Genomic DNA, 121,700 nt, shown 5'->3' on the forward strand with positions numbered 1-121,700 from the left:
AAACACATGCACATTAAATTGGCCAAGTCCGAAAACAGAAGCAAAGTTTCAGCGTTAGCTGTCAGTCTGCTTCCAGTTCTTCGGCGGGACCTTGCCCCGGCAAGAGAATATTTCTGAGTTCGAGCGGGAAAATGCTGGATATGATAAATAAGCCCCTAAATGAGGTTTGAATCGAATGCTTTGTTTAATAGTCCTTTAGCTACTTGCTGACTGCGTACTGCAATAAAACGGCGACGTGGTGGATGCTTAAACCTGGAGTCCGAAAATGGCGCCAAGAACAGTTTCATGCGGCTGCTGTGGGGTCCGGTCATACTGGTCCATTCTGTCCGGTGGGCCCTGCTTTGCTCTTTTGAGCATTGGTTGGCTTGCGTGCATTCACACTTACCGCCAGGCCTTCTACAGAATTTATAATGTCCGTGGTGGAGAGCACTGAATTATCCTCAATTGTTCTGCGGCAATCCACATGTGTTCCTTGCTCTTCCAACAGTGTTTACATCACTGTCCCAAGCTGTTATATAAAAGCTGAATTTACCAGTTTAACACTTTTAACTATGTATAGCACTCTAATCCAGGATTTTATTTTGAAAGAGTTGCTGGCTATTGCTCTACATTGTGGTCCACATGTGCCAGACAGCGACCATTTTGTAGAGGTGAAGCACACAACAGTAGTTTGGGAATATGACTGTCCTTGCAAATGGACACAGGACAGCAGAGCACAGCGCCACCAAAATGAGTAATTAGCTTCCAAAATATTCATTGCCATAAAGCATTTGCAAAATGTGTCCATATATTCTACAAAAGCAGAATAGTAAAGGTTTCAATTTAGCTCTTGATTTTATGAGAATTTCAAGCTTGGCCAATACGTCTGGCTCTGTATTGGGCTGAATAGAAAATCCAGATGTTCCAGCTGCCTCCACAACTGAGAGGGGGGAACAAAACAAATACAGTTTCGGGCTCATACTTTATTGTTAAATCTACATTGGTTTTTCAGCAGTTGTGTTATACTGCCTGTGTACAAAGGTGCCAAGCGCGGCATTTTAGCCTATAAAGAACATGTTGATCTGATTAACTTGCAAAGTAATATAGTAATTTTCAATCCTCCTGTGGCCTGCAGAGAATGGCCTGCACGGATATTGCTGTCAGAGTACAAGTGAATTTATGTAATTAACTGAGCCAGTAATTGTCACATTTGTTCTCACACTGGAATATCATTAGAACTCGCCGCATTCGCTGTAAATTCTGTGGGAACCTGCAGGAGATGCAAGAACGTTTCATGCCTTTATTTAATCATTTATTATTAATTTTCCACCCTGTGCCAGACCCTGACAGCCTCTCAGATGCTGACCCCATGATAACAATTTTGCAGGTCTTGCCTTGCTGTCTGGCAAATTGTGCTGCAAGTGGCATTAATTCACTCAATTCACCATATAGGAGGTCACCCAGAACACTAAAGATCCCATTACTCTGTAAATAGCTGGTGAGTATTGGGGCTTCAAATCAATAAGGTCCCTGCCACACCATATGTAAGACACCAATATCCATGTATGAAAGGTACGGGGACACTGTAAATGGGTGTTCAACCAGTGCGGTCAAACAGGGTGCCACCCATAGAGACCGCACCCCTCCCCAACATCCCGATTTCAGCTGGACAGTGCTGTCCCACTGTTCCACCCGTGGCCCATGCGTGCACGCCTCCAAATAACGTCACATAGGGGCGTGGCCTATGGTAATTAGGCCACGCCCTTTTTGATCGCTGTTGGGGTGCTCTCTAAAGAGCCGACACAGGGTGCTCCGACTCCGGACTCCCTGCACTGTAAGCATCGCTTTTTCGGAGATTGGTAAATTCGGCAAAAGAGCAGCCCTCGTATAAATCTATGGGGGCTGCTTTTACCAGCAAAAACAATATCTGCTGTGGCCCACTGGATCCTTTAATATTTGCGGGTACCCCCCAAAAACGTGTTTTAGGGCGATATCCTGCAAATAATTAATACATAGGCCCCATAATGATCTGAGATTTATTGAGTCAGTTTAGTTGTTTTCAACTCACCTGGTTCAAAATTGTAGAGTATGTGGCTCCCAAAATGCCCTCTCTGCATGGCAAAAATCTGATCTATATGGCAGTTTGCCGGATGATGCCCACATCACTCAACACCGAGATCTATGCGATTTGGAATTATTGGTAGACAGTTACCCATTCGGGCGACTGTTCACGTATACTAAATAAAACAACAGAAAAACTAGATTCTCTTAATTAAAGTTAAAGAAAATGTGTCTGTCCTCCTCCCATCGCAATCAGTCATAGGGCTGGATTAAATAACCCACGGAAATTACTGTGCGAGGAAAAGTGCTTGTAGTCTTGGATGTTTATGCCCGGAGCTATTCAATTATAAGCCCTTGCACAGTAAATTCATAGTGTTAATCCATATTTTACAGAATAAGTGTCCGGAGCTATGGTTTAACACAGTGGTTCCCACACTGGGTGCCTCAGGGCATTTGCAGGGGTGCCTCCGGTTGGTGGTCAAGTACCAAATAATGATTTTTAGTCAGAGTGATAGGCAAGACTCGTGCTAATGGCTGCCAATCATAAAATATGTGGGTAAAAGAAGAGCAGCCCTGTCAACCACCACATAACTGACCCTAAGGGTGACATAGAAGCACAATTTACTTCATTTAATTTTTGGTGAATTTCTCAATAAGAAACTTTTGGCCCAGGGGTGCTGTGGAAAAAATGTTGATACTCTAGGGTGCCGCGATTCGAAAAAGTTTGGGAACCACTGTTTTAACGTGTTTGTGGCACCCTTGATAGGGGCACTTAGCTCAGATTTCTGTTCAAGCCTCCCTCAGACTTGAACAGAAATCGGCGTTAGGTGCAACCTGCGGGCTGTCGTGAGCTACAATTGAATAGCTTCGGGAGAGCAGAGAGGGGGAGTGGTGGCCGGAAATGTGGGTGATGCAGGGGGCGTAGTTTGTGTCCTCGTGGCTGCGCGCCCTGCTATAAAGTGCAGAGAATACAGGCATTGTATAGCGGAGACCGGGCTATGATGATGCAATGATGTCCTCTGTAGGTGGCCGCAGGGGGACGCGAGCAGTTGGTGGGGGGGGGCCGCGAAGAGGTGTAGGCTGTGGAGGAGTATATGGAGGACTTGCCTATTTTTCCAGGTGGCCTGGGAGCACCATCTGATTTTCGGTAGCCTCTCGACTATTCCGTGAGTGTAGACAAGTATGCATTAAGGCTAGGTTTTGGTTTATGTGTGAATGATTCCATTAGAATGTAAGCTCTTATGGTGCATACACACGTAGCGATTTAAAAGAACTATTTGAACGATATTGTTATCGTTACCGTTATCTTTCAACTCGTTCTTTTACATGGACCCTACCAACTTACCATCGACCAGCGATGCGCGGCCACTTATGGACGATAGCGATATCGTCCATCGGCCGTGCATGCCGTTCAACTTGCTCGATAGCGAGCAAGGACCCGCGATCGACGATTGCGGGTCGCGGTCGCTATAGTCGTCGCTAAGTTGGAGGTTGTGCTGGATGATCGATATTGATCATCCATCATACCAGGGAGGGTACATAACGATCTGCCAGCGATATCGTATCGCTGGCAGATCGCTACGTGTGTACGCACCATTATATGCAGCAGGGTCCCCTTTCTTCCTGACTTTTTGTCCATTCCCATCTCGTTAGCATGTGTCTCCCTATGGGAAGATGTACTAAGCCTTGGAGAGAGATAAAGTGAACGGAGATAAAGTACCAACCAATCAGATCCTAACTCACTTTACAGGCTGTGTTTGAAAAATGGCAGTTAGAAGTAAGGAGGTACTGTATCTTTCACCAAGGATTAGTACATCTGTTCCATATCTGCTGCACCTTTGTCCAGGTTTTGGTTAATTAGTTATTCATGTATTTTGCTTACTGTTCAAGTACGCTTTTAATCTATATTGTGTGATCCTCCACTGTATGGCAGTGCAGAATATTGGGGTGTCCTATAAATAGGTAATAATAATAATAATAATAATAATAATAATAATCTTAAATAAACATAATAATAATAATAATCCATAATGCCCACCACTGTAAATAAATGATTCCTGTATATTTTTGCCAATGTTGAGAAATCCTAACTAACTGAGGGCCTGATTCAGAGCCGCTCGCTCTCGCTGTGCGTTCGCAAGCGGCCCGATGTTCTGCATGCGCACGCTTCGTTCTGCACGTGCGCGAACTACACACTGCGATCGCAACCCTCTCGCTCACCTAGCAAAGGCAGCCCAGGGTAATGAGTGACAGGAGAGCCCGTTTGTGGGTGGTAACAGGGGCAGGACACTAATAACGGAGGGTTGGAGATGCGAACGCCTGAGTGTTTCCACGCCATTTTAGAGGCGTGCATAATTAACAGGCAGCGTTATAGTACACATCACATGCCTGCTTTTTACACTGATTTTCTCGCAATGCTTGCGATAAGGGTAAAACAACCGCAAGCACTGCGTTACCATCCGATGGTGCTCGATGTACCAATGTTTTAATACACTTCCTGGAGATGACGTGTGCTGGTGGGTGGCTCTGCCTGTGTGATTGGGCGTACGCTTAGACAAAGTGGCCAATCGCTAAGACATGGTGGGCGTACTTATGCATTGGCGAGCGTTCGCTTCCCATGGTGTCACTTTGACAAATTTGCATGGGTATCAAGCGAGCGTACGCAGATAGTGAGTGGGTCTGAATCAGGCCCCGATTACCGGAACACTTAGGATACTTCTTTGTTGGTCTTGCATCTGGCTATTGGAAGACATCTTGAACAATGTCAAACCACTGCATTCAGGGCTGATTCAGCAAGGCTCGCTGATGCGAACGTGGCTGCGCTGCGAGAGTAAGTGTTTTTTTTTTTTTGTACAAGCGCCACTACAGGGGCATTATATGGGAGCACTAAATGAGCACTATATGGGGGCACTACTACAGGGGCATTATATGGGGGCACTACTACAGGGGCATTATATGGGGGCACTACTATATGATTTCCTTCCTTTCAAATCAAGGGGGTAACGTTGGCGTATCTAAATATATTTTGGGGTAAAAGGTAAAAAAGTTCCCTCACCTATGTTGAACGAGTTAATTGATAAGAAAGGTGTTTTAACACAGGGACAGAGCCTGTGGTTCCTCTTCTCAAACTACTTATGGCATTTTTTATTTTTTTTTAAATACTGTGAGATGGTGTCTGTCCCCCCCCCCTCTCCCCCACTGAGCTGACACTTACCTCGGTGATCTCTCTCCCAGGGCCGTTTCTAGGGTCTGAGGATCCCAGTGTGAACAGTCAAAATGTGCCCCCTCCCCCTCAAACAAGTATAAGATACTAAGTTTGCGTGCACCCCGTAAAGTGGGCATGGTCTCACAATAAGGGGCATGGCCTCAAATGGAAAGACTACCCAACTGCTGTTTTCCTGTTTATTGTTCTATGGCACACAATCAGTCCTCCCCAGGCAAAAAAAACACCACATTGCTCCCCCACAGAGGAAATAACATTGCTCCCCCACAGAGGAAATAACATTGCTCCCCCACACAGAGGAAATAACATTGCTCCCCCCACAGAGGAAATAACATTGCTCCCCCCACAGAGGAAATAACATTGCTCCCCCACAGAGGAAATAACATTGCTCCCCCACAGAGGAAATAACATTGCTCCGCACAGAGGAAATAACATTGCTCCGCACAGGGGAAATAACATTGATCCCCCCACAGAGGAAATAACATTGCTCCCCCCACAGAGGAAATAACATTGCTTCGCACAGAGGAAATAACATAGCTCCCCCCCACAGAGGAAATAACATTGCTCCCCCCACAGAGGAAATAACATTGCTCCCCCACAGAGGAAATAACATTGCTCCCCCACAGAGGAAATAACATTGCTCCGCACAGAGGAAATAACATTGCTCCGCACAGGGGAAATAACATTGATCCCCCCACAGAGGAAATAACATTGCTCCCCCCACAGAGGAAATAACATTGCTCCCCCCACAGAGGAAATAACATAGCTCCCCCCCACAGAGGAAATAACATAGCTCCCCCCACAGAGGAAATAACATAGCTCCCCCCCACAGAGGAAATAACATAGCTCCCCCCACAGAGGAAATAACATTGCTCCCCCCACAGAGGAAATAACATTGCTCCGCACAGAGGAAATAACATTGCTCCCCCCACAGAGGAAATAACATTGCTCCCCCCACAGAGGAAATAACATTGCTCCGCACAGAGGAAATAACATTGCTCCCCCCACAGAGGAAATAACATAGCTACCCCCACAGAGGAAATAACATTGCTCCCCCCACAGAGGAAATAACATTGCTCCCCCCACAGAGGAAATAACATTGCTCCCCCACAGAAAAAAGTAAAATTACACTTACCTGCTGAGCTGTCCCTCATCGGCTGGCCACTGGGGTTGAGCAGTCAGAGCTGCAGACTGCGGGCAGACGGAAAGGCGGACGGATGGGAGGCGTGACCTGACATCATAGGTCATGCACGTCATGTCTCCATAGGTCACAGCCGGGTGCACTGCTGAGCCTCCAAGAAGAGCCCAGTGATGCCCGGCCCAAGGTTTAGTACTGGCCGTAGTAGTACTGTGGGGTTGCGAGCCGTGCAATCTCAGGGGTTGTGCACCCCGTGCTCTTGCACGGCTTGCCTGCCCTCTCTCCTCCAGTTAGCTGGTCTGTGACCCTGGTCAGCTGTGCTGTAAACTGAGATGCCGGTTTAAAATAGTGTCTGCTTTTTCATATAACCCACAAATGCTGGACAGCTTTATTTTTACACTGCAATTTTGATATGAATTTGGACACAGCCCTCCCAAATCTCAATCTCTCTACACATGTTGCATCTGCCCCACCTGCACTGCAGCACCGTATTACTAAGGTGCAAAGTTACTTGCTCTTTTTTTGCTTGGCTCCCAACTCAGAATCATCCCTATAATCTTGATTTGTCTTCAGTAACCTTTAAAAGATGTCTTCCAATGTATCTGTGCTCTCCACATAAACTTACATTCTGTCTGTCCAATTTTTTTTGTTTATTGGGTGAATAGCGGTGAATGCATAACTGGAGAAAAGTACAATCATGATAAATGCTAAAAGAAGGCTTCCTTCATTGACCTCTAGCCCTCCAGGGCTGCCAAGGGGCAAGGGGGACACATGTTGAGGAAATGGGGGGGGCATGTTCCTGCCACCAACCAACGGTATGACCTTTTCTTTTAATAAGATTCCACTAAGAATTGGAGGGAGGGTGCGGAGTTTTCTCTAGATGTGATGGGTCGCTGCCTCTGTGACTTGCTCAGCCAACCTGCCGGCTAGGGACAGACATTGGAAGCCCAGCATCGAATGGTTGTCGGGCTTCTGACATCAAATCATGCGATGTGATGGCAACTAGCTATCGCATCGCAACCATTAGATAGTATAGCCATCGCAATGGTTATACTAGCATCCGAAAATGCATCGGGGCCTCTTGGAGAGGGGGCATAGCCTCGTGGCACTCCCCGGCCACGCTACTGTGGGGGTGTGCTCAGCACTCTCCGAGATGCTGGGCTACCCCCAGGCTCCCCTTATACTGAGAATAGATGTCGTGCACATGCTCACGGCATCTATTCTTCTGATGCTGCTATGAATTCCCGGTATTCCTTGGAAAAAGTATTTCCATCGAATCGGAAACATCGATGGTTGCTAACTGGAAGGACTGGAAATTCAACACCTGGAACTGCGCACAATCATCACAGTGATTCTTCTGAAGTCACCAGAGGAAGTCTGCAGGTTTTATGCTTCTTCATAGTAATATGTGTTAAGATGTTTTATATTCTTACTTTAGAAAGAGATTTTATTGAGTGTTTTGCCTGTTTTTTGTCCCTCATAGCATAAGATCTAAAGTTACAAGAATCAGTAATTACATGGAGTAAGGGAGGTGAAGGGAAATAAACACCCCCAGCGCTGGGTGGTAAGGGTGTGGGACAGAGAAAAGTAGATCAGTCCAGCAATCCAAAATCACATACAGTCGAAAATCATTTGTGTTAAAGGTAAAGGTGAGACAAGGGTTGTCACCGTATTGTATCCAATAGCCATGGTTTGTAAATGTATTCTCCCAGTAAAATAATTGTTGCCAATTTACTATTTAAAAAACAGCAAGAAAACCCCCAACAAATTATTTTATTATTAAGCCGAAACATATGAACAAAATGAACGTCCTCTGGGATGCTGAAGCTTTGCCTGGGGTGTTGAGAAACCTCGCACCAGCTTTTACATATATCCAGAATTCTTTTAATCGGTTATGTCACGGACCTGGGGCCTGATTCAGACCCGCTTGCGAGCACTCGCAAGCGTGTCGATGGTGGCCCAGTGCGCATGCGCACGACGGAGCCGGCTCCCTCGTGCGCATGCGTGAGACCCGGATAGCGACGGGCAAACCGTCACTCCGGGTCTCGTACCAAAGGGGGCATGCTGTCGATGTTGAGTGACAGCATGCCCCCTTTGGTGGGCGTGCTGGGGGCGTGGCTGCCCAGACGGAGGCGTTCGAATGGGAACACCTACCGTCTGGGGCCGGCCCCACTGACATCACAAGTGATGTCAGTGGGAGTGTTTTCGGCTCTGTTAGAGCGTCCAGCGCTCTGTCAGAGCGTCCAGCTCTGAATCAAGGCCCTGGTTCCAAGATACTCCAATCTCTGGGCCTCATTCAGACCCACTCGCAAGCGGCTGTCCGCTTGCAAGTGGGTCGATGGTGTGCACTGCGCATGCGCACGACGGAGGGAGCTCCGTCATGCGCATGCGCCAGACGCGACGAGCGAAGGACTTTCCTTCGCTCGTTGTGTCTGATCAAAGGGGGCGTGCTGTCGATGTTGATTGGTCTGACTCAGAGTTAATAAAAAAAATACAAACACCTGGGGGTAAATTTACTTAGAATCGAGTTTGGTCGAGATGACAATCTCGGGTGTTTTTAGGCATGTTTTTCATCTCGCAAATTATCTAACGGCAAACTCGGGTTTGTTTATGAGAGAGTTCATTCATCTCACTCTTAAAACTTGGGCGAGTTTGCAAACTCGAATCTTCTCACCATCGGCCAAACTCAGAAGTACTTTTCACCAAAAAAATACATCACGCAAATTTACCAAGAATTGAGACTACAATCTCGGGAGAGATGCCTGCAAACTCGCTGCCAAATTGACGTTTTAAGCACTCACCTCCTGATCAGCGAGTTTTGCAGAAACATGCAGAAGTCTTTTTTCTTTTCTTTTTTCTTGGTAGTTTTTTTATTTATTTTGTTGAAAAAAAGATGTGAGGTCCCCCCCCAAAACACTAACCAGCCCCGGACTTGCCAGCCTGTCCTGGTACCTAAAATTACAGGGAACAAAATGAATAGGATTCGTCTGTAAATTAGTTACCAGCACCAGGCAGCAGGGACAGGGCTGGTTTTAATTATAGGGGCAAAAAAAAATGCGTAGGGGTACCCCTATATTTAAAACCAGCCCTGGACCCTTACTAGCGGGGGGCTGATGCCACAGCCAGGGGAGCCCTTTCACCGGGCCCCCCAGCCGCAGCATCAGTTCTGACCGCTAGTCAGCCCAGGCCAGGGATCCCTGAAGAGTTGAGTACCCCTCCAATCAAGGGGTACCCCTCTCCAGGGCACCCCTGGCCTAAGCTGACAGCACGGGGGTATCCCCGCCACCCCTGGGCGGTGGGTGGCGGGTTGATAGTGTCGGTGTTGTGTAAAATTTGAAATATCAACATTGTCTTTCCAGTCGAACTACAGGTGCCAGCAAGCCTCCCCGCATGCTGGTACTTGGAGAACCACAAGTACCAGCATGCATGGTATTAAGGGCCTGCTGACACCAGTATTTCACCTGTAAAGAAATGAGTAAAAAAAACACTACACACAACATGAAATTAAAGTTTTATTACACACATACATACACACACAGACTTACCTGCTGCCAGATGTTCACGTCCTCTTGTCAACGTAAAGTATCCGAGCAAAAAAAACTGAAAGAAACAGCCAATACCCTTATGTCCCGCTACGTTCTCCGCAGATATCCAATTCTGTGGGCGGACACACTGTAATAGCATGTATCAGAATGCTGTTACAGTCTTGATAATGAGTTCAGTCTCCCGGGCGCCAGCCAATCAGCGGCGGCTTCCATTAGCGGCCGTTCATTGGCTGGGACCCACTTGGAAGAGATGCTCATTGGCTAAGAAAATGCTTTCTTCATTTTTTCCTTGATGTGATCTGTTATGAAGGATCTGTTGTATGAGGTTATCAGTCAGTCCTGACCTTACTTTCATGTAAATGTTAGAACCACACTAAACAAAGAAGTTTACAGGGAAATGTAAATCATGACCAAGCATTTTGTGAACTAAACTCCCCAAGCACCTGAGGGTATATGAAATATTTACCAGGTGCTATATTACTTAAATTCTACAGACTTTTGAGTTTTATTTGCATCAACAAAAGGGTCAGGATTTGGTACTCTGTCTTTTAGCAATAAGCGCGACTGTGTTCCTCTCTGAGAATAACACTTTAAACAAAATATAGAATTAAATGCAAATTTCCATTTACATGAAAGAGAGCGACTCAACTCTGCTTGAGGCCAAATATAATTACACCAAATCTTTAATATAGATTCATTTTAAAGGGTGAATGACTACAATTTAAAGTAAAACCATATGCTTTATTGCTTTCAGGTTGCTATTGTGGAGCCTGTAGGATTTTTACTCTCTTGTTTTTCCTAAACTGTTCCATTGGGTGCCAAAGACTTTCTTTTTATTTCAAGGCGTAAAAGAAAATTAAAGCCGATATATTGGTTGAGAAAGAACTTAGTGATATTCACAAGTATGTATTCACAATTTGCAAGTTACATCAGGAACCCAAAACCAGATAAATAGAATTCATCTTTTGCGGAACTACACTTTCCAGCATGCCCTGCCACATGTTTAGCAAGCACTAACAGCAAAACTGGGCAGTGCATGCTGGGATGTGTAGTTCCACAGCAGCTGGAGTGCCACAGGTTGCCTAACCCTGAATAGTGGATACAGTTTTATTATGAAGAAATTCACATCAGGGCAATACAACTGTATACAGGGCTCACGCAAGTTTAACTACACATTAGACCATAGACAGAAGTCAGGAGGATGAAAGAAACACAAGGCAGAAATCCACATTCCAGGATCAGAGATCTACAGCTCCAGAAAAAAAGGCTGGGTATCCGGAAAAACTTATGATAAAGGACAGTGTCAAGGTTAGGCAGGGCAATCTGAGTTGAGAAAAAGTGAGACTGACTTCACCATCTTGGTTGAAGGTAAGTACACTCATAGAGGTGGATTCTGTTACCTTGCCCTCCCGCCCCCCATACAAGGGGGGCAAGTTGCGTCTGCAACGTCGTAGAAACGCTGGCAACAGCAGCTGAACTTGCCCACCTCATGGGCCGATCTTGCCCTGGACTCGTTTTTTTTTTAACTTAGCCCTATGAGGCTGTAACCAGAAATAATCAAGTCCAGAGCAACCATAAGTGCTGCATATAGCCGCCCATGTGTTGAGTTATCAGGTATTTCGTGTTCATTGTACTTCCTCACCATGGTGGACTAGGTGGTGGTTGCAAGGTTTGGACTACAGTCCTTACCAAAACTGCCAGAGGGGCTGCCATTTAAACAGTAAAATTAAATCTACCTGGCTCCAAATGCTATTGCGTGGGATCGTTTATTAAACTCACTGGGGAAGGACAGGTGTGCCGGATTAGCCCGCCCACAGACTCATGTGTCAGCTAGCTATCATTGGCTAGTTTTGACCAATGGGAGCTAGCTGACACAGGAGTCTGGGGGCGGTGCCGCCGCTCACCCACGGCCCCTGCATCTGGATAGCAGGGTGCCTGGAACGGCCCTGAGGACTCTCCAGACCTGCTCACTGCAGCGCTTACATCCCAGCAGAACCTCCTGAGGATGCTCCGGTCCGTGCTGTAAATCCCGATGCTGCCAGCCTCGCCTCCTCCGCATGACATCAATGACTCTGGGAGCTTGGCCAACAAAGGGCACAGAAAAGCCTGAGTTACAGAGTCAGGAATGTAAAATGAACATGGGTCATACAATGTACGCTCATAAGGATATTGATAATAGAAATAGCAACACAAACTAGGTTGGGTACACATGCTTTCAAATCATGCATCATATTACTTTAGGAACTTGTTAAATACAAAGTGGAGAAATTTACAAAACAACTCCATGGCAGAATAAGGGTAGAACATAACAGAAGGAATAAATTAGGCCACTGGATGAGAGTACTGGACAGAGCAAGCAATGCACCCCCTATCCTAAGTGTTGTCACTATAAAAAATAACATTTCTTATCAGATTCATAAAGGAAGACGAGCCGCAGCCAAGTGGAGGGGGCTTCAGGTAAAGACCTGCGTTTGAACCGATTTGGAATAGGTTGCAAAAATGCTACTTTTAGCAAGCATTTTGCAGTATCATTTACTTGCAACTCTGAATAAAGCCCAGTGTATGACTTTGTTATTTTTTTGTAGGCAGCAGGGGCAGAACTATGGGAGACAATGGAGGTGCCTGCCGCCGGGCACCAGCACTGAAGGGGCACCTTCTCCATTGCCCACAATATATTCACCTCACTTAGGGCTGTAACTATGTACCCGGAGTGTACCGTCATGGCCGCCCAATACATGGCACCTCTTCCTGGCACCTGGGAAGCCACCATACACTAGTGGTGGGCTCTGTGTCAGACTATCAGCTGCCGTCTCCATCCATCTATCTATAGCCTATCCCTACTCATTGGTGTCGCTGTTCCTCAGCATCTTCATATGTCAGTGTGAAACATCCGACTCCCCCCTCACCCATAACTCTCCATCTCACTTCTGCCTGGTGGCAGCCCTAGCCTCGCACCCGAGCAGTAGTCCCGGCACACCCCCTCACCAAAAACTCCCCTTCCAACCACAGTGGGAGTCTTATAGTCTCTTGACTTAAACTCAGTCCTCAAAGCCACCAAATCAGGTGGTTTTCCTCTCCATCAGGGGTATCAGGAGGGCACCCCACTTCTGATGGCTTTCACCAGGAGGACTCTGAGCCTCATGCTAATTGCACCATACAGGTCACTATCTTATCTGTCACTAATGCATACAGATGTGTCCACATACATGTATCCTCTGGGCGCTAAAAGTTTCGTTACACATATCGTGTGAGCACAGAGTGACTCGGTAGCGCCAAGCATCTTTTTGTGCGAATTTTACCTTCAAATGTACAAAATCTTATTTGTACAGCAATGTGAATAGGACGCACAAGTAGCTTCTGCTGAATAAAATGATATGCGGCATGCCTATATTCTGTGTGCCGGTGTATCTGCATGCAAAATGCTACGTTACAGAGTGAGCGGCTATGATGGTGGGGGCACCAAATTATAACTTGCCTACGGGCGTCTGGGATGAACTTACGCCACTGGCAGGCAGACTTGCCAACTCTACCGGAAGCTACAGGAGAGTCTCGAATTTTGAGGCTCTGCTAAACTCCCGAGTTGGCCAGTCTCCCGTTGCCGCCCACTTCACCCTGCAGGTTGAATCCGCATGGAATTGTCTCATCCTGGCCCCACCCACTGCTGTAAAATGGTGCAAATTGCAGTTTTGAGCAGCAGGGATGGGGCCATGATGGTGTGTAGCCCTGCTGTAAAATGCAGCGAATTATGGCCCTCATTCAGAGCCGTACGCTCTGAGCAGAGCGCACGCTCTGAATGAGGGCCGGCCTCCATGAAAATGGAGCGTCCTCCTGGACGCTCGTATAGCTGTGGGTCACCACCCACAGGCTATACGAGCGTGCAGTTTGATGGCCGCGATGGTCGTGACCATCGCGACCATCGAAACTGCGAGCCGGAGCCTGCGGTTGAGGTTTTCAACCGCAAGCTCCGGAGTGATTTTGTCTCTATCAGAGCCAAAATCACTCCCACTGACATCACTAGTGATGTCAGTGAGCCGGCTTCTGACGGGAGGCGTTCCCGTGGGAACGCCCCCGTCAGGGAGGCACGTCCCCGGCACGCCCACCAAAGGGGGCGTGCTGTCAATCAACATCGACAGCACGCCCCCTTTGATCAGACACAACGAGCGAAGGACTTTCCTTCGCTCGTCGCGTCTGGCGCATGCGCACGACGGAGCTCCCTCCGTCGTGCGCATGCTCAGTCCAGAACATCGACCCACTTGCGAGCGGACAGCCGCTCGCGAGTGGGTCTGAATCAGGCCCTATGTCCCTGATTCAGAGCCGGACGCTCTGACCAGAGCGCACGCTCTGAATGAGGGCCGTCCTCCATAAATATGGAGCGTCCTCCTGGACGCTCGTATAGCTGTGGGTCACCACCCACAGCATATACGAGCGTGCAGGATGATGGTCGCGATGGTCTTGACCTTCGCGACCATCGCCACTGCGACCAGAAGCCTGCGGTTGAGTTTTTCAACCGCAGGGCCAGGAGTGATTTTGGCTCTATCAGAGCCAAAATCACTCCCACTGACATCACTAGTGATGTCAGTGGGGCCGGCTTCTGACGGTAGGCGTTCCCTTGGGAACGCCCCTGTCTGGGAGGCACGCCCCCGGCACGCCCACCAAAGGGGGCGTGCTGTCAATCAACATCGACAGCACGCTCCCTTTGATCAGACACAACGAGCGAAGGAAAGTCCTTTGCTCGTCGCGTCTCGCGCATGCGCACGACGGAGATCCCTCCGTCGTGCGCATGCGCAGTGCAGACCATCGACCCACTTGCGAGCGGATAGCCGCTCGCGAGTGGGTCTGAATCAGGCCCTATGCCCTTAAACATCGCGGGCACAATAACAAGAATTCCGATTACGTCCCGTACTTAGGGTCTCTCCGAAGGAGTTTTTTTTAAAGTCGGCAAGTATGTTTGTAGGTTAGTTCTATACATAATAGAGATTCCACAAAACTTTAGCTAAGAAAACCTGACCTGGCTCGTATTGCACTGACAAGGAATGCACAAACATCACACATTAGCAAATTATCTTGACATTATTATTATTATTATTACTTTTTATTTATAGGGCGCCACAAGTGGTCCGCAGCGCCGCACATACAGTAAAGGGTACACAGAACATTACATTACAATACAGTAACCAAAATATAAACAGAACACAAGTAACAATTAGCAACACAATTCTCCATACACAGTACAGCTCTGAAGGTGAAGGCCTCTTCCTTCTTACCTTAGTGCAACGCTGTATGACAGAGGTTCCCAAACTCCACCATTACAGTCCAGGTTTTAAGAATATCCATGTTTGAGCACAGGTGACTTAATAAGCACCTCAGTCAATGTGATTAACCATCTGGACTCAAGTATATCTGGAGTTTGGGAAACCCTGCTGTATGGGCTTGAATACAAAGCATACTTGCCTATCCTCCTGGAATGGGCGTGAGGCTCCCGAAAAATGGGGGGCGCTCCCAGCCGCCTGGAAAGGTGGGCAAGTCTCCCAGAGGCTGGGCCCACCCGGCCATGGCAGCTTTCTTCCCGAGTGAATTGGGCGGCATAGATGGGTGATGATGCAATTCGTGCTGAATCGCGTCAGCGAGGCTCTGCCCCAGCTTCACAATACCGATAATAACAGCATAGCAGGGGGAAAGGCTATGATGACGTGGAATAACGCCCTCAGTCTCGCCCACCTCCGCAGTGCCAACTAGGCTGCCCCCTCCCGGAGGAGGCAACCAAAAGGTCGACATGTATGACACAAAGAGGACTACGTGATAGCAATAAGTTATAAGGCTGGTTTTTGATGGAGAATACACATCCCAGAGTTAACATTAGCTGATTCATAGCAAACACAGGTGATCATCATGTAAAAATACTGATCCAATGATTACACTGCTGGGAAATCTTAAGGCTCATACACACTGGACGATATCCATGAACGATAGCGATATAGTTGAACGATATATAGTTAAAATCGTCCAGTGTGTATGCAGTCGCCAACGAACGATGCGCCCTCCCGTGGGCAGTTAACAATATCCCCAGTCAGCTGTACATGCAGCTCTATCTGGGGATATCGTTAACGATGCCATGCTGCTGAATGTAGCATGGACCCGCTCCCCACCCGCCGTCGTCTATCGTGGACGGCTTCAGCAAGCGCGGATGCATTTACCAATGCCGGCAACCTCGCCGGGCCCGCCGCTGACATCACCCCATACACACATAGGACCTCATTCAGAGCCGCTCGCAAAATGCGAGCGCTCGCTCTGAATGAGGGCGGCCGCTTCTCTGTAATGAGCCGGCCTCCTGGCCGCTCGCTAAGCTGTGGGTGACCACCCACAGCTTTAGCGAGTGGCCAGGTTGATGGTCAAGATCATCGCGACCTTCGGGGCTTGCGACGAGACCCTTGTGGTAGGGCCTCGTCTGCCGCAAGCCCCAGTGAGCTTTCGGGAACGCCTCCGTTTGGCCAGCCACCCCCCCCCACCCCGCCAACAAAACGGTGCGCAGGGCCTCAACATCGACCCGCTTGTGAGCGGGTCTGAATGAGACCCATAGTCCAGTGTGTACGGGTCTTTACTGAGAGAACAGCCCTGAGTGATTTTGTAGATGTCATTGTATGGGTATAATCTCCCCACTGCCCCAGCACCAGCACAGTAGTTCTGGGAGCTGCAGGTTGGCCATTCAAGTTCACCATCTAATTTAGAAGTAATTAACCTTCTGCAGCATATTTATGCATAACCCTAAGGCATGCCGGCATTTCTTTTCTAATAAAAAGCCGCGGTAGTGGAACCCGTTGCTTTTGGCGTTCTTGTTCCTCATTTACACAGATGGTTTGATTTTATTGGCCACCTGTGTGTATCAATGTTCCTTCATCTATGGCAGCGTATGAGCAAATACAGTATTTCACCAAGTCTGTCAGGTCACACAAAACTGACATTTCTCTTTTTAAATACCACTATCACAGCACTAAGTAACATAAATCAATACATAACATTTATTTATGTTCAGTTACAAAGGGTGGAAGGATTTTTACTTTGAAGTTTTCTCTTTTTCTGTACAAAAATATTGTTGTTATCATAAAGAGAGCACATATATATATATACACACATAAGCTATTCTAAAGAGTTTAACACACGTGCTGAAATCCTATTAAGCATGTTTTTACACTGATAGCAAAGAAAATAATAATGTAATGAAATAGACATGTACACACAATTTCTATGAGGTGTTCACTTTGCATCAATGTCAATACTGCCGGCAGCGTTTATGAATGGGATGTAGTCAGCATTCCGGAGGTCGGAATGCCAGCTCCAGAATCCCGAACTCTGACATTCTGATGGTAAGTATTAAGCTGGGTACACACTTAACGATGTGTACCCAGCCCAGTGTCTCGTGTGGCGGGACTTGGCAGGAGTACCGGCATCGGCAAGTGTATACACAGTTGCCGATGCAGGCAGCGATGGAGCAATAGCGGTGGCCATGCTGCACTCGGCAGCATGGCCCCCCGCTGACGATATCTCCCGTCAGACCTGCATGAAGGTCCGACGGGCAGGGCTGCCATCGGAAATTGTGGGGCCCGGTACAGACAAAATAGGCAGGGTCCCCTCCCCGGGGTATGAGACAGAGGTGGGCGGAGTAGTGGATGTGGGTGGAACTACTTTGGGGGTGAGGGACAGGGAGTGCTGGACCTATTGGGAGCACAGGAATCAGACATGGTGGGGGGTGGCACAGGGGGCATGGAAGGCTGGATGAGGGGGGGTACTGGGCTGGGAAAGGTGGCACAGGGCAGGGAAGGTTGGGGGGGCAAAGGGCAGGGAAGGCAGGCTGGTTGGTCTGAGGGGGCGCAGGGAAGGCTTGTATATTATTATTATGTCATCATTTCATTTTTTTTTTTTTTGTCATATTCAAGATTTAGACAGTTGCAGCACTTGGAATTTTAAGCACCTCATAAATTCCGGTGGCCACAGGCAGCCTGGGAGAGAGAGCATGGTGACGTCAGTGGGGTACATTTACAGGCGGGGATCTAGCTCCTTCCGAAAGGGCATCGGCTGCATTTCCGGAGAGAGGGGGCCCAGGTAGCAGAGCTGCAAAGATGTGGAATGCAGTGATGTGCGGTACTGCACGTCACTGGTGGAATGCACCCGGCAGCCAGAGAAGAGCTATCCGCGAGCCATTCACAGCTCGTGGAACGGCAGTCAGCCAATCAGTATAGCCGCCGCTGATTGGCTGCTGTTCCACAAGCTGTGATTGGCTCACGGAACTGCAGCCAATCAGCAGTGGCCGAGCTGTGATTAGCTCGCGGCCGGCTCCATATTTTAAATGCCACAGAGACTATTTTCTTCTCTGGCTGCCAGTGCAGTGCATTCCACCAGTAACGTGCGGTACCGCACATCACTGCATTCCACAACTCTGCTACCAGGGCCCCCTCTCTCTCTGGGCCCAGGACTGGAGTCCCCGCAGTCCCCCCCTGATGGCAGCCCTGCCGACGGGCAATGTCACTGGCGACGAGCGGGAGTGTGCATCGTCAGCAACCTAGCGGCCATAAACTGCCCGATATGTAGTCCGGTCCGCCAGATCGGACAACATATTGTCTAGTGTGTACTGGAAGTTGTTTCCGCAATTTATCAAAGTTTTGCTGCTTCGCATGCATGACAAGTCCTGAAGGATGCTTCAGACGGTCATACCGCTGCCCTTACAGCTCCCCGGAACATCCTCAAGATGCACCGGGCATTGCTGTAATCACCAGCGATTATGGCCCTGCCCCATGTGACGTCACATGGAGGGGGCGTGGTCTGCACCAGGCCCGAGAATAACATTATATATATCAAAATGGCCCTCAGCAGAAAAAAGGCTCCCCACCCCTGTTCTAGAAGATAATAGCTAGAATCTGATTGGTTGCTATGGGCAACATCTCCACACTCTCACTTTAGTAAATATACCCCTACATCTTTTAGCTCCTACATTTTTCAGCAAATACAATTTAGATGTATATTACAAGTGAGAGGTGGTCACAAATGAATGTTTATGAAAAGGTCTGTAAACACGTTTTTGAGCATGAAACAAGTGTAAAACCTGCATATGAACTAAGGGCCTGATTCAGAGCTGAACGCTCTGACAAGAGCGCTCGCTCTGAATCAGGGCCCTCCTCCATGAAAATGGAGCGGCCTCCTGGACACTCGTATAGCTGTGGGTGACCACCCACAGCTATAGCGAACGTCCATGATGATGGTCGTGATGGTCTTGACCATCGCGACCACCGGACTTGCGACGGAGACCCTGCGGTAGGGTCTCGCTGCCGCAAGCCCTGGAGTGATTTTGGCTCTATCAGAGCCAAAATCACTCCCACTGACATCACTAGTGATATCAGTGGGGCCGGCTTCAGACGGTAGGCGTTCCCATGGGAACGCCTCTGTCTGGCAGGCACGCCCCCGGCACGCCCACCAAAGGGGGCGTGCTGTCAATCAACATTGACAGCACGCCCCCTTTGGTGCGAGACCCAGAGCGATGGAAAGCCCGTCGCTCCCCGGGTCTCGCGCATGCGCACGACGGAGCTACCTCCATCGTGTGCATGCGCAGTGGGGAACATCGACCCGCTTGCGAGCGTACTGCCGCTCGCGAGTGGGTCTGAATGACCCCCCTAAGGCCTCATTCGGAGATGGTTGGTAATGCAGCCATGCCTGCAGGCGCTCTCGCAATAGCGGCGGCGGGAATATGCAAATGCTAATCCCAGCCTTCCTTTTGTGCTGGACAGTGAAATGGAGAGTACGAGAGGCGAGACGCCCACTTTCAGGCTGCCTGGTCTGTACAATTACGATGGAGATTTTAAACACTCCTACATCGACACAACGTTGGTCGCACCATCGACATTTGCGGTAACCTAGGGTCCTAGGGTCTAGTCTAGCTACTCTCCTCAAATAAAGCTACCATGGCCCTGAAGCTGTGGATTTGATAATGGATATGCAGCAGCGTTCCCAGACACATCAGTGACACTCTCATAACGCACGTATAAAATGGTCCCTTATTGCGATCACTTTAGGTCACCTCCCAGTCTCCACCCGAATACACCCAGGGATTGCAAACCCCTTCTCAAGTGTTAATGATACTGTACGCGATTGTGAATGCCATCGAACACTTGGGTACGCTCGTGCCCAGTAGCGGTTTCCAGGACTTTTTGCGCATGCGAAGCAGAAAAACTTTTATAAATTGCGGAAACTTAATCAGGTCATAAGTTACATACATGATTCAGCGCTAATAACCTCATATCCATTGCATTGGTACACTGAGACTTACTGTATTCCCCAGTATCTGAAATAAACCCTCAGGACCCGGATTCAGAGTTAGGAGCAAATAAAAAAAAAAAAAAGAAAAATCCCCCCACCATTTTGGCACCCCCACCTCGTTGTGCTGTGTGCATGGCTATTTAAGTTATGGTTGCCTTATGGTCAGCTTGAACCAGCCTAGCCGTTTTCCTCTGATCTCTTTCATTAACAATGGGTTTCACCCACAGATCTGTCACTCACTGGACAATTTTTGTTTAACATTTTCTCAAGCCATTCTCTGGATGGAGACTGTTGTGTGTTTTTGAGATACTCAAATCATCCAGGGCTGGCGCCAATAATAAATCCATGTTCAAAAGTCATATAATCATATTTCTTCCATATTCTGGTGTTTGGTCTGAACAACTGAACCTCTTGACCATGTCTGCATGCTTTTACGCATTGCGTTGCTGCCACATGATTCTCTGATTAGGTATTTGCATTTATGAGCAGGTGTGCCTAATATATTGCACTCAATTCCAATAGTTGCTATGAAGCTTTATTCACTCTCTGATGTTAATATTGGATACGTGGAAGCGAGGTAAAAACAAATTTTTATTGAGCAATAGATCTCATGTAGAGTTGAATGCAATTAATGTTAAATACCCAGAGGTAGATTGCACCAGAAAAAAAAAAAGACAGGCAGTATGCAGAAATGTGTGCGAATTTGCATACTATGTAAAACGTACATGCTGGAAAAAGGCCAGCTTCAAGTGTATCATGTAGTCGAGAGACTGACAATTTAATATGGAGGCAAGTATTAAAAAAAACTCAAAAAACTAAAACTCCACGAAATGTTTCCAGTAAAATCATTACCCTTTTAATTTTGGCATTATGGCATTACAGAATCGATGGTTTCTAGAAACTGACACTTAGTAAATAATCCCCCAAGAATCAAAATATGAGCTCAGAATAGGACGCGGTGCATTTTCTCCAACTGAACGTCTGCCCATTTGGGGAATTAACTAAGAACAAAATCATCACAGGTGACCCATTGGGGTCACCTGACAAATTGTGACCCCAGTGAAACCTAAACATTAATGCTCCCATAAAAAAAATTAAGCTTGTCGCTTTAGTTTTCAGAAAAAAGGAGAGTTAAACTTACCTTGGTTAACTCTCTTTCTTCGAAGTCCATAGGGTCCACAGGGAGATATTGGGGTGTAGGTGGGACCTGGAAGACCAGACACCAACAGCAAAGCTTTTCAATCCAAGGATGTTCCGGTCCTTCCCCCTATACCCCGCCCACAGCCTGAGGGCACTTCAGTTTTGTTAACAACAACAAGGCAGAAACAGAATAAGAAAGAAGGAAGACTGGTACACTGAAGAATCACACTCTCACACAGAGAAGGAAACAAGTGAAGAGAAGAAACCCATAGAAGCTAGGAGCGTCAGGACGGGTGCCCTGTGGACCCTATGGACTTCGAAGAAAGAAAGTTAACAAAGGTAAGTTTTACCATGTGACGATTAATTGCAAGAATAATCGCCAGAAATAATATTTTGTGAACTATGAAGTCCTTTAATTGACCTGTGTGTGTCTAGAAGGGCTGAGGTATTACCCCACCTCTTTTGAAGTTAGATCATTATCAACCCCTCTTCCTTGAATGCCTATGTCCTGCAATTTGAGGAGTGATATATAACTGTGTGTCCTTTATTCTTATAGTCTATACAAATGGATGGCTTGCAGATAACAAAAGAATGAATATCCCTCACAGTATGAGGTCATGTGTGAACAACTAGCCCTCTCCCTTTTATGACCCCTGAAGTCAGTAACCTAGATCATAATCCCAGAACCAGACCTCTTTTTTTACTCCAGTGACCTACTTCTAAAGATGCATGTTATGCTATAGAGGCCGAGATAAGGATTCTGGTATTTACAATAGGTCTGGAAGGGGAAAGTTGAAGAGTGAGTTATATCATCACTTATCTTTAAAGCAGGGACCCTGTTAGTTTGGCAAGGTAACCCTGTATTGGAAATCTAATGATCTTAAACCCTGCTGACCTGATAGGGAGACCCTGTTCAGTATGAACAAAGAATTAGGGATGGATAAAAAAGGAATACCATCCAGCATTCAATGTTCACTCCTTGGGGTTCAGACGGAAGTTCTGGGAGTGCATCAGGATATTCCTGTGGGTGAGATCCCCCACCCCATCAGCAGTGCTGAGAACTTTATTGTGAGTTGTCTTAGGAACTCTGAGTTTTCTCTTTAATTTATTTTTTAAATATTTGCATTATAATCTGTTTGTCATTTCATTAATATTTTTGTAACTAAGCCTTGAAAATATTTTTGGGATTAAACCCATTTAATCTAGCATATTCTCCGTGATTCTTATTGAACTCGCATGTATGCTACATATGTGTGTAATTTGAATGTGATTTATTATTAATCTGTTGGGAGATCGCAGACCTCCGGAAAACAGTCTGCGTGGTGGCAGAAGAACCATGTATTTTGGTAAGTGACCGCGGTGCGCCGGCATCACAACCAGCTGATCCAGATTGTTGTATCTGCGAATCAGCCCGGGTTCGTGACATACCATAACTCCTCCTTTTCTTCTTTAGGGTCCATAGGACTCCACAGGGAGACATTGGGGATGTCCCAAAGCAGTTGTTCAAGGGCAGCAACACTCCTGAGCAGATAGGAGAACCCTACACCTGAAGGAAGCATCCTGAGAGGCAAATGTATCAAAGGCATAAAACCTAAGAAAGGTGTGGACAGATGGCCACCTTGGATAGCTGTTCAGCTGAGGCACCATGCCAGGCTGCCCAGAAGGAACCCACAGAGTAGAATGAGCAGATACTGAAGCCGGCACATGAAGGCCAGTCTGCGTGTAAGCCTGTGAGATATTCATGCGAATCCAACTGGCCAGAGTCTGTTTGTTAGCTGGCCATCCCTTCTTGTGGAATCCATATAGGACTAAGAGGGAGTCTGATTTCCTGATGGAAGTAGTACGGTCCATATAGGTCGTCAGAGCACGGACGAAATCCAACAAGGCTTCACCTGCCGAGAGGTCTGGTGAATTAAATGCAGGAACTACAATTTTCTCATTCAGGTGGAAGCGAGAAACCACCTTGGGAAGGAAACCTGGGCACAGCCCTGTCCTGATGAAATATGGGGCTGTGTAACAATTAGTACAAAGACCATCCTGAATGATGTCCTCTGGGGCTAAGCCCGCTGAGCAGGACTTACAAGACACCAGAGTTGGAGCAACAGCATCAGGCTACTTGTTATTATTTCTTCTGCCAGACATAGCCACTAGAATAATATACTACACAGTATGATACAGTGCAGTGAACACCCTGCAGTATGTATAATATGGCAGTGTGTAGTGAGCAACCACGCTATATAGTATGTGATAGCCCTCACAATTATATAGATGTGAGGTACAATGAACCCCATATACCTTAGTATATCAGGGTATAGTAGAATAAAGAGAAAGGTATAAGCTGACAGTATAGAGAGTAGAGATTAGCTCTAGCACAAGTCACATACAAATGCAGAAAAACATTACATGTCTGCACTGGGCACTAATATCAACCACACAGACCGCAGTGGTTGGTAGGATATAGCGCTGTATAACCTGGCCCATGGGAGAGGTATACAGGGAGACTGGACCCAGCGTTCCCGGAGACTTGCTTGCTTGCGCGTCTGAGGGGGCGGAGGGTGAGGGAGGAGCAGCCCAGGGAACACCGCGACCACAGTAGAATGGCTCCTTGGATTGGGGGAGGGGTTGCAGGGAGAGCACCTTCTCCCTTTGCTGAAGTTAACCACCGGGTCCCTTGGCCTCTACATATGCCCTGCTGCAGTGTATTATATTCTCCGGTGGTCTAGTGAGGTCGTGGGTGCACCACATCAGCGCCTCCGGTCTGTCTCCTGAGACCGGAGGCAATACGAGCAAAAATGCGGGTCCCAGCGAACGGGGTTCCGCCTTACCTGTCCCCTGAATCCGGGACCATCTGGGGTCCGGGGAGCTTGCTAGCTAGTCCCCCTCGGAGCCCCGCTGGGAGTACCTAGCACAGGCTTGGTGTCACGGCGCCGTGGAGGGGTGATGGGGTGGCAGCACAGCTGCTCGCCCATTATAGTAAAACTAGAAAATAAATTAAATCATAAACTAAAAGCTTGGGCTGATTAATGCAGCCCCGTTATAAATGGTGATCCAGCTCCTGCCGGACACCAACAAAACGGAAGTGCCCTCAGGCTGTGGGCGGGGTATAGGGGGAAGGACCGGAGGATCCTGGGATTGAAAAGCTTTGCTGTTGGTGTCCGGTCCTCCAGGTCCCACCTACACCCCAATGCCTCACTGTGAAGCCCTATGGACCCTGAAGAAATATATTTTCCCTTTATTTGTAAATGGAATGGAATAGAAGGAGTGATATTATAATGCAGCACTCTCATACTTTTTTTTTTATAGCAAGAGTATCACCAAAAATAGCTACAGGGAAATCCCATGCAAAGAGGGAGAACATACAAACTCCACATGTAGCCCAGTTAAGTATAATACAGCATTGACCTCACCCAATGAAAACAAATATATATATATAAAACAACTTCAATTCAAACAAAATCAGATTTTTATTAAGAAATACATTAATGTAGCAGAGGCACAAATATGCGTCGCTGATGTCGGAGCCGTACAAAGCTTTACTCCCAGAATCCTTTACTCCCAGAATACAGCGGATACAGACAGAATGAACTGTAACTTGTGGGCTTAAACTTTAGTCACCTAGTGTTCCACAAAATATTTATTGCGTTTAAAGAACCATTAGCTGCCCGGCACACACTCACAGTAAACCCATAGTCCACATGCAGAATAAAGCAGGATCCACGCCATTATTAGACGGGCTTCAGTGGTTTAAAGCTGGTTTACAGAATAATATGAATACATTATATATAAATATGGGTTTGATTCACAGAAAATAATTCTCTGTTGACTACATGGTAAAAAGCACAAAGCTTTGCATTATTTCCAGGCAATGGCAAACTTAGACGCTGCTGGGCCACAGATGTTCCTCTGTCCTTCCCCCGGCCCAGGCGGGATCTGTAATAGGTGCTCTGCAAGGTGACCAATCGGTGGGGTGCAGGATCCTTTCCATGCACAGAAATGCAGGAAGTCAGCTTTGAATGTTCTGGGGGTGACCCTCAGCGATAGAGGAAGTCAGCCTGGATATTTCCACCAATCTCCGTCTCCCATTTGTCACCGTTGTTTAAGAGCTTTTCCTTGTTGTACAGAAGTTCTTCGTGCGTTTCTGTGCTGAACTCAAAGTTCGGGCCCTGCGTGAAAAAGATGATTGATGAGAGACCATTGTGAGGAACGAATCTATGTTATTCTGCTCAGTGAAACATATTCCTGTGCATTGCTGGGCTGAATAATCCTGACTAGCTGGCACGCTGGTCCTTCTAACATAAGAACATGAAATACGTAAGGGGCCCTCTAGTGGCCATAGTGAGAAGTGCACAGCACTAGTTTGTCTTTATCAAACATTTATAAAAAATAAAAAAAAAGTAAAATGCTACTTTGACGAAAGTTTGTTACATCGCCCTTATTTTATTCCATCCACACATGCCTAGAAGAACATATACAGCTTTTTAAATAAAATAATGTTTCAGAGTTCGGTGTCAATTTGAACATTATTTTAAACAGTTCTAGAGGTATTTAAAGATATAGGGGCCCATTTATCATTAAATATTTGCGGCTTATCACCCGAAACACTTGTTTTCGAGGGGTAACCGCAAATATTTAGTATCACCCCCAAGTATGAAAGAGGAACCACAGCAGGTGTCTGAAATATCTATTCCTGCCAGTAGCCCCATCCCCCATAGGCTTCAATGGGGGATGTGATGCTGCCAGATTTACCAACTTCCGGAATGCAATGCATTCTGGAGATTGGCCCCCCGCAGCTACCGCCATCTTAAGAACTTACTGGGAGAGGGTTCCATAGGAAACACTGCCTGTATGTAGCTCACAGCTTACGGTCATCACTGCAATGTGAAGCTGGCCTAGGCCGCACACTCCTGTCTCTAACACAACCTGCACATTTTACATTTTGTGGCTTCTTCAGGTTTTGGGTTTTTTTTGTAGAGAACAAGTGAAGCCGGTTTGTATTTGCCGCATGAGAATAGATCATTTAGAACTAAATGATTTTATGTCCTAATCACTAAAAACGCAGATTTATAAGGGGCTATTATTTTGCAATGTAAGAGCTGAGGTGTGAATGCAGATTACCACTGAGTACCCTGAAGTTATCTATAAGCAGAGTGGAAGGCAGTAGTAAGCATTTTGGGCAAGGAGTGTTCCCAAATAGACTGTTAGCAGTAATGGTCATTAGATTGAGGAAAGCAGAGTTACTGTAGGTGCTATGTTTTACAAGGGCAGGAGATTACTAGATGTCCTGTTTTGGCCGTGAAAGCTATAACTTATTTATTGCTCTAGAATCAATCAATCAATCAGAAGCCATTACAGATCTCGGGCATAATTGAAGCACTTAAATGCATACTTTTAGTATTTTGGGCCTGTCAACTTTTTCCCCTCTTTCCCCCAATCTTCCCAATTCTCTCCACCGCTTTAACTACGGTTTCTGTGCTTTTCTTACCTTACTATTGGTTTCCTTCTCCTCTCTCCCCCCTGCGTCTCCTTTTCTCCTTGCGGCTGCGGGGCATAGTGAGCGTGCCCGTCGGGTCGCTAGCTATTGTGGCCAGCATTACCATCTGTAGTCCCCCCTTTCCAGGTCTTTTCCTCTTTCTAGATCTTCTTCTGTCCTACAACTTATCTGGCTCTCCCTATTCCAACCCCATTCTCGCTTTTTACCGGTGTTCCCCATCTATCTCTCCCCCCCCCCCCCCACCAGGTCAAGCTCCCACTTTTCTCTCTCCTCCCTACTGCCTTTGTTTCGATATGACAGATACAGCGATCTGACCCTAGGTTCCTAGTCTATGCCAATATTAATGATATATCACCATAGGAGAAGTGGGTGTACTGGGCTTGGCCGGGATGACATATCATACCGCGAGTACTCATTGAGCGATGTAATGAATGTTGGAACGATCCATCGTTACGTCCTTCATTACCTGCAACGGCGCCGCATGCGATATCGTCAGGTTAGCCGTTCAGCACGGCCGACCGTGCAATAACGCATGCGACCGCGGGAGCGCGCAGATAATCCGTACACACCGGCCGATATGTCTTTCTGATTCGTCCAGAAACGATATAGGGCTGATATCGCCCTAGTGTGTACCCAGCTTTACACAGACTTGTGGGCAGATTGCGGAAGGGGGAAGGTGGTTCAGCCCTATATCTCTGTAGCTGCCACTAATAGTTCTATGGGGGAAGGGGGGCAGGTGAGGGGTTGGTCTCCCCTCATCTCTAGTGCGTGGCTGTGGAGACAAAACTTCCGGTCTGCTGCAGAGTAAGGTAAGGGGTTCGTGGAGGGGGAGGGAGGGTAAGAAAAGCTGCTCACCTGCGCCGGAGAGCTGGGTCACTGCTGACCCGGCTCCAGTGTGAACGGTATGCCCGGGTCAGTGCCACTGTGTAAAAGGGGGTCTATCCTGGGTCTGATCCGGGTTGGAAACATGTTCCAAATCCCGGGTCAGACCCGGGACTTTGGTGTAAAAGGGGTATTAGGCAGGACATTGTTTAGATGGACAACAAGAAGGAATAAATGTATACGATCGTCCTTAAAATAATATACCTTACAAATTATAAGATAAGTAATATCAATGGCATATTAGCATGATAAGATGTCAGAAGAGGTTAGATATGTATGTATCCCATTGACACTAATTATGGACCAATCACAGCTAATGTGTATCTAAACATAACGATCTGGTAAGAGAGAGTATACTATTATTCAACAAGGTGCACGTTATATCACATGTAATATCCCGCTAGCAAGTGGAGTTTATAGTTATAAAAAAAGGCAACTGTGTCTACTTGGAGACACAACTCTCAGAATCCTGGAGAGGAGGGGACACCTTAATAATCCAAATCCATAAGCGTGCTTGTAAGTGCCAGCTTTTGGGGATCATAACTTGTAATAATTTGGGGCAGGAGTATGGATTAGAAGTACTGTCAAATTTACAATCCTGTATAGGATTTCTGTTATGTCACAGGTTTTATTTTATCTGTTTGACTGAAGTCTTTCTTCATGAGCAATTGTGTTTCGATGGGTATGTTAACCCTATGGATGCTGGTAAGCAGTGTCTTACACTGTATGGAATGGTCCTAAAATAACTTCATTAAAGTCTTACACTGTGACAACATGCTTTACATTCTATAGGATAGGGGAGCGAGATAGTGATTGGGGCCATTTCAGGGTTGCATGCATTTTGGCTGCAATTGAACTCGGAACTAGATGCGGAAATTCGCCCATGTACAGAGGTGCACACGTGCCCACAATGCTCCAATGGATCCACTTGCTCCGGCAGCCAACATTATAAGCACGCACTTATACCAGCCAGAGATCAGACAGATCTCAGAGTACGATCAGCTCTGCACAGCCAGCAATTCTGCCTACACCCCCACACTCAACTTAGGCTAGGTGTGAACATCACATTACCATCTCGTTAAGTCAACTCAGCCGCAAGTGGGCATGGGGCTAAGATGCACAAGTCTCTGGCTCGTCCGTAGATCTGTGTGGAGTGTAATGCTGCCCATCCACTAGGCGATTCAACCTAGCGATTGAGCGATAACGACAGTCGTTATCGCTCCATCGCTTGGTAATCGCCCGAAAATCGGGCAGTAAAATGTTAAAAATGACCAGCAATGTGCGTGCTCGCTGGTCGTTTTTAACATCAATCATCGCCCGAACATGACGGTCAACCTGACGACCGCCGTCAGGTTGCTATGTTCGGGGATGATTGATCTGCATACACTGAATGTTCAGTGTAAGCACTTCACCCCGCGGGAGACGATGGCGTCGTAATCGTGCCGTCATCCCCGCATCTAGTAGTGGATGGGCAGCTTTAGAAATAGCAGGAACGGTCCGCAAAAACAGACATGTGTGAATCTGCCCCATAGTGATTCATCGGTTGCACCCGCATCTAGGCTGTGTGCACAGAAAGCGTGTAAGTGGGGGCAGGGGTTTCTTTGTAAATGTTTAGTAAAACATACAGGAATATGTCTTTGAGCACTGAGATTCAGACCCGGTCGCAAGCGCTGAGTGCTCGCAACTGGGTCGATGGTGGCCCAGAGCGCAACCGCACGACGGAGCCGGCTCAGTTGCGCGCATGCACGAGACCCGGTTAGCGACGGGCAATCCGTCGCTCCGGGTCTCGCACCAAAGGGGTGTTGTCGATGTTGAGTGACAGCACGCCCCCTTTGGTGGGCGGGCCGGGGGGTGGCTGCCTAGACGGAGGCGTTCCCATGAGAACGCCTACCGTCTGGGGACGGCCCCACTGACATCACTTGAGCTTTCGGCTCTGTTAGTGCCGAAAGCTCTCTGGGGCTTGCGGCCATGAGACCCTACCACAAGGGTCTCGTCGCAAGCTCGATGGTCGTGATGGTCTTGACCATCGTGACCATCATCATGGCCGCTCGCTGTAGCTGTGGGTGGTCACCCACAGCTATGCGAGCGGCCAGGAGGCCGTTCTAAAAAAAAAAAAAAAAAAAAAAAAAAAAAAAAACCTTATTCATAGCGAGCACTCTGTCAGAGCGTCCGGCTCTGAATCAGGGCCTGAGATTCTAAGTGCTCTGGAAATTCCCTTTCAAACAGAAAGAAGTGTGAGCTGCCACATTGGTTGCTCTTGCTAGGTGAAAGGGCATTCCACACAAGCCAATGAAACGGTGTCCCCCATTTACAAAATAAGGGCCTGATTCAGAGATGGAAGCCATTGCAAAGCCCTTGCAATAATATTCTAATGCCGTATGAGATGTCTTGTGTAAATAGACGCCTTCCGCCGGCTTCTGAGATCTGCTCGGATCATCCGCTTGAACATCGGTCATCAGAGTAACCATCATGTTACTCAGGAAGGCATGTGTTCTTACGCTGGCAGCGCCAATGAAGCTTCACTGAAAGGCGCAGCCCCTGGCTTTAGCACACCTCAAAAATGGGGCACGGGGCTGACATATCGCCGCCCAGTCCAGACCACCAAACGACTGTAGTATGTCAATCATGCTGCGGATCTTACACCGTCAGAGATATACATAAACCATCAGGTTTGCGTTTGTCTCTGAATCAAGCCCTAAGTGGTAGGGTGTTCTGATGAAGGATTAATAGGACATACACAGCCAAGTCAGTCATTCTGTCCTCTCTCTGTACTAAGGAATTGAGGGAACAAGTATCAGATCACCTCCACAATGGCATCCACGGGGCACGCCTCTTGACAGAAGCCGCAGTAAATACACTTGGTCATGTCGATGTCATATCTCGTTGTCCGTCGGCTTCCATCTGCACGTGGTTCAGCCTCAATCGTGATGGCCTGCAACAAACAAGGGATACAGTCTTTATACTGTATGTTAGCCTAGCAATATAGCGCAAAACGGGAAAACGTGTTATAATAACCGATGTGTAAGCAGTAGTTCTATATATTGTATCTGTGCATACATTTCCAGTAATATACTCAGAGAGGTGTGCTTAGTGGTAGTATTGCCATAGTTTAGCTTTATTATGTTATAATGTTTGAACAATACAAGGAAAGACAATGAAGTAACATGTGGGGGGAGATGTACTAAGCCTTGGAGGTAAAGTATCAACCAATCAGCTCCTTACTGCCATGTTACAGACTGTGTTTGAAAAATCATAGTTAGAAGCTGATTGGTTGGTACTTTATCTCACACACAATGTTATAATACAGTATACCTTTAATGTCTTGGATTTCGTTTTTGTTTTTTTTTTGCCAAATATAACATTGTAGCTATTAAGAGTTACAAGTTCAACCAATATCAACCAGCCCAAATGTGTGACATGGCTCTTCACTAGACTTCACACTGCTGGCACACAGCATTTATATATTGAAAAACTGTTGCATTTTAGTATCTTCACGAGCCCTTGAAAAGCCAAAGGATAAAAGAAATACCCTTTTGAAAATACATGTATATACCATGACAGAACAGTACAATGCATTATAGCCATGCTAGGCTGTGCAAGACTTTCCTCAGTCTCATCCAGTAAGTTTACAGACCAGATGGCTGTGTGGCACGGACAAAATGCTTCCACCACGATCACTGCCTAATCTTAAATATTTTTTATTTTAATACCTTGAAAAATTAGCATATATATTTGTGAAAAGGAGTAGAATCATATTTTATAATTAGCATGAAAGTATTTCATGCCTCAATGACCAGATCCATTTGCATGTCTCTGAGTCGATTAGGGGACAATGGAACACAATGGGTAAGGAGGACCAGCACAGGCGTTGTGGGCACTCTAAATTTGGCTCTAAAATTCCGAACTGCTCCCTCTCTATACCTTCATACCCGACAACAACCACCAGAGCCTTAACAAGGAGAACAAAGGACGAAAAAAAAGAGTGAAGGGGGGGCGCCCAATTCTCCAAAACGGTCTCAGAGAAAAGGATTGATTCCAAGTATAAAAATCTTGCTTTTCTTTCATCCATGTGTGGTCCCTACTGTCCAACAGTGGCATCGCTGGATGCAAATTTGTTGATTTTGTAAAACGTGAGGAACCCGACCAGGTGGTGGCCCGGCATAGCTGCTCGACTGAGGCCCCGTACCGCAGCTCCCAGAAGACATGCACTGATCATGTAGAGTTTTCACTAACAGGCTCCCATGTAAGAGTGATGGACTATTGATATAATCCACCTAGAAATGGATCTGCATGGACACCTTCCAACCTCGCTTGTGGGCATCACAAAGGGTGGTCATCCATCCTGTGCTCTATGAACATAGGTCCTCAAAGCACTGACCTCTAGGGTGTGAAGGGAGCCCGGTTCTCTCTGGGAGGCGGAAGTTTAAGACCCGAGTCACAATGTCTACTTGACGTGAAAATTGGGAGACCACTTTTGGCTGAAAGGAACAGCCCTCATGGAAGATGAGTAAAGAAGAATACACGACACAGTCTCCAGCTCCAACACTCTCCTATCTGTTTAGATCGATAAAAGAAATATGATCTTCCAGATAAGGAACTTCAATTTCACTGAGCCCAAAGGTTCAAAAAGACTCAGGCCCGTATTAGAGGCGAAAAGTCGGAAAGGTTTCGCCTGTCCGACTTTCGCCTCCTTCACCTGTTTCAGAAGCAAAAACTTTTCGTGCACGTCCGCGCTTTTCGCCGTATTCAATTCCTAAACGCGCTAAAACAGAAAGCGGCGAATGCGGAACAGATGGAAAAGTACTGTCAGAAGTGGGGAATTCCGTCTGTACCCCAAAAAAAGGTGCAGTAACATTAGGGAATCAATGTAGATGTGTACTAAAAGCTCTAACAAAAGTGTTTGGGGTCCTTAAGTAGTTTAAATTGCTTCTTATTAGCGTCTTTGCAAAAGTGGCGAAGAATGTTTTTGTGAAAATAAATAGTCCATTCAAATTTGGGGTACTTGAAAATGGGTGCTAGCATATTTTTGTGTCTCTAAAGTGAACTTTAAAAAAAAAAAAAAAAAAAAACTTCAAAAAAGGCACCTGCGGCAAGCACCTGCAATCCTAAAAACACCTGACCCATCCTTGCAGACCCCCCAGAAGTCTTTTTCGATAGTTTTTATGCTTGTACCCCCACTTTTTTACCCCAAAAATTAAAGTACTTTTTGGGGTGTTCTTAGGTTTTTTTTGTTTTTGCAAGATTTGGCCTTTGGGGGACTGTGCCAAGGGTTCTGGGTCGTTTCCCCACGTTTGCAACCCAAAATAAAGATTTTGCATTTCTTTTCACCTGCTATTCTTAGGAGAAACTTTTTTGCCTATTACATTGCATTGAGTTTCTGCTTAGGCAAATTCTGGCTGGAATTGAATTGGGAGATAAGTTTCGAATAGATGGAAAGCGTCAATAGGCGAAACTTTTTCGACAATTACGGCTTTTCGCCTCTAATTGAATACGGCCCTATGTTATATAGTTGTCAGCACCAGGTTGAGATCTCAAGAAGCTATTGGAGGGGGATGTATGTCGTTGCATATGTATTACTCCCTGTAAGATAGTCTGCACCTCTAGTAATGGTGAAGTCTCAAACCCTCATCCAGACCTTCCTGCAACAGCAGCAGTAAATGGGCAGAGTGACAAGAAGAGGTAGGAAATCCCTTCCTTTCATACCAGGGGATCCAATTCTTTCAAACCCTGTGATGAAATTTGGTTGAAGCAGTCACTAGCCTAAAGCATGATATGCACCACACTGCAGTAGAAACTACTAGCTCTAAGCATCATGGCATCGGCTGACTAGCATTTAAAGATCCTATAAGCTTCACTCAAGACTAACAGGCCCCCAAACCTGCAAGCTGGTGTCAGTTGTCACAAATTTTGAGCAGAAAAGAAGTACCTCAAAGCTCCCTTGGGAGGCACAAAGATGGGGGAAGGGTGCCTGCTTCACTACCCCCAGACTAGCTCTGCCATCTCAGCGTGGACCACCACTGGTGACCATTTCTGCTGATCTCTGCCACACAAGCTGTGTATCCTCATCAGACAGGGCAATAGGTAATTTTGGCATCAAAAGCCAAAAAAAACATTGTCGCCGTTCCTCCTTCAGGCTTAGTCCAAGGCGTTCTCCCCTTGCAGACATGACAAAAAGGTAAGGGAAGATAGAGAAGACCAGTGTAGTGCATGATCCCAAGGAAGGTGTGAACCTGCAATAACAGACACAAGCCAGGGGAAACAAAAAAAGGAAAAATCCCCCAGACAGTTAAATATCCACCTCATGCTATTTCCCTGCAGATGGAGAGGGTAGTAGGAGCCGCCGCTTCTTCTCTGACACTGGAGACAATGCAAACACTGATGAACGGTTGACCACAACTGCATAGCCAGGTTAACTTTATGCGGAGCCCCCAGTGCGCAGTCTGGTGCCCGATGGCGCTGGAGGCAAAAGGACTCAGCCACTACCTGCGCCAATTTGCTGAACATATAAGAGTACAAGAGTGTCTTTTTTTTTTTTTCTTTTTTAAATCAGAAATAGTGCCCAATGTTTATCTTATTTTTAGATTACTTTAGACTGAGTAATCACAAGACTCCAGTAGATCTCCTCTACTGTCAGCATGTATAGATCCAATTTAAGGTGGATCTCTTCATAAATGGAAAATGATTGAGGGCTCCTGTGCTTTTCTCATGGCTTGCCCATCGCTTGAAGCTGTCCTAGCAATGTGCGTGACCTAACAAGAACAATTCCTCTTTTCCTTCAATGGGCCACTAACGATACGATTCAGCTTTTAAGAGGTTCCAAGCAATCAGTTGCTGCAAAGTTCTGCCTGTATTTGTGTTAGTTACTGACAATGTCCAATATAAGGCAACTAGTATTTTAGGTTCAGACGTCCTCATGTGTGCTAGTAGTACCTGGGCAGGGCAGACGGCTTCACAGAGTTTGCATGCGATGCAGCGCTCCTCTCCAGACGGATATCTGCGCAGTGCATGCTCACCGCGGAACCGTGGGCTTAACGGGCCCTTCTCAAAGGGGTAATTAATAGTGGCTGGTTCCCGGAACATGTAACTGAGCGTCATTCCCAAGCCTAGAACAAAGCAGAAGGAAAGGGTTATAAGCAAGTAAGAGAATCAAAAAGTAAGGGAACCCAAGCACGTGTCTACGAAAATAGTATAGGAAGAGAGAGGCAGGGACAGGAGAAATGGGAAGTCTTTTAGTACTTACATCACTAGGGCTTATTTACTAACAATGTGCACTGGTCCACAGCAACCAATCCGCTATTAACTCTTAGCTGTCTAGCGAAAGTCAGACAGTGAACAGGTTTAAATTGACTGCAATGGCTGGGAAGACATAGTGCATTTACATGCACAGCTAGTACATGAGCCCTTTGGTGTCAGTATTTTCCGAATAATCTCCCACCTCTGAACAGTTCGGTCCACAGAAGGGTCTCGGCTGCCCGGTCAGTTACAGATTTCATGTCTGTCAGCTCTTCTTTGGCGTTCACATACTCTAAGGGGACAAAAATAAATGGAACGGATATTTTAAAATTAGTTGAATAACTAAGGAATATCCGACTAGAGAGTCTACTTTACACTACATTATAAATACTACTGCACCGTGCACGCCAGACGAATGAATAGTACCGTGTGTTCTGAATCATATTAACACGTTTGCAGCCCAGCTTTAATGAATGAATTGGCTGCAGCTGTAGTTTGAGTGGGGAGAACAGTCACCAGGAGACAAAAAGAATTAAAAAAAAACACAAGTGGGAAACTTGAGTGAAGTGATTGACCATTATCTCAGCTCTGACCACAGGTGCTGCTCTTAAAAAATAAATAAATAAACTATTCAAGAAATGGCCAAAGTCAGCTAGTAAAATCATCAACCAGCCCTAGGCAACCTGATTTCTACTATATTAACAGCAACAAACAAACAAAAAAGGAGAGTTATGGTAAAACTTACCTTTGTTAACTCTCTTTCTTTGAAGTCCATAGTGAGACATTGGGGTGTAGGTGGGCCCTGGAGGACCAGACACCAACAAAGCTTTCAATCTCAGGATGCTCCGTTCCTTCCCCCTATACCCCACCCACAGCCTGAGGGCACTTCAGTTTTGTTAACAAGCCCAAGGCAGGAGCAGGAGAGGAGAGAAGGAAGTTTGGTACACTGAGGAATCACACTCTCACACAGAGAAGGAAACAAATGACCAGGAGAAGAAACCCATAGAAGCTAGGGGTATCAGGGTGGGTGCCCTGTAGACCCCATTTATGGACTTTGAAGAAAGACAGGTAACGAAGGTAAGTTTTACCATAACGCTCCTTTTCTTCTTCAGGGTCCATAGGCCTCTACAGGGAGACATTGGGGATATCCCAAAGCAGTTGTTCAAGGGCGGGAACGCTCCAGAGCAGATAGAAGAACCTTATGCCCGAAGGAAGCATACTGAGAGGCAAAAGTATTAAAGGCATAAAACCTAAGAAAGGTGTGGACAGAAGATCAGATGGCCACCTTGCAAAGCTGCTCAGCTGAGGTGCCACCCCGGGCTGCCCAGGAGGGACCCACAGAGCGAGTAGAATGAGCAGATACTGAAGCAGTCACAGGAAGGCTAGTCTACGTGTAAGCCTGCGAGATAGTCATCCGAATCCAACTAGCCAGAGTCTGTTTGTTAGCTGGCCATCCCTTCTTGTGGAATCCATATAGGACTAAGAGGGAGTCCGATTTCCTGATGGAAGTAGTGCAGTCCACATAGATCTTCAGAGCACGGACCAAATCCAACGAGGCTTCACCTGCCGAGAGATTTGGTGAATGAAATGCAAAAACCACAATTTCCTCATTCAGGTGGAAGAGAGAAGCCACCTTGGGAAGAAAACATATGGATGTACGAAAAACAGCCGTCCTGATGAAATATTAAAAAGAAGGAGCGACATTAAAGCGCCCCTAAATCCAAAACCCTACAGGCAGATGCTACAGCCAGAAGTAACAAAGAGCCTGATTCAGACCCAGTCGCAAACGCTGAGCGCTCGCAACCGGGTCGATGGTGGCCCACAGCGCATGCGCACAATGGAGCAGGCTCCGTCGTGCGCATGCGCAAGACCCGGCTAGCGACGGGCACTCCATCGCTCCGGGTCTCGCAACAAAGGGGGCGACCTGTCGATGTTGAGTGACAGCTCTCCCCCTTTGGTGGGCGGGCCGAGGGGATGGCTGCCCAAACGGAGGCGTTCCCATGAGAACGCCTGTCATTTGGGGGCGGACCCACTGACATCATAAGTGATGTCAGTAGAGAGATTCCGGCTCTGTTAGAACCGAAATCTATCTGGGTCTTGACCATCGCGACCATCATCATGGCCGCTCGCTGTAGCTGTGGGTGGTAACCCACAGCTATGCGAGTGGCCAGGAGGCCGTTCTAAAAGAAAAAATACCTGGCCCTGATTCAGAGCAAGCGCTCCGTCAGTGCGACCGGGTCTGAATCAGGCCCAGAGTCTTCGCAGTGAGCCACATGACATCCACTGATTCCATGGGTTCGAATGGAGGTTCCTGAAGTACTTGGAGCACCACTGACAAATCCCATGGAGCCACAGGAGGGACAAAGGGTGTGAACATCCGGTATAGTACCAATTATGCGCTGAAACCAGATAGACAACACAGAGACCAGCACTTTCAGAGATGCTAGGCGGACGCCTAGATCCAGTCCATCCTGAAGCAAGGCAAGAATTCAAGAAACGTTAAAGACTTGCGGGTCATAGTTTTTTGGAGCACACCATATTCTGGGGAAAATCCTGGCTGAGGCTGGTTTATGTGCTCTAAGCATGGTCTGGACCACAGAGCTGGCGAAACCCTTAGCCGTTAGAAGGGATGTCTCAAGAGCCAAACTGTTCAAGACAGACTGACTAGGTCCGGATGCAGACATGGACCCTGAGACAACAGGTCTACTCGTAGAGGAAGTTGAAGAGGAACATCTATGGAGAGCCTTTGAGGATCGGAGTACCAATATTGTTTTTGAGGATCGGAGTACCAATGTTGTCTGGACCAAGCCGGAGCTACGAACAGAACTGTGCCCCCCTCCTTTCTGACCTTTGGAAGCACTCGAGTAAGTAGGGATATTGGATAGATGAGATATGCCAAATGGAGGTTCCATTTCACAGACAATGCATCTATAAAGGCAGCGTAGGGGTCCTGTGTTCTGGCTCCATAAATTGGAAGTTTGATGTTGTGTCTAGAGGCCATGAGATCCACTTAGGAAGACCACTTTTGTCCACTAGAAGCTGAAAGACTTCTAGTTGTAGAGACCATTCTCCTGCATGAACGTCGTGACGTCCTGAATGTATAGAGATACCATAAAATCCCCAGGCTCCATAGCTAGGATAATGGAACGGAGGGTTTCCATACGAAACCTGGGTACCCTGATAACCCTGTTAAGAGATCTGAGGTTGAGGATAGGCCGATGAGACCCATTGGGCTTCTGAACTAAGTATAGACAATGGCTTTTTGGAGCAGCAGGGCCTTGGTTGGGTCCAATGGAGGTCCTGTACAAAAGAACTGCTGGGGGAAGGACGCCTCAGGAATGAGAGGGCGTATCCGTGGGAGACCACTTCCCTCCACCAGGCATCTGCCTTGGTTTGATGCCACACCTGGGCTAATTGAAAAAGTCAGCCTGCCACCCTGGGAGCCCCCAGGGAGAGGCCCGTCCCGTTAGGCTGTAAGCTTGTCCTCAGACTTGGCAGGTGGACATCTAGTAGCCCAGGCCTGTTTGGCCCTAGGCTTGGAGGACTTGGTTTAGGTCTGCTGCCGTGGAAAAGACTGACCCTTGGCTTTTCCTTGAGAGCGAAAGGATGACATCCGAGGCTTTGTATTATATACCGAGGGCAGGGACGCCATCTTGTTAGCCGCCAAAGTAGTCACAATTTTATCCAATTCTGGACCAAATAGAATGTCTCCTGTAAAAGGGAGAGACTCCAGAGCCCGTTTTGATTCTGAATCTGCTTTCCAGGAACCTAGCCAAAGAATATGGCGGGGCACTACCGAAGTGGCAGATATTCTGGAGGCCAGGAGAGCCGTATTCATAGCTGCTTCACCTAAGTAGGAGGCTGCATCTCTAATGTGAGTTATGTAGGACAGCTGTTGCCTCGAAGCATCAGGGGGAAAAGGTCTCTGCCCAACTCTCAATGGCTTTTGCCATCAAGGCCGTAGCCCCAGCAGGATGAGTAATAGCTCCTGTAAGAATATATAGATTTATGATAAGCTTTTATACATCCATCTGTAGTCTCCTTCAAGGAGGTTTCAGTATGAAAGGGTAAGGTGGCATTTTTAACCAGACGTGAGAATCCACTGCTGGAGGAACGTCCCATGTAGTACAATCAGTAGCTGGAAGAGGGTAAAAAGTATAATGGTGGTTTAGCTCCTGCCGGACACCAGCGAAACTGAAATGCCCTCAGGCTGTGGGTGGGTTATAGGAGGAAGGACCGGAGGATCCTGGGATTGAAAGCTTTGCTATTGGTGTCCAGTCCTCCGGGTTCCACCTATACCTCAATGTCTCCCAATGGACCCTGAAGAAGAAAAAAATAAAATAAATCACACTTGAAATTAAAACAATCCTTAAGGCTTAAAGTGATCTGTTCGGGTCTGGTGCCTACAAATGGAGAGGATCGCACCAAAACATATAAAGCTAAAAACAAAAAAAATAAAGTCACAACAGAACGTAAGGGCAAAAAGCTGGTGGGGGGATATGTTGAAGGAGACAGATATTGCAGACCGCCTAATTCGCTATTTTTGTTTTGTTTCTACTATTGAAAACGTAAAAGTGTCACCTACACTAAAAGGGAAATATATACCCTACATCTAAATCTATTTACTATAAAAGAGGCATTGCTAAACTACCAATGTAAGTCAGTGGGTTCAGAAGAGTATACATCTACTCTAATAGCATTAACCATACATTTTAGCTCATCGCTAAAGTGACTTGTGTATGGCAGTTGTAGTTCCACGCACAAAAAGACAGTAGTGAATATAACTATACACCAACGAGTCTTCATTCAATCGGTATTAGAGAAATTAATATACCCTTAATGTAACCTAACTACCACACCAGTGGCCCCCACTATAAAGGGAATGCTACAGGAACTCTGGTCTTGCTGATGATCGCTGCCCCCAAACATCGGGGAGCGAGGCCATGCTGTGTTTTGCAGTCTCCTTTCTACAGAGGCACCAGCCTTGTGCAGAACAGAGTGGTTCTCAGTAGAACAGACTATCGGCTCTGAAATATATGTAAACCGTAGCTGTAATGGAGACTATTGATCCCTACGGGGCTTCAAAAATGAAATGTTCAGATATAAAGAGATAAATCAGTAATGATCATAATCACAAATGCATTTTATGTGCACTTTAAAAGGGGTCTGAATACTGCAGGACCATACATGCATGGAGTGCCTTACTGAATGCACACAAGGAAAGTAATCTGTGCTCCCTTGTACAGCACTGGTGTTACTCTCTGGGTGGGCCAAATTACCACTAAACACCAACTTACACAGCACTCTTCTACAACTGCCTAGCACCATACCGGTTAAATGCTTCGTCCATCAAGCATACCAGTCTGTAAAGTGGCAAGTATATCAATGACTTACTGAACGAATGCATCTGAGGTGCCAGACTAAATGGCCTGGCCAGTGTCCGAGAACATGGGCGACCTGGAAAGAGAACAAGTGACAAGGTCAGGAACAGGTAGGCTGCCTGCAGTGCAGGATGCTGCCTGATGCAGTATTCCCTATTGTTTTGCACTGACGATCTTTCAGACAGGAAGTGACAACTATGATCTACATGGAAAGACAATCGACACTTCCACAGCTGTCCCAGTAAGTCAAATCAGGGTCTTATGTGAGTGGATAGTCTTCCTCTGTCCAAATTATGGAGTCGGCAGTCACTTGGATTTTGGAGTCAATTATGAAGATGGTTTAATGGAATACCAGCAGATAAAAGATAGACATAGAAGAGACCGATACCTTTTTCTTAACCCTCGATTGCAGGTGCCAAGCCCAAATGTTGCACCCAGTGATCCGTACATCGACAACAAAGTAGGAGATACTAGAGAAACAGCTTCTATTGCAAAGTAATTTCCATCATACAATAGATGACCCTATCTAAGCATATATCATGTGATCACATAACAGTAGAGGGCAGCAGCCCTACATCTATATAACTGGTTTGCTTGACTTCAGGTCAAGGCCTGTCTAGAAAATACTAGGGTGCTAGTCTAGCAATGGGTCTTACATTTATCCAGTTGAAGGTGGATTTGCGCATACTATTTATTCCTTCAAGAACAGATAAGGGGTAAAGCCGTGCAAGTAATCTGACACAATAGGGCCAGAGTGTTGTACATTTGGAGATGTTGCCCATAGCAACCAATCAAATCCTACTTAACATTTATCTTCACACCTTCTAGAAGATAATAGCTACAGTAGAATCTGATTGGTTGCTATGGGCAACATCTCCACTTCTAAAAACCAGCACATTAGTAATTATACCCCTCAGAGTCTCAGTCTAGATATCCTCTGCTGAGTTTAGTTCCAACTGGGACATTTGTTCTAGGTTATCTGATTACAAAAGAAAACCATACGAGCAGGACACTGCTTCGTCCAGATTGGGGTTCACCAAGTACAGCACTGACATAATACTGGGAGCACATAAACCAAAAAACATGGCTAGATACTACAGACCCAGCATGCCTTTACCAATTATCTAACATGGAAAGATCTTTTGAATTGAAGACACACAAAACCTTATCGAGAGAGGTGTTCTACCCAAAAGGAGAGTTGTAGTACTTGTCTACCTTTCACGCAAGTCAGGACATGGAGGAACTGGGATAGAATGATCGTGAAAGTATGGAAGAAGAAACCTGACACAAGCTAGATGTAGTTCAGGCTTTAAAAACATTTTTACAAAAGGTCCTAGGAAGATGATTGCCAAAACCATAACTTCCAGAGCACCTAAAGCTCACTCCATGAGAGCCATTGCTACGCTGTAAGAGTTATGCAGAGCTGTGGTCTGTTCATCCTTCTAGACATGCAAATCACAACTGACTGGATATTATTTTGACAGTTACTTATATAGCACCAGCATAGTCTGTTGTGCCTTACAAATATCAACGCCATGTCTCAGCACAGAAAAGGGAAATCAGTGGTATGAATACTAAAGGTTTCCCATTATACATGCTGTGTGTTGCCCACTACGGATCCAAGCAACGCAAAAAAAATGGTATTCATTGTTACAGCCGCACTATATAAAAGATAGTGGTATAAAAACAAAGCAGTGTATATGCCATACCTGCTAGGTTGGCAGCATTATAGATGAGGCGAGCTCCCAACATCCTCACTGGCGTGTTCTGGTAACGAATAAAAATTATGTACATTGATTAAACACCACGCACAACGTGCAATCAGTATAAGGCATAAATAGCAACTGGTATGGGAATATTGGTACGGCTTGCAGTACAGGAGGGCTTTTCTTTTTGCAATACTAGGACTAAACACTAAATATTTTAAGAATAGTCATCTGTATTTTATCTGGAGTTGTAATTTTGCATTTCAAGGGCACTAACAAACACCTGTGACCTCAGTGCAACTGGACAGCTATGCAAAAGGCAGAATGGGCTGTAGGAGATGGAGGAAGCTTAATAGATGAAAATTCAAAGCATGCTGAATGCACTGCCCGGTCTGCCCTGTTATAGTCATGTTAAGAAAATAACGTGAGCTTAAACTTAACCTACAGGGCGACGCGCATGCGCAGTAGGAAGACATTGCCGGCCACGCATGCGCAGTAGCCTTTCCTGTGCGTTCCACAGAGTACGTTCCCCATGCCGCAGATCTCAGCTTTGCTGGTGACTATATCCAGAGGCCCCCAGTGACAGCCGCAACCTTACGTGGCTTCCGTACATCCCACTCTGTGTCCGGTGACGTCCTTCTCCCGGTAACACCCCCCACCCGGTCTCACCTGACAGCTGCCGCTGACCTTGCTGCTGTGAGATCAACCGGAGAGGCCAGGGTTTCCAGGGATTGGCAGACACTGCTGTCACTCAGCGGTGGGGGCGGTCCTCACCGATCTGTTTCAGCGTTCTCATTGGCTCATCGTAACCGGCCTAGCCCAATGATTTGTAGCACCAGCGGCCGCAACCTTCCTTCTGTCTGAGTGGCTGAGATTTGCTTATCTGTGATTGGTTGGCGGCGGTGTACGTCTGGGTATGAACAATCGGGATTGGAGAATCGTCAACACACTCTGCCTGGAAGGGAACCTCTGGCGTCAGTGTTTACGCAGGGCTGGTGTGACTAGCCGTCACCGTAAGTAGCATCTCTTGCCCCCTAGCGGTCAGGTCCTGTATGTGACGGCTCAGTGATATGGTAGTTGTTCCGAAAGGATATGTTGCCCCCTAGTGGTCAGGCCCTGGGATTATCAATGGCAGAGGCTGAGGAAGTTACCATTGTATGACTTGCCACCTGTGGCACTCCAGCTGCTGTGGAACTACACATCCCAGCATGCCCTGCCAAAGCTTTGCTGTTAGGGAATGCTAAGCATATCTGTATCCACAGCACCACATTGGCAGTGGTAAGCTTTTACAGTTGTTTAGCTACATGGCATGCTACTTAATTAAATCAAAATTTAAATGAAATACTGTCTAAGGGCCACGGTGTGAGGTTGTTTTAAACATGTCAGGGCTGATTCTGAGTTGGGAGCAAAGCAAAAAAAGTAACTTTGCACCTGAAGCATGTCTTGGTAGCCATTAAAATTGGAGATGGCTGGGCTTGTTGGGATCCGTAGTTTACCAGTACTAACCACCCCCCCCCCATATTTTCTAATATTAACATGATTATTTAGTGTTCATTCTAGCACCCTGTACCTGTCACAACCGGTGCAGTTCATCTTTCCTGCCTTGGGCGTAGCTCTCTGCTCTGGTGTTTTTAGCATATTCTGGTCTTTATGTCAGCAGTTTGTTGCAGCTGAGTGTGCTAAAAGCACCAGAGCAGAGAGTGACACCCCAGGCAGGAAAGAGGAAATGTACGGGTTGTGACAGGTGCAGGGTACTCTAATAAACACTATTATTAACTCAACACCCACCGCCCAGGGATGCTGGGAATAGAGCACTAGTGCTATCAGCACGGAGCTGGCTTCTCACACTTTGCCTGTACTCCCTGAACATCCAGGAGACTCCGGAATCTCGAGTGGCTCTCCTCAATGCTTGGGAGAATAGGTAAGTCTTCCGAAGGCCTGTTGCTGCCGCCCGCTGCCACCTACTTCCCAAGTAAAGTGGGCGGTCCGGGCAGCTTGATGACATGCGTCGTACCGATTCACATAATCAGTCTAGTCTTGCCTTTTTAAATTATTGGCACTTTATATCTGCAGTCGAGATCGTCAGAATCGTGCTGCTTCTCAAAACTCGGATCCGTATACACACACATACACCCCCATGGAAAACTGCAGTCACTGCTGAAAAGTGGGATGGGTACGGGATGCCGGAGCTTGGGATCCCAGTGGTCAGAATCCCGACAGGCAGGGCCTATTTATAATGGGTGCAGGGTGTACGGTGTAGGGGGGAGGCCGCACACCCTGCACTCATACTTTTTTTTTTCATACTTACCTCTCTGATGTCCCACGGAGTAGCGCTGCTGAAAACGCCTGGAATCTTGCCGTCGTGGCCATAATCCCCACGTTTTGTGCATGCGCAGTAGAAAATCACCGTGAAAATGGTGCCCGGAGTCTACTGCTGCTGTGAGTTCACTGACAGCAGCCGAGGCGAGTGGAGGGGGCCCCTCCTCTCTTAATATTCCCCTGCCGACAGGGTTAGGGTACCGACACCTGTTGGTCGGTATCATAACCCTCCCTCCCCTAGTGCCTGAACCTATCCACCCCCCATAGTGCCTAAACCTGACCCTCCCCCTAGTGCCTAATCCTAACGCTAACCCACCCCCTAACCCCGCTACTTACCTTCGGGATGCCGGCGCCAGCATTCCTACCGCTGGAATTCCTGCGGTCGGGATATTGACCACATCCCCAGAAAAGCCTTTATATATAACGCAATGTAATTAGGGGGTCATTCAGACCCGCTTGCGAGCGCCCTGCTGCGCTCCCCCACTGCGAGCGTTCCCCCACTGCGCATGCGCACGACAGAGGGAGCTCCGTCGTGCGCATGCGCGAGACCCGGCGAGTGACGGGCTCTCCATCGCGCCGGATCTCGCACCAAAGGGGGCGTGCTGTCGATGTTGATTGACAGCACGCCCCCTTTGGTGGGCGTGCCGGGGGCGTGCCTGCCAGACAGAGGCGTTCCCATGGGAACGCCTACCGTCTGAAGCCGGCCCCACTGACATCACTAGTGATGTCAGTGGGAGTGATTTTGGCTCTGATAGAGCCAAAATCACTCCAGGGCTTGCGGCAGCGAGACCCTATCGCAGGGTCTCCGTCGCAAGCCCGATGGTTGCGATGGTCATGGACGCTCGCATATGCTGTGGGTGGTCACCCACAGCTATGCAAGCGGCCAGGAGGCCGCTCCATTTTCATGGAGGAGGGCCCTGATTCAGAGCAAGTGCTCTGGTCAGAGCGTTCGGCTCTGAATCAGGCCCTTAGTGTGCAGGGCTTTAGCCAACTTGCAAGTCCTAGAAATATTTATTGAAGGCAGAAACCGAAGGAATATTTTTGATTGAAATATTGTATCTATACAAAATCCTTGGACCACCTGGACTTGTAACAAATCAGTGCTATAGTTGTACTGCCTTCACTTGCTCAGACATTGCAGTAACACACTCTGGGCCTGATTCAGAGCCACTCGCGAGCGCACAGCGCTCACAAGCAGCTCGATGTTACCCCACTGCGCATGCGTCCCTTAGGAACGCCTGGCATTTGTGGGAGGCCCTACTGACATGCTCTATTATAGCAGGAAGTCCACTCAGCCTTGCGGTAGCCGAGACCCTACCACAGGGTCTCGTCGTATGGCCAATGGACGCGATTATCGCGACGGCCTCCTGCCCGCTCAGACAAGCTGTGGGAGGTCTCCCACAGCTTTGCAAGTGGCCAGACAAAAAAAAAAAAAAACGCCCACAGACCCTGCGAGCTGCCTGCGGCAGCGAGCAGGTCTGAATCAGGGCCTCTATCTTACCAAAGAAATGTTATATATATATATATATATATATATATATATATATATATATATATATATATATATATGAAATAGGTTTATATTTAAAAATATCTAATATATGCCCAGACTATTTCAACCTAGTTTTTAATTCACATCGCAGTCTAAAAATACAGCAACACTCAAACATGTAGAAAAACACTGCTGTGAATGAGGAACAGGGACAAGGAAGTGAAAGCAGATCTGGCTATAGCAATTTCTGCCTCTCTCAGTCTGTGCGCTCTTTGTTAATGAGCAGATGCGTCGGCTGTAAGGTACTGTCCCTGCATTCTGTGTGCTCCCCTCCTCCAGCTGCCCAGGACTCTCCTCCCATTACTTGCTATGCTTCCTCTTTCATACACGGAGGAAAGTTACACCAGACATTAACAGGTACCTCATAACTTTCTTAAATGTGAGTAGTGTCTAGCAATGGTGTGAGTTACAGGTTTGGGGAGTAGAGTCCTGGGTTGAATGGACAACAGGAGTGTGTTTGGAACCTCTTTTACATTAGATCAGGACTTGCAGTTTGTCTCACTGCAAGTCCTCACTCTGTGATATGCATGTATGACAGGCTGTTATATGAATTTGTGTATGCCAGTGGTTCCCAAACTGTGCACCGTGGCACCCTGGGGTGCCTCGGGATACTTGCAGGGGTGCCACAGGTTGGTGGTCCAGCACCAAATCAAATTATTTATGGTCAATGTAATGTAAATATGTGGCAAACAGAAGTGCAGACCTGTCCACCACCACATCACTGACCCTAAGGACCCTATACTTCACTTTACTTTTTTTCTGAATCTCTCAATAACAAACCTAAACTTAGGGGTGCCGTGAAAACAATGCTGATACTCTTGGGTGCCGTGATTCCAAAAAGTTTGGCAACCACTGGTGTATGCTATACTTTTAAATTCAGGATAATGTCCTATCAGTGTTACAATAATAATGTCTCTAATTCTATTGGGTGATTTCAGTTCAGCGCAAGTTTGTCAGGCTCCTGGGATGAGTCCCAGGAGCTATTTAATTGCCTGCGCTGTAATCCCACTACTAAGGGATTTCTGCTTCCACCAGGTGACTGCAGTCCTAAACCAAGTGCGACGTCCTGGAGCAGAGCATTTTATACCTGGTGGAAGGGGTCACGGTGGATGGTCTGCACTTGTTGCTAATTAATGGCAACGCCATCACCAATTGCAGTGGTTCTCAACGTCCGTTCCCATGTTTTCAAGATTTCTATCTAAGGAATCCGGTTGAATATTACTGACCCAGGAAAATAGAATAAATTCACCTGTGCATGATTAGGAAAATCCAGAAAACATGACCTGTTGGGGTACTTCGAGATTGGAGTTGAGAACCACTGACCTGACCTATTTTTCTGCAGCTACTGAAATTAAACATTTATCATTATTTATTATTATTATTTATTAACAGTTTCTTATATAGCTCAGCAAATTCCGTTGTGCTTTACAATTGGAATCAACATTAACATTTTACTGGGTTGTAAAAGACATACATACATACATACATAAAAGACATACATAAGGGTAAGAGGGCCCTGCTCGCAAGCTTACAATCTATAGGGTAATAGGTGCTTATATTGCAAATTGGTCCAGCCCAATTGCAGGTGTTCTTGGTGGGCTGTATAATCCAATCACACTGGAAAGTTGGCCTAGGGTTAGGAGGATGTTAAATTGAAGAAAGAAAAGATGTGGTAGGTGTTTACTATAAGAAGAGCGTTAGATAGGGAGCTATAAATGTTAGGTGGTCGGTCCTGGAATCTGATAAGCTTGTCTGAAGAGGTGAGTTTTCAGAGAATGCTTGAATGTTTGGAAACTAGTGGAAAGTCTTATTGTGCGTGGGACGGCACTCCACAGGGCAGGCGCAGCCCGAAAAAAGGCCTGTAACCGTGCATGGGAACAAGTAATGCGCGGGGATGAGAGACGTAGATCTTGTGCAGAGCGGAGATGTCTGGTTGGAAGATATTTTGAGATAAATGAAGAGATGTATGTTGGTGTGGTTTGGTTATTAGCTTTTTGTGTGAGTGTAAGTATTTTAAATTGAATATGGTAGAAGACCGGCAGCCAATGAAGGGACTGACAGAGTGGATCAGCAGACACTGAACGTTTGGTGGGAAAGATCAACCTCGCAGCTGCATTCAAAATGGATTGTAGTGGAGAGAGCCTGTTTTTGGGAAGACCAATAAGGAGACTATTGCAATAGTCAATGCGGGAAATAATGAGTGCGTGTATTACAGGGTTGCCTACCCTCCCGATTTGGGCGGGAACCTCCCGATAAACGGGTGCAGCTCCCGCCCCCCCGGAAAGGCAGGCAAGCCTGCCGCCGATCCCCCGACCACCCCCCCCCACCCCCATTACCGATTCGCGTCATTTTGGCCCCGCCCCCTGCTTCGCAATGCCTGTTTTTTTCGGCATTGTGTAGCGGGGGCGGGGCTAAAATGACGTGATTGCGTGGCCCCGCCCCGTCACGCCCGCAAACCGACCTCAGCTCATCTGGACCCACCCCCTTTTGCCAGCCACGCCCCCTGTTCTGCCGATCTGGCTGCTCCTTCCCTCCCTCCCGGAAGAGCAGCCAGATAGTCGGCAAGTATGGTGTATTAGAGTTTTTGCAGTGTCTTGCGTAAGATATGGTCGAAATTTTGGCTATGTTTTTTAGATGTATTTAACAGGATTTAGAGACAGATTGAATGTGGGGAAAAAAGGACAGTTCAGAGTCAAGGATGACACCTAGGCAGCGAGCTTGTGAGGTGGGGTTGATTGTCGAGTTGTCAACAGTAATAGAGATATCAGGTTGGTAACTATTGGCCGGTGGAAATATAATTCTGTTTTGGATATATTAAGTTTGAGGTGGCGAGATGACATCCAAGATGAAATGGCAGAGAGACATTCAGTGACACGGACCAGCACAGATGGTGACAAATATGGGGAGGATAGGTAAATTTGAGTATCGTCCGCGTACAGATGATACTGAAAACTAAAAGAGCTGATTAGTTTGCCAAGAGAGGTGGTATATATTGAGAAAAGCAGAGGACCTAACACTGAGCCTTGTGGTACTCCAACTAATAGAGGTAGCGAAGTGGAGGTAGAATCAGAAAAGCGAACAGTGAAAGAGCGATTAGACAGGTAGGATGAGAACCAAGAAAGGGCTGTGTCTTGAAGACCTAGGGATTGTAGTGTTTGTATGAGAAGAGAGTGGTCAACAGTGTCAAAGGCAGAAGAGAGATCTAGAAGAATTAGAAGTGAATAATGGCCTTTAGCCTTGGCAGTGACCAGATCATTTACTACCTTAGTCAGTGCCGTCTCAGTGGAGTGTTGGGAACGAAAGCCAGACTGAAGTGGGTCCAATAAGTTGTGGGTGTTAAGAAAGTGTGTGAGGCGAGTGTAGGCAAGTCTCTCCAGTAGCTTGGAGGGGCAAGGTAGCTGGGAGATAGGGTCAGAATTTATTTTTTTCAAAATGGGAGTGATCACTGCATGCTTGAACAGTGATGGAAAGATACCAGTAGAGAAAGAGAGATTACAGATTTTAGTTAAGTGTGGAATGAGCACAGGAGACAGAGCTTTACTGATTTGTGAAGGTATAGGATCAAGAGGATAGGTAGTAGAGTAGGAGGATGAGAAGAGTGTAGATACTGCATCTTCTTCATTAGTGGGGTCAAATGATGTGAACATGCCACTGGGTTCAGGTAGGGAATTGAACAAGACCCTGGCTGAGGAAGTGATTACCATTTCATTTCGGATATTATCAATCTTGTTCTTGAAATAGGAAGCAAGATCTTGTGCACTGATAGTAGCAGGTGGGTTGGGTGACGGAGGGGTAAGAAGTGATTTAAATGTATTAAAAAGTCGCTTGGGGTTAGAGGCTTGGGCAGAGATAACAGATTGGAAATATGTCTGTTTGGCATTATCCAGTGCATTACAATAAGAGTGGTAGATTGTCTTATATGTGAGGAAGTCACTTGGAGTATGAGACTTTCGCCACTGATGTTCTACTTTACTTGAGAGTTTTTGTAGGTGTCTTGTGAATTTGGAATGCCACGGTTGACGTCTAAGTCTATGCAGAATGTGATGGGTAGCTGGAGCTACTTCATCAAGGGCTAGTTCTAGGGTCTGGTTCAAATATGACAGGAGAAGTGAAATCAGAAATAGGTAAGAGCGATTGTTGCAGAGAGGTGGATAGTTGTTCAAAATTAATAGCATTAATATCTCTGCGGGTTTGAGGAGGTTTGGTTGATTTGCTTGGCATCATAGAACTAGAGGATAGTTCCCTAACTACTGGTTACCTCTATACCTGTACTAATCAATGATAATTAGGAAACTCAGGGGGCGATTCAGACCCGGACGCTAAGCTGTGATCGCTTGCATCCAAAAAGGGCCAGGTATGCAAATTCCACGATCGCACTGTCTGGTGTAAGGACGCCCTCTATGTCTTACAGAGCGACGGCAGAGTGAGCGCACGCCGGTATAAAGACTCCCACTTTTCTTACTTAGCATACGTCATCTCCAGGAAGTGTATGATTAATCAGTAACATCGAGAGCAATCGGAGCTGCAGGCAGCCCTTGAGGTAGACTCTACCGCACCGCAAGTACTGCGATCACTGCAGGCTGAAATACAACCAAGTGACGTGTACAATGATGCATCCATGCTAATTATGCACACTCATAAAACGTTGTTTTGACACTCAGACACGCCTGCGTTCGCAGCACCACTCCCCCGTTCACAAGCACCTTTCCCTGTTACCACCCACAAACAGCACTATCTGTCACTCAAACTAGCGCTCAGTCTTTGTGCTATGAGTGCACGATTCCCGATCGCACTGACTGGCTTGCGCACACGCATTGCGATGCATGCGCAGACGTCCGACAATCGCCCATAGCGAGCGAACGCGGCTTAGCGAGCGGGTCTGAATCAGGCCCTCAGTCTTAACTAAAATTCCTTATTGATCTTACACCAAATCAAAATACTACCTCAAAGAAGCAACAAGGATACTTAGCGATGAAAACACATACAGGAAATTAAAACAGGATCCCACTACAAAATTTACTTAAAAAGGGACTTACTGAAGGGATACTCACGAAACCAGAACATGAATTCATAAACATAAAAAATCTGGTAATTCCTGTATTCTACTTCTTACCCAAAATTCATAAACATCTAAAACAACTGCCAGGTAGGCCTATCGTATCCGGAATTAAATCACTCACCTCCAACCTCTCGCAATATTTTGACACATACCTGCAACCATACGTAAAGACACAAAGGGCATACCTCCACGACACAACAGACATACTTAACAGATTAAAAAACAGAATGGAAAGTGAATTATTGGCTAGTTACTTGCGATGTGGCATCACTGTACTCCATTATAGACCATGAACAGGGTATATAGAGCACAAGACACTATCTCACTTTGGATCCAGAAATGGAAGAAAATCAAATAGACTTCATCATTGAAAGAATACGATTAATTTTAACACATAATTACCTGTGGTTCAATGACTATTTGTACATACAAACTAAGGGGACCGCTATGGGAATGAGGTTCGCGCCGAGCTTCGCAAATCTCTTTAAGAGCTATTGGAAGGACAAGTACATCAGGACCCAATCGAAGCTTGATGTGAACCTCGTCACATGGACAAGATACAGATGATGTATTCTTCATTTGGGACGGAGACCTCACTTCACTCACACAATTTATTACATACATCAATGGAAATCAAAACAACCTTGTGTTCACAACCACTTATAGCAAATCCCTAGTGGAGTTTTTAGACTTAAACATCTTCATCGAGAATAATAAATTCCAGACAAATACTTTTCGAAAAACAGTCGATGTAAACAGTATGATCTTAGCCTCGAGTGAACACCACCCCAACTGGTTGAACAGCATACCAATTGGGCATTTCAAGAGGCTAAGACGTAACTATTCTAAGTTAACAGACTATGACGAACAGAGCACGGCACTTAAATTCGCAATTTTTGGAGAAGAAATATGACAAAGGCCTACTGCAACAAGCATACGAAGAGGTGAGAGAACAAAACAGAGAACCACTTCTAGAATACAAACCTAAGGCAGAACAAAATAAACAAAACTAAGTCCTTTTCATTACACAGTATAACAGACAAGCGAGACAAATCAAACTTGTTGAATAAACACTGGCACATAATACTCCAGGACGAGACTTTGGGAGACATCCTGCCACCTATACCAAAGATAGTGTTTCGCAAAGCACCAGACATGAGAAGCAAATTAGTCAAAAATCACATCCCACCCACCAAGACTGTCCAAACGACACTAAAACCAAAGTCAACCACAGGGGGTGCTATTACTGTGGCACATGCATAGCATGCAGAACAACCAAACAAAGAAGCACAGTACCTGTACATACAATAACATCCACAAGCAGCGGAAAGAAATTGAAAATACAGGGATTATTATCATGTCACACAAATGGTATAATATACATCTTACAATGCTAATGTCCCAAATAGTACATTGGAAGAACAATACGACCTCTAAAACAGAGATTGATCGAACACATAAGAAACATCACCGAAGGCTGCGAGGAACATCCACTCTCAAAACACTACAAATAAAAACACAACTGCGATCCAAGAACACTGATTTTTGTAGATCTGAAAGAAGTACACAAAACTGGAGGGGGGGAGACCACATTCTACAGATAAACAGGAAAGAGTTGAAACACATGATTACTATGGAAACCCTTCTGCCGCAAGGACTGAATATAGACAATGCCATCAAATCTATAATATAGCAGTAGAACATCAAGCCCCCCCCAAAAAAAAGATAGAAAACAAACTAGATAACGCGGCCGAATCACGCTACACATGCCACTGCAGACATGGTGACGACATGTACGACCTCTCCCCCCCCCCCCTTTTTTTACTTTCTTTCCCTTTAACCAATAACCACCAGCAACACTACAGAAGAGCGAAGAAGTAAATTATTACCAACTCTGAAGTATATAGAATGCAGATTGACAGATATCTGCATATGTGGCATAGATCACAGTCATTATTGAGAATAGTCATACAAGTATGCACTCACATGTGGATGTACATCCTTATATGCAAGAAATGTGGTACATGTTTATATACATATTTCCACTAACCAGGTCGCACAACTGTCATGGTCTGACACATCTGCTATACAGAGCATGCCACTACTAAGATGGTAGCTTAACCCTTATTTCTATAGGACATAGTATTTTTACCTAATGAATAAACACATATCATTTGATTAACATATTATACGCACTATCTAGGAATATGTCCCATAAAACTAATAGGTAAATGCAGCCGAGAACAACCATACTATCAAATATGCCTCCACCAAGATGACTGATTGACCCCTGTTTCTCCGGTACACAGAACATCGCAATTCTTTAATCCAATGATTAACAGGCAGCGTTTGATTGACACACCATATGCAGCAATCAGGAGCAAGCTCCATAGGACCAATAGGAAAGAAGGAAAGCATACCAGATACTACATCGTCTTCAACATATCCCCAGACGAAGGCTGAGAAGCCGAAACGCATTGGGACATATCTCCCATACTCTTACCCCACACAAAGTAAGCTCAGCAAATAGACACCGCTAGCCAGCACCCACGGTAACATGAACGAGACCCGGAAGTGACCAGGAGGGAGACTGGCCACATACAGCGCTCAGGCCGGAGGAAGAAGACTCGCAACGGACTCCACACAGGGGCCGAAGTGAGCTACCACATCCAGAGCCAGGCACCTGCTCAGACGGACACTCCACGGAGAACCAAGACAAGGCGAACCGGAGGAAGCGTCCCTTTGTGGAGATGATAGCCGTATGAGCCACACGAACACGATCAACCTCCGGGTCCGCACTATTAGCAGTCAGCCAGTCAGGACGAAGAAGTGCACCTACATCATCAAGGGAAGCGGGACACCGCTCTCCAACGATAACTGAAGGTACCATTGCTAACAGGGCAAACACTGTCAAATAAGGAACAGACACTAACACCCATTAAGGTGTTGAAGAGATTACTCAATTGCCCTCAAAAAGTGACAGTGAATAGTATTGAATAGTAATGCGATATCAGAAGCTGCAGAACATTGGAACCACTATTCCATAGTATCATATATACTGTGTAGACGAGCACTTGAGAACACATTATATATGAGCTAAAACTGCCCATAGAGGTACAATACTATTTCGATTTGGTGTAATACAGACAGATCAATAAAGAATTTTAGTTAAGTCTAAGTTCCATAGTTATCATTGATTAGCACAGGTATAGAGGTAACCAGTAGTTGGGGAACTATCCCCTAGTTCTATGATAAATACAGATCCATGAAGGGGAGAGCGCAGTCAGCAACCAACTTGTTTTTTTCACATATATACTTCCAGGTTAGGGCGACCTGTATCTCACTGCAGCACCCCCTCAAACCACTAGTGAAAATCCGGTGCGCAGGGCTAACTACCTATTGTCTTACTGAAATTAAACAACCCACTGGAACTAGGGTTACCACCTTTTAATTTTGAGATCCCCAGACAGGGGGGCATGAGCATTTTATTACTATGATTTCTGCCCCCACGTATCACTAAATATCATATGCCATTTGATCCACATGCATCTTAAATGCCTTAGAGCCTCCTCATGGCCCCTTAAATGCCTCAGAGCCCCTTCATGTGCCTTTCTATGCCTGATGGCTGCTATTGCTCCCCATTGGCTTTACACCGCATATGGTCTAGTAGGGACTGGCCACATCAGAATAAACCATCCACAAGGCCACAATCTTCCTGAATCTCTATGTGGCCTACAAACTCAATTTAAGAGCTGGAAATAACCTGCAACTGTGAAGAAGTTCAAAGTGATGGATGGATTAAGCAGCTTCCAGATTTTTATTTCTTATTCCATATATGATTTTATTTAAACATTTTAACAGTGACCATACCATATATTTTGCCTGATTTAATTTAAAATTAAACAGTCTCTCTGACTTCTTCAAAAGAAAAATATTTTTTAATTGTTTACATAAATATTGGACTAATAAAATAAAAATAAGGTGAAAATTACACCCAGGAGCTCATCTTCCACTTACCCCGAGCTGTCTCCTGCATCTCCAACCAGATTAACTTGTCTGCTCATCTCTGCTGTTGCTCACCCACAAAGGTGGTCTCCTCCTACCCTATCTCTGCAATCCCCACAACAGCTCCCAGAGTGTGCAGAATACGTCGGACACTCAGGTGATGTGGCTGCGATGCTCATCGTAGTAACTGCTGATGTGTGGCTAGATAGGAGGTGCTTTCTCTAGCTGTGCCACAGGGCTGCTGATGGGAGAGTGAGGATCCAACAGCATGAGGTGGGCTTTAGGGCTGGTGGGAGGCGGGCGCAATGACTGAGTCTATAGTGTTGCTGGCACTATAACCCCCCCGTCTCCGTTCTGTGACACTTTCAAACACTGCCTGTCCATGATTAAAAGCCCCCGGACTCCGTACAGATATTATTTTTTCCGGACTGTCTGAAGGAATTCCGGACGGGTGGTAACCCTAGTTGAAACTATATATCAGTGTGGCTAATTGTAGTAGTTGTGGTGTTTTGTAAGGTTATGCTTATGACAGATGACAGTTTATCACCCAGATATCTCTGCAATGTGTATATTTCCAGTCTGGCCTATCAGCGGTGTGGAGATTAGATTTATTAGGACAGAAGTTGCATGGCTCTTATCATAAGCCCGTCCCCACACCTGATACTGATATTTACATTGATCAGCCAGTGTAAAGCGCTGATGAGGAGCAAGCACTGCACTCCGAGCCAAGCAGGTCTGACACTGTTCCAAATTAACAGAATATCTTTCACTGGTCCCGATTTTGGTAAGGCTGTCCCTAAATCACCTAACCACCAAGACAGCGGGAATTGTCAAAGTGGGAGCAGTCCTGCTTGAATGTGGTGATGGTTGTACATGTTCAGGTCATGGTTTTAGGATAGGGGGCGCTGATCTTGTCCTGATTGCAAATTTTTGGGACTAAATATACTATACAATTTAAAGGTTGTTAGAAACAAACCGAAGTGCACAAGTTTGAAGGTAATAAGCTTGTACAAGGTATAATTGTCAAAATAAATTTTATTTTTTTTATTGTTTTGTTTAAGATATATATATATATACATTTTAGCTCAACTGGATTGAACATGTGTCAGAAGGCTGGACCATGGACAAACCTTAAAGCCTTTCTCCAAATTAGCATTATGTATTGTATATCTTTTTTAATCAATGTAAACCTTAAGAAATTTCAGTGGACTTTTCGAATTCTGGTCCCTTTTTTTCCAAATTAGTTTGAAAAAAGATATGCAGCTGGTACGAGCATCTATGTTTGGGCTCTATTCAGCAATGACTTTATTTACTTAAAAAATGCAGAAAGGATTGTTTCCCCATTTTTTTTAAGTGTTTCCACTATTCAATTAATGGAGAAGATAACACAATTATCTTTTCCATTATTTCCCATATAGTATCGCACTGTAGGCAGTACGCTATTGCTCTCTACAGTGCTTTAACGTGGTTTTTTTTTTCTATTCAGCAAAGCTAAAAGCGTTAAATTACTCGAAAAATCTTAGCGTTATATAAAGTATTCTCAGAATGGCGTTATATAAAACAAATCCTTAAATATCCCGAAAACTGCAGGGACAGAGGCAAATTTTTCCTGTAAGTCCCAGCAGAATCTTGAAACTCCACCCCAGTCTCCTTCCCAGCAGTGTGGTGACCACCAAGTTTAAGTCCAGCTCCAGCCTGCCAAAACTGTCTAAATTGAGTGAGCCTTTATATTAGTCATTTATATTTACAGGTTGAGTCTCCCATATCCAAAATGCTTGGGACCAAGGGTATTTTGGATATCGGAATATTCCGTATTTTGGAATAATTGCATACCATTTTGAAATGTCTTAGGAATAGGGCCCAAATCTAACATAGAATGCATTTATGGTTCATATACACCTTATACACACATCCTGAAGGATATTTTTTACAATATTTTCAATAATTTTGTGGCTCAAACAAAGTTTGTGTAGATACATGAAATTCATTTATATGTCATATACACCTTATACACACAGCCTATCGGTAATTTTATACTTTATTTTTAATAATTTTGTGCCTTAAACAAAGTTTGTTTACATTGAACCATCAAAAATCAAAGGTTTCACTATTTCAGTCATGCTAAAAATATTCCGTATTTCGGAATATTTGGATATGGGAGACTCAACCTGTATATGCTTTTATTTATTAAACATATATAAATTTAGATATAAATTTTAAATATAAAAGCACATAAATATAAATGTATACAGACTAATATAAAGTGTACACATTGCACTCAGTTTTGGCAGGCTGGAGCTCAAAAACCATCCCGTCTGCAAATTCGCAGGGACAGCATGTTAACGCAACCGCTGTCCCTGCTTACTAAAATGCTGAATAGCTGCCAAAAAATTTAATAATTGATAAACAATCGTGACAATGTTGCCTGGTAATATTAGGGGTAATAAGGCCACTCTTGCTGAATAGAGCCCTTTCTGAGGTCTATGACAGAGAGTTTATTCACGTAAAAAGTTTGCTGCTTAATATTCTCAAAAAGAATTGCAATTTGTATATGGAGAATAGTAAAGTCATTGAAAGAAAATATTTTCTTTATTCATTGTTGAATCATGTGCGTGAAATCAAACTCCCAGACATAAACTGGGTGCCAGGTGAAAAATAAGGGACACCTCCTCTTGAACTGGTGTTAGTGGTTGTTTGTTGTGTTTGGGGGTGTGCAAGATGAATGTTAGGAAACATAACTCTAAAAGAATAGCAAATACTGCAATGTCCCAACAGATTTAGGGCCTGATTCAGAGCCGGACGCTCTGACCAGAGCGCTCGCTCTGAATCAGGGCCCTCCTCCATGAAAATGGAGCGGCCTCCTGGCTGCTCGTATAGCTGTGGGTGACCACCCACAGCATATGCGAGCGGCCAAAAAGATGGTCGCGATGGTCACAAGCCCTGGAGTGATTTTGGCTCTATCAGAGCCAAAATCACTCCCACTGACATCACTAGTGATGTCAGTGGGGCCGGCTTCAGACGGTAGGCGTTCCCATGGGAACGTCTCCGTCTGGCACGCCCCCGGCACGCCCACCAAAGAGGGCGTGCTGTCAATCAACATCGACAGCACGCCCCCTTTGGTGCGAGACCCGGAGCGATGGAAAGCCCGTTGTTCCCCGGGTCTCGCGCATGCGCACGACGGAGCTCCCTCCGTCGTGCGCATGCGCAGTGGGGAACATCGACCCGCTTGCGAGCGTACTGCTGCTCGCGAGCGGGTCTGAATGACCCCCTTAGTACCTGATTCAGCGTGGATTGCAATTGCAACAGTGTACGCAGCTAGGCTGATTGTTGCGGACTAACGCATCCGAATGCACTGCACATGCACGGTGATCGCACTGCGATTACAGACGCACAGTGAATCCATCACAGAGTGAGTGACAGGCCTTGAGCATTTGGGGGGTGGTGACTGGGGAGTGGTTGGAGAAACGCTTCCGTCACTCACCACGCATATGATCCGCCGGCCCGGCCCCAGCTGCCGCGTCCAGCTCCGTTCAGGCAGTGTTACAATCGCGCATGCGCAGCAGCTTACTGTGGAGGGCGCTGCTGAGTCCCCCTGCAAAAAAATGAAGAATGTCTCTAATAGACATCCTTCATCTCTATGGCATTGGCAGCAGCTGCGTGTCCACTCTGCCGCTGCTGCCGCCACCCCCGCAGCTGCCATTTGCCGAGACCTCTCCACTAAACATCACCCCCGCCCACACTGACTACTCCAGGTCCGTCTGACACCCGGGCAGTCACAGCACTGACGTCAGCTCCGCTGTGATACCAGCGCGGGCACCTGTATCCAGCACCTCCCCTTCTTTCTACTCCTCTCCATGACTGATATTACTGACGAGGAGCGAGCTGCCAGGCCTGCAGTGAGAACTAAAAGCTTGCATTGCACTACTGTGGTATGTACCTATATACTGTATATGTACATCTGGTATTTGTATGTATGTGTTATGTGTGTATTTATGTATCTGGTATATGTATGCATGTAACTATGTATATCTGGTGTATGTATGTACCTATGTATTTGCGCATCTTGTATCTGTATATGTGTTAGATATATATCTGGTATATGTATGTCTGTATGCATGTATGTACCTATAATATGAGCATCTAGTATACGATTATATTGAGTATGTATGTACTTACTGTATGTATCTGTATGTGTGTATATACCGTATGTACCTATGTAATGTGTATCTACTTATAAATATATATGTGTATGCATGTAATACAGTATAAATAAACAAGAGGCAGCATGTTTTCTTTTAGGAAAGGGAATATATATTATGTATATGTGAATTTCTATGTATATGACTGTACAGTATATGTACCTATGTATCTGTGTATATACGTGTCCCTATGTATGTTAGGGTCTGTGTGTGTTTATTTATGTACTATACATGTACCTATGTAATAATGCATGAACAGCATAAATAAACAAAAGGCAGTATGTTTTCCACTCTAAAAGGGAGTATATTTGCACGTGAGTATGTATGTATACGAGTGTATGTATCTATGCATAGGTTTCCGGGGAACAGCAGTACTGCGCATGCGCGAGTCACCAGGAAAATGGCCGCCGTCATATTCCCAGTGATTTTTTTTTTTTTTGCTGCGCCCACCCGGTCAGAGCAGCACTCTGGAGACTCCGGACAGGTAAGTATGACACTAAGGACCTCATTCAGAGTCGGTCGTTGCGGCCGCTCGGTCGTACGCAGCCGATGTTCGCTAAACTGCGCATGTGTAAAATTCGCAACGCGCGTGCGCAAACTAGCCGCTATGATCAGAAATTTCTCTCCTTGAACACAGCCAGGTCGGTAGTTTGAGTGACAAAATCAACCGTTTGTGGGTGGTAACAGGGGAAGGTGCTTGAAAACGGGGGAGTGGAGATCCGAACGCAGGCGTGCCTGACTATGCGAACGGCGTTTAATGGGAGTGCATAATTAACAAAGTAGTGTCATGGCACATGTGACATGGGAGGTTTTTACACTGACCTGATCGTAGTGCTTAAGAGAGGGTATGGTCAACCTTAAGCTCTGCGATCAGCTCCGATGGTCGCGATTAATCCTTATATCCCAGGAGATGACGTGTGTTGTGATCGAGAAGGGGGCGTGATTTAGTCTTACGACCACTTCTTACCCTTGGTCGTTCAGCTAACGATCTCATCTTAGCGACGCAACTTGCGAACACTTCATTTGCATATCCAGCCCCTTTCCCCTACAACTGTGCGGCCGCAACGACCGACTCTGAATGAGGTCCTAAATGTGTGCAGTTTGGGCCCCCTTGGACCCAGGGGTCCGTGTGCACCCTGCACCCAATATAGATATGCCCCTGCATCCATAACTATGCACAAGGGATGTGTGGCATATACTAACTGTTTTATGCTTGTGGGATGCACGTGACTATAGCACATGCGCTGGGGAAAGCAGGGGCTTTTGAGTGAAGCTTTGAATAGGGTGCCTAGAAGCCTAGCACCGGCCCTGAGTGCACCACTCACAGCTCCGGCTCCGGGACAACAAGCAGCAGGCACACACACAGTACAAGACGGCACAGTAGCATCCTGCACACAGGAGCCGGCAGCCTAAAGTTTCTGACTGTCACAGTCTGTGTGACAGTAAGCTGATTTACTATATTTAAAATATGTCTGCCTGTCTGAATATATATATATATATATATATATATATATATATATATCCTATCCACTTGCTATATACTGTGTGTGTGTATATATATATATATATATATATATATATAGTTAGACATTATATATATATTTATTAATTATAATACATATCTGTATTATATACATCACTGCAATGCTCTCTGCATTATTTGGTGGTGACTATGACTCCCTCTGCATTATATAGTGGTCGCTACGATGTTCTCTGTATTTGGTGGTCGCTGTGATGCTCTCTGCATTATATGGTGGTTGCTACAATGTTCTCTGTATTATGTGGTGGCAGCTGTGATACTATTATAGGCTGGTAGCTATGATGTTCCCTGTGTTATGTGGTGGTCGCTTATAAGGAGGGAGTATCTTCCATCAACAGACCCGCCCTTTCAACAGAGCCCGCCCCCATTAGGGCTGCTTTCAAAAATTTCCCGGGCTGGTTTACAATCCCAATCCGCCCCTGGCTGTTATATATATATATATATATATATTTATATATATATATAAAAACATATATACATTCAATTGGGATCATTAGTATCATTTCCCTGCATTGGTTATAAGGCACAATGATCGATATGGCTACATACATGGTATCAGAGTGTTTTTATCAACAAGTAGATCCTACTAACTGCTTTGAGGCTTATTTACTTTTGGATGTAAATTTTGTGACACCCCTCTCAGATGTAGCAGTACATGTCCACTTTACAGCCACGCTAATAGGTGATGCTTTCACAATCTACCGGAAATGCATTTACAGAAATAGGCAAGTATGGGTTGGGATCTGAACGGGATACCAGGAATATGTGGTAGCAGTGTCTTTGTACAGTATTGGAGCTGTCGCTGTGCAATGCCATGCAGAATACTTACTATGTCATTTGCATTTAAAGGAGCAGACTCGGTCAAAAGATCATGGCTCAGTTGGATCACGACGCCTCCATTAATGGGATAGCAGCTGATAGTGGCTCGCTGCTTTCCCTGCCACAAGAAAACCCAGCGCTGGATGGAGTTAATGAACAGGTACGTCTGTCATGGTATGAAACGCTGATGTCCTGAAAATAGAGAGTTAAATATATAGTTGCTTATAGTCACAAATATCTAGGTTACCAATATGAGCCTGTCCTCATCTACTCAACCCAGAGAACGTGGGCATGATTGGTGTGATTGAGGTATATTATAGGCCTATCATGTCCCTCGTTTTTTAATTAGGCAATTATTTTCACCAAAACAATTCACTTTTTCTATTTTTGAACTAATGCTTCCCAGTCTTCTACCTTATTAACACCTCTCCCTGCTCAATAGTTGCTAGTATCATATTATTATATATCATTATCATATATTATTATATCATATGCAGCTTTTGGGTTTTTGTGACCTAAGTACAAGATTTTGCCATTTTTGCCTTTAAACTCTACTTGACACAATCATCACCATTCTTCTAACCTAATGAGGCCATTCATCCTATCTGGGAGCAGCCCGGAGAACTGCTGCTGCAGGCCGGTTCAGGATGGGGAGGGGTCAGACTGGTGATGTAATTAGGCCCCTCCCCTTTACCGGGAAAAGCCTGTGATGAGGGGGTGTGGCTAAATTACAAATTGCACCGTTTAGCCACGCCCTCTCCTCTTGGACACGCAAATTCCCCATTAAATCTCACCATCCTGCCTGTTTCACTAGGAAGTGGGCAGGATGCGGGAGATCTCCCTACACTTCCAGGGGTGCGGGGGGCAACTTCCGGAAGTGTAGGCAAGTATGGGTGTGATCTCTTCACCTGTCTGTTAATATCCAGTCATGTTTTATTGCTCTCTTGGTTTCCAGTTGAAAAGCCTTGTGTATTATACATACACACATAACACATGGGAGTGTAGCCTTCACCGCTCTCTTATTTACTAACAGGCCATCATGGAAATGTAACTATTTAATTGTTGACCAGCTGCACTGTACTATTCATCAAGAGGGCCCCACACACCTGAGCCGCGATTCCACCTTCTGCCGACCCCACGCGATCCGATGATCAATGACCAAAACCACTGACCCGCGGACAATGATGATTGCCGATGCTGCGGCACATCAGGGAAACGTATTATGTTCTAAATCCCAGAATCAGATATTCCCACCATTTTCGGGTCGGGTTCGGGGAATCAAGATTTTTCAACATGTTGAATATCCCCGATCCCAGGGCCCCCCGACTTTGTCAGAACGGGGAATTGAGGCAATCTGTTGCTTTTATTCTGCATACTGAATAACATTCTAAATAATTCTTCTTATTTACTATGCTTTTGAAATTAATATTTATTAAAGTGGAGTATTCAATTAACACAAAAATACATTCTGAGGTCTTTATATTATGTGATATATTTAGATGAACCTGCTCAGCAAAAAATTATCTCTGTAAATTGTTTAAAAGAGTTGGCACCTGGACTGGGTGAGGCTTCTGGGGTGTGTGATTGAAGAGGAGGTTGGACTAGAATATTCAACACAACCCTAGCCTGCTCCTTATGTACCTCTGTTGTTGAGACCTATTACAAAGTCCTGTCCAGGTGTCAGGGCCGGCTCTAGGGGTGTTCGTCCTGAGCTGTCGAACAGGGGCGCCACCCCTAGAGGGTGCACCCTTCCCCAGCATCCCGATTTCAGCGGGACAATACTGTCCCGCTGTTCCACCCGTGGGCTGAAGTGGCCCACGGGTGGTCAAATCGGATGGTTGGGGATCCCCACCACCGCGGCGGTGCCTGGACGGAATGAGATAGATCCCCTTTCGTTTCTGTACAATGACGTCATCAGCCAAGTGGGCATAGAGGGGGAATATATCCTTGTGGTGAGCGGAGCGAACCACCAAGCCCGCAATGGGCCTACTGTCTTATTTTCCTGGAAAGTATGGGGAGAAACCTACATTTCCGCCCTTACTCACGTCACTTCCAGGTACGGCTACTGAAGGGGTATTATATCCCGGACCCCGGAGTCTGAATGGATGCTGCGCGCATGCATGCGGCATTCATTCAGTTCCATGAGAGGGCTGGGGCAAACCCAGCTAGTGAGGCTCCCCCCAGCCTGACGTTATTTGGAGGCGTGCCACTGCTGGCACGCCCCTCAGTTAACGTCACATAAGGAGGCGTGGCCTATGGTAAGTAGGCCACATCCCCAATTTCGACCACGCGATAAGGAGCGCGCAGCTCTTGGCCGGCACAGGGCGCTATTAGCCCTGGAGCCGGCCCTGCCAGGTGTTACCGCTGTGCCAGCCTTCTGCCAAAATGCTCTCTGGCCTTTCTGGTCCTTGCTGGAGGCGTCTCACTGTGGTGGGAGCACCTCTCCATATTTGGCCTTAGTTCTGCTCCCTTTATCAATTTTTGGTAGGGTGTAATTGCTACCGCCATTATAATTTATGCTCGCTAATTTACCACCTTGCCTAAGCATTTGGCTACCGAACCCTACCACCATACCATTTGCCGTGTTCTAGAAGTCGTTGTGACCCCTTGTCAGTTCTGCTAAGGCTGTGATACCAGTCCGCTGGCACTCCCCTAAGTCTCCTACCCTGATGGTATGGTACTATGGGCTAGACCTCTATATGATCATGGACAACCTCATTTTCCCATCCGCTGATAAGTTTCAAGAATATAGGGCCTGATTCAGAGGTGGACGCTATTGCAATTCTCCACAGTTTACAAGCCAAGATTGTGAAATTTTACATACAAGCGTATTAAAACATGGCCGAGGCAACTAAAAAAAAATTGAAATCGAAATTTATTACTGTTAATATTTAATTAATTAAAAAACACAATTTTTGCTGGATGCTCATTGTGGGGCCTTGCACTCAGTTCTGCTGTCTGCTGCCTCCAGTGGTGATATTTAACAACTTTGTTATCTCTACTATTTATACTATTTCTGTCCCTCTGTCTATACAAATCCACAGTTTACAGCCAAGATCGTGAAATTTTACATATAGTGTATTAAAACACGACCGAGGCAAGTAAAAAAATTTTAAATTGAAATTAATTACTATTAATTTTGAATTAATTAAATACCTCAATTTTTGCTGTACGCTAATTGTAGGGCCTCACGGCATATGGGTAGGGCCTCGGAGCGAGCCTTTTGTGTTGTCATGTTTTGTCATGATCTTAATATTATCGAAGAGAGCGTTAGCAGGCTTTCCCAGCATTCTCAGCTGTCTGACTATACCAAATTACGCAACAACATTGACTTCTTTCTTCGAGCTGTGTCAAAATGATGACTTTGCAAGGACCCTGCTGTACTGTGAGCTGCCAAAATATTACACATGGAATGCTTCTCAAAGTTTTTATGCACAGAAAATAGTGAGTCGCTGTAGATGGTCATCCTGGTATCAGAGCAACAGAAGCTCTTGGCCGTGTTTACACTGTACATCCGACACATTTTGAATGCTTCTATCTCCGAAGTTTGCTTTACACCGTTACAGGTCCTACTTCCTTCGAAGACCTTAGGACTGTGGATGTGGAAGTTTGTCACACTTTTCGTGAGGCCTGCCTAAGGAGAGGTTTGTTGGAGGATGATGTGTAAACAAACATTCTTAAAATCCTGGGCAATGCCGGGTACTCCAGCTAGTAATGAATAAAATTCCAGCATATAAATTCCTAAAATCTCAACTTGATAAAGATACCGAAGTCCCGATCTGCACAATTATATTAAAGTGACACAGTAGCTGTCCGCTTGTTACAGAGCTCCTTAATAGAAACGTTGTTTGATCCTGCTAGAGGCTGTGGAAACTCTCAGATGTTGCTGTCAGTCTCTACACAGCCAGGTAGTAAAGACAATCTAGTAAATGAAACAGTGTCTAGATCAGTGGATCCTCAAGTAAAGAAATCACCTGCTAGTGCCTGTGGCGTTCGACAATACCAGTAGTGCCATATAGGTAGAGCGCCCGAGCACACTTGCAGGCTGTAGTAATGGCTTTTAGCAGCGGGAGAATATTGAACTGTGCTCAAGGGAATTTTCCTTTGTAAGCTGCAAGAGCTGGACTTTAACAGAGGCTCCAAGTGCCAATGCTTGCCACAGCAGTGCCCCGCAGCTGGTATACCTGTGCAGACAGTGGGAGCTGGGTCTCAGTAGTGCAGTGGCAGTGGCTGATCAGTCTCTATCCTTCAACATGTTTCGCCGCATCCAAGGCAGCTTTGTCAAGAAGAAGAACATCTTATACTGAGTGGGAGAGGGGACGCTTGAAGTTTAGTGATACATCGGACACCTACATACATCCCCCCCCAACATTTCACTGAGTGCTGCTGGGAGCTAAGTAATGTATCAGGGGAAGGCAGCAGTGCCTGCTGGGTCTGTGTAACCTTGGCTGGTTGCTGAGGAAGAATGGTGCCCCCCTGTAATTTACAGAAGCAGTGATGTATTTACTATGTTAGATACACATATACAACCGTATGTAACATGTCTTACTTATTAGAGGATAAAGTTTAGGGAAACTAAGTTTGCATATTTGTTTATTTTTGACCATATTTGCCAACTCATAATACATACTATTGACATCTATAGTAGTAGGACTGAACAAAATCAACTTAATTGTGCAGCTATTTATATCCTACTGAAATTTTTTGTTTGTTTTTGATTATTATAATTTTTATTGTTGTTGGTTTTTGGTCATTATGTGAAGTTTGAGCCTGTCTTCCTCCTCTGGGTGTAACAAACGGGACGCAATCGGGAAGCCGACTGCCTAAATACCGGCAGCCGGCTTCCTGACTGTCTTATCCCGGCATGGGTGAAATGCCGGGTGTCTAGATATAGACGCCCGCATTTCCCCGACGCTGGGAGACCGGCGCCCGGCATCACGATCGTACTGATGCCGGGCGCCGCGAGCGGACAGCCGCGGGGGGGGGAGGGTTAGGTTTAGGGCTCCCGGGGGGGACTTAGGGTTAGGCACCCCCCTGGGAGGGTTAGGGTTAGGCTAGGGGGAGGGAGGGATAGGGTTAGGCACCCCCGGGGGGGACTTAGGGTTAGGCAACCCCCCGGGAGACTTAGGTTTAGGCAGCGTGGAAGGGGGTGGTTAGGGTTAGGCACTTAGAGGGGGGATTAGGGTTAGGCACTTGGGGGGGGAAGTTAGGGTTAGGCACCCCTAAGGAGGGTTGGGGTTAGGTTAGGTTAGTGGATACTTACCTATCCACGATCGGGATTTCCAGCGCTGTCGGGCTTCCGCTGCGTCGCACTCTGCTTCTGTCGGGCTGCCGCTGACGGGAATCGAACCGCCGGCCATGCGGCTGACGGTATTTCATACCAATTCCTAACAAACTATTAGTTGTTGCTTGAATTGCTGGATTGGAGAGTTTGGGAGTCCCTATGTCTGTATTTGGATGGAGTCTTACGTTGTAGTCACTATACTGTATATGCGTGCTCATCTCTTTAAATTGGGCGGCCAGATCGAGCAAAGTTTGTGGCGTTTAATATGTATACTAGTATTTGTTTTTCAGCTTTGAATTTTTTTTCTTAATTTATACCTACAGAATATTTGCAGTGGTGTGTGTATAGTACAATACAGGGAATAGCAGGGAGCATACACTGAACTCCAGGTGTGAGTAGGGTCCTGCGAGTCGTTCTCATGGCGAACTTGAGTTGCATGGTGGTCTCTGGCAATATCTTTCACATTTGATGGACTTGCCGATAAATCATATTGTTCTAGGTGACGGTCCAGTTGCTCATCGCCTTAGTGACACTCCTCAGTTTTTCTCTCAGCCTGGCCAACATGTCTGAGCATCTAGGTATCAAATTGGCAATGCCTGGAGACAACTTGATCCTCTATCTCATTAGGAGTTAGTGAATATGATCTGGTTCATATGTAAAATGGAATATATAACCAGCATCCAGAATAACACTGGTCAAGTTCCATGCAGTTTGGGCCCCATGGTGCTTGCTTCATAATGCCACCCTTCTTGGACTTGCATGACGCTGTGATCCCCTCTCCGTAGCAGAGGTGTCTCTGGAAACATGGACTTGCGCATTCTAGAGTCTACTGCTTCACAGAGAGGAGTGGGCCAGTCTGAACATGGGCCCCCTCCTCTCTTAAACCGCAGCTGGTTCAGGCCTATAAAAAGCAGAGCCAGTCATCTTGAAGGCCTCACACTATGTAGTGTCAAGACAACTTTATCGGAATGTTTTTAAACCTACATTAGAAATAATCTTATTATCCTTATTCTCCCTTCCCTGAAAACCGTCAAATTTCAGCATCCCCTGGAAGTATTAAGGGGGTCCCGTAGCAGATATCTCCATTCATGTTCACCAGTTTCCAATAGCAATAGCAGCTCCCATAGGTTTCTATGGGGCTGCTATACTGTGAAGTTTACAAAGTCTGGTAGCTAACGCCATTGTAGCCTATAGGCCACAGGTCACAGAATTTAGTGGGAGATGGATCCGAAGGCTCCCTCCCTGGTAATGGCCACTTGCCCATGCGCTGTCAGATGGGCGTGCATGCGCAATCGGCTGCCAGGGGTCCCACAGCACAAAGGAAAATGATCTCATCATGGAGATTTGGTGTGAAGGTAGAAGATGGTTGGGGCAAATGGCAGAAGAGGATGAGGTGCAGAGGTCCAGGTGGTGCTGGTTAGATGTGGACCAAGGGTCCAGCTTACAGGATAGTGCAGTCAGCAGTGCGCTGAGAGGACGGTTATGCAGCAGGCTTGAGAGTTGCCTGTGTGCAAGCATAGTGTAAATGGCTGTGATTGGTTGGCGGAAGTGCAGTGGAGTAGGCTCTACTCAGACCTACTCCGACCGGACCGCCCACTTCACCAGGTAAGTGGGTGGCTGGGGATGGGAGACTTGCCCACTTTTCCCTGTGGCCGGGAGCGCCACTTGATTTTCGGGAATGTCCCGGCCATTGTGTGAGACTAGGTAAGTAAGGCATACTTCCAGGCACTAGAACCTGGAGTCCCAGGCAGGTCTGACCTCTGACCCAGTGATGTAATGGCGCATGCACGCCCTAGCTTGCACCACTGTGTAGAGTGTCATAGTACTGGGCAGTTAGGGCCTGATTCAGGGATGTATGCTAATGCCATCGCAGCTGCTATCCAGTATGTATGGAGACGCCCACCTGCAGCTTTGCAAATCTAATCATCTTCGTAGACGGAGCATCGGTGTACTGAGACGCCAGAGCCACTTTCACTGTGTACGAGATTGCAGATGCAGGCAGTGACAAGCCCCAAAAACGGTCGCAACACACCTGCGTTCTTTGCCACCGCTCCTTCTTACCTCCCACAAACGCTCCCTGACTGTCAATCATATTGAGAGTAATTAGTCATTGCGAGCGACTGCGGTAATGTACCTTGACGCATGAGCCGTTTAACTTAGTCGCTTGCGCCGTGCGTTTAAGATGCATGCACAGATTACCCGTAATCACTCAACTGCATAAACATCGGAATAGCGCACATCTTTGAATCAGGCCCTTAGCTCCCAGGTATAAGACACAGATTACCCGCAATTATCGCCGTTGTGACCACTGCTGTGTTACCACTGTGTACCACTATTATCACCCTTGTATTACCGCTGTTACCAATAAACCCAGTATCCTGGTCAAGGACATCTGTGTGGCCTAACATTCACTTTCACACATACTGTCACCCTATTGGGGTCACCCTAAGTATCCACCAAGAGGTCATATCAATAGGAAGGGGGCGGGGAGGGTACAAGGACAGGACAGCCTATAATTGGTGGTTGTATAGGTTATTGGTTCCTTTTAGTGCTTCCAAACTAATAAATGGGTAACAGAAAAGTGATGAAGAAAATCCTATATACATCAGTGTTGCCCACTGTCCCAAGAGGAACATGAACAAACTTCTCTAATCGGGGAACAGGCCCCCAAAGCATGATAAAGTCTATTCTAAAAATCTATCCTTAAGCTCCTTTTACATGATGGTCAGACCCTAGCTCAGATGAGGAGATCCTAGCTCAGATTGTTTTATGGCAGACTGTGAAGCACTGAGACACAGGACTCCTAATTTATAAATATAAATCCGTATAATGTAACTTAGTATAGTTAATAGATGAGGACATACAGTGGGTTAATATGACTCCAAACAGTGACGTAGGTATATAGTAAGTAACATGCAGACCTATTTTCCAGGATGTCCGGGAGACTCCTGAATACACCACTACAGTTTTCAGGGCTGTGAATAGTGACTTTACGCTGAGGGGGCAGGACCACGTTTATGTGATTAGTGGTACCACGGCCCCATACCTACCACCTGGATCCCATTGTGGATCTCTCAGAGGGCACCATAAAAAAATCTGGTAGGTATTAAGTAAACTTTACACTTGAGACCACATCTCTGGTGCCACTGGACAGCCAGGGGGTCGTGTGCTGTTGTTTTTACAATAGGGAAGGCCTATTGTAAAATCTTGCAACATTTGTTTGGTGATATCAGCATATAAAGTAAGCTGCTGCTACTGGCGGAGACTAATTTATGCCTACTAATAGGTCTTACTATCATTACATTCTATTTCATTTGTGGTACTTTGCATTCTGGTCTTACCCCTCGGCCATGGAATGCTATTGTAACCCATGGTTTTCTAACTGCCAGACGATCCGGTCCCCTCTCAGGATGATTCTAATGAGGTATGTCTTCATTGCTCTACAGATGGAAGAGTTTTTGGGTGACAATGCAGATTATGACGAAGAAGCAGAGGAGAAGAGATACTATAGGCGGAAGAGACTCCTAACGGTGAAAAGCGTAATATTCGCAAGCCTGGGCGCAACCATTACATATGGGGTGTACCTAGGTACGTTATTTATCTGAGCTGCTTGCTTATTATTTTATTATTATACTTCTTTATATGGCGCCACAAGTGTTCCGCAGCGCCTTACAAAGTACTTAAGCCAATAATTAGACCAACGACTTACAGTACAGTACAATAAAGAACAAGGATATGGATAATATACATTAGTGACCATAACACCTAGATATGCAACAGAGCCTAAGCAACCAAGTGCTAGGTGCCCTATTGGGGGGGTAAGAAGTAGATGAAAGTAAAGTAAGGAGAAGAGGGTAGAGGGCCCTGCTCGTAAGAGCTTACATTCTAAAGGGGAGGGGCAGACAAACAGGTGTGACACAGATGGTGGAAACAGGGAGGAAGGAGCACGTTGCAGCAAGTTTAGAGAAATGCAATGTAGAGCTGTGCATATTAGCAGGTACACAAGGTAGTAGGTAAGAAAGGGTCATCATGCGCACACACACTGAGACTCAGAGGTGCATGCGTCTCCGTTTTGTGTGCACAACTTGCGATTTTTACGGCTGATCACACAACACTCTGAGCAGCTGCATTCATGTGCATCTGTCTCCTCTCTCTCAGTGGGTGTAATTGGCCTAGCAAGTTGCCATCTGCATGTAAGTCCTCTTAGGGGCGTGTAATAGGTATGTAGGTAGAAGTGCGCGCTATGGTGATTAGAGCGTATCCAGAAGTCTGTCTGATGGTGATGATCACTGCTAGCTTGCATGTGTTGTGACACAGTCAGGTTAGGGGGTCCCTCTCCTGGGTAGAAGGACTCCTTTCTTACACACACCCACAGCAGCAGGGAAGCAGCACACCAGTCTGGATGCAAGTACAAGTTGGTCGGCGCCAGTCTTTATGTTGTTTCTGACATTGTACAATAAAGAAAACATAAACATCAATCCTAGCCCTGTCGGGGCACTAACTTCACAGGTAGTTCCCTCACTACCAGAACCTGGCAGGGCCTAATGCCCTCACCAGCAACAAAGCACAGCACAGTACTCACAAATAGGTTTTTCAAGTGTCTCTGAGCAAACTCCCTGCCTGCTCTCCCAGGTGAGACACTCAGCCCTAAACACACTAGGCTTATATTGGCCACTCTCAGGTGGGAACCCAGTCAAGCCTGTTACCAGGCTGCGAGAACCAAAACCTGGAGTGGCCGTGGGTGGAGCCCTCCCTCTCCACTCACCCACAACCCCCAGGTCCCAAACCGGCTTTTCAAAAAGCCGAGACTCAAGCCTGCTACACTGCAGACTTTCTCCTGGGGATTTTAAACACATAGGACAGGAATCTGGGATAAATGTCCCTGCCACAGACCACTTTACCAGTGATCCTATCACATATCCCCCCCCTTTGTTTCGACCTATGGGGCGGAACAACTGAAGCCCCCAAACAATGAACGCGTGACAACGCGTCTGCTTTAAACAACAGGCCCCCTGGCCTGTGTTCCACCGAAAATTTTAAAGTTTGTAACGCCCACTTTATGGCCAACGCCTCCTTCTCCACTGTGGCACCGGGTAGGCATCGAATTTTGAAACACTGTTCAACTTTCGGAAGTCATTGCAGAAACGCACACTCCCGTCGGGCTTTGGAATCAACACAATGGGACTTGACCATTCACTATGTGATACTTCAATAACCCCTAACTCTAGCATATTTTTAATTTCTTTCGACACCGATGCTCTTGGTGCTTCTGGTAACCTATAGGGCTTTAGATTAACTTTAACCCCTGGGTCAGTGATGATGTCATGTATAACGACCGAGGTTTTCCCAGGTACGTCGGAGAACAGCACCCTATTTCTAACCAGAAACTCCTTGACCTCTCGTTGTTGAATTGCCGACAGGGTTTTTGCCACTGTCACTTCGGGAACTAAGGGCCCTGGACTTACTGGAGGGGCTCGGATGGCCGACAGTACCGTTCTATCTTTCCAGGGCTTTAACAGATTTATATGGTATATCTGTTCCGGCTTTCTTTTCTCCGGCTGGTAAACTTTGTAATTGACATGTCCCACTCTTTCTAAGATTTCAAAGGGCCCTTGCCATTTAGCCAAAAGTTTATTTTCCACAGAGGGAACCAACACTAACACTCTGTCCCCAGGAGCAAAGCTGCGTAACCGAGCATTGCGGTTGTATACCCTCTGCTGTGCCTGTTGAGCCTGTTTCAGGTGCTCTCTCACTATCGGCACCTCTATAATAGGCAATGGAACTAGTGGTCCCTTAAAACGTGGTCTGGGAGCATGATACTGACACTCAGGGCAAGATGCGCAAAAGTCAGATACCTCTTTATGAAGCCCGGGCCAGAAAAACCTCTGCATTATTCGCTCAGTGGTTTTCTCTACCCCTAGATGGCCTGCCGTTATATGACCATGGGCCAGATCCAACACTGTTCTTCTGTAGGCTTTGGGAACTATTAGCTGTTCCATAATATCTTCCCCCTTCTTAGTCACCTGATATAACAAATCCTGACCCATTACCATGTGGGGATAGGACAAAGGACTATCAGGATCTACGGGTTTACCATCAACTACTTTTACATTCTCCCTGGCTTTTACCAAAGTAGGGTCATTCAACTGCTCCACGGCAAAGACCTCTCTTCTGACCTCTAAATCAGGCAGACGATCAACTGGCCCAACAACACGTCCCACCTCAATGGGAGGCACATCAGTTGGCGTGCCACCGTCATGCTCCGCATTCTCTAGTTCGCCAATCATAGTAGAAAAAGGGAATAACTCTGACTCAGAAGAAACTCCCTCCTCCACTACATCGACAACCTTCTCAAATGGATCGGGGTTGTTCACTTCTGGAACAAAACGGCTTTCCCACAACTTCCAGAAGTGAGCAAAGTCTCTCCCCAATATTGCATCGCACATCAGACCATGCACCAAACCCACAGAAACTATAGCAGAGCCACATGGTGTCTCGATGTTCACCTCGGCCGTAACATAATATCGAGTATCCCCATGTATGCAGGTCACACCAACAGTTTTCCCTGTATGCCTCAAGGGGTTCACCAGCTCAGCTTTTATAAGTGTCACCAAGCTACCAGAGTCTAACAGTGCCTCTACTCGGTTGCCATCTACAGTGAGTACACACATGTGCTTATCAGTCTCAGCCTGCCGGTCAGCCGTACAGGCTGTCTGTGCAAAGAAAGACCCCCTGCGGTAGACATGAGCAGTATCACATTGCATAGGTTCAGTTGTAAGTGAACAATTAACGGAAATATGGCCGAAGTCACCACGCCGGAAACACTGAATCATATTAATGTCTAGTCGTTTACGGGGCAAGAACCTTCCTGGCCTGGCAGGCCTGTCTCCAGGTTCTACACCCTCAGTCTTAGGTACATCCCACCACCCAGCACCCTTCTCCCCTGGAACAGTCTTACCAGTGTCTGTGGGAGTTCGCCGGTGCGCCATCGGAGCTCGGTGGGGCATACACATCAGCTCCTCAGCCGCCACGTACCTCTCCACCAGCTCGACCAACTGGTCCGCGGACTTAGGATCTGCATGGCTCACCCACTTGCGCAGAGTCACAGGTAATGATCGCAGGTACCGTTCCATCACGACCCTTTCCAAGATCTGTGGTCCCGTCAGCGTCTCGGGCTGTAGCCATTTTGAGGACAGATGGACGAGGTCATGCATCTGTGAACGTGGAGGCTTGTCCATATGGAACTCCCAGCGGTGGACCCGTTGGGCACGAACAAAGGTGGTGACTCCCAAGCGAGTTAGGATCTCCTGTTTTAGTTTTTTATAGTCCTTGGCATCAGCCAGGCATAAGTCGAAATATGCTTTTTGTGGCTCCCCAGACAAAAAAGGTGCCACCAGACTTGCCCACTGCTCCTTGGGCCAACTCTCCCTTTCGGCCGTTCTTTCAAATGCGGCGAGATAGGCCTCCACATCATCGCCCGAAGTCATCTTTTGGAGGAAGTGACTGGCTCGTACGGAGTGAGTGGTGGTGGGAGGACCAGTATTAACATCTCTGGGCCGGGCGACCAGGTGCTGTACCACCTCTTTTATGGCCTGGATGTTTTCCGCTAAGGCCTGGCGGGTTTCCTCGACGGCGACCTGTTGTTGCCTCTGGGCTGTCTCCAAGGCCAACAGTTGCACCCTGGTGGATTCCTGCTGAGCTCTGCTAGATTCCTGCTGAAGCTTGTTTGTCTCCTGCTGAGCTGCTGTAGCTTGGAGCAAGGCCTTAATAATGTCCTCTATTTTGTCCTGGGGTGTAGGTTGGAAGCTGAACCTTGCCTCTCTGAGCATTGGCTGACGCCTCCTCTATGGGACTCCAAGGACACAGTGTTATTTCCACACTCACAAATTGGGTGTCTGTCCCTTTAATTTTTAAACGGAAAGTTTTCCTCTCGCTGCAACTTCAGGGTGTGTGGTTGCCCGCATTCTCCACCATATTGTGACACAGTCAGGTTAGGGGGTCCCTCTCCTGGGTAGAAGGACTCCTTTCTTACACACACCCACAGCAGCAGGGAAGCAGCACACCAGTCTGGATGCAAGTACAAGCTGGTCGGCGCCAGTCTTTATTGTACAATGTCAGGAACAACATAAAGAAAACATAAACATAAATCCTAGCCCTGTCGGGGCACTAACTTCACAGGTAGTTCCCTCACTACAAGAACCTGGCAGGGCCTAATGCCCTCACCAGCAACAAAGCACAGCACAGTACTCACAAATAGGTTTTTCAAGTGTCTCTGAGCAAACTCCCTGCCTGCTCTACCAGGTGAGACACTCAGCCCTAAACACACTAGGCTTATATTGGCCACTCTCAGGTGGGAACCCAATCAAGCCTGTTACCAGGCTGCGAGAACCAAAACCTGGAGTGGCCGTGGGTGGAGCCCTCCCTCTCCTCTCACCCACAACCCCAGGTCCCAAACCGGCTTTTCAAAAAGCCGAGACTCAAGCCTGCTACACTGCAGATTTTCTCCTGGGGATTTTAAACACATAGGACAGGAATCTGGGATAAATGTCCCTGCCACAGACCACTTTACCAGTGATCCTATCACAGTGTATACAGGTGAAAATATACACTAATGTCTATGCAAGTAATGCGGCAGACTAGAGTAGACCTCTTATTCAGCCGCACTGTGGGCCTGATTCAGACCCGCTCGCGAGCGCTCAGGTCGATGGTGCCCAAGTGCGCATGCGCACGACGGAGGCGGCTCCGTCGTGCGCATGCGCAAGACCCGAATAACGACGGCCAAGCCGTCGTTATGGGTCTCGCAGCAAAGGGGGCGTGCTGTCGATGGTGAGTGACAGCACGCCCCCTTTGGTGGGCGTGCCGGGGGCGTGGCTGACCAGACGGAGGTGTTCCCATGGGAACGCCTACCGTCTGGGGCCGGCCCCACTGACATCACTAGTGATGTCAGTGGGAGTGCTTTTGGCTCTGATAGAGCCAAAAGCACTCCTGGGCTTGCGGCAGCGAGACCCTACTGCAGGGTCTCGTCGCAAGCCCGATGATTGCGATGGTCTTGACCATCGCGACCATCATTTTGGCCGCTCGCTATAGCTGTGGGTGGTCACCCACAGCTATGTGAGCGGCCAGGAGGCCGCTCCAAAAAGGAGAAGGGACGGCCCTGATTCAGAGCGAGCGCTCTGTCAGAGCGTCCGGCTCTGAATCAGGGCCTGTGACTGTTACAATTGTGTGTTTATTAGCATGGTGCGAGTAAGGGGGATGTAGTTTGGAAGCCGATGGTCTAAATGGCGACCGCCGGCTTCCAGACTTTCTAATCCCGGCGTGGTACTAATGACAGGCGTCAAACTCAACGCCTGTCATTAACCAGACACCGGAAGACCTACCGAACGAAGGGGGGGGGGGGTTAGGTGTAGGCTAGGGGAAGGGAGGGTTAGGGTTAGGCACCTCCGGGGGGAGGTTAGGGTTAGGCAACCCCGGGGGACTTAGGTTTAGGCAGCGGGGAAGGGGGGGTTAGGTTTAGGCACTTAGAGGGGGGATTAGGGTTAGGCACTTGGAGGGGAGGTTAGGGTTAGGCATCCCTAAGAGTGGGTTAGGGGGTAGAATTAGGTTAGCGATACTTACCTAAGGGACGATCAGGATTTTCACCCTTGGCGGGCTGCCACTGTCGGGATTTGACCCGCCGACCATGCGTCCGGCGGTAATACCTACTACACCCGAGTAGGGCATGCACTCAAACCCATACCAATTTAAAGAATACAGTAAATTACTCTAAATATATTGATTATTCTAAAGCACACAGACAAAAAATAGGCGCTGGACTATAACCACCTCAGTGGACCAGGATAAATGTAGGGAGTGTGTAGAGGACCAGGGGATTAATTAGTATAAAGCAGCCATCATAGAGGTGGAGGAATCTGGACCCTCCCAACAATTACCAAGAAATCGAAAGCACAGATAGACAGGCGCTAAAGATACTAATATTTAATAAGAAGACCACAGTAAATAGTAAATTAGACACTCAAAAAATTAATAAAAATACATATAGGATAGGAAATGCTAAAATGACATAATAATGGGATAATGAAAATAAAAATAAAAAATAAAGAATAAAAATATATATATAAATAAATTAGAGAATTGCTTCAACTAAGACAATAAAAAATGAATAGGAAAATAAGACAATAAAAAATGAATAGGAAATTGCTTTTATTTTCCTATTCATTTTTTATTGTCTTAGTTGAAGCAATTCTCTAATTTATTTATATATATATTTTTATTCTTTATTTTTTATTTTCATTATCCCATTATTATGTCATTTTAGCATTTTCTATCCTATATGTATTTTTATTAATTCTTATTCTAAAGCAGGCTAATGAGTGTTTATTTATTAAGTGCCAGGTTCTAAAACCTGTTGTTTCCATTCGTGTTTGTGCCCGAGATTTAAAAGTACAATGATTTTACTAGCAGAACGCCACTAGCAAAAGCATTGCCTCTTTAGATTTCAGCGCTTATTAAATAAACCCGTGGCTACGTTTCAATTGTTTTATCACACCTTATCTCCCGTCTAAAGTGACGAAAGATCGGATTGCGATATTCAGTTGTTTTTGAGTACCCATGTGTTATTACATATATCGCGCCCAAAGAGACAGGGTTTACCCACGTAAAGCGGCTAAACCCATCTACAGTCCCCAAAATCAGTACTTATCGCACATTTCTGCTTGCCCAATTGGTTACTGTTGATTACTCAACACTTATGCTTTTTGCACCACGTTGTTAAATAATGTACTATATAATAAAACAGTCTGATGACACTTAGCGCCTCTTTATTTCAGGGCTCCTCCAGATGCAGCTGATCTTGCATTATGATGAAACTTACAGAGATGTGAAATATGGCAACATGGGATTGCAGGACATTGATAAGAAGATGCTTATGGGAATCAATGTAACCCCAATCGCTGCCCTGCTGTACACTCCTGTTCTTATCAGGTTGGTGGCTATACATCGGCATGGCAATATTAGTGTGCATCCAGGCTATTGCATTTTTTAATTTTTGATAAATTTTATTTTCGGCAGCAGATTTGGTACATGAAATAACATTGGAGACATAACAACAAAACAAGGTGATACAGCAGGAAGGAACATGAACTCTCCAACACGGAACTGCAATCATTTTAAAATGGGATCAGGATTGGGAAAAAGGAAAGAAACCCAGATATGCATTTAGGTGGGGTAGGGACTATGAAGTAGAGAACTACAATGGTGGTAGAGGTAGAGGGGGGTAACAAGTATGAGGTAGCAAGCTACCAGAAGGAGAGAGAAAGAGATGGACATGTTCCCAGCAGGAATACTTCCTGTCGTTACCCAGCTGTGATTTGAGCACATTACATATGAGTCTAATCAGTTTATCTGAGGCCTTAGGAGCCTTTGAGATAGGCTTGTGTATCAAGATCTGAAAGGGGTCAGGTGTGAGATGAATAGATGTAACCCTTGTGATAAGGGACAGACCTTTATTCCAATATACACTCCCACAAAATATGGAAATATGTGCCCCGTTCAATGTACTGTCGCCAACACAAGTCAGGTAGTTGGGGGTATATGGCATGAAGTTTAGCAGGGACCATCAAGTATAACGCTTATAACAGCTTTAATCACCACATTAATTGACGATTTTACAATTCTTTGACTGATGTTCGGCCTATCCTCCCTGTCTAGCGAGGCCCCCACATGACTCTCCCAAGCCAGTTGGAAAGATTCCGCTTAGTACTGATGACTACTAAGGTTCCGCTTAGTACGGATGATGACCACTAAGATTCTGCTTAGTACGGCTGATGACCACTAAGGTTCCGCTTAGTACTGATGATGACTACTAAGGTTCCGCTTAGTACTGATGATGACCACTAAGATTCTGCTTAGTACGGCTGATGACCACTAAGGTTCCGCTTAGTACTGATGATGACTACTAAGGTTCCGCTTAGTACTGATGATGACTGCTAAGGTTCCGCTTAGTACTGATGATGACTACTAAGGTTCCGCTTAGTACTGATGATGACTACTAAGGTTCCGCTTAGTACTGATGATGACTACTAAGGTTCCGCTTAGTACTGATGATGACCACTAAGGTTCCGCTTAGTACGGATGATGACCACTAAGATTTTGCTTAGTACGGCTGATGACCACTAAGGTTCCGCTTAGTACTGATGATGACTACTAAGGTTCCGCTTAGTACTGATGATGACTACTAAGGTTCCGCTTAGTACTGATGATGACTACTAAGGTTCCGCTTAGTACTGATGATGACTACTAAGGTTCCGCTTAGTACTGATGATGACTACTAAGGTTCCGCTTAGTACGGATGATGACCACTAAGGTTCCCATTAGTACTGATGATGACCACTAAGGTTCCGCTTAGTACTGATGATGACCACTAAGGTTCCGCTTAGTACGGATGATGACCACTAAGATTTTGCTTAGTATGGCTGATGACCACTAAGGTTCCGCTTAGTACTGATGATGACTACTAAGGTTCCGCTTAGTACTGATGATGACTACTAAGGTTCCGCTTAGTACTGATGATGACCACTAAGGTTCCGCTTAGTACGGATGATGACCACTAAGGTTCCGCTTAGTACTGATGATGACTACTAAGGTTCCGCTTAGTACTGATGATGACCACTAAGGTTCCGCTTAGTACGGATGATGACCACTAAGATTCCGCTTAGTACGGCTGATGACCACTAAGGTTCCGCTTAGTACTGATGATGACTACTAAGGTTCCGCTTAGTACTGATGATGACTACTAAGGTTCCGCTTAGTACGGATGATGACCACTAAGGTTCCGCTTAGTACTGATGATGACCACTAAGGTTCCGCTTAGTACGGATGATGACCACTAAGGTTCCGCTTAGTACGGATGATGACCACTAAGGTTCCGCTTAGTACGGATGATGACCACTAAGGTTCCGCTTAGTACTGATGATGACTACTAAGGTTCCGCTTAGTACTGATGATGACCACTAAGGTTCCGCTTAGTACGGATGATGACCACTAAGGTTCCGCTTAGTACGGATGATGACCACTAAGGTTCCGCTTAGTACGGATGATGACCACTAAGGTTCCGCTTAGTACGGATGATGACTACTAAGGTTCCGCTTAGTACTGATGATGACTACTAAGGTTCCGCTTAGTACTGATGATGACTACTAAGGTTCCGCTTAGTACGGATGATGACCGCTAAGGTTCCGCTTAGTACGGATGATGACCGCTAAGGTTCCGCTTAGTACGGATGATGACCGCTAAGGTTCCGCTTAGTATTGATGATGACTACTAAGGTTCCGCTTAGTACTGATAATGACTACTAAGGGTCCGCTTAGTACTGATGATGAATACTAAGGTTTTGCCTAGTACTGATGACTACTAAGGTTCCGCTTAGTACGGATGATGACTACTAAGGTTCTGCTTAGTACTGATGATGACCACTAAGGTTCTGCTTAGTAGGGATGATGACTACTAAGGTTCCACTTAGTATTTATCTGCTGCAGAAGAAAAATAGCTCCCTGCCTGTCAGGATTCTACTGGTATAGTCTCTCAAATGGCCTGCAAGCCCTAGGTGACCTAAGCTACGATTGAATCCCTCCATTTTTATGTAGTAAAAATGAAGAGTTTGGGAGAGGAAAACTTTAGACTGAAAATCATGAAATGAAGTCTGGGCAAATTTCCCCATGGTATGAAAAACCCGAGTGACTCCGTGACGAGGATGAGATGGTCCGTGATGAGCACCCCAAAGGAAAGTGAAGGTGTTTCCAAATAGGTGTTAGCAGAGATCGTTACGAAGCCAAAATCAAGTGTTTTATCCAATCTGCCATAGAGGATGAATCTGCATTGGGAAAAACAGAGGTCTCAGTGACAGAGGGAACCAGGGCAGAAGCCACGGAGGTGTCCTTTGCTTTTTTTTAAATTATTATGTATGCCAAAAGCAAAATGTATCTTTCTACTTCAGGGTCCATAGGGTATCCACAGGATACCTTGGGGTATAGGTGTGACGTCAGTCGCAGGGCACCAAAGAGTTAAGCTTTCAGCCTCCCAGGATGCACTAGGTCCCCCTCCTATACCCCACCCCTGGGCCAAGGCACCTCAGTTTAGTTTGGTGCCCGGCCGGCGTCGGGTGCACCTGTCGGAGTGGGGGCTAGAAGAGCCCCTGAAGCTTTCTTCAGTGCAGCTGTGGCTGCACATCTGGATGTACAGCATGGACAGTCAGTCCTGACGTCCATGCTGTCTTCCCTACACCCCCGCCGGTACCAGAACGCCGGTACCGATCCGGGGATGCTGGTGAGCATCTGGGGTCACAGCTAGCGGTGACCCCAGATGTTCCGGACCATGGCCGGATCCAAGGGGGACAAAGGTAAGCAGCGGGGTCCCGCGGTGGGTCCCCGCTGGTCACATGGTCCTAAGTCCCCAGGCAGGGGGCTCCCTGGGGACTGGCTGCAGCGTGGAGCCAGGTACTGAACCTGCGCTTTCCACTACCCCCTGGGACAGCGGACCGCAGCAGAGCGGTAGCGCTGCGGCGTCCCAGGGGTTAAATGCATGCCAGGGGAGCGCGCCTTCCCTGTCTCACAGTCGGCGCCTCCCCCGCTGCACACAGCCCTCTCTGCACTGTGCTGACTGGCCCTGTGTCAGCGCTCCTCCCCCAGGCCAGCTTCTCTCTGCTCCTCGGCGGCCATCTTCTCTGCAACGCATGGTGAACGCTGCTGGAAGTCTGGAAGGAAGCATCGTGGTCTGGGTCCCCCCGCATACCTCTCCTCCGCTGTGGCTCAGGTCTGTGTATGCAGCGCTGTGTCCTACCAGGCCCTGTGTCTGTGTAGTTGAGTGATCAGCGCTGTTAGTGCAGGAATTGTTATTTCTCTGCATTGTATGTGACTGTGCTAGCGCTGCCTGTAACTTTTCTTCTCTAAACTGTCAGCTTTATTACTGTCCCTGTTCTTTCTGCTAAAGCCCTTGCGGTGCGGTGCTGCAGGGTGATCTCTCGCCTATTTAATACTTAATTGGTGAGAGAGGTCACATACGTGGTGCCATCATGTCTGAAAGTGATTTTCCCCTCCGGCTACAGTGTACCACGTGCAAAGTACCGTTAGCGGAGGGGGAGGGTAGTGCGGAGGGCCTTTGCCGGCAGTGTTTGTCCATGGCGCGGCCTATTACGGTTACAGCACCGGTACAGGAGCCGCCCTGGGCTTGTTTCGCTCAGGCGTTAACAGCTTTAGTGGGCCAGTTAGCTCCGCAGCCCGCGTTTACTCCGATGGGTTTGTCCCAGCAGTCTGTGGTGTCGTCACCCATGCAGGGGTTCCCACGACAATTGGTGGTACCCCACAGTCTCCCTATTTCCCCGCTCCCGGGTTCTCAGGAGCCAGCGTGGGTTAACTCCCTGACGAGTTCTGTACAGCACTTATCGGATGTGTTGCAAGGGGAGTCTGTGATGCGGCCTCATAAAAGGCCGGTGGCGTCTCTGTCCGCTCCTTATGAGGATGAAGAAGGGACGTCTGATGATGGGGAGATTCTGGATCCTTACGATCAGGAACCTCTCCATACTAAGGACGCTGATGCTAAGTCCAAAGTATATATTCCTGGACTTATTCGGGCGGTCCGCACAGCCTTGGTGATTGAGGACGAAGTTCCCCCAGCGGCTAAATCTAAGTATGCCTTTTTCAAAGATGTGAAGGGCGATGCCACAGTCTTTCCTCTTTCGGGTCAGTTGGTGGACCATTTAGAGGAGGCGTGGAAACAACCTGGCAAAAGATACCAGCCGCAGAGACGCCTGGCGGTGGCTTATCCGTTCGCGGATAATTATTTTGCTAAGTGGGAATCCCCTCCACAGGTGGATTCTCACGTGACCCGTCTTGTCCGTAGTGCCACATTGCCGATGCCATCCATGTCCTCCCTTAAGGATGCTACGGACCGCAAGGTAGAAATCTGCCTGAAGTCCGCTTATTCCCTTGCAGGGGGGGCAGCACGGCCGGCTATGGCCATTTGCTGGGTTGCCAGAGCGATGGAGCGCTGGGCGGATTCATTAGAGGCTTCTTTTGAATCCGACTGTCCGGCCGAACAGGCGGAGTTGATTGGCAATCTCCGTGATTCGGCCACCTACATCAACGAGGCGGCTCTAGACATTAGTACTCTGGTGTCTAGAATTTCTTCAGCAGCGGTAGCTGCTCGTCGCACCTTGTGGCTGCGATCCTGGAAGGCGGACGCAGATTCCAAGAAAGGTCTGGAAGCGTTGCCGTTTACCGGAGAAGTTCTCTTCGGTCCAGATCTGGATAAGATTGTGGCCACGCTGGCGGCAGCCAAATCTGCTTGTCTCCCGTCGGCCGCTGCTCCTTCTGGTTCTGGACCATCGTCCTTTCGGTCATCTAGGGCCCAGGGCAGGCCCAAACCACAGTCGTTTCCTCGACAGGCTGGCCCTAAGAAATCGGTCAAGCCCCGGAAACAGGCATGGAGTACCAGACGTCCGGCCCCCAAGCCAGATGACAAGCCTGCGGCCTGACGGTCCGGGTCTCCCCTTGGGGGATCCCAGGGTGGGAGGCCGCCTGCTGCAGTTCTCCCGGTGTTGGTCGTTCACTACGACAGACACTTGGGTTCTGGAGGTGGTCTCCCACGGGTACGCCCTCTCCTTCCGGCACAGACCCCCGGCTCGATTCTTCACCACGGGTCTACCATCAGACCGGAACAAGGCTACGGAGCTGCGGAAGGTATTGCACACTATGCTCCAGGCTGGAGTTATAGTGTCTGTTCCATTCTCCCAGAGGGGCCAGGGTTTCTATTCAAATCTATTTTTGGTACAGAAACCCAATGGGTCATATCGTCCGATTCTCAACCTCAAAGCACTCAACAAGTCTTTGCGGGTCCCGAGGTTTCGGATGGAGACCCTACGGTCCATCATTCTGGCGCTGGAACCTGGGGACTACATGGTGTCATTGGACATACAGGACGCTTACCTGCATGTCCCTATTCTTTTGCGCCATCAAGAGTTCCTTCGGTTTGCAATCCGCAGCGACCACTTCCAGTTTCGGGCGTTACCTTTTGGCCTGGCGACAGCACCACGTGTTTTCACCAAGGTGATGGCGGTCATGGCGGCTTCTCTGCGGCTGCAGGGAGTCCGCATGTTGCCGTACTTGGACGACCTGTTATTGGTGGCAGGATCTCCAGAGCTCCTGTTACACCACTTGGACCTGACCATTGCACTGCTGCAACGGCACGGCTAGCTAATCAACTGGCAGAAGTCCACTCTAATCCCGTCTCGGAGGATTATGCATCTTGGAGCCTTATTGGACTCGGGACAGCAAAGGATCTTCGTGACGGAGGACAAGATCTCTGCTTTACAGTCAAGGGTGCGCAGTTGTCTGCACAGCCGCCGGGTGTCCTTACACTCGGCGATGAGGTTACTGGGCTCCATGGTGTCGGTGTTCGACATGGTGGAATACGCCCAGTTTCACTCCAGACCTCTGCAGCACCTGTCCAAGTGGAACGGGCTGCCTCAGTCTCTGAAGTTCCAGACAATTGTGCTCACCCCGGAGGTTCGCCTGTCCCTTGCGTGGTGGTTAAAGACGACCCACCTCAACAAGGGACGTCCGTTCTGGGTTCCAAATTGGGTCCTGTTGACAACGGACACCAGTCTTCGGGGCTGGGGAGCAGTTTCGGGTCCACACTTGTTCCAGGGCAGGTGGACGCCGACAGAAGCGGAGCTTCCAATAAATATCTTGGAACTCCGTGCGGTCTTCAATGCTCTCCTGCAGGCACAGCGGTTTCTCCAGGGTCACCCGGTGCAGGTCCAGTCGGACAACGCTACCACCGTGGCCTACATAAACAGGCAAGGAGGAACTCGCAGTCGGGCGGCTCTCGTAGAGGTCTCTCGGATCCTGGTTTGGGCGGAGCGCAATCTTCCGGCCATATCAGCGGTCTTCATCCCGGGAGTGCTAAATTGGGAGGCGGAATTTCTAAGTTGCCAGGACGTTCATCCAGGGGAATGGTCCCTGCACACGGACGTTTTTCAACTACTGGTGGACAGGTGGGGTCTTCCAGAAATCGACCTCATGGCGTCCCGGCACAACAAAAAGTTGCCGGTGTACGGGTCTCGCACAAGAGACGAAGGGGCGTCTCTGGTGGATGCTCTGTCCGTCCGGTGGACGTTCAGGTTCGCATACCTGTTCCCTCCGGTCTCCCTTCTTCCACGGGTAATCCGGAAATTCAAACAGGAAGGAGGGACGCTCCTGTTGATAGCTCCCGCGTGGCCCAGACGGCACTGGTTCTCAGACCTTCAGGGTCTGTCCGTGGACAGTCCTCTGCGGTTGCCGCTACGACCGGACCTTCTGTCTCAGGGTCCTTGTCTTCACCCGGACCTGACTCAGCTGTCTTTGACGGCGTGGCTGTTGAGACGGCCATGCTGAGGTCCCGGGGGTTTTCCAGCTCTGTGGTGCGTACCATGTTACGAGCTCGGAAACCGTCTTCCGCGAGGATATACCATCACGTGTGGCATACGTTCTTCCAGTGGTGTCGACCGAGAGGTTATGCACCGTGGGAGTTTCGTCTGTCTCGGATTCTCGCCATCCTGCAAGCGGGACTAGATCATGGGCTTCGCCTTGCTTCTTTGAAGGTACAGGTTTCGGCCCTATCTGTCTGGTTTCACCGTAGGATTGCTACAATCCCGGATGTGCGCACCTTTATGCAAGGTGTTCTCCGTATTCAGCCGCCCTTTGTTCCACCTGTGGCGCCTTGGGATTTGGCTGTGGTCCTGAGGGCTCTCCAAGGACCGCCGTTTGAACCACTGGGCTCAGTGGATATTAAATGGCTAACAGCTAAGACTGTTTTCCTTCTGGCCATTGCTTCGGCCAGACGTGTTTCTGAGTTAGGGGCTCTTTCTTGTAGACCCCCTTTCTTGGTTTTTCATGGGAACAGGGCAGTGCTCCGCACTCGGCCCGAGTTTCTTCCCAAAGTTGTTTCCCAGTTTCATGTTAACGAGGAAATAGTTGTTCCGGCCTTTAACTCACCGGGTCTTTCCGTGGGTGAGGCCTCTTTGGATGTTGTGCGGGCCTTAAGGACTTATGTTGACCGCACTTCTTCGTTTAGGAAGTCGGACGCTTTGTTTGTCCTCTATGGCTTCCGTATAAAGGGTTGGCCTGCTTCAAAGCAAACTTTGGCAGCCTGGATCCGTATGGCTATTTCTGAAGCTTATCTTCATGAAGGCCTACCGGTCCCTCCTTCTCTGAAGGCTCATTCCACTAGGTCTGTGGGTCCTTCGTGGGCAGCTCGACGTGGTGCCTCGGCAGTTCAGATCTGCAAGGCTGCTACGTGGTCTTCTGTCCATACCTTCGTGAGGTATTACAGGTTTGACACCTTCGCCTCTCAGGATGCTTCCTTCGGGCGGCGGATTCTCCTTTCTGCACAGGAGCGTCCCCACCCTTAAAGGATACTGCTTTGGGACATCCCCAAGGTATCCTGTGGATACCCTATGGACCCTGAAGTAGAAAATATGAGATATGGTAAGAACTTACCCTTGTTATCTCTATTTCTACGAAGTCCATAGGGTTCCACAGGACTCCCGCCCTGTCGCACCTGTGCTGCAGATGGGCTTTGCTCTGGTCACCGGTTTTCCGTCTCCCTCTGGTGAGAATGTGATTCTTGTATGTGTCCAGATCTTTGTTCTCTCTCTTCCTTCTCCTCCTCCGGCCTATGGCTTGGTAACTAACTGAGGTGCCTTGGCCCGGGGGCGGGGTATAGGAGGGGGACCTAGTGCATCCTGGGAGGCTGAAAGCTTAACTCTTTGGTGCCCTGCGACTGACGTCACACCTATACCCCAAGGTATCCTGTGGAACCCTATGGACTTCGTAGAAATAGAGATAACAAGGGTAAGTTCTTACCATATCTCATATTATCCTGGGCGAAGCAGGGGACCAACAGGGGGACATGTCGAAACCTATTCTAATAATAAATGATTCTAAACAAATATATGGATATATATAAATATATATATATATATATATATCACTGTATACACAACAGATAGACTTATGTCCTAAACAGCCACAAAGTGGATCCTGGATTCAGATCTGGGGGTATATTTACTAAATATCGATTTTGGATTCTGGGCCTGATTCAGAGCCGGATGCTCTTTGAGAGCGCTCGCTCTGAATCAGGGCGTCCCTTTTTTTTTTAAAGACGGCCTCCTGGCCACTCGCATAGCTGTAGGTGACCACCCACAGCTTATGCGAGCGGCCAGGTGATGGTCGCGATGGTCAAGACCATCGCAACCATCGGGCTTGCGACGAGACCCTTGTGGTAGTGTCTCATGGCCGCAATCAATGTTTTCCCATAGTTCAATAGAAGATCCCTTCATTTACTATTGGAGGCCGTCGCCGTCCCCTCCCTGCCCCCAAACGGCAGCAGACTGTCAATCAATGACAGTCTGCTGCTGCTCTGCGTGCGTTCACGCATGACCCGTGCTGCACATGCGCAGGATGGGTCTGGTGCCTGCGCAGATACCTGCGCTGATAAAGGCCCTTCGATCATAAGCTCTTTTGTGCAGGTCCGTCGTTAACTTCTGTTATTTGATTTCATAACATCAAGTTTAATTTGTGTGATGATTCCCTAAATGTACAGCAATACCTATGTCAGAGCTTTTTCAATAAAACTAATAATGTCACCATTGGCATTATGTAGTTAGAGTATTGTGTCTTGACAGTGGTACTGTGTTCCCAATCTGCAGGTTCTTTGGCACAAAATGGATGCTGTTCCTTTCCTCCGGAATCTATGCTTTGTTTGTTTCAACAAATTACTGGGAAAGATATTACACACTTGTCCCTTCAGCGACCGTCATCGGAGTCATGATTGTTCCCTTCTGGGCGTCGATAGGGAACTACATAACCAGGTAAATGGTACAAGTTAAAGACCCCAGTAATGGTTACCCCTAAAAATGGGAGACACTAGATGTTGTAAAATGAACCATCCTCCTGACTACAGAAGTGTTTTGTACTATCTACATCTGTATACAATATGTACAAATTGGGGGTAGGGGGGTATCCTGTTGCCTATAACCCTTCCACCCACCCTACTCTTTTCACATGCTAAACTTATGTGATCATAGAATGGCCACAGATTTATGTATTACATATGTCATTATTAGGCAGGGACCAAACAAACGCCACCTCCCACAATGCAGTGGGAAGCAAGGTGAGTCGATTCTGAGTGGAGTATTCTCACACAATAGCTCTGGCCCCGATTGGCTCAGAACTAGTCAGATGACAGCTGGAGAAATTTGGGGGTATATTTACTAAAGGTTGATTTTAATCAATCTAAATCGATCAACATTGATGTTGTGTTTCTGAGACTATATCCAGGGTGCCAAGAGGGGGGGGGAGCGAGTACTAATTGCCCAGGCCCAGGCTTGCTGGAGGGGCCCAGGTTCAACGCTGCCCCCCCCCCCCCCTCTTATCTTACAGGCAGCCCAGCACACAACAGCATGTGATGGGCTGCACTGCAGTGGGAGACTGCTCGCTGCAGCAGCAGCAGTCTCCTCTGCCTGTTGGGGGAGCGATCACTCTGATCGCGCCCCCTCCCCATGGATCTGCGTCGAGCTGAGGGGCTCAGCACCCCCCTCCCCTCCCCAGCATACAGCGCAAACTAGTTTTTATCCCCTCAAGGGGGCATGGCCATGTCTTCCACGATTAGGCTACGCCCCCTTCCTCTGAGCCAGGCCCGGCTCTCAGCGCCCCTGGCTATATCACACATTTACTAACAATTAAAAAAAAAAAATTGTTAGTATATGTGTATATGCATCAATTGATCTAGATTAAAATCGACCTGTAGCAAATATACCCCTTAGTATAGCATACCTCCTAACTGTCCCGCTTCCAGCGGAACAGTCCCGTTTTTCTGGGACTCTCCCGTTGTCCCGCCCGCGGGCCGCAGTGTCCCACGGTGGGGGGGGAAGTTGAGGAGAACACAAACCGCTCACGGGTGTACAGGAAGGGAACAGATGTAGGGAGAGCCTGGGGACTGCCCAGCGTCTCGGAGACTGCTGGGCACCCCCCCAAAGTGACGAAAACGGGGGGAAGCCGCAAGGCTCCGCCCTGTTTGTGTAGCCTCCGCCCCTTTTTACTCAAGCCACGCCCCATTTCGGACCTGCCCCTTCTTAACAAGTTTAAATGTTGGGAGCCATGGTATAGTATTACCGTAATTATAGAGGCTGATTTTATTACTCATGAGCTGCTGTTGGAACAGATTCCAGCAGCTTCGCTGGATGTGTCTCTCGCCATATTTCTCTAACAGCCCATGGAGGTGCGAGCAGAAATCAGCGGCTGTAATCTCACTTATGTGTGCACATTTCAGGTCCCGTTGGCAGCTCGTGTCTAATTTATCTGCTCCATGTTGTAATGTGCAGATATAAATAGGTTTCAAACAGCAATTGTTAACTGAGAAATGAGCTATGTTTCCTGTTTAAAGGTTATTTTATATATGTAAGTGTTATCCACTTTTCAATTTCTCAGTCTCATCGTCTTTTAGGCTGCAGCTGATTACATTTTGTACACGTTTTTAGATGGACTACATCTGTGTGTGCATTGACCTTAGTGGGTATATTTACTAACGTGCAGGTTTATAGAAGTGGAGGTGTTGCCCATAGCAACCAATCAGATTCTAGCCATTATCTGCTAGTAGGTGCTAGATAAATGATAAGTAAAATCTGATTGGTTGCTATGGGCAACATCTCTACTTCTAAAATCCCGCAGTTTAGTAACTATACCAGCTATGAGTTGTGAGATGTCGGGGATGAGTGAATAGTATGTTGAGAAGATGTGAGGTAGTGGAGAGATTGTGGAAAGCAAAATGTAGGATAAAGGCATAAACTTATTATGTTTAATTACCATGAAAATGTATGATCGTTTGGTTGTTTACTACACAGAAGAAAATAGCAAGAATAAACCGAACCAGAATAGGACATATTACATCAGCTTAGTGTCATATATATATATATATATATATATATATATATATATATATATATATTAGATACAGATATAGATATATATAATATATATATATATTGTGATAGGATCACTGGTAAAGTGGTCTGTGGCAGGTACATTTGTCCCAGATTCCTGTCTTTTGTGTTTTAAACCCCCAGGAGAAAGTCTGCAGTGTAGCAGGCTTGAGTTTCGGCTTTTTGAAAAGCCTGTTTGGGACCTGGGGGTTGTGGGTGAGAGGAGAGGGAGGGCTCCACCCACGGCCACTCCAGGTTTTGGTTCTCGCAGCCTGGTAACAGGCTTGTTAGTTTTCCACCTGAGAGTGGCCAATATAAGCCTAGTGTGTTTAGGGCTGAGTGTCTCACCTGGGAGAGCAGACAGGGAGTTTGCTCAGAGACACTTGGAAAATCTATCTGTAAGTACTGTGCTGTGCTTTGTTGCTGGCGAGGGCATTAGGCCCTGCCAGGTTCTGGTAGTGAGGGAACTACCTGTGAAGTTAGTGCCCCGACAGGGCTAGGATTTATGTTTATGTTTTCTTTATGTTGTTTCTGACATTGTACAATAAAGACTGACGCCGACCAGCTTGTACTCGCTTCCAGACTGGTGTGCTGCTTCCCTGCTGCTGTGTGTGTGTGTGTAAGGAAGGAGTCCCCTACCCAGGAGAGAGACCTCCTAATCTGACTGTGTCACAATATGGTGGAGAATGCTGGCATCCACACACACTGAAGTTGCAGCAAGAGGAAAACTTTCCATTTAAAAATTAAAGGGACAGACACCCAATTTGTGAGTGTGGAAATAACACTGTGTCCTTGGAGTCCCATAGAGGAGGCGTCAGCCAATGCTCAGAGAGGCAAGGTTCAGCTTCCAACCTACACCCCAGGACAAAATGGAGGAAATTATTAAGGCCTTGCTCCAAGCTACAGGAGCTCAGCAGGAGACGAACAAACTTCAGCAGGAGACCAACCAACTTCAGCTGGAATCTACCAGGGCTCAGCAGGAATCCACCAGGGTGCAACTGTTGGCCTTGGAGACAGCCCAGAGGCAACAACAGGTCGCCATCGAGGAAACCCGCCAGGCCTTAGCGGAAAACAGCCAGGCCATAAGAGAGGTGAACAGCACCTGGTCGCCAGGCCCAGAGAGGTTACTACTGGTCCTCCCACCCCCATTCACTCCATACGAGCCAGTCACTTCCTCCAAAAGATTACTTCGGGCGATGATGTGGAGGCCTATCTCGCCGCATTTGAAAGAACGGCCGAGAGGGAGGGTTGGCCCAAGGAGCAGTGGGCAAGTCTGGTGGCACCTTTTTTGTCTGGGGAGCCACAAAAAGCATATTTCGACTTATGCCTGGCTGATGCCAAGGACTATAAAAAACTAAAACAGGAGATCCTAACTCGCTTGGGAGTCACCACCTTTGTTCGTGCCCAACGGGTCCACCGTTGGGAGTTCCATAAGGACAAGCCTCCACGTTCACAGATGCATGACCTCGTCCATCTGTCCTCAAAATGGCTACAGCCCGAGACGCTGACGGGACCACAGATCGTGGAAAGGGTCGTGATGGACCGGTACCTGCGATCATTACCTGTGACTCTGCGCAAGTGGGTGAGCCATGCAGACCCTAAGTCCGCGGACCAGTTGGTCGAGCTGGTGGAGAGGTACGTGGCGGCTGAGGAGCTGATGAGTATGCCCCACCGAGCCCCGATGGCGCACTGGCGAACTCCCACAGACACTGGTAAGACTGTTCCAGGGGAGAAGGGTGCTGGGCGGTGGAATGTACTTAAGACTGAGGGTGTAGAACCTGGAGACAGGCCTGCCAGGCCGGGAAGGTTCTTGCCCCGTAAACGACTAGACATTAATATGACTCAGTGTTTCCGATGTGGTGGCTTCGGCCATATTGCCGCTAATTGTGCACTTACAACTGAACCTATGCAATGTGATACTGCTCATGTCTACCGCAGGGGGTCTTTCTTTGCACAGACAGCCTGTACGGCTGACCGGCAGGCTGAGACTGATAAGCACATGTGTGTACTCACTGTAGATGGCAACCGAGTAGAGGCACTGTTAGACTCTGGTAGCTTGGTGACACTTATAAAAGCTGAGCTGGTGAACCCCTTGAGGCGTAAGGGGAAAACTGTTGGTGTGACCTGCATATATGGGGATACTCAATATTATGTTACTGCCGAGGTGAACATCGAGACACCATGTGGTTCTGCTATAGTTTCTGTAGGTTTGGTACATGGTCTAATGTACGATGCAATATTGGGGAGAGACTTTGCTCACTTCTGGAAGTTGTGGGAAAGCCGTTTTGTTCCAGAGGTGAACAACCCCGATCCATTTGAGAAGGTTGTCGATGTAGTGGAGGAGGGAGTTTCTTCTGAGTCAGAGTTATTCCCTTTTTCTACTATGATTGGCGAACTAGAGAATGCGGAGCGTGACAGTGGCCCGCCAACTGATGTGCCTCCCATTGAGGTGGGAAGTGTTGTTGGGCCAGGTGATCGTCTGCCTGATTTAGAGGTCAGAAGAGAGGTCTTTGCCGTGGAGCAGTTGAATGACCCTACTTTGGTAAAAGCCAGGGAGAATTTAAAAGTAGTTGATGGTAAACCCGTAGACCCTGATAGTCCTTTGTCCTATCCCCACATGGCAATGTGGCAGGATTTGTTATATCAGGTGACTAAGAAGGGGGAAGATGTTGTGGAACAACTAATAGTTCCCAAAGCCTACAGAAGAACAGTGTTGGATCTGGCCCATGGTCATATAACGGCAGGCCATCTAGGGGTAGAGAAAATCACTGAGCGAATAATGCAGAGGTTTTTCTGGCCCGGGCTTCATAAGGAGGTATCTGACTTTTGCGCAGCCTGCCCTGAATGTCAGTATCGTGCTCCCAGGCCACATTTTAGGGGTCCACTAGTTCCATTGCCTATTATAGAGGTGCCGTTTGAAAGAATAGCGATGGATTTGGTTGGACCCTTAATGAAGTCTGCCAGGGGACACCAGTATATTCTGGTCATAATGGATTACGCTACCAGGTACCCGGAAGTGATCCCGTTGCGCAATACGTCAACCAATACCATTGTCAGAGAGCTAGTTCATGTCTTTAGCAGGCTGGGTATGCCTAAGGAGACACTAACTGACCAGGGTACACCGTTTATGTCCAAAGTCATGAAAGAGTTATGCCGCCTGTTCAAAATCGAACAGTTAAGAACTTTGGTTTATCACCCCCAAACCGATGGGCTGGTCGAGAGGTTTAACAAGACGTTAAAACACATGCTTAGGAAAGTGGTCGACAAGGATGGTAGGGATTGGGATTACTTATTGCCGTATTTATTGTTGGCCATAAGAGAAGTTCCCCAGTCCTCCACCAGGTTTTCACCCTTCGACTTGTTGTATGGGAGACACCCAAGGGGGTTACTAGACATTGCCGAAGAGGCATGGTAGGGGCAGTCTAGTCCTTACAAAACGGTGATTGAGTATGTTTCTCAAATGCAGGAGAGAATTGCTGCGGTAGTGCCGATAGTGAGAGAGCACCTGGAACAGGCTCAACAGGCACAGTAGAGGGTATACAACCGCAATGCTCGGTTACGCAGCTTTGCTCCTGGGGACAGAGTGTTAGTATTGGTTCCCACTGTGGAAAATAAACTTTTGGCTAAATGGCAAGGGCCCTTTGAAATCTTAGAAAGAGTGGGGCAGGTCAATTACAAAGTTTACCAGCCGGGGAAAAGAAAGCCGGAACAGATATACCATATAAATCTGTTAAAGCCCTGGAAAGATAGAACGTTACTGTCGGCCGTCCAAGACCCTCCAGCAAGTCCAGGGCCCTTAGTTCCCGAAGTGACAGTGGCAAAAACCCTGTCTGCAATTCAACAACAAGAGGTCAAGGAGTTTCTGATTAGAAATAGGGTGCTGTTCTCTGACGTACCTGGGAAAACCTCGGTCATTAAACATGACATCATCACTGACCCAGGGGTTAAAGTTAATCTAAAGCCCTATAGGTTACAAGAAGCACAAAGAGAATCGGTGTCGATATGCTAGAGTTAGGGGTTATTGAAGAATCACATAGTGAATGGTCAAGTCCCATTGTGTTGATTCCAAAGCCCGACGGGAGTGTGCGTTTCTGCAATGACTTCCGAAAGTTGAACAGTGTTTCAAAATTCGATGCCTACCCGATGCCAAGAGTGGATGAACTGATTGAGAGACTAGGGACGGCAAGGTATTTAACCACTCTTGACCTAACCAAAGGGTATTGGCAAGTACCGTTAACCGAGAGCGCCAAACAAAAGACAGCTTTTTCAGCGCCAGAGGGCTTGTTTCAGTACAAGATGTTGCCCTTCGGGCTACATGGGGCACCTGCTACCTTCCAAAGAATGATGGACAGGATTCTAAGGCCCCATAGATGGTATGCGGCTGCTTATCTGGATGACGTGGTCGTTCATAGTCCTGATTGGCAGTCTCACTTACCCAGGGTACAAGCAGTGTTGGACTCCATCTATAAGGCAGGTTTGACAGCCAACCCAAAAAAGTGTTGTCTAGGCATGGAGGAAGTAAAATATCTGGGATACACCATTGGCAGAGGCCTGATAAAGCCTCAGCTCAATAAAGTTGATGCCATACAAAACTGGCCACGGCCTCTGAATAAGAAGCAGGTGAGAGCCTTCTTGGGAATTACGGGGTACTACAGGAGGTTTATACCCAACTTTGCCACCATGGCAGTCCCACTGACTGACCTGACCAAAGGCAAACAAAAAGTCATGGTAGAATGGAGTCCTGAGGCAGAGAAAGCTTTTCAGGAGTTGAAAGTAGCGTTGTGTTCCCAACCAGTCCTGATGACTCCTAATTTTAAAAGGGAATTCATAGTACAAACCGATGCATCAGAAGTAGGTATAGGAGCGGTCCTGTCCCAGAACAAGGAGGGTGAGGAACACCCTATTTTCTATCTTAGCAGAAAGTTGAATGTACATGAGAGAAACTATGCCACAGTGGAGAAGGAGGCGTTGGCCATAAAGTGGGCGTTAGAGGCTCTCAGGTACTACTTGGTCGAAAGAAAGTTCAAATTGATCACTGACCATGCCCCTCTGAAGTGGATGTCTGAAAATAAGGACAGTAATGCGAGAATTACAAGATGGTTCTTGGCGTTACAAACTTTTAAATTTTCAGTGGAACACAGGCCAGGAAGCCAGCTGGCCAATGCTGACGCCTTGTCATGCGTTCATTGTTTGGGGGCTTCAGTTGTTCCGCCCCACAGGTCGAAACAAAGGGGGGGGATATGTGATAGGATCACTGGTAAAGTGGTCTGTGGCAGGTGCATTTGTCCCAGATTCCTGTCTTTTGTGTTTTAAACCCCCAGGAGAAAGTCTGCAGTGTAGCAGGCTTGAGTTTCGGCTTTTTGAAAAGCCGGTTTGGGACCTGAGGGTTGTGGGTGAGAGGAGAGGGAGGGCTCCACCCACGGCCACTCCAGGTTTTGGTTCTCGCAGCCTGGTAACAGGCTTGTTAGTTTTCCACCTGAGAGTGGCCAATATAAGCCTAGTGTGTTTAGGGCTGAGTGTCTCACCTGGGAGAGCAGACAGGGAGTTTGCTCAGAGACACTTGGAAAACCTATCTGTAAGTACTGTGCTGTGTTTTGTTGCTGGCGAGGGCATTAGGCCCTGCCAGGTTCTGGTAGTGAGGGAACTACCTGTGAAGCTAGTGCCCCGACAGGGCTAGGATTTATGTTTATGTTTTCTTTATGTTATTTCTGACATTGTACAATAAAGACTGGCACCGACCAGCTTGTACTCGCTTCCAGACTGGTGTGCTGCTTTCCTGCTGCTGTGTGTGTGTGTAAGGAAGGAGTCCCCTACCCAGGAGAGGGACCCCTAATCTGACTGTGTCACAATATATATATAGATATCTCCCTAACTAACTTAACTGATAGCTTACACAATTTATAATCATAAACCAAAAGTGTCCTTGACCACAGGCAATATTGGTCAATGGTGCTCTCCTGAGTCATGTATCAATAGTATTTGACCAAAAGAGAGAAAAAGACCAGGACACTTGAAGGTGACATGTTTTACATATACAATATAAGTTTTATTAAACGCTAGTTAAATTGAGTGAACAATACAAACATTGTTAAAAACATCCAATAACATAAATACATTTTGCATCTGCGAAATATAGACAATATTCTCTTTCATATGGTTATTATACCAGGTAGAGAATAATACAGTGTGATTCAAAAGTCAGGTGCGGCGAGTCTATACCATATCCATATGCTATGCCAGAGGTTCCCAAACTCGTTCCTCAAGGCAGGTACAGGTTTTAAGGATATCCATGGTTGAGCACAGATCGTTTAATCAAAAGACCCGAGTAACTAATGAAGTCAACTGTGACCAAGCATGGTTATCCTTAACACCTGTACCATTAGGGTGCCTTGGGGACTGAGTTTGGGAACCTCTGTGCTATACCATAAATCACACCATGTTCTCTGCACAATTAACTAATATGTGTCATCAAATGTGTGAGCAGGAAATCACATTAACCCTTAAGTCTCAATTTAGTTGAGAAATCTTATACCATCAATGTGCATCACCTATATCATGACATATAGGTATGTAAATTATTTCAACAATCAGACTCTCTGGTTTACACATGCAGTCATTCACAATGGAAACACCCTTGATGTTATATCGATATGATGTACCGTAAATGTATAATTTTATATAGTACAAGCATTTTAATCATTTATCCATCATGCAGAAAAGACAGGTAACCCAAATTCAGCTTGTTGGATGATATCTCAATACACATTAAATTCAGTATAACCAGTTTCTTAACCTCTGTGTCTTATATCATAAGACCACATTAATATCCCAGCAAACACACAAGACAATTTAATTTGTCCAGCGTGCAGGCATTGTGATATACATTGATGAATACTGCTTAGTGTGATGCCCTAATTTGCTAATACAATATATCAGACAATTGATGATTGGGCATCACAGTAAAGCATAGCTTAAGGATCTCTATATACCTTATTCCCTCTGCTGCTTACTAACTCCATCGTGCATATACTGTATATAATTTTTTTTCTGTTTCTCTCATATATATACACATACAGTCAGGTTCATAAATATTGGGACATTGACAGAATTTTCATATTTTGGCCTCTATTCACCACCACAATGGCTTTGAAATGAAACAAACAAGATTTGCTTTAACTGCAGACTTTCAGATTTAATTTGAGGGTAATTACACCCAAATCAGGTGAACGGTGTAGGAATTACAACGGTTTCTATATGTGCCTCCCACTTTTTAAGGGGCCAAAAGTAATGGGACAAACTAAACAATCCTAAATCTAACTTTCACTTTTTAATACTTTGTTGCAAATCCTTTGCAGGCAATTACAGCCTGAAGTCTGGAACGCATAGACATCACCAGACGCTGGGTTTCATCCCTGGTGATGCTCTGCCAGGCCTCTACTGCAAATGTCTTCAGTTCCTGCTTGTTCCTGGGGCATTTTCCCTTCAGTTTTGTCTTCATCAAGTGAAATGCATGCTCAATCGGATTCAGGTCAGGGGATTGACTTGGCCATTGCATAACATTCCACTTTTTAGCCTTAAAAAACTCTTTGGTTGCTTTTGCAGTATGCTTCGGGTCATTGTCCATCTGCACTATGAAGCGCCGTCCAATGAGTTCTGAAGCGTTTGACTGAATATGAGAATATAATATTGCCCAAAACACTTCAGAATTCATTCTGCTGCTTTTGTCAGCAGTCACATCATCAATAAATACAAGGGAACCAGTTCCATTGGCAACCATACATGCCCACGCCATGACACTACCACCACCATGCTTCACTGATGAGGTGGTATGTTTTGGATCATGAGCAGTTCCTTTCCTTCTCCATACTCTGGTACAAGTTGATCTTAGTCTCATTTGTCCATAGAATGTTGTTCCAGAACTGTAATGGCTTTTTTAGATGTTGTTTGGCAAACTCTAATCTGGTCTTCCTGTTTTTGTGGCTCACCAATGGTTTACATCTTGTGGTGAACCCTCTATATTCACTCTTGTTAAGTCTTCTCTTGATTGTTGACTTTGACACATATACATCTACCTCCTGGAGAGTGTTCTTGATTTGGCCAAATGTTGTGAAGGGGTTTTTCTTCACCAGGGAAATAATTCTTCTGTCATCCACCACAGTTGTTTTCTGTGGTCTTCCGGGTCTTTTGGTGTTGCTGAGCTCTCCGGTGCGTTCTTTCTTTTTAAGAATGTTCCAAACAGTTGATTTGGCAACACCTAATGTTTTTGCTATCTCTCTGATGGGTTTGTTTTGATTTTTCAGCCTAATGATGGCTTGCTTCACTGATAGTGACAGCTCTTTGGATCTCATATTGAGAGTCGACAGCAACTGATTCCAAATGCAAATGTCACACCTAGAATCAACTCCAGACCTTTTACCTGCTTAATTGATAATGAAATAACGAGGGAATAGCCCACACCTGTCCATGAAATAGCTTTTGAGTTGATAGTCCCATTGCTTTTGGCCCCATAAAAAGTGGGAGGCACATATAGAAACCGTTGTAATTCCTACACCGTTCACCTGATTTGGATGTAATTACCCTCAAATTAAATCTGAAAGTCTGCAGTTAAAGCACATCTTGTATGTTTCATTTCAAAGCCATTGTGGTGGTGAATAGAGGCCAAAATATGAAAATTCTGTCAATGTCCCAATATTTATGCACCTGACTGTATATATATATTATATATATATATATATATTCCAAATGGGAAATAGCACATCCAGCATGTTAGATAATAGTGAGGTGCTCCATTAAAGGCCAGCTGAGTAACCGAAATATAAAAACATGCACATAGATAGGCACTCTCGGTACTGAAAAAGTGAAAACATTATTTATTGAAGCTCACATATTCTTCAAGCGATAATCAGGTCGACGTTTTGGTCCTCCTGGACCTTTGTCAAGACATAAAGAATCCAAACTGCACAAACACCACCAACGACAAGTGTGTGTATATATGTATATATATATATATATATATATATAAGGGATGTGCAGGCTCGGATAGGTTCGAATTTGGAATGACGTTTTGAAAAATCCGAACTTGGCGTGCAAATTCGAACCTATCCGAGCCTGCACATTCCTAATATATATATATAATACTCTCCCTCTCCCTCTCCCCCTCTCTCTATGTATTTATGTGTGTGTGTATATGTATATATAATATATATAGAAACATTTCTCTGTTGTCACAGAAAAAAAACAGCACTCCATAAATATGCAAAAATGTTTCTTTAGTGAAAAATGTCATAATATGGACAAATACAAACACATAACTGCTGTGCTAGTATATCCAACAATATCCAGCAATAATATACAGTCAATCAAACTCCTTAAAGCTCTTTCAAGCATCATGGACAAAAAGCAAAGTTCTCATCATATAATGAAGGTAGTTGTAGTATTTTCATGCATAGTCACCACCAATGAGTAAACTTGCTATGCTCCTGAGGAGTCAGTTGTATCCAGCAGTGGTATCCAGTCAATTCAGGCTCCTGAAGCTCAATGAAGCATAGTGAACAAACAGCGAGGTTCCCGTCAAGTATCAATGGCAGCCTGATAGTGCATAGTCACCACCATGGAACAAACGTGCTGTGGTTCTAAGGAGTCTGTATGTCACAGCCCGACAGCTGTTTCGGTGCTTCCTCACACCTTCCTCACGGGGCACAGAGTGATAGCACTGCAGTAAACCCGACACAAGATATACACCACAAATACCTACACCTGTGGGGAAAATCCGTATAATCACTCACCTGATATATCTCAATCCCAGCTTATGGCATAATGATCCGACCTCCGTCTAATCGGCAAACCTCTGTGCCGGAAATGACGTCTGCCGTTCATTCATATACTCCGGAATACCCGCTTGCGTTCCACTCGGAGGAAACGGCTCGTTTCCACGCTGTGGAATATGTTACTATAGTAACCAAGACACTGACCTAGCGTCCTGGTAGGATATTTAATCAGGTGAAAAGTGATACATATATACGGACCTCCCCACATGCGTTACAAATACATACAAAGAAAAATAACTAGCAAATGGCAATATTACATAGATTACATCTATCAAAAAGGCTGCTGTTTGTTCATCTAGCCATGAGTTAGTTAGACCCATATTAATTACATTATCTATTTCTTTTTTAAAGTTATTGGTGGGATCACTCCTTAATTTTTTGTAACAACCCTCATCTGCTAACTGTCTATAGACTTATTGTATATGTTTATCTCTATCAAGGATCACTATACCCCCGCCCTTGTCAGCGGGGCGAATGATAATATCGTTATTGTCCTTTAAATCTTTTATCGCTTCGATTTGAATTTTTGACAAATTAGAAAATGAGGTCTTTTGTCGCTTGATGGCTGGTATAGTATCTTTCTTGACTAAATTAATAAAAGTATCTATGTACGAATTGTTAACAATAGGGTCAAACGCCTATATATAGGGAAAACTATAAGAATGCTTAAAGAACGTATAGCATTACATAGGTCATCGATTAAAAAGGCATATGAAAATCTTGATACAAGCACTCCTCCAGTGGCAAGACACTTCGTATTAATGAAACATAACATCATGGATTTTCGTGTCATACCCATAGATCATGTTCCGCCCTTAAAAAGAGGTGGTAATAGGGAGAAATTACTTCTGCAACGAGAATCCAGATGGATCTATGAATTTAAAACCATGTCACCAAATGGTCTAAATGAGGAATTGAACCTGTCTAGTTTTCTTTAACTTGATATTATTCTGCTTCAAATATTTTCTTGTTTACTTAATCTATGTAATATTGCCATTTTTTTATGTGCTAGTTATTTTTGTTTGTATGTATTTGTAATGCATGTGGGGAGGTCCGTATATATGTATCACTTTTCACCTGATTAAATATCCTACCAGGACGCTAGGTCCGTGTCTTGGTTACTATAGTAACATATTCCACAGCGTGGAAACGAGCCGTTTCCTCCGAGTGGAACGCAAGCGGGTATTCCGGAGTATATGAATGAACGGCAGACGTAATTTCCGGCACAGAGGTTTGCCGATTAGACGGAGGTCGGATCATTATGCCATAAGCTGGGATTGAGATATATCAGGTGAGTGATTATACGGATTTTCCCCACAGGTGTAGGTATTTGTGGTGTATATCTTGTGTCGGGTTTACTGCAGTGCTATCACTCTGTGCCCCGTGAGGAAGGTGTGAGGAAGCACCGAAACAGCTGTCGGGCTGTGACATACAGACTCCTTAGAACCACAGCACGTTTGTTCCATGGTGGTGACTATGCACTATCAGGCTGCCATTGATACTTGACGGGAACCTCGCTGTTTGTTCACTATGCTTCATTGAGCTTCAGGAGCCTGAATTGACTGGATACCACTGCTGGATACAACTGACTCCTCAGGACCATAGCAAGTTTACTCATTGGTGGTGACTATGCATGAAAATACTACAACTACCTTCATTATATGATGAGAACTTTGCTTTTTGTCCATGATGCTTGAAAGAGCTTTAAGGAGTTTGATTGACTGTATATTATTGCTGGATATTGTTGGATATACTAGCACAGCAGTTATGTGTTTGTATTTGTCCATATTATTATGAAATTTTTCATTAAAGAAACATTTTTGCATATTTATGGAGTGCTGGGTTTTTTCTGTGACAACAGAGAAATTTTTCTATATTGATTGAACTGTGCACCCATCCCTTGGAGAATAGGAGTGTGCACACTTGCTTTACGGATTATATATATATATATATATATATATTATATATACTATAATCATTCAACTATGAGTCATGGGGTGGGGCAGAGGAAAAGTGACTTCTATCTGAGATGAGTGCAGTAATGGACAATGTCTGATGTTTGCAACTACAGAATGGCTCAGAAGTATTACGAGTTTGTGAATTATAAAGAGGATAATGTGCGGGAACAGCGCAGGATTCCCAGAGGAGCAAGTCACAAATACATTATCATCTTCCAGAGCATCTTCTACTCCTTCTTCCATGTGAGTCACAAGTAGCAGAGTGTGTCCTTTCATGGCTTCTCTATCCTCCATCTTGTTTTTTACTCCAGTGCTGGTCTCTCTCCCACAGATGAGCTTTGTCCTCTCCCAGTTTCCAATGTACTTCTTCCTCAACAAGTTCCTGTATCCCTACAACCATACACTTTGTAATGTGCACGAATGCGGTAGGTGTCCTTCAGAGATTTCTTAGCGGCCATTTTGTCCTGGCTTCCGGCCAAACCGTAAAATCTTCTGTGTTCTCCCCGCAGGTGCCTCAATACAGCACGGGGTCCTCCCAGGGTTCAACGTGACTGTCCTCCACTCTCTACCTCCAAGTCTGAGTCTCATCTATGTGGAAAGCGTTCTCATGGGAGCAGCGCTGTTGTCCATGCTGCTGGTGAGAACGGGTAACAAGTGGGTTAGTTGCCCATCACAATTTGTACAGGTTTTACATTTACATATTCAAATCGCCCCATTCAGATTCTGGTCCTCTGTGGTTCTGCATATCGGCCGACCGAGGAGATTGACCTGCGTAGCATCGGCTGGGGTAACATCTTCCAGCTACCCTTCAAGCATGCCAGGGACTACCGTCTACGCTGTTTGGCTCCCTACTTTCTGTACAGTGGTTTTGAAGTGCTGTTTGCTTGCACAGGGTTTGCACTGGTGAGTGACATGAATCTAGACAGCTGTTAAGTAGTTTGTGATCTAAAAAAGAATAAAAAATCATCTTAAAGATAATGTTATCCAAATTCCCTTGTAGTAGGGCACTCATTTTTTTTTATCTTCAGCAATTTAAAAAAAAAAAATCTATTGAATTTTTTTTGAATATTATATACTTTTTATCTTTTAAATCATTTAAATCCATTTGTTAAGGTTCGTTCACACGGCTGTTTTTTTTTTTTTATATGCCTGTTTTCAAGCAGTTAGCATTCCTGTTACCTATGGGTAATCTGCTGCAAATCCATTTGAGTGAAGGAGCCATTGGTCTGTTTTATGTTTTAAGTTTATTTATTTTTCGTTTTAAACAATGTACTAAAATACGCAAATGATGCATTTTTCACAGTTTTGCCTAAATACATTCTGAAACCCCGCAGATCGACCTGATGTCTGCACACAGAGGCAGCCATTTTGTGGGCTGAACCAATATAACATGTAAACACTAGCAGTTTAGGATGATTTATTGTATTAGAATGACGATTACGGATGGAATACCTAATTGTGTTGTCTCTTTTTGTCTTTATCCTTGCTGTGCTTTCTTACTGCCTTTCCTTCCACTCCTGTTCTCACAGTGCTACGGGGTGTGCTCTCTGGGGCTAGAGAAGCTCCCGTATCTCCTAACAGCCTACGGTTTGTCGGCTTCTATCTTTTCTTCTCTTGCTCTCAGTTTTCTCCGCCTCCCACGACAGATCCCAATAGCAGGCGGAGCCTTACTGCATGCTTGCATCCTGATTGGTCTGTTTTTCTGGAGTCCAAAACCCAGAGAGCAATGGCAGAGTTCGGTGCTCTACCTGGTGGCTGTGCTGTGGGGTATGGGCAGTGCCCTGAACAAGACCGGGCTCAGCAGTGAGTATTGGGGAGTGGGACACAGGTGGGTGTAGGAAAAGTGTTGTCTGCTTGTTTTCTAAAATGCAATTTGCTTATAAATCACCATAATTCTTTTCATCAAAAGTGAACATCAAAAAGCATTTGAATGAAATAAACAGTATAAAAAAACTAAATGAAATAATAAAATGACACACCATGTGGATCTTAATAGATAAACCTGATATTATTATTATTATCGTTTATTTATATGGCGCCACAAGTGTTCCGCAGCGCCTTACAAGGTACATAAACAAAAAAGTGACTTACAGTAAAATACAATACAATCAAGGACATGGATAATATACATTGATACATTGGTGGCCATAACACCCAATTAAGCAGCAGGGTATAAGCACCAAGTGTTAGGTGTCCTAGTGGTGAGTAAGAAGTAGATGAAAATAAAGTAAGGAGAAGTACATGAGGGAAGAGGGCTCTGCTCGCAAGAGCTTACATTCTCAAGGGGAGGGGAAGATAGACAGGCATGATACAGATGGGGAAGACAAGGAGGAGGGAGCATGTGCATGACTTGGGCACATTCACATCACTGTGGTCATATAGTGACATCAGAGTCTCATCTTTGGAAGCCATTAACACATCTGTAGACTTCTGTACATCTTGTACCTTTGCCTCACGGGTTATGCAATCACCATCTATATACGTTATTTCTTTATCGCCAATTTCAGACACCTGTGTCCCTTTGGGAGGACTTCACACCCTCAGCTATTACTGTAAGCTGAAAGTCACTGCAAGGAATCTCATCCACTCTTACAAGACGGACCTTTAGGGAATTTCCCAACTCCGACACTTCTGTCCCATCTTGTACACTGGTATAGTTAATGAGGACATCTCTATGATCCCACTGCTCATCACTCAAGACACTCTGTATGCCAGCCTTTTCAGGATCAACCTGTAACAATTGCTGCTTATGTTTATGTACTTCTGCCACACTGGGTTCAGCAAAGACATCGGACACCATTTTGGGTCCAGAATCTGACTTCAGAGTGTTATTTAACTTCTTTTCCTCCTCTAATTTTTCCACTACCATGTGGAACTTTTTCTGAGCCATAGATAGCTGCTGTACATTTATTTCAGACTCTGCCATGTTTAATTCACTTTGCGACTCCAGTTCTTTGGTATTCCTCTCCACATTGAATCTTTGCAACTGGTCCTGTGTACTTAGCAGACACTTCTCAAGGTTCTCACTCTGTTCTTGCAACTTCCAAGCCCTGCCATGGACAAGGTTAAGCTCTATCTCCAAAGATTCACTTTGCTTGGCGGCTTTATGCAGACTTCCCTTCGGGAATACATTCCTTTCAGTCAGACATTCTGAAACTGCTCTAGCTGCAGCTAAATTTGAGTGTAGAGTTTGTACTTGCTCCTTACAGCTGACTTTAAGACGGACAATCTCCATTTCTTTTCCTTCATGGTCAGTTTCCCACTGAGCACGAGTCTGTAGCATCTGGAGACACTGCTCTTTTATTTTTACAAAACTTTTCCGCCAGAGAATTTTTCTCCAATTCACAATCTTTAAGCTTTACTTGAGTGGACACAATTAAAGAGTCTTTTTCTTTTAACACCAGCGTCAGATCCACCACTTTCACTTGCGTGCGCTCTGCATCACTCTGATGTCTCTGGACACATTCTTTCAACTCTTCTACTTCCTGCTGAAGTTTCACACACTTTTGCTGCACTTCACCAATATCTTGCTCTAATACATCATTCTTTGCTAGGAGCACATCATTCTCATACTTTGTAACACATTGGAACATTTTTCAATACAGCAAAGCATTTTTCTTCATGTGGCACTACAATTACCAGCATGTATCAAACAGTCTCAATAGCCTTTCAATAGGAATCTCTGCTCCACACCACACTTGATTAGCCACACCTGACTTAATGAGCTTGAGCAATTCACCAGGATAAACCACACAATTTCGTTTAACCCTTCCAATGCTGAGGAAGTGCACATTTCTCTTCACAGACAATATACTTGCAGTTTTCACTTTTGCAAAACACTTGAATACTTCTGTTTCTGGCAAACTTTGCATCTCCCATAAGTAAAGCAATTCTCCAGCAACTTGTGTAACACTTATTTCTCTTCCTTTCCAAGGAAAAGATGTACACTGCAGCAATAGTGCACACTTGCAGATTTTTTTTTTTGTTTAAACAAAACTTCACAACAAACCTATCTTCACTCACCACCTTGACGAGCATTCCACCATGCAGGTGCAGTGAATCTCCTTTTGGCTTTCTAGGGGAGTCCAATTATGTAGTGCAATAAGCATCCATATTTTCATTTGTACTCTTGCATAGAATCTTTGGCGTAGCATCTTTATGCCCGCATTCTCCACCATATGTGATATCTTGGGGGTAATTAGCTCGGTAGATTGGTGTCAGCGGTGCAGTGATTAGGTGCAGAATTAGAGTCCACACATGGTATTCCAGTAATATAAATGAAAACGCTGCTTTTACTTCCAGCATGGAAATCAGGAAACATATAAAGAAAATAATAAACAACCTAGCCCCTATTTCACTACTTGAACCCTCTCTATAAGGGTGCAGCTAATCTGCCAATAAAGTGTCAGCCTGCTTCTCTATCTATCGCCGGCTCCAGCCTGGCTTGGCTTGGTTGCCACAGCTATACAAACACAGTCAGTCTCTAGACTCTTCCCTGTATCCTCCAGGTATACAGTAGGTCCTGGTTTTCTCAGCCTGCAGCCCAGCTGCTTCAATATCACATAGTCTGAGAGTTTTGTGGTCCCCCCTGACAACTTGCAGGTACAGACCCAGGCCTCCTGGCCCCCAATGGCTTGCTTAGCTTCATTGGTCTCTCTGGCTGCCATAATCCCACATAGACTGTCTCCAACAGCAGACTGACTAGTCTGCCTCCTCATCAGCCCACACCTGAGCTCTCTCCACAAGGCAGCAATTACACATCTTCCCAGAATCCGTTTCTCCTCTGTGTGGGCGGATCTCTCCTGCCCCACACAGAATCTGCTGCTCACCAGTGCCATCTCTGGTGATACTGCCACAGTTGCCATTGCAATGGTGCAAAAACGCCGGCAACTGAAGCCGAACTCTCCTCCCTTACGGCCCCATCTCGCCTTGGACACACTGATTTTTGTACGCAGCCTGAGCCCAAAGCTACCATTATGGAGTATATAGACCCACTTACTCGCAGCCACAAAATGGTCCACCCAATTGAATCACAATATAAAATTCTAAACTGCTCATCATTGTATGTAAAAGATGGTAAATATACAGAAACAAAAACAAACAGCGCTCTACAGTAACAACTGTATCACATTTCAGGAGCATGCAACAGGTGCGTTTTTCACGTTTTTTATAACTTCACTTTAGTGACATAAAAGTATGCTAGCACCCATTTTCAAGTACCCCAAATTTGACTGGACTACTTATTTTCACCAAAAAAATACTGCTTAATGCCATTCTTCACGGGATGCAATCGGAAAACCGACTGTCTTAATCTCGACATCCGGCTTCCCGATTGCTTTATCCCGGCGTGGGATAAATGACCGGCGTCTATATCTAGACGCCTGTCATTTACCCGGCGCCCGGCATCCCGATCGAAGGGATGCCGAGTGCCGCCAGCGGACAGCCGCGGGGGGGGGAGGGTTAAGTTTAGGGCACCCGGGGGGACTGAGACTTAGGCACCCCCCCCCGGGAGGGTTAGGCTAGGGGGAGGGAGGGTTAGCGTTAGGCACCCCCGGGGGGGACTTAGGGTTAGGCACCCCCCCGGGGGACAGGTTTAGGCAGTGGGGAAGGGGGGGTTAGGGTTAGGCACTTGGGGGGGAGGTTAGGGTTAGGCACCCCTAAGGAGGGTTAGGGTTAGGGGGTTAGGTTTGGTTAGTAGATACTTACCTTAGGGACGATCGGGATTTCCAGCGCTGTCTGGCTTCCGCTGCCGGGAACTCTGTTTCTGTCGGCCTGCCGCTTCCGGGATTCGAACTGTCGGCCACAGGGCCGGCAGTATTTCATACTGATTCCATTCTTCACCACTTTAACAAGAATGCTAATAACAAGGATTTTATCCAACTTCAGTACCCCAAATAGTTCTATTAGGCCTATTGGAACACTTCTACATTGATCCTCAAAGTTAATGCATCTTTTTGGGGGTTCAGACTGATTTCCCTTATCCTGACAGTACTTTCCGCCTGTTCTGCATTCGCCGCTTGCCGTTTTCGCCTGGTTACTAATTGAATAGGGCAAAAAGCGAGGACGAGCACTATAAGTTTCCACGAAAAGTCCGGCAGGCAAAACTTTCTTGCCGATGCGAAACTAATTGAATACCGCCCATAGAATGATAATTACCAGATCCAGTATCTAAGATTATGGGGTCCCTTTAGCAACGCTGTCGGAGCTTTTGCAATTTTAGAAGTCCCGTGTAACACAGGTCCGGTCTGTTGGTAATCCTCTGTAACACAGTCCTCTGTAACACAGGTCCGGTCTACTGGTAATCCCGTATACCACAGTCCTCTGTAACACCGGTCCGGTCTGTTGGTAATCCTCTGTAACACAGTCCTCTGTAACACAGGTCCGGTCTACTGGTAATCCCGTATACCACAGTCCTCTGTAACACCGGTCCGGTCTGTTGGTAATCCTCTGTAACACAGTCCTCTGTAACACAGGTCCGGTCTGCTGAGAACAAGGCTGATGCAGAAACACCAGTGAGCAACTTGAAAGTGGGCTCCCGTTGGGCTTAGAGTAGTGGAGAGTGAGTCAGCAAATCCAATAATCTTGGACACTGGATTTCCAATAATCTTGGACACTGGATCTGATAATTTATCATTCTATGCTGGCTACAATTTTATACCTAACACCAGGAGACTGTGCTTGCATGGACTTATATATAAATAAGGCTCCAATCAGCCATACTATTCGGGACTGAGTAAATATATTATGTGGATTGAGTAATCCTTTACTTTTATTAGTATTGTGCTACATATCTTATTATTTTTATATTCAATATGTATTTTATTACTGTGATGTTGTGCATATGAATTTATGAGATTAAATTCTACACTTTATATGTGATACAGTTGTTATTGTAGAGCGCTGTTTGTTTTGTTTCTGTGTACTTACTCTGTGAGGACTGACTATGCTCTTTTATATACAGCTGCTCACCACAATTCTGGACTTCACATACCGTGGTAGCGCCACCTTGGTAATTTTTAATTACCTTTACATTATGTAAAGGATGGTGATAACATTACACCATTGGTTATTTATCATGGGCAAATTATCTCAAAGTATTTCGCCATTGGGCAGCTCTGTCTCTGTCATGTCTTAACACTAAGGGGTATATTTACTAAAGTACGGGTTTATAGAACTCGAGATATTGCCCATAGTAACCAATCAACTTCTATTTAACATTTATCTAGCACACAGGTTCTCAAACTTGGTCCTCAGGACCGCAAACAGTGCATGTTTTCCAGGTCTCCTCACCGAAACACAAGTGAAATAATTAGCTCCATCTGTGGATCTTTTAAAATGTGTCAGTGAATAATGAATACACCTGTGCACCTGCTGGGTGACCTGTGTGGGGTCCTGAAGACCGAGTTTGAGAACCACTGATCTAGCACCTTCTAGAAGATAATAGCTAGAATGTGATTGATTGCTATGGGCAATATATAGTACATATACCCCTATGTTTATGTGAGAGGGAAACTTGTGCGGGAAGATTCGGAGAGCAATAGACTAAGGTAGAAAAAGGGAGGTAATGAAATTAAATAACTAATAATTGTGTTGGCCCCACATTGTCCACTTGCTTATTGATTGTTTGTGTCTCCCTCCCAGTTATTATAGGCATGTTTTATGAGGACAAAGAACGTCAGGACTTTGTGTTTACCATATACCACTGGCTCCAAGCACTTGCTATATTTATTGTATATCTGTGGTCTGGATTTCCCATGATGGTAAGAAAATCTAAAAAAAAAAAAAAAGAAAAACCTACTCCTAATATAACCATGTTAAACCACCTCCTTCCTTCATGATTGTTAAGCCGGTTATCCCCCTATCTCTTTCCTTGTAGGCCAAGCTAGGAATCATGCTGGCCTCTGCTCTGATCTCTGTGCTCTCCTATCTGTGGATGGAGCATAAGCTCAGCTGCAGGGTGGTGCCCCGCATCCCCAAGATCCCTGCACCGCGCCACAAGATGAAAGGTTACCGCTACCTGGAAGAAGACAACTCCGATGAGTCTGAATCCGAAGGAGATGAAAGTGAGAGGTCGGGCAGTGGGCGTGAAAATTCTGGAAGTGAGGAGGAGGAGGAGGATAACGAGAGAGAGCAGCCAGTCCGGGAGCGGAGGAGGCACAGGAGGCCTATGGTCTATGAGCAGGAGGTAGAGAAGGAGTGATCCCGGCTGACCTGGTTATTTCCATTAGTCCCTTGGCTGAAAGTCTTTGCATTTTATACCGGTGGTCTCAGCTTTGCCCTTGTAGAGTCAAGGTTTTGTGACCAATCTTCAGCTCATCAGGGTTTATTTGTGACTCGGTCATTTGCTGACTGGTTACTGAAACCTGCACTTAAGACTAGGCATGATAAGCAGCTACCTGAGCGCCATGTAATGAATAAAGCCACATATGAAAAAACAAGGATTATAAAAAATGGGTCATAAATCCGCTAGTTACCACAATGTATAAAATAATTTTCTTGACTACTTTCTGTTTTATACTTTTCTATTTAACGTAGATATTTTTTATATGTTTTCTGTAGTAGTCTTTTCTACATACAGTAAAACAAATTAACCGCTGTCACACTAGCTGCTCACCATATACACCAAAGGAACAATTCCCCTATTGGTCAAATTGTAAATTAAACTAATAGGGGTAAATTTACTAAGATTCGTTTTGGTTTCAATTTGTCCCGTTTTTCAACTCTGATAGGATCGATCAAAAACTGCCATTTTTTTCACTTTAAAAATCGTGAATTTACCATGCTCCCGGTATTGACAGGATCGTCTTGATTGATGGTGTATTTGATCGATCCTGTGCGTTTTGAAGCCCCAATTTCCCTGACCGAATTTCTCTCCCGAACAAGCAGCTTGCACATGTCAATGAAATATGTGCAGACTGCTTGTTTGTTTTTATTTATTTTAAGGGTTTATTTTTATTTCAAAATTGACGTGGGGTCCCTCCAAAAAGGCTAACCAGCCACGGATTGGTCAGCCAGTCCTGGTTCCTAAAATTACAGGGAACAAAATGAGTATGTCTCCACCGTAATTTAAAAATCAGCACCTGGCTGCAGGGCCAGTGCTGGTTTTGAATATAGGGGGAGAAAAAAAAATCTGCAGGGGTCTCCTTATATATAAAACCAGCACCGGACCCAAACCGACCGGGGTGTAATGCCACAACCAGGAGACCCTATTACCGGGTCTCCAGGGCCAAAGTATTCTGACCCCAAGCCAGTCACGTCAAGCCGGGGATCTCAGGGGAGGTGGGGACCCACGAAAAAAGGGGTCCCCCCTCTCCCGAAACTCCAGGCTTGGACTGAAGCCCAGGGCTCTACTCCGCACCCCTGGGCTGTGGGTATAGGGGTAATAAAGTGTAAAATATAAAATAAACTATTGTATTTTACAGTGAACTACAGGTGCCAGCATGCCTGCTCTTTGGCACTTGTGGAGCTTCAAGTGCCAGCAGGTGGCCAGCGCCCGTACTCCCACTGTAAAATAAATAGTTAAAAAAGACATGACGTTGTCCAAAATGTTCCTCATCTTCTAGCACCTTCATTCACAACATATGGCAATGCTCTAAGATCAAGAGATTTGGGTATAAAGTTCATAATTTTGTCCAACAGATTACAAAGAGCAATCTTCCTTTTTCTTGGGAAGCATTCATATTAATGGACTTTTCTTCTTGGGCCCCAAATCTAATTAAAATAAAATTTGTTGCCATTATTAACGACTATTATAACTATAGCAAAAAAACTGATTTTACAGTATTGGCTATCGAAGAGGGTCCCTTCTTTAGAAATGTTAAAATATTAATTACTGAACATAATACATTTTGATAGACGTACTGCTCTTTTTGATATTGAAAGATATTGAAAGATCTTTATTGCAAAATGGGAAATATACTTAGGGGTAAATTTACTAAGAATCGAGTCTGGGAGAGTTTGAGCATTTTTTTCCACTCTCAAATTTACTAATGTCAAACTCGGGAGATAGATCTCCTTTGCTACGGGAAAATACTAGAGAGTTGGCAAACTCTCTTCAATTCACCATCGGCAAAACACGAGAACTTTTTCACTGGTGAAGATAGGATTCTGGAATTTACCAAGCAGAGAGTTTCTGAACTCTCATGAGATGGAAAAACTCTCTTGTAAAGACTCGTGAAATAAATATACCTGCCTGTGATCTGCGAGTTTGGCAGAAACATACAGAGATCACTGTGATCCATGTATGTTTCTGCCTGTAAATTTTTTTAAAAAAGTTAAATGTTGCCAGCCAGTCCTAGTTCTTAAAATTACGGGTAACAAAACAGTAGGGTTCCACCGTAATTTAAAAACCAGCACCAGGCAGCAGGGCCAGACCTGGTTTTAAATATAGTGAGGAAAAATTTTTGCTTGAGATACCCCCTATATTTAAAACCAGCTCTGGACCCTTTCTAGCGGGGGGCAGATGCCAAAGCCAGGGAAGCCCTTTCACCGGGCCCCCCAGCCGCAGCCCTGTTGCCTGGTGCTGGTTCTTAAAATTACGGGGAACAAAACGAGTAGGGTTCCACTGTAATTTAAGAACCAGGACTGTCTGGCAAGTCCGGGGCTGGTTAAGCTTTAGGGGGTGGGGGGCTATGTAATTTCTATTTTTTTTTTTACTGGTAACCCGTTTTTTTACAGGCTAGAACACAAGCAGCTTACACATATCTCACTGATGTGCAGGCTGCTTGCTCGGGAGAGTTTTGCAGGGAGAAGACACTGCAATCTCGGGTGAGTAATCTCCTGCAAAACTCACTTCTTGGTAAATTTGCGAGTCTCAGGAGCCTCAAATCTCCCGAGTTTCGGTGAAGCTAATCGAGTTGAAAAAAAAGCAAACTCTCCCAGACTCGATTCTTAGTAAATTTACCCCTTAGTTTTTACCTACAACATCTGATAATATTACGAAAGTTTTTGACAATACCACTTGGTCTTTGTTGAGACGAATATCTTAACGGTTAAAATCGGTGCATAATGATATCACATTCTACGATTTTTCCTCACTGAGGAATAGCTAACTGAACACATAAGCACCGTAAGTTTTTGACGACTGTAAGACGATTACTTTTTTCATCTTATTTTCATTTTATTTGTTTTGTTTAACTTTTTTTTACGTTCTTTATTTCACTTTATTTTTATTATATATTTATTTTATTAATCCCGAGTCTATTAGCACTCACTACTATAAATATGGTTTGTGTATTTGTTTTTTGGGGGTACATTTTGGATTTCCTCTCTTTCCCCTTCCCCATAAAAAGTAAGTAGGTATTCAATATTTTGCAAAATGAATGTATTTTATTGAATTTATATGTTTCTTATGATGCAAGATATACTTTCGTTGTAACATTTCTTACATGTATGTAATTTTCTTTATTCTGAATACAATAAAAAGAGGTAAAAAAAATAAATAAAACATAACACACACCGTATACAGTACAAGTTTATTGCACACATACCTAAATCACACATACTTACCTGTACCAGCTGGTCGGTCCACTTGTCCAACGTAGAAATCCGTGTGGAATGACCTGCATAAAAGATCCTATACTCACCTACATCCTGGTGCTGCTCTCCATAGCATCCAGGGTCTTGCCAAAACAACAAACCGACTTACCCGAACCATGCCGTACATGTGTTGTTACATTGGACAAGAGGACCGACCGGCTGGTACAGGTAAGTATGTGTGATTTAGGTATGTGTGTAATAAACTTGTACTATATACGGTGTGTGTTGTGTCTTTTTTTAACTATTTATTTTACAGTGGGGGTACGGCTGCCAGCCACCTGCTGGCACTTGTAGTTCCACTGTAAAATAAAATAGTCTACTTCAATTTTACACTTTATTACCCCCATACCCCTGGCTTCAGACCAAGCCTGAGGTTTCGGGAGAGGGGACACCCCTTTTTTGGGGGGTCCCCTGAGATCCACGGCTTGGCCTGACCGGCTTGGGGTGAGAATACTTTCGCCCTGGAGACCCGGGAATAGGGTCTCCGGGCTGTGGCATTACACCCCGGTCGTTTGGGTCCGGTGCTGGTTTTAAATATAGGGGGACCCCTACGCATTTTTTTTTCTCCCCTATATTTAAAACCAGCACTGACCCTGCAGTCAGGTCCTGGTTCCTAAACTACAGGGGAACTGTAATTTTCGGAACCAGGACTGGCTGACAGGTCTTGGCTGGTTAGGCTTTTGGGAGGGAACCCCACGTCAATTTTTTCATAGAAATTAACTCTAAAAACACACTAAACATTAGTAAACATACACAAATCACACTGATTTGTGTATGTTTGATGACAACTCACAGCTCAGGAGGTGGTGCATTTCAAACTTCTATTGACTTCCCGATTTGGCTGTAAAATGGCCGAATATAGCAAAACGAATAATGGTAAATTCCCGATTTAGGCAGAAATGAATGAAAAGTACTTCTGATTTAAGCCAATGGTGAATTAATTTCTATTTAAAAAAACGGTCGAATTTGCGGCATTAACTCACCTGATTTCAACCCCAAAAGATGAACAAATCACCCGACTTTAATGATAGTAAATTCCCAATTTGCAAAAAAGTTATATTTTCACCCGAGTATGCAAATCGGGACAAACACGAATTAGTAAATTCACCCCATAGACTCTGCGGCACTTTGCTATTAAATAGCAAAGCGTCTTGTCAAATCATATTGTTATTAAAAAAACAAGAAAAGGTTTATAATCCACTTTGAAGGTCCAATAACCCCCTTTTATTATTTTTACTGCGGAATGTGGTGTTATTAAAAGTGCAATAAAAGTAAATTAGGTCAACAGAAAACAATGGTTATGCTGCCCCTGAAACAGAGCGGCCTTAGCCTTGTGCCTGTACACTGGGTAGGGATGTAAAAAATGTCAATAGGGAAAATACAGTTCATAATAAAAAGGAACAATAGTAGGATAGGGATAATAGTTCTATATAATAACGAGAGTAAGACATATCTGTGCGACGTGGCAGGTACTAGATAGGAAAACAGGGCTATGTATGTACTGTACTTACAGCGCAATCACCATTTGTCAGTAATAAGGAATAGGCCTTTGTCTGGTCCCAGTTGACAATGTAAGTAGATGTCTAGTTACTATGGGTTCAGCACATTTTGAGTTATGTTACTGAAATATAATTTTACCACATGTATGATTAGATTCCTCATGAAGTGTTCTGTGCCCAGTTATACTATAATGAAGCCTTCCTTGAAGAAGAACATAGTGACAGATAAAAATCTTTATTATATTTGTACGTTAGTGAAAGGCTATAGCGTACGGATGTCAGATTGATCAGAATCCTTGTAATAGCTCTCGGTACATGTGCTCCTGCTCTGTAATTGTTTAGAAATGTCTTGTTTGAATTAGGATAGGCTGTGAGGACTGTACAGCCTCAGGGTTGCAGATGGTAGCAGGTAACTCACAGCAGGACTGTCATATAATTCTACAATATTGCTACTGAATGTTATGATTTATAGTATGGGACAGTATTTTTTGTTATGCAGCATGGAACAATGTATATTAAAATTAGTCTTTTTATGCTTTATTGTTGTCATGTATTTTATCCCCCATTTTGTACCCTATCTTTCCAAGGTAGCCCTTTTGATTTAAAAAAGTACATTACTCTGCATCCAGTTTAAATCTTGAATCACATGAAGTATTTATATTACGCCGACCACATATGGTCTGTTTCCTGCTGTTCGGCCCTAACTCTGTATAACCGCTCCCAAATTGCCTTGTCGCGGGGTGTCCGATTATCCAGATCTGGCTGTTACCCTAGCAAATGGAGCGACTGGGGGGCAGTCAGTGTTGGTGGCAGATGTCTGATGACACAGACTGACAGTGGTCATCTGCTGACCGAATTCTCATACCAAATGAATGGCTTGATTTCAGTACGTCTACTCTTGATCGTGGCTCTCATTTTAGTTATACATTTGTGGTGACATTTGGGCAATTTGGCAATATTGTGGTATTTTGGCATTCAGGCTCTGATTCAGCGATGGAAGCAGAATCACCAGCAGCAACGGCATCTACTGGCGTTGCCCGTCTGCGATTTTATGCAAATGCCGCTACAGAGTGCTTCCCCAAGTTCCCTTGTGCACATCCGTGCGTCCAAATGTGCAAGGACTGAGATGCTCGCTCTCTGCGTCTGCGCACGCTGCAATACTGATTGGTGCATCTACAGACACCATTGAAACTTGTACCAACCCCTATGGCAGGTGCAGTTTCTCCGGCCTCCTAGTTGAACGATTCTACGCCTGTGTACGCAACCACTTTCACAGACACACTCCCAACGCATGTCCATAAAACGGACCAACTCACTATCACCGTACGGGAATGCCGACTACATTTTCAGTACGCTTCTCTGTGCGTATGTCTGTAATTGTGTCTCCGACACTGTACGAACATAATAGAGATGCATGTGCGGTGCGACAGTAGCAAAAAATCTAATTACTACGTCCGACATTGGCAGTGCGTCCACCTCTGAATCAGACCTTGGAGAGGGGGGAAATGTACTAAGCCTTGGGGAGTGAAAAAGTGGACAGAGATAAAGTACAAACCGATCAGTTGATAACTGTCGTTTTTCAAACACCGGGGGAGATATACAAAGCTTTGGAAAGTGATAAATGACCAACCAATCAGCTCCTAACTGCGATAACAGTCCTGATCACAGTGGAGTGTTTGCGCACTGCGATGCATGCGTAGTACGCCATAATTGCCCATTTGTGTGCGTAATCACAATAGCAATCCTTGCTGAATCAGGCCCCAGGTCACTTGTGGGTGTATGTGTGTGTGTGTATATATATATATATATTTCTACTTCAGGGTCCATAGGGGGTCCACAGGGTTGACCTTGGGGTATAGGTTGGGAACCAAATCCGGGCACCACGCAGTTAAAGCTTTTAGCTCCCAGGATGCACTTGGGTCCACTCTCCCTATAACCCCGCCCCCCAGCCAGAGGCACCTCAGTTTAAGTTGGTGCCCGGCCGGAGTCGGGTCACCGTTACTGCAGGGGGGCTGCTTAGCAGCCTCTAAGCTTAAAAGAGTTTTGTTTTATTATTTTTTTACTACTCTTCAGAGCGGCAGCATCAGACTGTCCAATGGACGTCTGAGCTGCCGCTCCTACACCCCGCCGGCGCTGCGACGCCAGTACAGATCTGGGGATCGCAGCGGGACCCCAGAGTCGGTACTAGCCGGGCTCTGGAGGAATCCCTGGGCTGCTGCCGGATCGACGGGGACAGGTAAGTCGCGTGGTCACCGCTTGCGGTGACCCGCGTGTACATGCAGCCTTATGCCTCCGGTCTCTGGGGACAGACCGGAGGCGCTAGCGGTGGCGGCGGGCTCCCCCTCCATGGAGGCATACCCCGCGTGTCCACAGCCCACCAGGGATTATAGCGGCAGCGGGAGCCGGCATCCCGGGGGGTTAATTGCTAGCCAGGGGAGGAAGCCTTCCCTGTCTAGCGGCTCCTCCCCTCAGCTCAGCGCGCCTTTCAATAATACAGTCTGGCGTCGCTGAGCTGCTTCCTCCGCGGGCCACGCTTCTTCTGAGGTCTCCAGCGGCCATTTTCTCTCTGTGGTGCTGCAGAACTCTTAGGATGTCAGTGAGCCCAGTCCCCCTGCGTACCTGGCCATTTTGGGTGAGTGTACACAGCGCTATAGCCTTCCCAGACACTGAATCTGGGCAGTTGAATGTAGCGACATTGTGCAGTATATTATATGTCATGCTTATGTATGTATATATATTTTTCTGCATTGTATGTGACTTATGCTAGTGCTGACTGTCTGCTTTTTCTCTCACCTGTCAGTGTATATCTATCCCTTTTCTTTATCTGCCCTAATACAGGTGTACCTGGGGTGGTTCTGAGACCTCACATATATATATTTGTTAATATCTGTGAGGTTTGTCACATACTGTTGCGTGCTGCACGTTGCCATATTTTAGATGGAACTGTGAGTTGCGTACGCTGATAATGGGTTCCTGCAGCTAATCTTAGCGTCAGTCAGGACCGGTATGGCGCTGCTTAATATTTCCGTCAAGATAGTCAGATATATCTGACCAGGAGATTGCACACGATACTGCACCCATTATTGCTATCCTGCAAGTCATAGCCTGCAGGAATTAGTGCGGAGGATTTTAACTCAGAAAGGTTTACGTATGCGGCACCATCTGGTGCCGGGCCCCTTGCACGACCCCCTTAAAGGGCGTTGTTTCTCAGGATCCTCTCCTTTGAGGATCGCCGGGCGGGCCCCATTGTCGTCACTCGCTTGGAGTTACTTCACCATACTGCCCTTTTGAACTCGGGGTATCTCGCAATTTCTTGCAATTTACCCCTGTGTCACAGACTATCGCTCCCTGCCGGGGTTTTTCACAGTACATGAATTACCTCCGATACCACATCGGTCTGTCATTCCCCTTGCAGGGATTACCACAACGGCCACCCTGGTGGATGTCGTTTTATACGAAATACTAATTGGCGTGATATACGCCCTGTGGTTAGTGACCAGTGGCTCTGCCGTGAACTGGATGGTATATTCGGCTCTTTCCCTCTCACATGGGGGGGAGCCGATCTCAAGTATTATTATCCCTGCTTTGGGGCTGGTAGCCAGGCTCATTCTGGATATAGAGAATGTCGATCCTGCACCTGTATCATACATCTCCCGTTTTCTGCCCAGCGGGTGGATCTCATAGCGGGAGTCTGGCTGTCCCCAGATACGAGGAGTCACAAAGGCCTCCTGTTTCCCATTCCCTGAGGGTCCTCACAAGTAATGGAAATCCCCTTCTGGGATGGATTTGTATGTTAATCATCGGGTTACAGGCATTAATACGCCTCCCATCCCGGCCTGGACGGATTTTACGGATCCGTAGGTGGTAACTTTGCCTGAAATCAATGTACTCGTTTTCAGGGCCTGTTGCCCGTCCTACCATGGCCATCGCATGGTGATGCTTTTGTGACGTTTTTCCCCTCCAACACGTCTGAGGTTCAAATATCTTTTTGCCGCTCACAAAATATGCAGTGGTCATATGTGGGATTACCTCATGGGATGCCGGTCTTCTAACTTTCAGGGTTTCGGCGGCATCTGTATCCGCCGCAGTACCCTATGGCTGCGTTATGGGAAAGCAGAGGTGCACACTCCTTCCAGGGGGAAGTTCTTGTTTGGTCCTGACCTTGACAAGATCGTTGCATCATTGGCAGTATCACTAATGGGGAGATACCGTCTTTAGCTACTCCCACTACATTCGGACTAACTCTGTTAAGTCTTTTTGTCCTCAGGGTCAGCCTAAAGGCCTGTTTTTTCCTAGGCTGTCGGCCTCCACGGGGGCCACCATATCCAGTACCGAGCAGTCCTGGACTTCCGGACGACCCTGTTTCTACACCTGAGGATATACCCTCAGCCTGACGGGACAGGTCTACATCTGGGGAATTTCCAGAGTGAGGTACTGATTCTCAACGGCCTCTCATTGCTCATGCAGCCTCCTCACAGGCATTGGTACACGGGCCCTTCTTCAGAACTGATCAGGGCCTTACAATCCCAGAAAGCTATACAGTCTTTGTGGTAAGCAGAGCTATTTCGGCCAACCTCACTATCTCAGTGAGGGACTGGTTGTTCTACTTTCTTTTTGGGGCGGTGACCGACTGGTCCTCCTTTGCCTATACTCTGTCTCAAATCCCTGAATCAGATTCCAACGGTGCCTTGACTCAGGTGGAATCGTCCATGCTCCATCATCCGATGTTTGGAACCTGGGGATTTTATGGTATATCCGAGTATTCAGGATACGTACCTACGGGTACATACAGAGCCCTCTCATCAGCATGGGTTCAGGTTTGCTGTGCCACAGCAACACTTGTAAGTTTCGGGCTCTGCCTTTTGGGGCTGTCCTCAACTCCACCGGGGTTTACCAGCTTTATGGATTTTCTGACAGTTCACCTGTTCAGTGTATCCGAATGCTCCTTTCTCTGGACGGTCTCCTACTTTTAGCAGGATCACCAAGGTACTTTACCGCCAGGTCAGGATAACCGGGGCTTCTTCTCGTCACAGAAAAGTCCTCCCTGCATCCCTCACAGGGTTTTCTTCATCTGGGAGCACTGCTGGATTCTCAGAATCTGAGAATTTTTCTGGCGTAAGACAAGATCTCCACTCTTCAACTTCGAGGGTGCGGATATCTACGCAGTCGACATATGTCATTACTCTTTGTGATGCGCGGTCTACCAGAGTGTCTACCTTTTGGTAGGGTGGAATGTGCTCAGTTCCATTCCAGGCCTTGCCATAATTGACTCCCCTCCAGATGGATCGAGTTTTTTCCATCGGATCACTGTTCGAACGATGATACTTTCTACGGAGGCGAGTTGGTCTCTGTCCGGGTGGCTATGGCCATCTCGTCCAGGGTGTTCTTTGCTAAAGACAGTGTCTGGTCCGCATTCATTTCGGGGCAGTTGGACGTCTGTCGCTTCTGCCCTGCCACTTACCTTGTTGATACTTTAAGCTGTCTTGGACTTTCACTCTGGCCTAACCCATTTGTCACGGTTAACCTGAATAGGTTCAGTCCGACAGTGTCACAACAGTGGCTTCCATCTAGGCAACACTGGTAGTTGGGTGGCAATGTTAGGAATGTCACCCATTCTGACATAGTCCAAGGGTCTTCTCCTGGCCAACTCTGCGGTGTTTATTCCCGGAGCTCTCCATTGGGAAGCGGGCTTCCTCAGCCGTCACGGCGTGCATCCCGGGGACTAGTCTCTTCTCCAAGAGAGGTTTCAACTCCTGGTGAGCAGAGGGGGCCTCCCTGAGGGGATTGATCCCCATGGCCTTCTGACTCGATCACACATTACCGGTGTTACAGTCCAGCTCTAGGAGTACTGAAGCTATCTTCAGTGACTCTTTGTCAGTGAAGTGGTCCTTCCACTTTGTGTACCTGTGTCCTCCGGTCTCCCTTCTTCCTCGAGGTCTTCGGAAGTTTAATTCGAGACGGAGGGGCTTTCCTTCTGGGGGCTCCAGGTCGTCCCAGACATCACTGGTACTAAGATTTTCGGAGTCTCCTCCTCGATGCTCCGTTCCTACTGCTTCACTATCTGGACCTGTTGTCTCAGGGTCCTTGTTTTTCCCTGGATCTGGATCGCTTGTCTTTAACTGCGCCCCTACTGTGGTCCTCGGGCTTCCCTGGCTCTGTCTTCATTGAGATGTTTAGAGCAGATAGGCCAGACTTTGCTGGGATCTGCCACGGACTGTGGCATACATAATTCTTATGGTATCGTACCTGTCGATACGATCCTCCGGTGTCCAGGATTTCCAGATATTCTGGCATTCCTTCCAGCTGGCTTGGGTTTCACCCTTGGCCTGGCCTTCCTGACAGTGCGGATCTCTACACTGTCGGTATGGTTAAGATATGGAATTGCTCCGCTCTGGTATCCAGTTCATCCTTTGGAGTGTTTTCTGGATTATGTCTCCACTTATCCTCCCTAGGGACTCCTGGGGAGTTAGTAGTGGTTCTTTGTTCCCTCCGGGGACAGTCCATGGAACCGCTGGTTGTGATAGCCATTACATGGTCTATTGTTTAAGCTCTCTCTCTCTCTCTCTCTCAGGGTGTTTAAATCAACCAGGAGAGTGTCTGAATGGGGAGCGTTCTCATGTGGCTCCCTCTTCTGGAGGGCATCATGTCAGGGTGTGAGTTGCTCTCGCCCTGTGTTTCTTCTTAAAGTGGTTTTTAGGTTCCATATTATTCTGGAACTTATGGTATGGCCATTCAGTTCCCAGTCCTCTCGGCTGTTGTGGCCTCATGGACTGTGGTCCGGCCTCTTTGGCTTTATGTGATCCGTTCAAGTTCCTTATGGTAAGCGGACTCCTTATTGGTGGTCTGCGGTTTCTGGTTTTAACAGGAAACGATGGCCGGCCTATAATGAAATGTTGACTGGATGGCCTCGTATGTCTTCCTCAGGGGCCTACCCATGGGTGGGCATTTCTGTCGTTGAGGCTTGTTTTTTTCTCGGGCCGTGTAACCCTCGTGGGCGGCTCGTCGTGGC

General features: G+C 46.2%; 2 protein-coding genes across 7 annotated transcripts; one reads left to right on the forward strand and one right to left on the reverse strand.

Annotated features, from left to right (window-relative positions):
- Positions 1–24,833: 24,833 nt before the first annotated feature.
- Positions 24,834–42,893, reverse strand: NDUFS8 (NADH:ubiquinone oxidoreductase core subunit S8). 4 transcript variants are annotated; one of them, XM_088447065.1, is made up of 7 exons: positions 42,751–42,893; positions 42,085–42,142; positions 40,389–40,451; positions 35,197–35,286; positions 34,692–34,864; positions 30,565–30,693; positions 24,834–25,551 (listed from the first exon to the last, which is right to left on the reverse strand). In XM_088447065.1, the coding sequence occupies exons 2-7, from the start codon at positions 42,125–42,127 to the stop codon at positions 25,420–25,422; spliced, it is 630 nt and encodes a 209-aa protein (XP_088303191.1). In that variant the 5' UTR covers positions 42,128–42,142; positions 42,751–42,893; the 3' UTR covers positions 24,834–25,419. The 4 variants fall into 4 exon arrangements, with proteins under 4 accessions (XP_088303191.1, XP_088303190.1, XP_088303192.1 ...); XM_088447064.1 differs by lacking the exon at positions 42,751–42,893 and adding an exon at positions 42,680–42,716; XM_088447066.1 differs by lacking the exon at positions 42,751–42,893 and adding an exon at positions 42,693–42,714.
- On the forward strand, positions 42,562–113,109 carry UNC93B1 (unc-93B1 regulator of TLR signaling). Of its 3 annotated transcripts, none has more exons than XM_088447060.1 (12): positions 42,562–43,094; positions 61,605–61,734; positions 70,305–70,446; positions 77,685–77,838; positions 87,599–87,760; positions 101,768–101,897; positions 101,986–102,079; positions 102,164–102,291; positions 102,375–102,557; positions 103,184–103,457; positions 109,296–109,414; positions 109,531–113,109. In XM_088447060.1, exons 2-12 carry the CDS (start codon positions 61,627–61,629, stop codon positions 109,852–109,854), a joined length of 1,818 nt encoding a protein of 605 aa, XP_088303186.1. In that variant the 5' UTR covers positions 42,562–43,094; positions 61,605–61,626; the 3' UTR covers positions 109,855–113,109. The 3 variants fall into 3 exon arrangements, with proteins under 3 accessions (XP_088303186.1, XP_088303188.1, XP_088303187.1); XM_088447062.1 differs by lacking the exon at positions 42,562–43,094 and adding an exon at positions 46,285–46,309; XM_088447061.1 differs by lacking the exon at positions 42,562–43,094 and adding an exon at positions 58,833–58,945.
- Positions 113,110–121,700: the final 8,591 nt, after the last annotated feature.

The sequence above is a fragment of the Taudactylus pleione genome, unplaced genomic scaffold, assembly GCF_031769625.1.
Source record: "Taudactylus pleione unplaced genomic scaffold, aTauple2 ptg000414l, whole genome shotgun sequence".
Classification (NCBI taxonomy): Eukaryota; Metazoa; Chordata; class Amphibia; order Anura; family Myobatrachidae; genus Taudactylus; species Taudactylus pleione.

Excerpts from the sequence above, each read along its gene's own strand:
- NDUFS8 (XM_088447063.1), bottom strand. The coding sequence starts at position 42,571 with ATGCGTGGCCGGCAATGTCTTCCTACTGCGCATGCGCGTCGCCCT. Across the intron at positions 30,694-34,691 it reads AAGCCGTCTGCCCTGCCCAG|GCCATCACGATTGAGGCTGA; the intron begins GTACTACTAGCA and ends TGTTTGTTGCAG. Across the intron at positions 25,552-30,564 it reads CCGTGGATGCCATTGTGGAG|GGCCCGAACTTTGAGTTCAG; the intron begins GTGATCTGATAC and ends TTTTTCACGCAG.
- UNC93B1 (XM_088447060.1), top strand. The coding sequence starts at position 61,627 with ATGGCTCAGTTGGATCACGACGCCTCCATTAATGGGATAGCAGCTGAT. Across the intron at positions 87,761-101,767 it reads ATAGGGAACTACATAACCAG|AATGGCTCAGAAGTATTACG; the intron begins GTAAATGGTACA and ends TTGCAACTACAG. Across the intron at positions 103,458-109,295 it reads GAACAAGACCGGGCTCAGCA|TTATTATAGGCATGTTTTAT; the intron begins GTGAGTATTGGG and ends TCTCCCTCCCAG.